The 141,845-nt window shown below is 41.6% G+C and overlaps 4 protein-coding genes and 1 long non-coding RNA gene across 7 annotated transcripts in view; 3 read left to right on the top strand and 2 right to left on the bottom strand.

The window, feature by feature from the left end:
* The first annotated feature begins 10,833 nt into the window (after nucleotides 1–10,833).
* Nucleotides 10,834–19,849, top strand: NDUFA10 (NADH:ubiquinone oxidoreductase subunit A10). Its single transcript, XM_053471578.1, has 10 exons — nucleotides 10,834–10,958; nucleotides 11,541–11,709; nucleotides 16,026–16,241; nucleotides 16,958–17,044; nucleotides 17,140–17,261; nucleotides 17,428–17,507; nucleotides 17,609–17,663; nucleotides 17,750–17,835; nucleotides 19,152–19,260; nucleotides 19,574–19,849. The coding sequence occupies exons 1-10, from the start codon at nucleotides 10,896–10,898 to the stop codon at nucleotides 19,640–19,642; spliced, it is 1,056 nt and encodes a 351-aa protein (XP_053327553.1). The 5' UTR covers nucleotides 10,834–10,895; the 3' UTR covers nucleotides 19,643–19,849.
* A 5,680-nt stretch (nucleotides 19,850–25,529) lies between these two features.
* Nucleotides 25,530–116,333, top strand: HDAC4 (histone deacetylase 4). Of its 2 annotated transcripts, XM_053472213.1 has the most exons (27): nucleotides 25,530–25,769; nucleotides 36,196–36,369; nucleotides 78,933–79,004; nucleotides 94,285–94,529; nucleotides 94,640–94,790; nucleotides 95,898–96,012; nucleotides 96,740–96,861; nucleotides 97,517–97,648; nucleotides 98,367–98,476; nucleotides 98,655–98,771; nucleotides 99,326–99,506; nucleotides 99,605–99,828; nucleotides 102,137–102,370; nucleotides 102,487–102,673; nucleotides 102,768–102,901; nucleotides 103,103–103,208; nucleotides 103,515–103,561; nucleotides 103,847–103,954; nucleotides 104,747–104,802; nucleotides 104,931–105,018; nucleotides 105,139–105,258; nucleotides 105,757–105,854; nucleotides 105,981–106,099; nucleotides 108,086–108,219; nucleotides 108,344–108,428; nucleotides 109,049–109,187; nucleotides 111,917–116,333. In XM_053472213.1, exons 2-27 carry the CDS (start codon nucleotides 36,348–36,350, stop codon nucleotides 111,954–111,956), a joined length of 3,186 nt encoding a protein of 1,061 aa, XP_053328188.1. In that variant the 5' UTR covers nucleotides 25,530–25,769; nucleotides 36,196–36,347; the 3' UTR covers nucleotides 111,957–116,333. The 2 variants fall into 2 exon arrangements, with proteins under 2 accessions (XP_053328188.1, XP_053328189.1); XM_053472214.1 differs by lacking the exons at nucleotides 25,530–25,769; nucleotides 36,196–36,369 and adding an exon at nucleotides 65,376–65,510.
* LOC128502400 (uncharacterized) lies at nucleotides 60,982–61,862 on the top strand. The gene is made up of 2 exons (XR_008355105.1): nucleotides 60,982–61,664; nucleotides 61,710–61,862. It is a non-coding gene; the product is annotated as an uncharacterized LOC128502400 (long non-coding RNA).
* A 1,555-nt stretch (nucleotides 116,334–117,888) lies between the features above and the next one.
* Nucleotides 117,889–130,513, bottom strand: ASB1 (ankyrin repeat and SOCS box containing 1). 2 transcript variants are annotated; one of them, XR_008355045.1, is made up of 6 exons: nucleotides 130,430–130,513; nucleotides 129,102–129,243; nucleotides 128,638–128,940; nucleotides 127,925–128,307; nucleotides 126,509–126,779; nucleotides 117,889–118,352 (listed from the first exon to the last, which is right to left on the bottom strand). XR_008355045.1 is itself a non-coding variant. In XM_053471072.1 (5 exons), exons 1-5 carry the CDS (start codon nucleotides 130,485–130,487, stop codon nucleotides 126,604–126,606), a joined length of 1,062 nt encoding a protein of 353 aa, XP_053327047.1. In that variant the 5' UTR covers nucleotides 130,488–130,513; the 3' UTR covers nucleotides 125,391–126,603. The 2 variants fall into 2 exon arrangements, 1 of the variants encoding a protein (XP_053327047.1); XM_053471072.1 differs by lacking the exon at nucleotides 117,889–118,352 and having other exon boundaries at nucleotides 125,391–126,779.
* A 1,770-nt stretch (nucleotides 130,514–132,283) lies between these two features.
* TRAF3IP1 (TRAF3 interacting protein 1) overlaps nucleotides 132,284–141,845 on the bottom strand; it is a 15,011-nt gene continuing 5,449 nt past the window's right edge. The window contains exons 6-15 of the mRNA XM_053471071.1: nucleotides 140,522–140,599; nucleotides 139,743–139,824; nucleotides 139,089–139,109; nucleotides 137,971–138,046; nucleotides 136,358–136,441; nucleotides 135,079–135,202; nucleotides 134,830–134,866; nucleotides 133,943–134,010; nucleotides 133,439–133,662; nucleotides 132,284–132,606 (exon numbers count right to left, since the gene is read on the bottom strand). Coding sequence (XP_053327046.1) covers nucleotides 132,441–132,606; nucleotides 133,439–133,662; nucleotides 133,943–134,010; nucleotides 134,830–134,866; nucleotides 135,079–135,202; nucleotides 136,358–136,441; nucleotides 137,971–138,046; nucleotides 139,089–139,109; nucleotides 139,743–139,824; nucleotides 140,522–140,599 — 960 coding nt within the window. The 3' untranslated portion in view covers nucleotides 132,284–132,440. The remainder of the gene's footprint in view (nucleotides 132,607–133,438; nucleotides 133,663–133,942; nucleotides 134,011–134,829; nucleotides 134,867–135,078; nucleotides 135,203–136,357; nucleotides 136,442–137,970; nucleotides 138,047–139,088; nucleotides 139,110–139,742; nucleotides 139,825–140,521; nucleotides 140,600–141,845) is intronic.

The following is a 141,845-nucleotide window of genomic DNA, read 5'->3' as shown; positions in this document are numbered from 1 at the left end:
GACAAGTTTGTCCCCGAGCAATTCGCAAAGAAGGAACTTGAGTCACAAAAGCAATGATATGTGCATAGAGCAAAGGAAGAATATGCACTGATAGATGGTGGCATTAAGAGTATGAGGTAGAAAAAAGAACAAAGTGTGATGGAAGAAAAAGTAAGCAGGTTAAACAGGCGAGAGCAGGAATACAGGGGGTAAAAATAAACACAGACTAGCAGATGAAGAAAGGAGAGATACATTCTGATCCTGTAAAAATATAAAGTAGGGTACATTTAGTTCATGCTACTCAACATATATTATCTAAACATTATATAACTTAGTACACATGAATACATGTGTTAGACATGCATGTAGAGGACTAGGCATGCTGTAATAATTATGTGGTCATTACCGAATCTGTCGAAATGCATCTGCGGTGTTCCGGCTGGACTTTTTTCATGAGTGGTGTCGGTGTCTCGTAATGCTCGGCCTTTATCTGAAGAGAGAGATTGAATGAGGAAGGGCACGAGGTCAGAGCTATCGTTCTGCATAGAGGTGCTGATGTGTATGTAAGACAAGAACGGGACACTGAGAGCTTGTGAATGTAACACAGAGCTGTGAAGCTTTTCAGAGGGCTATCAAATATGGTGACATTAAAACCACTGCTTGTAATGTGTATCTTTAACCTGTGTAGTGATAGGCAGTGCTACTTTCACCCTTATAACTATTCTTTGCAGACCATAAGAATGTAGCCCTGTTAAAAATAGGGGCACGATATATCTACACTCAATTCCAATTTACGGGTTGGCAGGAATTATGAGAAATATAGCCATATTCATAAAAGAAAGAACGAAATGGAACCTCCACATATATTCCAGAGACTTTAGACTGTATTCTGTATAAAGCACAGACACTCTTCTGCCACCCCCTGGGGGTGAGAAAAAAACATATTGGTGAGTTATCATCATACCAAGGTATTACTACACTTTTTTTCTAAAGAAAATATCCTGTAAGTAGTGTGGCCTGTATCTCCCTCCGGGAATTGATTTCATTTTTCAGTGTCAGTGAGGGAGCATCATTGCCAGTCCTGCCCGATGGGGGGCACATCAAGGGACCGGATCACCTCTTCATGGGATCATGGGGAGTATGGGCCTCTCAGAACGGAGGTGCCCTGGAGCAATTGCTCTGTGTTGACCACTGTTAATCTGGTCCTGGTCATGGCACAGTCTCTTCACCCAAGCTGCATTTAGGAGTTATTGTTATAGCAGTTCTTTTTTTAAAATTCACCGTTTATTGAGCAGCGTAAAATACAGAGACCATGAACAATATGCAAGTAGAAAAGTAGATGGTAGCAGGTAACATACCAAACACAGATCCAAATGAGGGTAAACAAACCATCAAATAGCATAGATGGCACAGATGATACTATTACATAAAGTCTCCTGTGTGTAAAAAGAAAAATGGATGCCACCAGGTCGATCCAGCCCGGCCACAAAAGGCAGAGAAGCGTGGAAAAACCCAGCAGAGGTAAGGTGACAACACATTCTGCATACATCAAATAAACGGAGCCGAAAAAGGAAAATAAACATATATAACAGAACCAGAAAACAGCTCCACAAGCAGTTGCTCCGGATAAATATGAATACATAAAAGAGGTGAGACGGTAAAAAGAAAAATGTATAAGGAGGACACATGCAACAGAGTAAGGACCTGCGTCGACCATCCCTACCCGTCACCCGAAGAGTGTAGTGAGTCGTCGCGACTGAGCATATTCAGTGAGGGGAGCGCGGGGGGGTAGTAGCCGTGAGGTACTGACCCAAAATGTCCCTAAAGTCTGCTGAGGCAACAAATTCATGCCACCAGAACCAGCGCCTGGTATGCTGGTAACCCTTTCCCCTGGACGTCCAGACTAACTCCTCCATTTGTTCAATAAGATTTACCTTCTGAAGCCACACAGAAATTGGCGGGGGAGCGGATGTACGCCAAAACTTGGGTATCACGGCTTTGGCCGCATTGAGGAGGTGTATGGTAAGTGTGCGCTTGTAAGCTTGAGGCGCAAGTGAGGTAAGGTGTAACAAAACTGCTTCTGGTTTATCCAAGAGATCCATGCCACCCACACGCTCCACCACCCGCAAAACCACTCGCCAGAAGGACTGAAGTACCGAACATTGCCACCATATGTGGTACAAAGTCCCCCTGTCGGACCCGCACCTCCAACAAGTATCAGAGACTGAGGGAAAGAACCTATGGAGGTCCACGGGCGTCCTGTACCATCTCGTCAAAAGCTTGTACGAGCACTCCTGAATCCTGCTGGAGATGGAGCCCCGATGAATAGCAAACAAAACCTTATCCCAGTCCTGAAGGGATGGTGAGACGGAGAGATCCCCCTCCCACATGCTCATAAAATAGGGTTTCGACCTGGATGCGGAATCCAACAGCAGGGCATAGAGCACTGACAAGAGATGCGGAGTCTCTGAGGTAGAGGAGCATAGCAACTCAAAGGGGGACAACGGACGGGACAGGAGGGGGCCCCTGGGAATAGACAGCACAAAGTGCCGAGTCTGAATGTAAAACAAAAGTTCTGCCGAAGACAAGGATTGCTTACCATAGAAGGTCTCGGCCGACACAAGCCTATCACCCACAAACATGGAATGAAAACGCTTAATACGCCATGGGAGGGAAGGCTGCAGAGGAGACCGGTGAACAGACATACTAAGGGGGAAATTCGGGTTAGGAATGATCGGATAGAGGGGGCACGGACTGGAGGACAAAACGCCCTCCTTCACGACACTGGCAAACACACGTAAAGTAGCGCAGACAGTAAGCGAAGACCTAGAGACAAAGTGTTTTTTAAAATCCAGTAGCCAAGGAAGGCAAGAAAGAGGGATGCCCACCAGCAACCCCTCAATCTCCAACCACTGCTTAGGCACCGAGATGGACCACTCCGCAATCCTACGGAGATGGGCCGCCCGCCAGTACTTCTCCAGATCTGGTAACCCCAGACCACCTTTAAGTTTAGCTCTAATTAAGTGGGCATGGGAAAGTCTGGGCGATCTAGAGCACCAGACATAGGAACGAAAGAGACGGTGACATTTCTTAAAAAATAAGCGAGGAATAAAAATAGGTAAGGTTTGGAATAAGTATAAAAACCGGGGAAGAATATTCATTTTAATAACGGCCACCCTGCCGAACCAGGAGACGTGTGTGTAATCCCACCTCCGCAGGTCCGAAGACACGGCCGCAAGTAACGGGGTGAAATTCAGCGAGAAGAGAAGGGAAAGATCCACGGGAATCCGCAAACCTAGGTAAGTAAGGGCCTGATCACAAATCTTGAACGGAAAATCGCGCTTCAAATCCGCCAACAGATCCGCTGGGACGTTACAGCATAACATCTCGGACTTAGAGAGATTTATTTTATAATTGGAGAGCGCACCGAAGGTTCGCAACTCCCGAAGCATGTGGGAGAGGGAGTCCAGAGGGTTCAAATTAATACAAAGCATGTCATCAGCATATATTGCCAGTTTGTGTTGGACCCCAGCCATAGGAATGCCAGATATAGAGGCGTTCGCCCGGATAGCGTTCGCCAAGGGCTCCATCCCCAGCACGAAAAGAAGAGGCGAGAGCGGACAGCCCTGCCTAGTGCCATTCGACAGGGTGACCTGATGAGACATAAGCCCATTGACCTTAATCAACGCCGTAGGGTTATGATACAGGGCCCTAGTCCAACACAGAAAATGCCGGCCGAGATGCAGTCGCTCCAGGACACGAAATAGGTAGGGCCAGGCCACCCTGTCGAAGGCCTTCTCCGCGTCTAGCGAGGTCAAAGTAAGCGGAAGACATGTACGGTTAGCCAAATCAATAAGGTCAATAACTTTCGTGGTATTATCCCTAGCCTCCCTGCCGGGGACAAAGCCCACCTGATCCCTATGGATAAAGCGGGGAATATAAGGTGACAATCGCATGGCCAAAATTTTAGCAAGGAGTTTAATATCCGAATTGAGTAAAGAAATGGGACGATAACTACTACAAATGTCAGAGGGCTTATTCGGTTTCAAAATCAAGGAAATATGAGCCATGTTAGAATGGGGAGCAAATTGGGAACCCGAGGTAAGGGAGTTAAACGTATTCACTAAATGTGGGCCCAGGATAGGTAGGAACTTCTTATAATAGGTAATGGGAAGGCCATCCGGCCCTGGACATTTTCCCTGTTTGGTGGATTTGATAGCATCCCTGACCTCCTCCAGCGTAATGGGGGAATTAAGGAGGTCCGATTCCTCCGGCCGCAAGGGGCGAGGTAGATGTTTATCCAGATAAGCGTCCAGAACTGTCATAAAGTCAGGACAGGACTCCTGAACAGAGGGTAAATTATAAAGGTCCTGATAAAACTTGCGGAAGCAATCTGCGATCTCAGGGGTGGAGGAGACATGAGTACCCTTGGCAGTGCGGACCCGGGCTATAAAATGTTTGGCCGTCTGAGTCCTAAGAGCCCTAGCTAGCAGCTTACCGGGTTTATCCCCATATTCATAGAAGTGTCGTTTAGTCAAAAGAAACTGTCGCTTAAGGCGACGGTTTGTGAGAGAGGCTAATTGGGAGCGCAGAGAGTCCAGCTGGATCAAAATAGAGGGGTCCTGGCGGGATTTATGAAGTGCTTCCAAAGCAGCTATTTTCTTAATTAAGTCAAGAGTAGCGGCTAACGCCACCCTCTTAAGCCGAGAGCCAATTTGTATAAACTTTCCCCGTACCACCGCCTTATGGGCCTCCCAAATGGTGGACAACGGCATATCAGGGGTAGAGTTCTCAGAAAAATAGAGGCGTAAATGGTTAGAAACCTCTGAGGAAAGCACCGGATCAGAAAGAATATTTTCATTCAGACGCCACACCCATGGCCGGACAGGGAACGAGGCAAGCTTAATAGTCATAAAAACCGGGGCATGATCACTGAGTACACTAGGGCCAATAGAGGAGGCGTGGAGAGCGGGGAGGTGATGATGAGAAAGAAAAAAAGAGTCAATACGGGTATAACGGTCATGAAGGGCAGAGTAAAACGTGTAGTCCCTCGTAGTAGGGTGTTGCGTCCGCCAAACATCTATAAGCTGTGCCCTGTGGAGCAGTCTCTTAACCCGGTTGATTTGAGTATGTGGGATAGAGGAAGTACCAGATGAGTTATCAAGAACCGGGAGGAAAGTCATGTTGAAGTCGCCCCCTAAGATCGTCATGCCCTCTTGGAAATCCATCAATTGTTTCAAAATCATAACCAAAAATGTAGACTGGCGACAATTAGGAGCGTAAACATTTGCAAAGGTAACCCTATGGGTACCCAAAAACCCCTTAACAAAAATACACCTGCCTTCGGAGTCCTGCCAGCTATCCAATTTGCGAAAGGGTAAATGTTTGTGCAAGAGGATAGCCACCCCTTTAGATTTAGAATCCGGGTTACTAGACGTAAAAGAGGTGGTAAAATGTTTATTAGTCAATTTGGGTTCCTTAGTGGCTTTAAAATGTGTTTCTTGAATAAAAGCTATTTTGGATTTGGTGCGGCGAAGTTCAGTAAACAATTTGGACCTCTGTTCGGGTTTATTAAGGCCCCTGATGTTGAGGGAAATTAATGTAATAGGATCAAGAGCCATATGGACGACGTCTGGCAGGACTGCGCGAATACATGAGCAACGTAGAGGAATCACCAATAAAAATCAGCAGGAGCAACAGTGTCGGAGCAATAAACAAAACAACAAACAATAAACAAAAACATACTCTTATTAAAGCAACAAGAGCTGGATGCCGTAGCATCAAGGAATGAGCATCATGTCCAAAAGTATGGACATAGACCAAAAGGCAGAGGCCGGCAGGACCCTGCATGGTAAGCTCTGGGGGGGGATCACCAGAACACATGGTACATACAATCACTGCGGGTAAGGCATCAAAATGAAGAAAAAAAAAAGAAATGTGGTGTGATGAAAAACAAGAAAAGAAAATAAAATGTGTGAAATCAGATAAGCACGTGAACCCTGAGTGAGGCCTTCGAGCGTGTAAGTGTATGTAAAGGGTGTGTGGACGCAGGACCGCAACAGTCCCAGGTGGAAACATGTAAGCGTGTATGAGTAGACATGGGCCATGTCATGTAAATAGCCAGGTATGTAAAAAAGTGTGTCAATAGGTAAAACACCAAACATAAAAAAAAAGAGAAAAACAATAAAAGACAGAGAACTGAGGCATGATGGAGCGGCATAGCAAACAAACAAATGCGCAATACTTAACGGGCCGCCAAGAAGAACGACATACCACACGGCCCAAGGAGACGAGGAAGACGACCGACAAAGGCGTAAAAAAAGGAAAAAAAAAGAAAAACACTCAGTCATTTCCTGAGTCCATCTGGATGTTCCGTCTGCGACGTTGGCGGCGTTGAGGCAGGGACGACCAGCCGGACTTCGGCAAAGGCGCAATGGAAGGCCTGTTCAATGAAGACGACCACTCCGGCAGGTCCAGAGGAGGGAGATCCAGAGAACCTAAGAATCCAGGTAGGTCTTCAGGATGGCGCAAAACCACTGCCTGAGTACCCTTGCGGGCGATCAAGGCGAATGGGAAGCCCCACTGATAGGGAATAGAAGCCTCCCGAAGCATTGAGGTAAGTGGGCGCAGCATTCGTCTCGTCTGAAGTGTGATGGGCGATAAATCCTGGAATATGGAAATGTTGTGCTCTTCATACTGGAGAGGCGCCTTCGCCCTGCATCTTTGGAGAATCAGTTCTTTAGTACGGTATTCATGAAGGCAACATATGACGTCACGTGGAGGCTGCGCGTCAGGACCCCTAGGGCGAAGTGCTCTATGAGCGCGATCAAGGGCAATTGGAGAGTCCACCGGCCTATCCAGGAGCTTATTAAAAATCGACGTGAGAGTGGCCACAATGTCCGCCGGCGGGACAGACTCCGGGAGGCCCCGAATACGAAGGTTAGACCTCCGGCCTCTATTATCAAGGTCTTCTACCTGTCGGAGCAGTCGTGAGACTGTATCATGCTGGTGGGAGAGCGTTGCAGAGATGTCGTCCAACGTGTTGTGCACCTTCTCCCGCTCCTCTTCCAAGGCCACCACACGGTCGCCAAGTTGTGAAAGGTTTTCCTTTATGTCATGCAGGTCTTCGCGGACCCCAGAGAGTGCCGAACGAAGCAAGTCCGACATCTCAGCCTTAGTAGGCAAAGCTTTCACCGCTTCTTGCCACGAAGAATGTGCCTGGGAGGGCATCAAAGCGTCAGAGTCGGCCACGGAAGGAGATCCGGAACGAGCGCTTCTCGGACTTGGAGGCGGCGACGCCATCTTGTCAGGTAGGCCCCGGCTTTCCGCATCGGTAAAAGCGTGGAAAAACGACCTAACCGAAGAATTGGAGTGTTTCTCCTTGGCCCCGGAGGGTTTAGGAGTAGTCGTGGTCCTCGAGTGTTTGCCCATATCGAAATTGGACACCCTACGAGCGGTGTAAACAAGCGAAAGCCTCGGAGCTCAGCAGCTACACGTGCAGTTCCATCGAGTGCTGGCCACGCCCCTCGTTATAGCAGTTCTTGATCCACTTGGCCTGCACAATTCAGCTATCAAAATAAATATATCCAACTTAACTGCAAAAGCCTTTGGTATCTACATTATCTGTGCATTAAAAGTGCAATTTTAAAACTTATCGATACCTGTGGTCCCATTATGATGTTTAAAATAAACCAAACAAAATCCACTTGGCTTTATCTTCATTCTTCTATTCAGCCACCAGGACTACACATGTTGGGCATTAAAAAGGGCAGTACGGCACATTGACTACCTGGGCATCAACTAAAACCCCAAGGGCTCTGTACTCCCAAAACTTCACGCCAATGTGAATGTGTAGGACTGATCAAAACTAAAAGTGTTTGCATCCAGATCCGCCTGTTTCCAGTAAAAGCTCACACAAACAGTCTGACAATCTGTATGAATTATTCAGGCTCCTTCAGTTGACACCTCAGTTCTAGGATGTTCTCTTCAAGTTACCAGCTGCAGACAGCTTAATTATGCTCCCATGTATTTTCCATTTGTAATAGATGGATATGAAGCATGAATACTAGTCACTGCAGGGGATTGGGTACTTCCCTAGATGTTTGGCAGATGCAGCCTTCTTCTGCTTCTGAACATTATAATTGTTTATATCCACAGTGCCCTCCGCAAATATTGGCATGCTTGGTAAAAAAATTATCAAAAATTATCTTTATTGTTTAACCTTTTGATCTTTTCTTTAACCCCTTAAGGACAATGGGCGGTCCCTAAACCCGTTGAAAAAAATGCATTTTGTCATTAAGGGGTTAAACAATGCACAAAAATATTCTGCTCTCATGGATATCAAACAATTGCAAACACAACACAGGTTTATCCAAAATAACCTAAAAATTGTTAAATATATGTGTGCCGCAATTATTGGCACCCCTATGAATTAACATGAGAAAAATATATTTGAAGCATATTCCCATTGATATTTTACATTTTGCGGTGCACCTGGGTGACTAGGAACAGGAAATTGTTCAACTCTGACTTCTTGTAACAGTCTAACTCACCAACAAGGTGAGGTTGCTAAAGAAGGTTTAATGTCAAAAGTCACACACCATGGCTGAGCACAGCAACAAGACACAAGGTAGTTACACTGCATCCGCAAGTCTATCCCAAGCAGAAATTTGAGGGGACAAAGGTTTCCAGATGTTCTTTCAAAGCTCTTTGGAAGAAGCACAATGAAACGGGCAATCTTGGGGACCATAGACACAGCGATCGGCCAAGGAAACAGCATAGCAAATTTAAGACATATCATTCTTACTTTCCTTGACACTCAAAATATGTCAAACAGTGCCATCAGCAGAAAACATTGGGAGACTGGTATATTCATCTACTGTCTGGAGAAGTCAGAAGTGGTCTTAATGGAAGACTAACGGTAAAAAAACCCCAATCCCTTCAACTTGGAAACAAGACCAAGCAACTCAACTATTCACAAAAACACAGGAACTGGGGTGCAGAAAAATGGCAGCAGGTGCTCTGCATTGAGTCACAATTTGAAATATTTGGCTGTAGAAGAATGCAGTTTGTTCTCTGTAAAACTCTGTACTAGAACGAGTGTTTGCAAGCAACTGTGAAATATGATGGAAGTTGCTTGTAAGTTTGGGGGTGCATTACTGCAAATGTAGTTGGGGATTTGGTCAGAGTTAATGGTCTCCTCAACGCTAAGTACAGGCAAGTACCAAGAGGGAGGCATCTGATTTTCCCCAATGTATTCTGCAGCATGACAATGACACCAGACATATATTCAAAGTCATTAAGAACTATCTTCAGGGTAAAGAAGAAGAGCCCTCGTGTCATTGAGGCATTGTGCAATTGAGGCTGCCTAAGACCACAGAACTGTGGTTAGTTCTCCTAGATGTTTGCAAAAACCTACCTGTCGAGACCCACTGTATGGGAGTGGTAAAGTAATTGGGGGGGGGGGGCATGGCTAAAGGCTGCTTTCCTGCCCCGTAGAAAGAGCAGATTGACCCAAGATTCCAGGTGCCTCTCATCAGGGGGGTGCCACACTGGCACACAATGAATGAATTTGGTCTGGTTCGGGGGCTGTTTGGGGACAAAGATGGCACATTGTGTATGGTGCAAATGGTGTGTGAATGTACAGTAACAGCGATTGCTAATTCAACCAATTTGAGCATCTGTAATCTTTCTAGTATAGTTGACATGGATGACTGATCTTGGTAAAAATGGTTAAATTTACACTCTTCATTATTTTAATTAAATATTATTATCTCTTAAAATAATAGATAAAACATTTGAAATGGTGCACAAAAAACAAAGTAGATACTGGGTATCCACACGTATACAGGAAACGGTGGAGCTTATAGAGTGAAAAGGTGGCGTTTACAGTGGAAGAGGTGCGGTCTGAGCAGGAAGTAGTGGGCAAATTAAGATCAGGGGCGAGTTCACCGTTGTGATGATAGCGAGCCAGGCCTTCTCATCTAACGTCAGTGCCTGACCTCACAAATGCTCTACAGGATCATTGGGCAACAATTCCCACAGAAACACTCTGAAATCTCGTGGAAAGCCTTCCCAGGGGAGTGGAAGCTGTTATAGCTGCAAAGGGAGGACCAACTACATACTAATATATATGTATTTAGAATGCAATGTCATCGCAGGTGTCCCAATACTTTTGTCCATACTTTAGTAGTGATTCTAGGCAAACTTGCAGAAACAAAGTGTAAATCAGAGCAGGGCCGGCCCGACAATGGAGCCGAGTGGGGCAACCGCTCCAGCCCTTTTTTTTTTTTAAAGCGAGAGAGAGAAAGGAGTGCCGAGTGGTTTTTGCTTACCAAGCTGTCAGTACCCGCTCGGCGCCCCTCTCTCTCTCCTCTGCGGCGAGTCTCCCTGTTTGGTCTCGGTGCTGGCTTGTAATGCTGAGTGCCGGAAGATTACCTCATTTCCGGCGCTCAGCATTACAAGCCGGCACCGAGACCGAACAGGGAGACTCGCCGCAGGACTGCTGAAGATAAGGGGGGGCGGCAGGGACGGAGGGAGAGGAAATGTAGATAAGGGGGGGGGCATTTTAAAATTCGCCCCAGGTGGCATTTTGCCTTGGGCCGGCCCTGAATCAGAGGACTGCCTCCTGAAACCAGTGATACATGGTTAAGACGCACCAAAACCGGGTCACATTACCCTTCATCTGACTTGTGCAGTGTGAGTGAAAAATTACATTACAAACGTCTCCACATGTAACCACAGACTGATGCTAAAACAAATCCAACCCCACAGCGCGCCAGCAGGTGGCGCACGACAGTATTTCCCACAGCTCGTCCTCGTGTAATCAGGCAGCTCATGGTAAGCCCTGTGATGTCATATTATGCGCCTGAAGTAGAAAGGACCCTGGCGCAGGTTATCCCGGGAAGGGCAGAGAGATGTTTTTAAGAGTTGCCGTCCGCGGTTGGAAATTGACCGGGAGTCCCGGGGCCCAAAATGTGGTGAGGGATTTATTACGGCATTCTTATTATTGCTATGATATGTTTAATTATATTCGCCCGTTTTTGTTACTTGGGATGTCCTTAACCAATGTGGCTTGCTTGTCTTTTTGACTGACACCTTCACTAAACGCTTGCGGTAATATTGTATCATTTTAAAGTAATTGCTGCGTGCCAGTCAAGGATAGCTGCAAGTAACCTTTGGCCGCCCTTATTGGTCTTCATTCTCCACATTCGGGGTTATGTATGAAGACTGTAAATTACAAGACAGAATTATGCCATAATCTGCATATTTATGTATAAATATTTGTCTGAGTTTACATAACAAAGCAGATTAAACTAACTGGCACATCCTAAAATGTTGCATTCCCATAAAGGGTGTGTGATGGCACATCCTAAATGTCACTTTCCCATAAAGGGTGTGTGATGCTACTGTACGTAGCCTTCAGTGGCCGTAGTATACCTTGGAGTATTTGCTCTTCGTTTGCCCATGGTACCTACTGAGAGGTGTGTAGCTTGTGAACAGAAGCGGTTGATTGATGCCCATCTATAATTGTTCATATCTCAATGACTTTCCTTTCACAGGCTCAGCTTCATCTCAGCGTCAGAAACGAACTTAGGTATGGCTACTGGGCATATGTACTTGGCGAGAGGAGCTCCAAGAGGTTTGGAGAACACAGCAAAATTATCACTGTTGATGGGAACTTGGCTTCTGGCAAAGGGAAGCTAGCACAGCAGCTGGCAGAGAGACTGGGTGAGATTTATCCTCACTGTCCACACAATTTGTGATACCAAACATAAAGAAATATAAAGGGCCCGTGTGCCTTAATGTGTAACACTTTTTAAGCAGTGTCTTTACTAATGTAATTTGTTATACACATACCTGCATACTGACAATTTGAGATCTTTAGGGAAACTAACTGCACTGTCAGCCCTTCCATCTGACTTTCTTTACCCTTGTAGGAAGACTTCATATTTGGGCTCAATAGGTAGTTTTTGAGAACGTCAGATCTGTTGTGTCAGGGAACTGGCAAATGGGGCGGATAATGCTGGGAACAAAACAGGGAAGGAGACCAGGCCGTTTTAGACATTGGTGATGAGCAGTAGAGAAACAGCCACGTTCCCCAGGAGGTAACATATGGTCCTGTTTCGGGTGCAGGGCTGTCTTAGCTTATGTTGTCAGTCAGCATCGTGCTCTGGCTAGTAAACGACTGACTGTAAGAGGAGACCTGCTATTAGAACGGCGAAAATGCCGCATCATGGAAAAAACTCTACCAATTGATTAGAGGGTAGCATATTCAGAAAGGTAAAACTTAATTAATATATATAGTAAAAAAGGCATTTTATATATAATGAAGGAAACAATTCTACTAAAAAGAAATGGTCTAGGCTGTAATGTATATCCATGACCAGTGTGTGCTCTTAGTTATTTTTTAGAGATTTTATCAATTAAGTTTTACAAGGGGTGCTGGATGTTTCAAATACAGCTGCATAAAACTCTCAAACCTCAGGAGACTAAACAGTGAGTGAGTGAGGTCTCTGAAGAGAAAAGCCCTTAACTCCTACGCTGAAACATAACATTTGACAGCAGATAAGAACCATTCGATCTGCCTATTTTTCCTGATGTAAGTGATTCAAACCCTTATCGGTCTTTGGTCTAGTCCCATATCGAGGATAAGTATTTAAATGGTTCTATTGCGTCTCTCGTCCAGGCTATACAAATTAAGATCCCTTAGTCGTTCCATTACATTTCATTTAGGGCTGAAACAACTAATCGATAATAATCGATAATGAAAATCGTTGTCAACGAATTTCATCATCGATTAATCGGATCGATTTTTATCGATTATAAAAAGAGTTTTTTTCAGAGCAAATGCTCTGAAAAACTCCTCTCCTTATATAATCCGACCTCAAACAGAGATCGGATTATAACACCGGAATCCAGATCCCCCGCAACGCTGCAGGAGACCTGGATTCCCCTCACTGTCGGCCGGTTTCTCACTTCAGTCTCTCTCCCCCTCCCATCTGCCTCCTCCCCCTCCCATACGTCACTCTGCCTCTCTACCCGGCACCGTTACTGCACTTCCCTGCAGCTTCATAGAAGCCTCAGTGTAAGTGAAGGTGAGTAACGGAGTCTGTCTGTGCGATGCAGACCCCCACCGGCTGACAGAGAATCATCCTCTCTGTTATCCAGTGAGGGTCTGCATCGCACAGACAGACTCCGTTACTGCCCTTCACTTACACTGTGGCTTCTATGAAGCTGCAGTGAAAGTGCCTTCAGTAACGGAGCCGGGTAGAGAGGCAGAGCGGTGTATGGGAGGGGGGAGGAGTCAGAGGGGTGTATGGGAGCCACCCTCCAATACACCACTCTGGCTCCTCCCCCTCTCATACGCCACTCTGCCTCTCTACCCGGCTCCCTGGTGTCTTGTCAGAAACGGAGGTTCACAGGAGGCAGAGTGGAGTATGGGAGGGGGGAGGAGGCAAAGTGATGTATGGGAGGGGGCGGAGCCAGAGTGGTGTATGGGAGGGGAGGAGCCAGAGTGGTGTATGGGAGGAGGCAGAGTGGAGTATAGGAAGGGGAGGAGCCAAAGTTATGTATGGGAGGGGAGGAGGCAGAGTGGTATATGGGAGGGGGAGGAGGCAAAGTGATGTATGGGAGGGGAGGAGCCAAAGTGATGTATGGGCAGGAGAGGAGGCAGAGTGGTGTATGGGAGGGGGGAGGAGGCAGAGTGGAGTATGAGGGGGGGAGCCAGAGTGGTGTATGGGAGGGGGAGGAGCCAGAGTGGTGTATGGGTGAGTTATAGTGGTGTATGGGGGTATTATGAATTTTTAGGGCATATAGGGGGTATAAGGCATATGGATATTAGGCATATCAGGGGGGCATAAACATATCTGGGGGTAAAAGGTATATCAGGGGGCTCAGTGGCATATAGGGGGTATAAGGCATATCGATATTAGGCATATCAGGGGGGCATAAAACAAATCTGGGGGTAAAAGGTATATCAGGGGGCTCAGTTGCATATCACTGGCATATAAGGAGTATAAGGCATATCAGGGGGCACAGTGGAATCTGGCATATAAGAGGTATAAGGCATATATGGGGGCAGAGTGGCAAGCTGGGGGTCAGATGTGCATAACTGGGGGCAGTCTGGTAAATAAAAAAATTTAAACAAGGCTTTTTTCTCAGTTTTTATTAAATATGAAAAATAGTTAACATATGAATTAATATTTACTAATAACTTTGTATTAAAACCTAGTTTGAGAAGCACTGTGTTTGGGTTCTTGTAGCTTTTATTATTATGTCAGAAAAATAAGAAGGTGAATAGAGAGAGGCCATTGCAATAAAGAGATGAAAGTGTAAATTGTTTTTTTTATTGCAATTTTTCTTCAATTTAAAAAATGTATTTTTTTATCCGATTAATCGAAAAAATAATCGGCCAACTAATCGATTATTAAAATAATCGTTAGTTGCAGCCCTAATTTCATTACAACCAAGACCGTTTCTGTAAAGTACTACTTGTTCCTTTATTATATTTAAAGTAAGTTGTTTTTGTTTGTTTTACTTAATAATTAAATACAAGTTTTCTCTTTCTGTATAGGCTACCCTCCAATCAATTGGTACAGCCTTGTGTTTTAGGAGCATGCCCTGGTGTAGCCAATTATAGGTCATTAGGTCATGTTTGTACTTGTATATAGAACATTATTGTTTAAGATCACAGTAAATTAAATCAGAGTTTTTTTGTCAATTGGTACCACTCAAGGCAAGCAAATGTGTTGTCTTGGTAACTGTGACTAAGTACACTTAGCTGCATGTTTTTTTATGACCGTGTACTAGACATGGACCTATAGACACGATTAGTACGGTAGTATTTGTGTCCACAAACTCGCTACATTCATCTGTCGACTAAACTGCAAATCGCCTAAACATGATTATCACTGTTTTCTCCATTAAAATGGAGCAATGGAATCTAATCACAAGTTAAATTCCATGCTATGCAGCTCCTCTTATAAGCACCCCCATAAGGCTACAGCTCTGTGCTTTTCCTATACGTACCTGAAATGCATTGTTAGTTATTAGTTGCTTGTAGTAGAAACCTTATGTGGCCTCTCTTTATATAAATCTTGTGCAATATAACCACTTAATTGGAAACAACTTATTTTAATCAGAATTATGTTCCATACAGTTTGATATTTTTTGTTTTCATAACCTTGAGTTTATAGAATGCTCTATTTAATAATAGAACTCTAAGTTATATCATATCTAGGGTGGGACAAATATACACAGACGTTTAGTGCTAGACAAACATTTTATGGGGCGGTAAGAGAAGTCCATATACTTAAGGCACAAAATTAGGGGTTCTATGCAGTGGTGGGATTCAGACGGTTCGCGTGAACAGTTTCTTAATTACCCTATTATAGGCCGCACTTTCCCCCCACTTAAAGTGGTTGTGCCGCCTATAATTGGGTTTTATGATCCAGATCCCCCGCGGCACTGCAGGGGACTTGGAACCTCCTTTCTGGCGTCTGTGCGATGGAGACAACCCCGCTGCTGCTGGTGGCTCCACCCACCCTCCTCACTGAACAGGTCTGGCACCGCCCACGAAGGTCACTGAGTCGCGCTTGCCAGCTGACTCAATTCTATTTCGAATCAACGGGGACGGCTTTTTAAAATGCCACCCCTGTCGATTCGAAATAGAAGTGAGTCAGCCGGCGCCGCTCATTGACCTTTGTGGGCGGTACCAGCCCCGTTCAGTGAGGAGGGTGGGTGGAGCCGCCGGCAGCAGCAGCAGCTGCACCCACGTTCAGATGTAGACAATCCGCTTGGGTTATAGATCACAATGATGTAACGTATGACGCACCTGGTCACAGGGAGATCCCCTCCCTGTAAAGAGAACTATACGTAGGCTGTTATAAAATAAATAGTTAATGTAGTAAAATGTACGTGTATATACATATTTCCTGTGTTTTGCCAACATATTATTAGAGCCATGGGTGTTTGAGTCTCTTATTGTTTTGTTTTTCACTGTATCGCTCTTTAAAATGCTTTATAATTGTTTTTCTTTTTCCCAGGCATGCGCTACTTCCCAGAACCTGATGTGCATTTCCTAGAGAAAGGTGTAAGCGATGGAAAGGCCCTTGAGAGCAAATTTAATGGCTACTGCAGTTTGGAAAAGTTCTATGATGACCCCAAATGTCCTGATGGGAACTCATATCGCCTGCAGTTCTGGATGTACAGCATGCGCTTTATGCAATATTCTGATGCCCTTGAACATCTTTTGAGCACAGGTATTACATAAACATCAGTGTAGATAACCCTTATGTAGAATAACAGATTTTTTCCTATAGCTCAGAGCTCACTAGGATTTCTTTGAGGCATGTGAAACAGACCAGCCATGCATTCTTCTTGCTCTTCATCCATTCTTAATACTCCCAACTTCAACTCCCATGTGATCATTTTTGTCTTAATTGCTCAAATTAAATAAAGGGACACTCCAGCCTTTGTATGCACTCTAATGCATATGATAGCTGAGAGGTACCTTTACATTTCTGCCCCCCCCCCCTTTGCAAATGTATGGGAGGATTCCACAGAATCACTCCCCCAGCTATTATCCATGCTGGAGATGTGTTCCGCTGTGATAAACGGACTGCCAGTTGGCTCCAGGCTGCCTCGGCGAACACCACGGGCAAAGGGGTCTATTGATATGCATGGGGCTGTTTTCCTGACAGTGATTGGCTGCTTCAAGCAGTCAACCAGTGGCAAGAATCATCAGACCAAGCAAAATGGTGGCTATACCCCCCCCTCCCAAAGAACTCCACTATGCATTCTTATTCATGGAGGATGTCAAGGACATTAAACTGTCCTTAAACTTTAGGGAATGACTAAGTATCACTGTCACTGCTATAAAGATACATTGATTCACCAATACAGATACAAATAATAGAAAGGCCGACACTCATTTTGTTACGTTAAAGAAAATAACTATTACTGTCCTTTCTCACAGGTCAAGGAGCAGTACTGGAACGGTCTCCATTCAGTGACTTTGTGTTCCTAGATGCCATGTATAAGAATGGTTACATCCGGAAACAATGTGAGTGAGGCTTCGCATTAAATCTAATCACACCTACTTGTACATATTACTGAAAATTGTTATACTGGCCTCTGACATATTTTTGCTTCTTTCAGGCTTGTCCCATTACAATGAAATTAAGGGTGTGAGCATAGATGAGTACCTGCCCCCTCACCTGGCAGTTTACATAGATGTCCCATCTGCAGATGTGCACAAGAATATCATGGAGAAAGGAAATGTAATGTTTTATTTTTTTTGTGCCACAGCCATTCTGTAAAATAGATTGTGTTCATTGGTTACCCAGTTGATGTCACACAGTTCTTCCGTTGTGTACCTGCTTTATTTTCCATTCTGTATCTGTCTCTCGTGGCACTTGGTAATATTGTTTGTTTTCATTGCTGCAGGCTGCTGAGAAGAAAGTTTCCTTGTCTTACCTTCAAAGTATTGAGGAAGTCTACAAAACCACTTTCCTTCCACAAATCAGGTGAGGTGATTGAAATGGTATGGAAGTAACTCTGTATACTTGTGCATTCTTTTGTGTGCAGTTGTTGATTCGATTTGTTTTGTCCTGCTTTCTTTGTGTAGAGAGACTTCGGAGGTTTTACAGTACACCGGGAGCGAAGCGCAGGATGTGGAAAAGGTAAGGGCAAGGACAAACAGGATTTAGAAAAGATTGTTAATTTAACAATAAGCCATTATACGACTATTTGTGTTCTGTTTTCGCAGGTTGTTGAAGACATTGAATATCTAAAGTTTGACAAAGGCCCATGGACAGAGCAAGATGACATCAGCCTCCATCACCTACGCATGCTGTGAGCACTTAGTTTTTCTTTGTGGAGTATGTGATATTGGGCTTCATTTGCTTAATAAGAAATCTAGCTTTGCTGTTGATTGCGGTGTATTTCTACTGTGTGAATATACTGTAAAGTAGCACATGAGTAAAATGCTCTGACTTCTGCTACATGTAGGCTGGCACTGCTCCTATTATGCGTTTACTCGGGAAGAGCTCAGAGGTTGCTGACAGTGCTCTTGCCTCGCACGTTGCCTTTGTATCGCTCTCGCTATTTTATAATAGACCGGATTACCATTTAGTAATTTTTAACCCCTTAATGACAAAGCCCGTACCTGTACGGGCTCAAAATGCATTGTTTTCAATGGGTTTAGGGACCGCCCATTGTCCTTAAGGGGTTAAACAGCAGTCTCTCTTACCTAAAGCCATATAAAGACTACCCTTTTAAGCATGATATATGTTAAAGGATCTTCCCTGCCACACCACCTGCCTCTTAACAAAAGTTAAAACTTGCACCTATACAAGAGTTAGTGCCAAGCTCTACGTTGGGAAAAAATGCATTTTACATATCAGTTGTATAAATTGGCCAAATCCACAGCTAATAGATAAATGTGATATTTTCCCTCTCCTCTGCAACACAATTGTAGCTTTTGGCTGCCAATGAGATGTACCAAGAGAACTCCAAGTCTTTACATCTGTTGGCAGTTGGGCAAACTCAGTGGAGAGGTGCTAAAAAGCAAATGGGAAATAGGATAATGTGTCACGGGACAATTAAATCCATACAGCTGTTTCTATTACTATCCACATTGGGAAAGTTCTTTGGATTCAATGTATGCCAGCTGCATATATAACCGTAAAATAAAATAGTGGAATATTGCATTGCCCTGGCAACGGCATTCATAATTAATAGACTACAGTGATTTTTAATATGCAACTGCAATACTTCTGTGTATGACTGGGATGGCGGGTGCAGGCACAGAGTTGGGGGTAAGCAAGAACTGACTATAAATCCCCCCCCCCCAGTATTTGCATACAATCTTCCCCAACGCGTTGGATGTTAGGCTGCAGGAGCTTCATCTTTCTTTTTCTGTAGATGTATATTGTACTTCAACTGCTTTGTTCTATTATGTTTAGCTACAGCTCATTTTAGAAAGCATATTTATATTTTTGGAGCCCCCCCCCCCAGAGATCAGAGATGCTAAAGTTTTATTATCCCAGCTTTTAGATTAGAGGCGGCTATATAAGTGTGGGGTTATGTAGGTTGTATTGTGAATGCCTTCAAACAATCCATGTGCACGCTGAAGTTCAAGTCCATCTGTCATTGTGATTGTACCTTAGGGTGGAGGACAAAGACAAAATTGCAAGTATGATAGTCCTGCCGAGGTACCTTCCAGAAGTCACCATTGGGGCTTTAGAGTATGATGCGGCATACTATAAGTACAGATCGGTAAGGGTTATCTGCTTTGGTTTTTTTATATACCTGCATGAGTCCAGTAATCGCAATATTTATGTGAATTTGATGACAGACCCTTCTATTTTACACTGTTTTCTTGATAAAGAGGCTGAAATCAGTCTACTCAGTCCTTGGTCTTGTCTTGGGTTCATGGTAACGTTATGCCTATCCCATGCATGTTAAATTCCCTCGCTGAATTCATCTCAGTAAAGTTATATGTGCAGGACATAGTAAATGTTGTTTTCATACTGTGATTACATTACATACTTAAGATGAGTTTAATGTCATGTTTTGTGTTTTTTTTCAGTTGCCTGGAAAGCAATTTGCAGAAGGATACAACGCTGATGTGGGGGACAAGCTGATCTGGCTGAAGTGAGAAAAAAATGGAAGCATGGACAACAAACCAGAGCATGTTATCTTCCAGGAAATATGTTGTAGGCTTATTGGTGGGACTTATTTTGGAATACTGAATTGGATTTGGTGACTGTTATCTGTCAGATACAGATTCCATCATTCATTCCCTGGTTTGTCTGTTCTCAAACATAAAAAAATGTATTTAATAAATTTAATACTATTACAGACAGATGGTGGTATTCCTTGGGGCTTTGCAATATTTGGAAGACTTCTAAAGGTTACCTTTTTAAATCCATAAATGCAACAAGACTTAATACTATTTACAGGGATCCTATATAACCAAAATTGTGTGTAAAAGAAAAAACATTTAGACTGAAGAGTGTACACCGTAACTTAATGTTTCCTAGAATATCTTTACAGCTTTAACACCAGAAATATTATCTTTTCTGGACTCACTATTATTGACATGACATAACAAGTACTAGTAATTATTGATGTATAATTGTTACAAAGAAGAAGAATTAGTTCCAGAATTGGCATTCATAACTGCAGATAAAATTAACACATTGTTTCAGTGGTCCATAGATCCCTGTAACATACAAAGTGAGTTAAGACACCACGGGTGAAGAAATAATATCCTGAAAAATCTAAGTGACTTTTTATGAGAACAAAACAAAAAAAAATGGAGTCAAACGCCTCCAAAAAAAAAAAAAAATTGAGATCAGTGCAAAAAAAGTTGAATAGACGTAAAAAGAAGTCCCTGAACACCTCATCGGAAAGTATGGAAGGTAACTTGGTTCTATGGCTCTCTTTATTCTGATTATTCAAAACCTAAATCCTTGCGTGTCTGGTGTTAGCGGGCTAAACTGCCATTGGGGAAATGCTGGGTGAGCCGGTACCTGGGCTTTGTGTACACATGGGGTGCATTGCTCAATACAAAGAGCCAGCCTGCTTCTCCGAAATGTGGGGAGCCTTTGGACTGTGCGATGCAACGTCCGAAAGCCTTTTAAACACGGCCAAGCTGAATTGGACCGGCCCGCTTGCAAAGATGGGAGAGCGGTGGAAGCGCTTAACGCCAAAAATGCTCCAGACAAGGTAAGTGTGTTTTATAGTGATTGTGATTTTTCATCAAAGAAAAATTAATCAAAATATTTATCGCAAAATGGATTGATTGTCTCTTTAGGTGCCTTATTTCAAATCTCTGAGATTAAAAAATAATAAACTAATAGTTTGAAATAAATGTATTGTGTGTCCCAATGCTGGAATTGTTTCTATTTGGTACTGCACATCCATTAACAGTGCCTTGCTTGTATTATATTTTTCTTTAATAATTGATATGCACTAATAAATGCTTTTTCCTCAGCACAATGCACGGTTATTAAAGGGGAACTTGTGAATATATTTGCATTAATTGAGTTTCTTAAAATCGGTAATTTCAGTTTACAGCCGTAATCAATACTATGCATATGACTAATTATGCACATTATAAGTGAATGGGAGGATCAAGATGGTAGTGATATGATAAAAAGGTTTTGTACCGTGTTAGCCGTTGAGAAAACAGGAGAAAAGTATAGCTAAAATGATACCATTTATTGGCTAACTGAGAGTTTGATTGCGAGCTTTCGAGACCAAGTTGTTAGGTCCCTTCCTCAGGCATTAATGAAGCTAACACAGACTTATCTAAATACAAAAGCACAATTCACACATTAACAAAGACATTAGATAAACACAGAGGTATTGGGGAATTTGTTCAGCAGTAAATTAGTTGGACTAGTAGAGATCCAATGGACAGATATGGTTCAATCAAAGCATTGTTGGTCAGTTCACTCCCTGGTTAGAGGGGCCATAAAACCATTAGACATATGCCAGATCCATGAAGGTGTCAAATGTTCCCAGGAATAAGTTGTTTGTAGTGAATTCGAATTGTGGGAGGATTAATGGTTGGTAATGTTATAATGGGAGATGAATTCTCTGTCTCTGTTGAGGCCAGTAATTAGGGTATTAAAACGGTATATTAGTTTGATCTCCCATATCTTTCTCTCCCTCTGGGTGCGGAACGATCCCATCAGTACTGACAGCTTCACATCCTGAATGCTGTGTCCAGCAATATATATGCAAAGCATTCAGCAGCTAACTATTAAGTAGGGTGTATGAGTTTGGATGATGAAAGAGTTCCAGCTCTTACCACCGGAGGGCGACAATGTGCTACAAAGCATTGTATTGTAGCAAAAAATGACAGGATTGCTGTAGTTTGTAAACATATGGCAAACTATTGTATTTGGTTTTATGGTTGGAGTGGCTATTTTAGCATATTTTTGTTGCTTGGCATGGCCCGGCCTTGGTTTGTATCTATTATTGTGCTATGTGCCATTAGTGACACTCTTCCTGTTTGCCACTAGTCCAGACCCTTTGGTTTGTTTGAATTCTGCTTTGGTTGTAGCTTAATAATATCCAGTTTATTGTCCAGAAACTGCTTTCATTGGGTACGTGTACCGTTTTTCCAGCGGTTTGAATGAAGGTCTAAGAGGCAGACTTATAGACACAGGATTATACTTTCCGTTGGAGAGGCTGGGAGCCACATCTTGGAGCAAAGATCATTATATGCCTGTGATGACACTGGGGCTCCCAGAGCTGCTCCTGGTGCCCTTGTGTGACAAGTTGAAGTAATGTATTACATTTAAGGAATCTGTATCTTCTTTATGGGGCATTTATCTGCAGGGTGACATTGGTACTTGGTAAACAGATATATCTGAAACAGAAGCTTACTTTTTCGTGAGGTATGCGGGAGGTATGGCTTTATTACTTTATCAGCCAGTAAAGTTTTACTGTTATATGTGTACTTAAACTCTGTCCAATACATTAATGCCCTCTACATAGAGACTGTCCTGGATAGGGGAACTGTAGTAAAATATACCTGTACTTCACACTACTTACCCATGACACAGGAAGGAAGACGGATCATTGAAGACAATGGGTGTTGTGTTCCAAGTCCAATAAAAGAGAAGAATGTGTCTGTTTACTGATTCACACCCCGGTATATGCAGGTATGTGATAAGATTCCTGGAGGTAGCTGGTAAACGGTTACACATAAAACGTCAGTTACATATAAAAAGTGATTCTGGTGCAAAGTCTGTAAAACGTAAAGCAGTCACAATATCAGCCGGTGGAATGCTGACTGGATGATGCCATCAGTTGCTATGGTGATAGTAATCAGTGACTGACTTTTATGAACGAGTTTCTCATAATCTAGAGATAATGGCACATCGATATCACACACCAACCCAATTGTGACAGAAATCTTCTAAAAACCAAGATTACACTTGCTGACAATTCCAACGAAAAGAGCTTTAGAAATACCAGTTTAATAGAGTACAAAAGCTGGTGGTGCCAAATTAGCCCTCTATCCATGTTTTTTTGGTATTGGATGCAGGGGTAACTGTAGTGACCGTAACTCCCCCAATTTTAGTACCTTATATCAAAGGCTTATGTGACAAAGGAAGTTGAAGGAAAAATGTCATGGCAAAAAAATATTGTTTTTTGGATTGTAATTGTTATCAAGTTCAGCTGAATCTTCTTAGAGAATTCTTTCAACCAAACATCTTAAGATAATAGGGGTTGAATGTAGTGATTTTCAAAGTCCAGCCAAAATCTGTGATAAATGAGTTGCTAAGTAGTTTAGTTCTAAGTTTGGGACACTAAGCCCAGCCTTATATGTAGATGCAGAAAGTGTAGCGTGATGGCTAGAAGTTTTATGTCAATGGTTTGCATCTCATCCAACAGGGCCAGGCTATGGCTATATTGATTACAATAAAAGCTTAGCATAAAGTTTGATATCTAATTTAAGCTATTGGGTGAAGGGTTTGACCGTAGCTGGGAACTCTCCAGGCTTCGGCCAGAGATTCTGGGAGAACTGCTGCTTCTCTAGTTCGCACTGAAAAAAAAAAAAAAAAACCTCTGGCTTGTGAGAGTTGCGACCCGCTCCCCGTCCATTTCCCACTTAAACAACTGTGTGTCCCTTGATGTCAGTAGGAACGCCCCCATCCCGCAAGGGAGGGCTCCCTGTAGCCGAAGCCATAACGTTCACAGGTATGTATTTGGCACATATCAGCTGATTTACTTGTTGTGACAACATGCCGCAAATTGTCCTCTGGTATAACCATCGTAAATCCAAGGAATAAGTGAAAAAGTTTCAGAAATATATATACATATTGTGTAGGTCTATAAAATTAAGATGGGACTGATGATCTAATTTTTCTTACTTTGAAAGTTATTGTTTCTATAAATTTTCTAGATCAGTACTCAACCCTCTCCTCAAGGCACACCTAACCGTCCAGGATTCAGGTATTACTCAGGTGTGTCAAGGTGTTGCAAAATTAACAAACATAAATACCTTAAACACCTTGACACACCTGAGTAATACCTAAATCCTGGATGGTTAGGTGTGCCTTGAGGAGAGGGCCGAGGAGCACTGATCTAGATGTATGAATACAGCTTTAACTGAATGTTATAAAAAGTAGAGAAAACAATGAACTACGGCCCTGCGAAGGTTGGATTTTTTCAAATCAAATCACTGCAATCAACTGGAAAAACTTAACGAGATTTTAACATTTCACGCCATTGACCTGCCCCTCCATACATTAACCGAAACAAACGTGGCCCTGTCAGGCCGCACTCTGGCCCGGTACGCTTAGCGTGGATATGCCGTCATTAGAAGGGGCTCAGACCATGGAGGTGAGTGGGCTTTTCCTGGAAAAGAAGGTGTGACTGTCTATGTGACTGTCTGTATGTCTGTGACTGTGTGTCTGTCTGTGGCGCTGTATCAACAATTATTTTTAAAAATATCCAGCCAGATTCAATACAATCACTATTGCATGTTGTTTCTGTAAGTCAAAGTATGCTGTATACTACTTATGTCACGTCTACCCATTGTACATCGCTATGGAATTTGATGGTGTTATATAAAACAACAATAATAATAAGGGCAATTTATTGTAATCAGGCATTGATTACCTCCTTTATAATTCTGTAGTTTTTGTATTTGGAATCTGACTGATTATTTTCCAAAATAGTTGTTGCTAAAGCTCCAGTAGATCAGGGCATTATATCAGCTATATTGTTTTTCATTCAAAAACATGTAAACATCTTAATTATTGTCCTAGGTTCTTTATTTTCTAATATTGTAAGCATTTTTTATTGATAGTTATGATGCGGTGATTCAATTCAAATTTTTGGACCATATTCGATTCGAGCAAAAATGTGGAATTCGCAAGGCCCTGTATGGAAAGTGCTGTTGGAAAATTGACAGTTCTCAGTGTCTGCGCTGCACGGAGAGGCACCGACACATTCGACGACTGCCGCTGGTCCCCTGCTGCAGCGGCCTGAGATCTGCTTCCATACGGATAGCAATACAGGGTCAATTATATCATGGAAACTGCAAGCCCGAGCTGTTTCATAGAGTTCGCTTTTTAAATTAGCAATACTGTCGCAAGCAGTGGGTCACAGTCCCCGCCCGCTACACAGCCTTTAATTGTGATTGGAGGTTAATGTCAAACTGCCATTACAATGCAAATTCCGTCTAAAAATAACTCACGCTCTCATTGGCTAAATCGTATGGAGATTGAAACAGGGCCACGAACAGCCAATCCCATTATTTCAGGTCCCCGGGGGCCACAGAAAGAGAAGTGATGGGAAATCGGCAGCTCCCGCGACCAATGATTTCTCTCATTGAGCTCCTGGCCCAGTCATTATTGATTGATTGGTCAGGGTAGGGATTGAGGCGGGGCCGCGGGGGGTCACTGAGTTACGGCAACCTGCCATTTTTACCTGACTGACGCGCCTATTGTCCAGTGATTTCGTTCCACTCTTCAACCCGGCTGTCTTATTGGTGTGTGAGGCATTTGAAGGAAGGCTTTGTTGCCGGAGTGACATCGTTGGTGTCCAATGAATGAGCCGTGTAGGGTAGGGCGCTGTGTGAGGAGGCGCGGGATGTCGGCCGTTCGGAGGCTCGGGTTGATCAGGAGAGAGTAGGAGAAATCGGGAAGGAGAGCGAGCGAGGCCCGGGTGTTAATAACAGGCCGCTGGGGCTACCGAGCGGCTGAGACAGGGACAGCGGACGATAGGAACCGATTACTAGCCTGTCTTCATATAAAGTATGTAGACGGGGTGTTTCACGTGTGTGTATATGCTTGCTTGCATGCATGGATGTATGTGTTTATATTTATATGTTTATATATCGTGCGCGTCCTGTGTGTCTGCGCACGTGTTCAGTGAAAGTTCCCGGCGTTTGTGTGCGGATAGCACTGTGTGTACCGTGCGGCTGGAAGTTGTGCATCCTCCCGTGCATGGCCTCATTTCTAGATGCTTCACTTCTTTGCAGGCTGGAAGGTGCTGGCTGCATGATTCTGCTCGCATCGGCCGTGCGGTGTGCAGCGGGTTCACGTGTTTGCGCGGCTGCCGTGTGTTTGTGTTTGTGCGGAGGACACACATGTGCTGCGGGGAGGCATCAGATGCCTCCTGCGTGCCGGGGTGCTCTGTGCTGGGCTGCTGCGTGTTGGCGGTGCTGCGTGCCGGGCCTCTGTGGCCTCGGGCTGGGTGTGTCTGTGCCCATCTCTCGCTGCCAGCTGCTGATGCGTGTGCCGGTGTGTGGCTGCAGGGATGTGCACAGCTGTACACGGTGCGAACCAGCAGCTCCGGAGATGGGGATCTTATGTTACTGATTGGTGGAGCGATTTCCCCCTCACTCCATGTCTGCAAAGCATATGTCTGATATGATTGCTTTATATGTTGCATATGATTGCTTTATATGTTGCATATGATTGCTTTATATGTTGCATATGTTTGTTTGATATGATTGATGCTGTACAACCAATAACATCCGTATGAAACCGTCATCGCGGATCATCGTTCTGTTTGCTGTTGTTGCGAGAATGCGGTGTATCGCGTCCTGATTATTTCCCTGTAAATTTAGCGTCTGTTGTAGTCTTTGGTTATTTACTCATTAAATGATTACTGTTTCTGTTATCCAACCGATCCGTCTCTGGAGGAAGGGGTGAAATAATATACCGGTATCAATCATTTTAGACTGTAAGCTCCATGGGCGATTGTATGAAAGGCCCATAAGGCCAGGGGGGCGAGCTGAGCGGCAGGCTCCTCGGCTCGTGTTACCTCTATGTGTAAACTGTACAGCGCCGCAGAACATGTTGGCGCTTGATTTGTTTTCCTTGTGTTCTAATCTGTTTGCGAGTGACGTTGTTGCTCTTGGTTGTCGTAGAGATGAGACGAAAGATGGTTCAGTGTCCGTCATTTCGGTACCTTGTGCTCACGGCCTTATTAATTATACATTGTTATGTTGGATTTAAAGATGAAGTGTAGGTAACCGTATGCCCGTCCCATGCATGTTTTTAATTCCCCCGCTGGATTAGTCTCTACCATTTCTGCTGAGCAACTGTCCCGTTTATCTACCGCCCTCTCAGTAAAGTGAAGCGTTGTTGTCTGAAATCTTGTAAGCGAGGTTGTTCCCTGGTGGTTCTTGCTTGTTTGCTGCCGGCAGTCACTGTTATCGCCTCCCCGTTTCACACGTTGTGTACATAGAGCGCAGGAACGTTTGTGGAGCGTGCTGTGGGACATGTTTGGGATTAGGGTGTGAGGATGTAGCGACATGCTTGACGAGTCACTCGTGTTACTGCCGCTCGGGATTTCTTTCTCTGTTGCTTAAGGATGTGTGTTTGGGTTCCGTGCAAAGTTACCGCAGATGATGAGTCTGAAGCATTATCTTGGATCCACCGGGAGAGTCGTACGGATGTCTCCTTAATTCTTGTTAGAAAGAAGCCGCTTGCTTGTCTTTTCGTGGTTGAGGGATGGCAGTTCCTTGGCTGGGAACACAGTCGGATATTCAGTTGTAGGTAGCCTTCAAAGCGTTCTTTTGGGCTTTAAATCTGAATGAACTTTTATCTCCGATGGATTTCAGACTCCCAACGTTCACACGGCTTTCTGTGTTTATGTAGAATGGGACTAACCACCCTCTGATTGTCCAGCAAACTGCTAATCCCCGCTGCAGGAGACACCATGATGTTTGTAATGGCACAGCTCCCCCGAGTGTAGATACGGTTGTTCTCGTGAGTCTTCGAGTGCGATAGTCGTTCACGGCCGTTAGTCCACGTTTCCTTTTTGCGTTGCGTATGAGAATAATGTGTCTGCACTTTGTGTTTCAGCATTAGAGCTCTAGAAGTAGCACTTTCATCTGCCAAACAAAAAGTTTTTCCTTTCCTATGTGCCACCCAGTCAGCCCCCAAAAATCCGATCTACTCGTACCCTGCAAACATCATCCGAGTAAGCGTGCTTCATAATGTACACTATAGTTCAAAGGTTTGGGGTAACTTACAACTTTTTTTTTTTTTTTTTTAAATTTATTTTGAAAGTGGCTAATTTTGTCCATTAAAATAACATGAAATTGATCAGGAATACAGTGCAGACAATGTTGTTGTAAAAATAGCCATACAGAGGCCCTTTATCACTCCCATCACTCCTGTGTCCCAATGGCACATTATATTTACTAATCCAAGTTTAAGTTTAAAAGGCCAATTGATCGTTAGAAACCCTCTTGTAATTTATGTTACGGCTAGGTTTTTTTTTTTCTGTTTTTTTTTAAGTGACCCCAAACTTTTGGGTGGTAAAATTGATGTGACTGGGGCAGCGGACCGTTCCTCATAAAAACCACTTAAGTCTGTTGGCTAAAAAACACGTTAATTATGTATCAAACGTGACGGCGGTGAAGTTTTAAAAGTGATCTTATCACCGTGGCAACAGTTGGACCATTCCATTAGTTGCTAAGGTAATAAGCAAGCACTTTTCAAACTGAGCAAGAATCCCTTTTATATCAAACCTCCTACATATGAGAGAGAGGATGCTCCAAAATCGGGCACTCTGCGTGTAAACGGTTATGGGTTTCGAGCCACGCTAATACCGCTTTCCTCTGAACTACTGCGCTGATTAAATGGCAGACTAGCCACGGTATCTGGCGTTCTTTACACTAAGGAGAAGCTGGCCTTGTGAAACTCGGATATCTCACTGAATCAGTCAAACTCAACTGATTTGAAGTTAATTTATGCGGGACCAGCTCAACTGGCCCCAGTTTTTTTGTGCCAGTCCTGGCTGCTTGAAACCTGAGTCCCATTAGACCTCCTGGGAGATGGCTGGTGGGGGTATACAGGGCGTGCGCAATGTCAGGGATATGATTATTATATATACTATAATATAATGTGTATATGGGGGGGGGTAATCCACTGAATCCCTATGTGCATTTGCCAGGGATAGGTAATTTAAAGGGAATACAGAAAGATAAATATTGTAGTCCTTGCAGATCATTTTTGTATGCATTGTATTTTCATCCCATTTGCCTCTTGGCTTCTAGTTGCTCTTGTGCAAAATGAATGCATCTGTACACTAAATGTGCAGACTTGGCTTACGTATACTGTCGTTTATCTTCATCGCTTTCATAGAACTCCAATTACCTAGAGTTGGGAAGAGCACAGAATTTGGCGAATTAATTTGAACTGATGTCTACTGTTAAAGCCATGAAATCTTGCAAACATCGTGGGGTTTGCTGAGGTTTCTGACTTTATTATTCGCACCAGCGACGTTATTTTGGACCCAGAGTTTACTGGCGCAGGGTCTTTTGCTGTCGCCGAACACTAATCCTCTCTGAAGACATCCATACCTGATTCGAACGGTGGCGCTTACTCGTTTTGCCCGCTAGAATGTGTCTACCATTCTAGCGGGCATACAATAGTATTCAAACAATAATGCTTGCGTTCCTCTATATGGGGAAAAGCCATTCTAATTCATATAGCCTGGACTAATCTTTGTGTGCCCAGCTCTTTTACCTCTATGAATGGTTTGGGATGTATTCACTAAACACGGAGGTGATCGGAGTATTTCAGCTCACTGGTTTCTCTGTGTATGATATATGGTCATCTCCAGTGACGCTTTCCTTCCTGTTCAGCTGGCCCTGCATGAATTATCATTGGATTAGTCTGTTTACTTTTATTCAGTGAGATATCTGTGTTATACAAGGTCAGCCGTTCTTGTAGGAGAAGCTCACTGGAGATGGTCCTCCATAATAAAGTTGCAACCTCCCATGGGCTTCTGTTAGGTATGTGATATTTTAGGTGACTTTCCTGCTTAAACACTGCATTGAGCTGATTCTTTATGGCAGTGTTAATACGAATCTGCTTAAATATCTCCTCTATCGGCAATCATTTGAAGGTACTGTGATAAGGAATCATGGTGGTGGTCTAGAAGATTCGGAGAAGATAATGGAGCTATCAGTGGTGTTAATGTCTGTCTGGAAAAATATACCGGTACATTATACAACTGCTAGAACTGTTAAAACTGTTCTTTACTGCTCTGTGAAAGTATTGTGCAGTTTTCTGAAGACACAATCTAAGTAGCAGAAGACTGCTACTAATAAATATTGGTGGGATTTAGTTAGTTGGGCCTTATGATAGCCCTTGCTGAGCTGAGGCAGTGAGTTATTGGGTGACACGCCAAACATTATGTAGCTGAACTATGATAATCTCCGGTTTTTATTGTGTTGAACTTAGTGTGTGTAACTAACTATAATGATGACTGCAGGCCAAGTTGTTTTTGATATATATATTCTCTCTATCAATCTATTTGCTTTTACCGGCGTGCTATTCATGTGGCCGTATTGTAAACATCTCGGTTCACTTCATACTGTTGCCAGCGCTGGATTGTGATAATTCTGCCCCCGTTATACATATGATCTTCCCGAGGACATAACGGAAAAGGAGTTAGCTCACAGTCCTGATAGTCATCATCCCAAAATTAAGATTTGTCGCGTTTTTTTTTTCTTTTTCTCTCTGCATTTTCTATTTCTCTCTGCATTTTTAGTAGTTTTTCTTCCATAAATTACTTCTGCCTCAGATGGCACTCCCTAGGTTTGGCCTTTTGTGTCTGATTCTTTAGGCGCAGTGATCGCAACTAACAACGCTTGGAACAAAAATGGGTGATATTCACCCCCGACAAAATAATCATCTTATGAAAGAAAAGATCAACTTTCTTGCCCGCTTTGGCTCTTATTGTTAAGCTGGTAAATCATTGAATGACTTTGTGGATGTGAATCTCCATCAGATTTTCTGTAACCATCTGAATGCAGGGTATTTTGAGACCCTTTTTGGTAGATTTTCTTTAGTTAGGCTAGGTAGAAATGGGAAGAACAGGCATTTTCACGTTTATTCTCCCACGTATGCCAAAGCTAATAATAAAAATAACACAGAAGGATTATTCTTAAGACCTGGCCCCCTTAGTAAATATATCACTATACGTGGAGGTACACGGAGCGTGGGATTAGCCTCCTGCATCCTCTTCATGGGAAACGTGCCCAGATCCCATTTCTGTAACATAAGAACACGGTATACTTCGGTTTTAATTGTTCCAGTATTTAAAGTGGGAGATTTCATTTTTTTTCTCTCTCAGCAGTAAAAGCAAACTGAATGCCTCCTGGGCCACTGAAGGAATGAGTTCAGGCTCCTCCACCAGGTCTCGGTGTGGGATGCTGCGTGTGCATTCACAGGCATCGGGGGCATGTGTGAACGTGCGCCGGTGCTATCCCCGCTTGCCATGATCTGTCTGTGTTAATCTCGCCTGGGAATTGGCTAGCAGTTGTTTGGATAGAAGTGAAGGGGTTAACTGGCTGTGAAAAGTTTTCATATAGTTACTTTAGACAATGCAAAACAAGAATATTTGACATGACTGCTCATTTCAAAAATGTCATGTTCTAGTTTGGAATATAAAACGCACCTTAATACAAGACATAAGTGTTCATGTCTCAAACCAAATGCGGCGGAAGGTTTAATTGCGCCTGCTCCTTTATATGTGCTTGGGCCCTGCTGAAGCCCTGATCAGAAATCTGATTTAACAAAGTAATGTTATTCTCTCCACCCCAGGATATCTCGCTTGCCATGTTGTGAAGTTCCCATGTCTTAATGAATGCATAATGAAAGCTGTGGCCAAAGTGCCAGATGTTAACAGCACTGTGTTCACAGGGAGCAATCACCGTGTGGCTAACCGTGCTCTTAATAGCAGGTATCACTGCACAGTGCCAAGCTCACAGACCACACAACAATTAATGCCTCTTTACTCCTTGTTGTCCTGATTTAATGGAATTAGTTTCTCTGCTGAGACGCTCTGTTTCCACACTCGCTGCCTCAGGTCAACCTGCGCCAATGTTAGTTCTTTGTGTGTCTTTTCTTTTTATCAGATAGATATAGATTATATATATCAATGCAATGTCTTGTAAACGTGCATTAAATATTTTAAATATGTTCTGTTGCCTCCATAAAACCTGGAGAATCTGGGATGGCTGATCCCAGATTCTCCAGGTATCTGCACTGCAGCCTCTTTTGAGTGTTAAGAACTGCAAGGGAACTAAACCCAGCCAATGGCACCGATTGGTCAATCCTGAACCCAGCAGCTGGTGGGGTGGGGGGGATGTGAAAACATGCGCCCAAGTGCATGTGCAGAGACCCAATAGTGCTGCTGGTGGTAAGGAATTGCATGCACATAATGGCGCATGTGCAGAGTTGCAGTGGTGCTGCTGGTTGATAAATAACTTCCTGCACCCATAAGATCCATCGTACGGATCTGCTCATTAACCTGGTTTTCTACGATTGTCAATGAGGATGCTATGATATTGCCTCAAATTGTAGCATGCTCCTTTACTAATGACATCCAGCTAATAAGCGAGGTCACTCCACCTGTCTGCATGACTGTAGGTTAGGCTATTTGGCAATTGGTTAAAGGAAAAAACAAGCCCGGGAAAAGATATACGTACGTTGTAGCGTAGATATACAGGGTTTAAGAGACATGCAGAATGAAATAAGGTGGGGATTAGAAGAGCAAATTGTGGTGCTTCTACGCGGGAGTGCCAGAAATGCAAAACATCCTAACTAGAATCAACGTCTACGAGCTCTACGCTAGTAGGCATTTTCCATTAACGTCCGCCTCCTGCTTTCCAGCATCCTATTAACGTGACAGGTTTTGCTGTAACAATTGCTTGAACCGCATGGGGCTGCATTTTAAAGTGAAGTGTTATTCAAGCCATTCATTTAGGTGACGTAGTAAATCCATAATTTTAAGGGAAAAGGAAACAATTGGTTAGTTTACAGTTAATTTTACGGATCCGTACATAGTTTATTGAAAACGCCATGGAAAGCCCCGCTCCTAACCTGTTTCCTGGAGCTTTCCGTATTTTTAGTTTGTATATATAGCAGGGTTAACAACCTGTACGTACGGCTGTCATTCCTGCTGTGCCCGTATTATGTGTGTGATGTTGCTAGACCTCAATTTTGGTGATGGTTGGATTCTGAAAATGTGCCGATTTATACATTGGTGAAATGCTTTCTGGTGGTCCGCTGTGTTTCATTGTAGCAGATATTAACTAGCAGCACCTTTTTAAAGTTGGGACACCATGTAATGATGCGATGGTCTCGGCTGGTTGTTTCATCATAAAATGATTTGCATTATGCTTTCTGCGCAGCACATTATAAATAATTAACATAGCATTTACAACAGTTTTTGCGGCATGCACGAGCACATTTTCTATACGTACCCATACGTGGTAATTGGGGACACTCGTTTGTGTGTGTTTAGCAGCACTAATTATGAAGCCATTTACACTATACTTTCTCTAAAGTACAATATAAACTAATTGGCATTTCCAGCAACACTTCTGCGATGTGTGTAATATACAAGTTTGTTTTGTGTATGCGGTGGTTGTGCGCAATATAATTTGGGCTCTGCGGGGGTTGCTAAACAATAATCGTGAAGCAAAGCTTAAAGGGGTATAAGTCCTTTTTTGACTTTTTAACCATATTTTAGTTTAATCAAGATTCCCCTTTTCTGGGTTTGATGTACCCATACAAATTAGCCTTTTTTTTTCTTCTTCTTTCGTTCGTTTGGAAACCATAGAAATACCAAAACCTAATAATTAGTGATAATGTGTATAAAAATCTATACTAAAATTAAAACAACACATTCTTGCAATCTTGCTTAGGATTTCTTCTACACAGCAGACGCCACTGCTGAACAGTAACCCAATTAATGTTCGGGAACCTTTCCTGATCCCAGGAATACCTCATACACACATGTTTGTGTTGTGGAGGACCACATCCCTTACATATTACCCTATACAAAAAACAAAAACTGTCTGCACTTCTCACCCTAATAAAGTTGGCAACAAATATATAAACATAATATAAATGAGAGGTTTTGGTTATATGAATTGGCCAAAGCATAAATAAGCTCACGCGCCACGTCAAGGCACACTCTCGATAGGGTGAGAACCTACTCTCACCTCCTACATAGTGGGCACACAAAGCAATTTATACTGCTACCAAAACCTTATTACCCTATAGCAAACCTCAGGTCACCATGTTGACCAGCAATCCCTTCCCAGCACCCCACCAGCTCCATTAAAGCCACTGATGTAATAAATGATGGGCACCTCGCGCCCAGGGGATCACACGGCTATCACATGGATAAAGCACATATGGTGGCTAGAGTGCACAGTGAGGTTCTCAGAGGCCTTGCTGGAGCTGGCAGCTGAAAGGAGATTCTCCTGCACAGCAAATACCCCGGGCCGTGGAGAAAGGGGTAAAATGCATGCAGGAGGACACCGTGAATATTTAAAGGCATGCTCTCATATGCATTAAACTGCATATGGCGGCCCATTTATTGTAGCCAGATGAAGTGCCTAATTCCTATGTGTGTTTTTCAGTCTCTGAAATGTTTGTAAGAGTTATTGTGAACGTTTGGGACTCTTCCTCCACTGCAGACATGAGCTTTATGAGGGGAAATCCTGCTTCACCAAATATTTCAGTACCCAAATTCATGTCTTCCCAATACTGTGTGTTTCCACCACAGGGAAGGTGGCACAAAGGGGTTTATTCACTAAAGCTAAAGTTGGCAGAGGAGTTGTGGCTTTTAGCTCGCTAAACTCTTTATGCCTGATGAAGGACCATCCCTGACTTGTTCTCCTGCAACTTCTGTTTTGGTGAATAAACCTGAAAGTGGAGTAATCCAGTGACTGTAACTTAAATTTAAGTTCAGCGTCTAAAGCAAATGCACTAGATTATTGAATAATGCGGGTTCTTTTGTAGAGTCCATTAGAACCTCTCTCTTTTGGTTCTTTTGTGTTACTGGACGTTCATAAGATGCCCCCAGTGTTAGGGTTATATACTGGAGTGCATGGTATCTGATCGTGCTGCCCAGCACCCCTATGAATTTGCACTCGCGGGGTCCATGAATGCTCTCTGCTTCTTTATCTTGCCATGGAGGACCTTCTGCAGTTGGAGATTTGTGTTCAGCAAGCGATGGGTTCACACTGAGTTATGTGCCACACTTGAAACTGGTTGCCAGGGTGACCAAAAAGTATTTGCTTCAATCCAGTTTTTTCCCCCAGACAGCCTGCAATTTAAACCTTCAAAATAATTATTTGGCACCATGTGAAGTTTCTGTACAGACGAGGTACACATTTCTCTTGGTGAGTGGGCAGAGCTGGGCTGGTTTACAGATCATCCGGCAATTGTGAAAGAGCTGTAATGAGTTTGTGACATTGTCTGTGCCATCAGATAAATACTTTCAAAGGAGGAACACAGCGAGTGCTATATCTGCAAATTGTTCCATCTCCTGGAAGTCATTTACCCAGCATATCATTTTTTTTTTATGTCCCAGTCGTTTTTTGGCATGTTCCAGGTGTACGATCGCTCAAATTATAACTGTAAAAGGGGATTATTGCCAATTGTTCACAAGTGGCTTGCTTGGTATCAGAATGCTCTGTATATTTACTAGTAAAGTGTGGGGGCCTTACTTAGTTGCATCCATTTTCCTCCATTCAGCAGAGCTGGCGCCTTGTCAAGAATGCTACATTAATTATTTGTAACCTGTGATTATAAAGCTGATAGATCCATCAAGCTGTAAGCATGCAGTTTTTTCTTCTCTCTAACGCCCAATGTGTGACTATCCATTAAGAGCAGTTGTTATGTAGGTTCTTCGTTGTGGGATGTGAGGCTAGCGTTTGTGTACACGGCACAGATCTAACTAAAGCAGCAGACATCTCATTTTTTTGGCATATTGCAATCTGACTGCGTTCCAGTTCTATTTACCCAATTTCCAACCCGTGTAGCGTGATCTGGATTCCGTTCATACTTATCCGATGGAGGAACATGCAGCTTCTACAGCCACTTGCTTTGGTTACTAGCTCTTGCTGTTTAAACGTGTTGCGAAATAACATCATTCCCTGCAGCGCATGTTAGCAGTCGTTGGCCCTTACCCTAGTGTTAACACTCATTCATCCATCTACCAAATGGAAGCTCTCTGGGGGGCAGTAAAGGTAGGACGTTGTACATTTTCTAGCTCAGCAGTTGGTGTGCTCGCATAAAAATCTGGAACATATCGGAGTATACTGAACTACAGGGTTGGTGTGATGGGAGGGGTAGATCATATAAGCAAGTATTTCAGTTTTTAACTTAACGAATATATTTTCTCTTCCTGCAGATCTGCACATTTGGGAAAACCCTTCCAGTGACTTCATGTTTGTTTTCTTGGACTTTATCCTCCTGGAAGTGTTTCATGTTCTTTGCCTAGACCAAGTGTTCTGGACTATTCAACCTGGTTTCCGCTTCTAGAGGAATCATCTTGGGCCTGACATGAGCTCCCAGTCTCATCCAGGTAAGTTTTGTTGGCTCCTTCTAAAATGGCTTGTTTAACATGAAAACCTAGATTTTTGACTTTTTAGCTGGAAAAGCATACATGTGTTTTCTAGGCTAATCTACAGTGTGTGAAGGTGCAGACCCACTCGATCACAAACATGATGGATGCCTATCAAACGCCAAAACACCTTCTGTAACTTAAAGGAGTGTTTTTTTTCTTTTAAGATTTTCCTGCAAAAATCTAATTTGCTCACACCCACCTCTTCCCGAATCTCCACCAAGATATTGTTAAAAATGATTAATAATAAATAACGTGACATTATCCGTGAACGGGAATGCCTTTTTACAGCAATTTACCACCCTTTCTAAATCTGGTGTTGGTGCTGAAAGGGTTTAGTAAATGGGGGTGGGGGGGGAAGTTTTGAGAAGGTTTTGCTTGTTTTACAATGGGGAGAGGACTCCATGCAGCAGTTAATGGCTGAATTGAGATAATGTGTTTTCAAGCTTCTGTTCACTGCTGCTTGGTGCCTTTTGATCCAGAGAACGATGAAACAAGCTCTATTTATAGAACACCGCGGACTGGCTGTTCTACGTTCTGTCTGGTGCTTCTTACATGCTTGCTCTTCTTAAGCTGTCCATTTGAATGACTTCCCGCAATGATGTCTTCTGTCTTCTTACTGGCTTATTACCCCCTTTCACTCGAGTAGGGTAGACCATTCTGGTTTTTATGTATTTTAATTAATAGTATATTCTACAGGGTTGTCTGTTACCGTTCTTGATGTAAATGTTAGAAATTTTTATTTGTGGTCATGCTTTATCCGGTGCAGTTTTATTATTTGATATCAAGCGATGTTTGTCATGTTTAATAGCATTACATTTGAGGTTGGGTAATTAATGTGGGATTAGTATGTGGAGACAACAGATCTGCGAAAAGAAACGTAAGTGATAATTTGAAAATGTAACATTTTCAAATTAAGTGTTTTTAAACACAGGTGTGAAATAAATTTTATTACAAGTACGGGAATGTACGCTTACTTATGGATCCTACCAAAAAGGCAGTGGGCTTCAGCAGTGAGTACATTGCTGCCCTATCTGCGGTTGGCTCCATGGCCTTCAGGATACACTAGGCAACAGTACATGGGGAGGGGGGGTTCATACAAAGTATGGTGCTTTGTATAGATAAATTATACATGGCTCTCATGTCATCAAACATAAGCTGCCGCTGAAGGAAACTGTACAGAAGATGCACCCCCAGCCGCTGTCCAGGTAATTATACGACCGGTAGCATTTCTCACCTGATACTGATATTCCAATAGCCCTGTGTATATGTATTGTGTGTGTATATGCATATACATGCATAGAAAATAAATGAGCACTCATGGAATCTTTGAACATTCTCATCCAGTGGTTTATTCACAAATAGAGTGCCTATTTCTTCTCTATACTTTTATATGTGGCACTTCATCACTGGGGTAACTAATTGAATTATAGGTTGATGAGTGCACAAGACAAATTCAGTTTATATTTAATCCTGGCAAAATGTTCACAGTGCTTAATACAAAAATAATGCTAAAAAGAGGCTTTAATAAAAGCACATAGAAAACAGGATTAAACACAGAAAAACCATGCTATACCAAAGTGAAAGAATCTGTGGAATCTCCAGATGTTTAATCCCTTGTCAAAAGAAATTCAGGAATTCCAAAGTGTTTCCCTCGGGTTCCCATTTTTGGTGTCCAGGGCACCGCCCCCTCGACATCATGTGGTAGGGGAGCGTGCAGCCCAGGCTCTTTACAACACTCCTAACGAGTTACGCCTTAAAACCCAGCAGCAGACTCTTGCCTGATATATTAAGATGCCATGTTTTAATTGTTACCCTGTACGTTAATAACTCTGGGTTCATCACATCCCCTGTGTCATTACAAACATGTAGGAATCAAAGATCCACTATCAACCTTTTCAGCTAGGTTGCTTAGGCCTTTCTTAACCCCTCTCCTGCAATGTCTCTTATCATAAGGCATTATTCATCACCCGCCTGATCCCAGTGCTTGGTCCTGGTAAGACTCTATGGCCGCCATGACGGGGTATCTGGCATCTTTTGGCCATACTCTGCTTGGATGCTTGTTTCACTAACTTAATATTTAATGATGATTTATGACAGGATCTGCCCTAAGGGAAAGGTTTTCTGATATACATAAAAACTACTCGTGTCATGCAAATGCTTATGTGTTAGTTGTACTACACAGAGTTTGAGAAAAAAAAACAATCTTCCTTTTTTCTAGCCTTGCAGCAATTTATTTTCCATTCAAAAACACCTGCTGCCTGTGGTCTATTTTCTTCTGTGCTGTAGTAATCCTGTGGCTTGTGAGCAGGCCTCTTAACGTTTATCTATCATAACAGCAATTTATTAATATGTACATTCCAAGTAATGCTGCGCTCTAGGAAAGGCATATTATTTAAACAGAGCATGTAGCTTATTAATGTAACGCTGTGCATGTTCCGGTGCCTTACTAGTTCTTCACTAAATGTTAACAGCTGTTTTTTTTTTTTCCCTTTTCTCGCTATTCTCTTATACATCTCAGGGGGTTATGGCGTCGCCGTGCTTAATCACCTTCCTAAAGCTGGTAATGATGCCCCGTGCCTTGGGCTGGGTACTCTTCCTGTAATGCTTGGCGAGTAGGTTGGCTGGGCTGAGTGTTTCTTCAGGATTTGTAGCAACAAGATATGTTCTGCTAGGTGTGGCAAAGGGAATGAGCAACTTTCTTCCTTATAAACAGATTTAAGAATTGAATTCCTTTTATTACAGGAATGCCTTCATACACTAATCTAGAACTCTCAAACACCAAGACTTAATGCACCTACCCTTCTTGCTAAATAATTAACTTAAGTTTTTGTTTTAATCGTGATTTTATTTTTTTAAATGGTGTTATTTAATTTGTAAATTCCATAGTCCAACTACAACAAGTTTGTCGCCCAGAAATGTCACCCCGTGGTATGTCTCCAGTGCTGACCTGGAAGTGGAAGCAGGTGCACAGACCTCGGCGATGAGTCTAGCAGAGTGTAAGTGGATTCCCAGAATTGATAGGATAAGCAGACAGTGGCTCCAGCTGGGTATTTTTGGAGCCTTGGTTTGTGTTTCAGACTCTGTGGGAAGTTTCACGGTTAAAGTTACAGCTGGGGTTTTTCCCACAAGTTGTGTAAGGGTTTGTCTTCAACATCAAAACATATTTTTCTTGGGTTTCTAAGTACTACGTAACCATACAGCAGCTCTCCGGTGAAGCTACATACCCCTAGCTCACAGCTTGACAAATCTGGGAGCCAGCTTGACGTTTTTTAGGAGCCAGAAAGAGCGCAAACAAGATCAATATAAAAAATCACAAAGTTACCTTATTTGAGTTTCTACCTAGATCTTTGGAGCCCTAACCAGAGTGTGTAAACCTTGTACATAAGTGTGTGTGGCTTGTGTATTTGTCTTGGGTATTGTTCCTGTATATATGTCAGGTTAGGGGTTAGCTTTTGGCTATTGTCACCCTGTTTAGTCGATTTTGTTGCGTACTATCTACTGCTAGTCAGATATCGGATGACCATGTTGTCTAATGCACTCCGCGTACATGGTTTTGGTCTTTTAACAATGCCGGTCTGTGTGATGCCGGCACCGGTTTTTACTGTGGAATGTGTAAGTGTGATTTTTGGATGACAATTAAGCATATGAGGTAATGTTGTCACCGCGACACACCTAGATTTGTCTCTGGCAAATTGCTTGAATGTTCCACAAGTTTCTATGCGGCTGATCCTAAGCCTTTTTAACCCCTTGCTGTCACTTTCGGTACACAAGCACTAGTGGATAAATTATTCTGTATATAGAATATAGTAGCTAATACTATCTTGAAACACACAATTGCAGAATGTTTATAAAAATAGGAATAACTGAATGGCTTTTGATGGATTTTTAATTCATTCTGCTATATTATAGATGCATTTCATTAAAGAAACTTACATTTTTCTTCTGTCTCTATAGTTTCTGTTCAGGCTTAATGCCGAGATGCTCTTCGCATTAGAATTATGGGCAGAAGAATAGTGTTTTGTTTTTCTAATGTGTTAAACCTTCTTCCTGATGTTTTTATTTCCCCCCAGTACTGTAGGTTCTTGGCGCGATAAGATGTCATTATGATGTCACAGACTCACGAGCAGCGTGGGATGAGCTAATACCCAGCATTTATATTAATAGGTCTCCCTCCCCCTATCTCACTCGCATAACTCATTTGCGTCAGATACCTCCTTCCCATTTCCTCTCAAGTGTCAGCAGGTATTTTATTCCTCACTAGCACAATACCTTATAAGAACAGCTTAATGTTTCTGAAATCGCACCAGGTGTTCCTTTGTGTGGCATGAACTATAAAGAAAAAAAAAAAAGATAAAATATTGCTCGGCAGTGACATTTTGGAGAGGTACACGCAACTGGCTAATTGAAGGTTACTCTATATGAAAACAGTAAAATAGTATAATTCATAGTGACAGACATCTAAAACAAATGCTTGCTACTGGCCATGATGGTGCTTTGGTAGAAGACCTTATAGCCGTGCTGCAGAAACCCCATGTTGGGCTGTTGCTTACTACGCTTGGTTCCTGCTGGACATTTAGGACGTGTCACTTAAACGGTAAACTGATGATGGAGAAACTAGTGAGATGGACAGTTTCAAATTACGCAAGACCCAGCAAGCATCGGTAGGGATATTGTTCAGGCTTTTTGCAAGACTTGAAAAACCCAAGACTTAAGTTTTTTGTTTTTATTTTATTACGTATGTAATTTTTGTACAGGACATTAATCTAACCAGGGGATGTTCAGGGCAGTAGGCAGCAAGGTGTAGGTCTTGGAGCCGAGTGGTATGAGAACCGTTGACCCTTATGTAGGGGTCTCTGTTTTTCTTTGCCTCGAGGTTAAAAGGAAGTGATGTTATTTTTTGGTTATGGTTTCACTATTTCTTGCTCTAGTTTCTCTGACCGTTCCTGCTGGTGTTTTCTTAGCACCTTGTGTTTCTTCTTCCCTTTGTGCTTCAGGTCCTGGTGTCCCTTGGGCTATCTCTCAACAGTGTTATAATTGCATAAGGCTTCAAGGAGAAAAATGTATATTTTATTGCCAAACTAGAAATAAGGGATTCCTGACATAGCTTAGATGGGAAGGGACATTGATTTTTCCAATATGGCAAACTAAAAACAAAACCAGAGGACATCCAGAACACTTGCTTGGAAATGTGTACCCATGAGGTAGCCTCATACGCCTGGTGCGAGACAAGGAGACTTCATGGATGCAAAAACAGCAAGTCTGAACAGAGAGACTCATTCAGTTATTCCCTTTAGTCAAAATAAAGACCACAGGGCTTCTAATATTGTTTGTTTCTTTGCCGTACACCCATTGTTTTGTTGGGTTCCAGTCCATGTAGGTTAAGGTTTTCCATAATCTTAAAGTGTCCTTGATATTTTGAAAAACGTGAGATACTGCTTTTGGGCCAGTGTTATAAACCTCTCAATGAGTTAACTATAAAAACGAGAATAAAAATAGACTTCTCTATTTAACCCGTTTCTGCTATGGTCAACTATTCACCCCTCTCTCATTTAGCATACCAACACAATTTATATTGGTTTTCTTTTCTAGAAAAAAAGTTCATTTGAAATGATATATCTAATCTGCCATTTAGTATGAAAGAACTATTTAATAAATGAAACATTTAGGGGGGGACATTGTTTTATCTGTTATAAATTATACACAAATTATATACCTGTGCGGAGTTTGATTATACCTCGTATACCTATAATTTATTTTGACAGTTATTGTGCAAATGTTAAGTTGTGCACATTTCCCCCGAAATTGTAATATTTTTTAAATTTGGTATTTTGAGGCCTCAATAACACTACATAAAATTATATATTTCTGAAAAGTAGACTACCCAGAGTATTCCATTGTGGTCGTTTGGACCCTCACCAGTGTCTTCCAAAGTTAGCTGTCCAAAAGTTTTTGTCCGAGATGTGTGCAGCTGCAGTAACCGACACTAATTTGTGTTCAGCAACGTTCCCGGGGTACGATGGCATGTCTTGGAGAAGCTAGAACTTGCAGTGGTTTTTTTTTTTTTTTTTTTTTAATAGGGCTATTTTTAATTTTTAGATGAAGGGTATATAGGTGTTGTGTTTTTTTTTTGTTTGTTTGTTTTTCACTTTTTACATTAAAAAAAAAAATTCTGAAACAGAGCTGTGCGCGGTAGAGCACTGTAAACTTTGTGTTTTCCCTCCTACTTCCTAAAATAGCTGCCAAGAATTTAATTTGTTCAAGTTGCCTAACTTTTTTTTTCCAGTGCCAGAGGGATGACTGCAGCCCCCATCAATGAGAGAGTTGGTGTGTTTTACCTAAAAAGAAAACACGCAGGGTGTGTCCGACGTGTAATTCTTCTGCAAAAATATATATAAGAAGAGAGGGAGCATGTCTTTTGTTCTGTTAACTGCGCCCCTGCTCCCTTTGCAACAAATTGAATATACATAACCCCACCGATTAGGTCTTCTGTTTTGTTGAAAGAACCATCTTCGTGGGGATGATCCGGAGCTGTGTCTGTGTTTTGCTGCTTTGTTTTACAGCTAAACCCCTGCTTGGTTTGCAGGCCTCCAGTAGCTGCCTGAAAAAGAATTCCTCCCTCCTGATTAATTTCAGGCATGCAGTGTGGAGTAGCTCTTGCGTCAATAGATCGTCATCAACCGCTGGCTGTCTGGATGAAACATAAACACAGAGCCAGGCTTCAGCCCAGATGAATGTAGGCCAGAGGTTGTTAGAGTCTTAAAGGTACAGATGCACATTATAGTTCCAGTCACTTCCTATAAATCCACCAGAAATACCCTCTGCTTTGGGTATATATTTGTTTTTTACTGTGAAGTTAAAAAGCATATGGCTGTACCTTCAAATATGGCAGAACACTTCAATGTCCAGACAGACAAATCACACATGGGATAATGTGTAATATTCACCGGAATTGCTCTGATAGATATTCGATGGTGTCCCCTGCAGACTTGTTCCACAAACTAGCTACTGAACCGGTTTCTTTATACTTCACCGAGCTCACATATACTTATAATTGTGTGTGTAGATGGTGATCACGTTTTATATTTACACTTCCCATGTTAACTTGCATGGATCCCATAGCTACCTCTGCAATTACACATTTTTTGTAATACAGTGTACCAGTACTTATCTACTCCAGTGTCATTTTTTTTCTGTCTCGGGCTCCTTACACCGAAGTTTTTGTGTCCGCTTCCCTAGGAACAAGCCAGCCTTGGCATCAATCACTTAAACGTTCTTTTACTTGTTTCCTCCTTCCCACCCTGCTGTTACTACGCTTGGAACTTTGCTTCATGAGACCAATGACAATATCTTCTTTTTTTATATATATATAAATTAGTATATCTTTCCCATGGCAACAGCTCTCACTGGAACTTGTGTTGTGTAGGAAATGAACAGAGGAAATCTGCTAGATAACTTAAATCAGTAACTGGTTTACAGCAGGCAGTAATTGCGTATTTAACTCCATGTGGAAGTTGTTATCATTCCATTTTGTTTTGTCCAATCACCAGATGTGTCCCTGGATCATTTCTGGCTGAGTCCCAGGGAGTTCTTGGAGTGTGGCTGTGTTTATTAGAAGCTCGGAGGCCGCTCGGTGGGTGTGTGCAGAACAGTCCAGGCTTCGAGTTGTATTTGACGTATCTGAGATTTAGACTTTTTTTCTTCCTCCTAGGTTATTAAATATTCTTAAAATCATAACAGAATACCAATTGTGGCAACCCTTACTTTGAAAATAGAATGCTGAGAAGCTTGACGCTGTTGGCCCTTCTTAATTACCCTTTAGTTGAAACGTTTCATCACTTGGGACAGACCATCGAAAGAGGCTTTCCAAGAAAGGAAACGTGAACAAATACTGCCTTTGGTGGAAGATAATCTTGGTGTAAAGCAGATTTGTGGTCATGCCATTTGGCCCCGTGTAGAGTAAATAAAACTAGGCGGTTACATCTGTTCTATTTTGAAGCTGGTTGTCTCTGTTGGAGGTCCAACATAGAAGTACAAGGCACAGTACCACTAAGCATGCAGATGTGTTGCCCACCGGTCATTGGATTTGGTGGCCAGAAATATTTGCGCAACTCAGGAGGATGCATTACTAAATTTACTCTTTTAGAGCCAAGAAATATGATACTCTATCCTGTTGAATTTTCAGATGTTTATAAAATAAAAAACATGTGTCACACTTAGAACCATATTATATATATATATTTATATGAAGAAAACAAATGTTTTGTATGACTTGCGTTGACAAATATGGTTTGAATCTAGCCAGGCCAAGCAGTACTGTGCCGCATACTCTGTCGCATTCAAATACTTATTGAGGTCATAACATACATGCACGTCATTCATCGTTGGTATACAAATTTTAAAATCAAGAAAGTAAACTGAATATATTACCCGTAATCACCCTTTACACACGCAGTACCCTTCACTAGGTTCCACAGAAATGTTTTCCTTTACTGTGTCTCGAAGACACCCTGCAACTTCGCTCAATGGGGCACAACACTTTTCTAATGCTTATTTATCAGGAGAGCAGGGATGAGAGCGAGAGAGAGACTTGTTGGCTATATCGGAACCATTACTTCATATCGTCGTCTTTCTGAAATGCATTTCCCACCGGACTGCGCACCTCCTTGGCCCTGGTACAATGATTGCATGGTAGGCAAGAGGGCAGACTGAAGATCAGGAGGAAAGGAAGCTGTGGTCTGAAATTCAATATACTTTACAGGCCTGTAAGTAATGGCCCTCTTATCTGGTTTTTCACAGAGTTATAGTCTATAAATCTATTTTGTTCAGAAACAGTTGTCCAATCCTGGTCGATTGAGTAACTTTAAGGATGGATAATACACAGTATTGGCAGTTATGAGAAAAGATGTACTATTTGCTGACGTGAGATCCTGGGAAACACACAGACTGTGATGCTTGTTTTGCTGAATACTATCGTGGCAGTGTGTTTGTAAGACACACAGCTTTCCTCTATTGTGTCTGTAAAAGCTACCAACGTGGTGTTAGATGACCCTAACGAATGCTTGCCTAACCGGTATTAAAGGGAGTGTGATCTGAGACCTGGATTGGTGAGATTAGATTGGTCTAATCTCACCTCGCTGCCTTTACCTGCCTACATTATCACCAGTTGACACCATGGTTAAAAATAACACTTGCAGCAATTTGCATACAAATAAAGTCTAGACACCAAGATATAGTTCCTAAGTGTTATGGTGACCCGGAGCCCAGTACTCTGTAAACTCTGCCTGTCATTGCTTATTCGGGTTTTTTGTTTGTTTTTTTGGAGATGGAAACTCTGGTACAGTAACTTGGTCGATGCTAGCTCATGGGCTGACCATTTGCATGGCGTTAGTCATGGATAGTGTGTCTTGTAGGCATATATTCTTTAAAGAAGGCATCCAACATGGTGTGAGTGCAGGGACATTACTTGGGGGTGGGGGGGGGGTGCAGTAGGCTCAGGAACCCAGCCATATACATGACAAAGGTGCATTTACTATTGGTTTGATTTAAAGATGAAATGTTCCTGCGCGTATGTGGGTCTATATAAAATGTTATAAAATCCATCCAGTCTCCGCTTCTTTATTCCCCCGTGTAAAATGACTTAATTGTTATGTATTCTCAGGCTTGTGCGGCTAGAGAATCCTTTGGTGTTAAAATATACGTGGGCAGCAGTGAGCCGGAAGTGTGAAGATTACAACTGTGCAGGCTGTGAAAATGAGCAGCATGCAATTAGTCTTCATTTCATCTACCAGTTCAGCTGAATCTTTGAAAAACAAATCCATCTTTTACTGCATGAACAGCAATATAATGTGTCAGTATTGTTCAGTTGTGGCTTATTGTTCGTCGTGTACGCCTCAACCCCCTTAGCTGCCAAAAAGGCCTTCAGTGCCCTGATCCGTTTGTGTACTTAGCCTTTCCGTGCAAGTTCCACCAGTGTGCCAGCGATATGCTGCCTGACGTTTGCTACGTTTCATTTGTTTGCAGAGCCCCAAAGAGTAATTGCGCCATTTTACTGTAATTGCTCTGTTACCTAACCAGTGCCCTGTGGGCAGCTTTCCAACACGGCTCCCATGTTTCTCGGCCTTGCGTTCTATGATGCTTAAATGCTAGCCGAGCATCATGAGAGGTATAATCCTCAGTGGTGCCGTGTTTTTGTTATTTTTGCAGTTACGGAGTTCCGACCAAAGTGTTTTTCAGTGCTTTAGGCCAAATGTTGGTGATATGTGACACAAAAAGGAAGTACATGCACACCAGTGATAACGCGCTTGGATATGGGATTCCCTTAAATGCATGGTTTATAGGAGAGATGGCTTGGCTCAGACTTCTATCTTTTGATGTTTTTGAAGGGATGTGCACACATTTGTAACTGGTGTGGACTCTAAAGGAATATGTTCACAAGCAATTATTTCACATTTTTACAGAATCTAAGAGCAAGACAAAACTTAGGAGTTTCATGGGGAAAAAAGTGGTGTGGGTGCATCTAGAACCATCTATGAAAACACATTTGGTCACAGAGGGTAATGGGCATTAGAGGTTTGTAATATTTGGGGCCAAATACACATAGCACAAGACCTAATAGTTAAAGCAGGAGGTGGTCTTACTGCATGGATTTTATTGGTAACCTTGACACCTGAAGACACAAAATGAATATAAAATGCCTCAAAAGGCTTCTAATAAGCCCAATCAATGGTTAGCTTAACAAATGAATTTAGGTATGATAAAGCCTACAATGGTTGTTTTCTGGCACTCAGGTTGTAGTGGCCACGGTGCTGGTCACACACCACATGCACTCTCTCTCGCTTGAATTAACATCATCCTTTCGCTGGGACTAATAGGCCTATCCCAGACCATTATCCCTCCACTACCAATCTTAATAGTAGGCACTATGCATTCTGGTTGTTTGTGCTCTCCTGGCATAAGCCGAATCCAGATTCGTCCATCAGACTTCCAGATAGTGAAGCGGGATCCATCACGCCAGAGAACACATTTCCAATGCTTCGGAGTCTAGCGGCGGTGTGCTTTACACTACTCCTGCTCACGCTTAACATTGTGCATTTTGATCTTCGTGTGCTGATGTTGCTTCTAGAGGCAGTTTGGAATTCTGTAATGAGTGCTGCTGTAAAGGACATGTGCTTCAGTGCTTGATGACCCCTCTCTGTGAGTGTGCGTGGTCTACCACGTCGTGGCCGAGCTGTTCTTAACACTACACGCTTACCCTTCATAATAATAGCGCGGACAGGGGCAGATCTAGCCGGTCACAAATTTCATGAACTGTTTTGTGGCATCCTATGACAGTGCCACATTTAGAGTCAGTCAGTTCTTTAGTATGACCCATTCACCTGCTAGTGTTTGTCTATGGAGGTAGCATGTCTGTGCTTGATGTCATACACCTGTTGGTGCAATTGGAGGGGTTGTCTGCATGCTTTTGGTAAGATAGTGTTTCTCTAGCTGAATTCTAATGGTTTTTAATGCTGGCTCTGAACTTCCTGCTATTTTATATTACAGGCTCCCACAATTCTTTAACTGGCTGCTAGATTCTAAATACATTTGTCCAGCTCTGTGCTGCACGGAAATGACAAGAGTCTGTGCAGATATAAAGCCGTGCAAGGCTAACTCTTTGAGTGACAGAGCTTGGCTTTATGGTATTTTGCATTGTGATGCATAGCACTTGGTGTTGAAATTTGTTAACACCTAGTTGTGACTGGTAGGGGTAAAGTGAGTGGCCTTTGTTTGGTTTGCCATGGTTCTCTTATGGGAGACAGAAGACGCAATTAGTGGTTCATCCATAATCAGTATGCCTTCACTCTTGCGGACACCAATTTCTGTTGTGAAGACTATTCTGTTATTTGCTTTTCTAAGAATTGCGTAATTATTATTATTATTATTATGATTATTATTTGTTGTAGTGGCCTTTACAAATGTTGTAACCTCCTGTCTCATAACCGTTTCATCATGCTTTGGTTCGAATTTCCTTTCTCAATCTGCTTTACATTAATGCTGCCCCACAGGTCTCCGTGATCCTGGTCACAGGGGAGCTTGTCTTTTATGAACTATGAATCATGTTCTCTAGTTTTATATTCGGGAATGGAAGGCAGATGTTGAGAATGAGCATATTCTTAATGAATGGGATGTATAGAGTAGCTGTGATGACATTGTTAACCAGGAAGAGGGAGGAATGATTTTACCTATGCTGGCTTGGCTCTTATTATTTATATGTATGTATGTATGTATGTATGTGTATATGTATATATATATATATATATATATATATATATATATATATATATATATATATATATATATATATTTCCAGTGTAAATATGTCATAAATGTAAGTTTGAAGGGTGCGGCTTTGGCATCCCCGCTTATTAGTTTAAATGAGAATCTCTATTGGAGGAACCGGACTATGAAATATAATTTAGTGCAGAACTAAAATAAGGTTTTTGTTTTATTTTCTTTAGTAAGAATGTATTTAAAAAATCATACGCATATGTATGTATTTTGTTTATTTGATTTAGCTTTACGTATATTTGTATAGGTGATACTCATGCTGTATGTTAAAGCTTGCAAAAATGTTTGCAATAAAAAAGTATCATGTCAGTATTAACCAGTTGTGTATGTCTTTTAATATTGAATTGTTTATGTGATTTCACATAGTGATAGTTAATGTATGACTGGCCCACAACATATTTTATTAAAGGCAAAACAAAACACAGTAGCACTCTTGCCATAGCACTCTTGCAGCTTGTACTTACGGATCATTTGGACACTGATGTTGCGTTATTTCTGTATTTTGAGTTTTCAGAAGAAAGAAGAAAAAATAACACAAATGGGTGATTGGCATATTTTGTTTATATATTCGTACTGTGCAAGGGTTTTAGGCAAGTGTGGAAAAATATAAAGTGAGGTTTTCAAAAAGACTTTTAAATAGCTTATTTTTTATCATTTAACAAAATAAAAAATGAGTCAACTGAAGAAAAATCTAAACCAAATCAATATTTGGTGTGACCACCCTTGCTTTCAAAACAACATTAATTCTTCTGGTACACTTGAACATAGTTTTAAGGAATTATGCAGGCAAACATCTTGGAGAACTAACCACAGTGTATTTAGGCAGCCTCTATAGCTTCTCTCTCTCCATGTAACCCAAACTCAATAATGTCTAGAGCTCTGTGGGGGTCATACCATCACTCCTAGGACTCCTTGTTCTTTACCCTGAAGTTAGTCAGTGGCCTTGGCTGTATGTTTGGGGTCATTGTCTTGCTGCAGAATACATTTGGGGTAAATCAGATGCCCCCCTGATAATATTGAATGAGGGATACATGTCTGCCTGTACTACTTGCAGAAATGCACCCCCAGACCTGCGAGGAACCTCCACCATGCTTCACTGTTTCCTGCAAGCAAACAAACTGCCTTCTGCTACAGCTAAATATTTAAAATTTTGATTCATCCGTCCAGAGCACCTACTGCTGTTTTTCTACACCCCAGTTCCTGTGTTTTCGTTAATAGTCAAGTTGCTTGGCCTTGTTTCCGCATCAGAGGTATAGCTTTTTGGCCACAAGTCTTTAATGAAGACCACTTCTGACTAGACTTCTCCGGGCAGATGGCTATATCAGGGTCCCCCGGTTTTATGCCAATGATGAGCTGATGATGCTGGGCGATCCGATTGCGAAGGGTAAGAAGCATGATGTCTTTTATCTGCTGCCCTAAGTTTTCTTGGCTGGCCACTCCTTCTACGGTCCTCAACATTGCCTGTTTCTTTGTGCTTCCTCAAGAGTTTGGACAGAACATCTGGAAACCCCTGTCCATCTGCATAGAAGAGAGCTTGCTGAAGCAGTAGAACAACCTTTTGTTAGTGAGTTCCTCACCCGGTTTTATTCCTCCTACATAGCTGTTTCAGTTTGTGTTTCAACCTACATATTAAATTGATGATCATTGGCACCTGTTAGGTATAACTGCTTAATCAAATACCTAATTATATGCCTACAAAATCCCTGACTCTGCAAGTGTACCTAGAAGAGTTGATGCTGTTTTCAAAGCAAATGGTGGTCACACCAAATATTGATTTGATTTACAGTATTGTCCTAACTTAAATCTTTAAATTAGGTGTGTATCTCTCCTGTGCTATCAAACAAGCTCAGTGATTTTATCAAATTCTGTGTTAGCGTCACAATCCAAATCTGAATAAACAATGGTTCCCAAAGTTAGCATTGAGTTTCGCACCACATTCTTCTCCATTGTTTTTGTACTGACCTTCTGTATAGAATGTGACCCCCTCTGACCTCTCTGTCCTCTCTTTTTATGAAAGCGTTTTTGTTTTTCCCCCCGACTTAATATAAGCTGTTTCTCTTGGCTACCACATCAGCATGTTGCAATCTTATTCATTTTCTTATGATATGTGTAATATGCTGATACAATACAAAACAATCTGATATTTGCGCTTAGATATTCTACAAAGAGCACGTGAGCTTTCCTGGTGTAGTGTTAAAGTGGGGCGTCCTCTGAAGCTTCTATGCATTATAGTGTTGGTTAGACCATCATAGTTGCAAAATGACTGCAGTTTTCTGGAAATAATGCCCCTTTCAGCAGCATACGCTAAGCGGAGGACATGTGTTCACTTATTCGTAAAGATCAAATATTTAAACGTAGAACAATCCTGAGCATTGGTTCCTTTGCTAATGCCTTTATCCAAGATCTTCCCACTATCCCCAAAGATCCCATATCATCACTTGTAATACCTATGATTATCCTTTCTGGAGAAGACAATTAAAAGGACATGTAATGGGACTTGTGTTATGGATGCCTTGCTCAACGCGAAGATCCATTCATTAATATTGAGTTCCGGTGATCAGTCAGAGACCAATCGGCAGGCTCAATAAACCAGATATTGGTAGGCTGGATTGGTGCACCGAACGCCATCCTTGGGAACCACCATTAACCCTGCCAGAGACCTATCAGGAGCTGTAGAAATGTAAAATTTTTTTTTTAAAATAAGCTTAATAAGCTTAATAAAACAAATGATGCCAACAAGCTGCCAGATTTTAAAAATGGTTACAGAAACCTATTGTAAAAATACTGAAAAGGTATTTTGAGCACAACACCTTCTGTAAAGATGGCAAGAGGGGAGTCACGGACAATAAACTGTCTCTTTAAGCAACTAAAAAAGTGTGAATATTCAACATATCGCTATATTCAATATAAAGTAATTTTTTACTTGCATAATGGATGCAGTGTTATTTAGTTACTCTGGTACAGTCTGAAAAACCGTCATGACATTATGTCCGATTTTAAACAGGAGATTCAGTGAGTGCTTTTGTTAAGGGCTTTACAGGAGTGAAAGAAGAATTCTGTGGTTATTTTAAAACGGGGCTCGTGATAAGAGATTTCCAGAGTCAACAAAAAAAAGATGTTTACACGGGAATTCTCTCAGAGAGAAACCTGCAGGAGCGTGTTAATAATGGCGTCTTGTTCACATTTGGAAGCAGCCCGGGAGGTTGAGCAGTTTTTCTGCTGCTGTGTATTTTCATCATTGCTTTTGGAATGTCCAGCTCTGGCACAGCCTCTCCAAAAACGAGTCTTTCAAATTTGCTCTTGTTGGAAAATAAGCCAGGAAACGCCGAGCCGTGTGTGTAGCTGTGTCATTGACGTCAGAGTGTGGTAGAGGCCGTGTAAATGTTGACAGACACTATGTTTACACAACACAGCAAAATGTGTGTCTACAAAGATGTATTCTCTGGCCTACTCCAGAGCAACCAATTTGCTTCCTGGATTTGGAACACATTGCCCGGTAACCATTTTATCTCTGTCTTTTGGGTTTTGTACTCTAGCAGGTACAAGTCTGGTCTTTGTCTAAGGGTTATATATAATATATATTTCCAGCATAATACAATGCTTTGGTTTTGTCTGAGAACAATCTTGCTCGGAATCCAACATGCATGTAAGGCAAAGTATGTTTCTTTGATCCTCCAACCCATTGTTACACAGGCCCCCTCACTTGCATATGACAACTACCTTATACATACTTTTCATGCAGCAAAGCGTGGAATTCTATGGATCAAGGAGCTCCTCTATGTGAAACGTTACAATCTTGTTACCGCTCATCGGTATAGGTAAGGAATGTCTCTGACCCATGTACAGTTGTGTGAAAAAGTACACCCTCGTTGAATTCTATGGTTTTACATATCAGGGCATAATGACAATCATCTGTTCCTTATCAGGTCTAAAAATTAAGATAAATACAACCTCAGATGAACAACACGACATATTACACTGTCGTTATTTATTAAACAAAAACAAAGCCAGAATGGAGAAGCCATATGTAAATAGGTACATACCTACTCTTTTCATAGGCATTAGGATGCTAAGTAGCAGACTTGCGTACCAAATGCCCTTGATTAATTGATCATCAGCAAGTGTGAGCGCCTCTATAAAAGCCAAAGTTTTAGCAGTTTGTTGGTCTGGAGCATTCGGGGGGGGGGGGTGTTAATGCCCAGAAAGAAAAACATCAGCAATGATCTTAACCCCTTCCGTACCGGGACGTACCTGGTACTTCCTGGTTAACAGTCACCGGTAGACCGGGACGTACCAGGTACGTCTCCTCCAAAAAACGCCCCCACATCACCACAATCGCGGTGATCGTGGAGGCGCTGCTGCTGCCGTCTGCCCAGGACTCCTGGGCAGACAGCACAGCCTGTCTAAGCCCTCCCCCAAGCCTACGATCACTCCCACGGAGTGATTCTCTAGGCAGAAACAGCGATTGCAGAAAAATCTGCAATCGCTGTTTCAGCTGCCACAGGCAGCTTCAGGGAAGGGGTGGGGGTGTTGAATGGGTCCCCACACAAGTGTGGGGGCCTGATCCAACACCCCCCTGCTGCCTGATCGCTCCATGAGAGCATCAGTGCAGCGTTAACCCCTTCAATGCCGCGATCGCTGCATTCAATGCCGCGATCGCGGCATTGAAGGGGTTAATTCCCGTTTTTTAGGGGGTTCTGCTACTGGTGGTCTGCCTGGAAGCCCAGGCAGACCTCCAGCAGCAAAAACGAACCCCCAGAAGTCCTCTGATCAGCCCTGTAGGGCTGATCAGAGAGACTCCTCTCCCACAATCTCCAGTCCACTGGAGATTGTGTCCCAGCTGCCAGAGGCAGCTTCAGGGACAGGGAGACAGGGCTCTTTGGTCTCCACATTAGTGTGGAGACCAGCCCCCCCACCCCCACCCCCCATAGTTAACCCCTACCCCCCCTCTTCCTCAATTAACCCCTTCAATGCTGCGATTGTTTATGACCCCCATCGCAGCATTGCAGGGGTTAATATTAGTCCCCACAAGCTTGTGGGGACTAAATATCAATCAATGCTGTGCTTCAATGGAGCATCAGCATTGAAAGAGTTAAAAAAAAAAAAATTAAAAAATAATTTTTTTAAAAAAAATACTAATAAAATAATAAATAAAAAAAATAATAAAAAAATAATAAAAATAATAATAAAAAAAAATACCAGCACTGACCTGAAAGTCCAGGGTGCTTCCAGGTCAAATGCTGGGCTGATCAGATCGCTCCTGGCCAATAGGAGTGATCGGATCATTATGGCAGCCCACGGATGACCCTGCTCTACAAAGAGAGAGGGGTCATCTAGGGTAATTATGAAAAAACACAAATTATTAATAAATGAAATAATCATAATTATTACCTGATCACTTGTCGGTGACATTTTAAGTCGCTGATTATTGATCGGTCTCCCTGATTGATGTCAGCGGCCTAAACCTGTCACTTACAAGCAATCTGATAAAAAAAAATATTTAAAAAAATGTAAATGCACATGTTCCGGTTTTGCCCTCATAGCTTCCTCAAAAAATGCATGAACCATGCATGTGAGGTCTTGTTGGAATCAGGGGATCTTGGTGAACAAAATGTGGTGTTTTCTTCCACTGTTGCACTTATGGTGTGCAAGAAATTCAGTGCAACATTGAAATGTATGCGTTAAAAACGCAATAAAATAATTTCCCTGTGAAGTTTGGCAGAAACGAGTGAAGAAATGGCTAGCTGAAAACTGTCAAAACTACCCTAGTTGAACACCTTGACTTGTCTACTGTTCATAAATATATACTTTTATGGGGTAATTTACAGCGGGGGGCTTCCAAAATGTCCCAAATGGGATATGGGCCCAGGAAACCAATTTCTGAAAATTCCAAATGTGAAAACGAAAATGCGCATGTTCCAGTTTTGCCCTCATAGCTTCCTCAAAAAATGCATGAACCATGCATGTGAGGCCTTGTTGGAACCGGGGGATGTTGGTGAACACAATTTGGTGTTTTTTTCTGCAGTTGCACAAATTCTATACAAAATATAATATAAAATCTAAAGCAACATTGCAACAAATGCAAAAAAAACAAAAAAAATATAAAAATACCTCAAAATTTGGCAGCAACTGGCGATAAAATCCCTGTTTGAAAAGTGTCAAAATGACCCTAGTTGTACACCTTGACTTATCTACTTTTCATAAACATATAATTTTGGGGGGATAATCAGTATCTGTGACAACTATTGCAGTTATTAGACTACCATGCCAAATTTGCAAAAAAATTACATTTCAAAAACACGATGCATGCCTAGCAATATTTGCCCTATACTGGTCAAAATAGATGAAAATCCTGGCCATGTTGGGTGGTTTCCAAATCAGGACAACTCAATGAATATATTTGGGATAATTTTTTCCCATTGGTTCAATGTGTGTACAATTTGTATGTATACAAAATTGTAAAAAAATGCGTTTTTTTCATTTTTTCACCACTTTTTCCAGTTTATTTCAAACAAAACAATGTACTACCCAGCTTAATATGGTTTCAAATGAAAGCCCTACTTGTCCTAAAAAAAACAATATATGATTTGTGTGGGTGCACCAATTAATAAGAGAGAAATTACAGTTGAAGAAAGACATGGCAAAAACACAAAAACGGCTCCGGTCCTTTAGCGACACGTTAGTATCAAAATCCCGGTCCTGAAGGGGTTAAATAAGCAATTGTTGCTGCCCATCTGGGAAGGTTTATAAGGCCATTTCCAAGCAATTTAAAGTCCCTCATTCTACAGTGAGATTAAACGGTTCCCAGGAGTGGACGTCCCAGCAAATTCATCCAGAGGACCGTGCAATGCTCAGGGAAATTGCAAAAAAAAAAATGGTTACATCTCAGATTCTACAGGCCTCACCATGTTAAGTGTTAAAGCTCCTGACAGTAAAATTAGAAGAACGACTGAACAAGTATTGTTTGGAAGGTTTGCCATGAGAAAACCTCTTCACAAAAACAAAAAAACATGGCAGCACAGCTTAGGTTTGCAAAGTTGCTTCTGAACAACGGCAACCCAATTGAAATGCTGTGGCAGGACCTTAAGAGAGCTGTGTGTAAACAAATGTCAACAAACCTCAATGAACTGAAGCAATGTTGTAAAGAAGAGTGAGCCAAAATTCCTCCACAGCCATGTGATAGACTGATATTAATACAGAAAATGATTACTTCAAGTTATTGCTGCTAATGGGGTTCTACAAGCTATTGAATCATAAGGTGTACTTTTGTTTTTTTACACATGGCTTCTCCATTTTGGCTTTGTTTTTCTTGAATAAATCATAAGGTAGTGTAATATGTCATGTGGTGGTGTTCATTTGAGGTTGTATTTACCCAATTTCTAAACCTGCTAAGAAACAGGTAATTGTTATGTCTTAATATGTAAAACCGTAGACAAGCTGGATGCAAGGGTTACGATTACAATAATATATAATATTGTATTTCTGCAATTTAACCACTGTAATAAAATGTAAGCACCAATGTCTTCCTAATTCCGCGCAGTTGGTAAAGTATATTCACTAAAGCAGTACATTGCTGGTGAGTTTCCTGGAGAAATACATTTTATACTTGCTGGTTTCCCTATGTGTTAAGAAGAGCAAACCTCATTGAGCATCTCTTACAAAAATGGCTGCGATGGCCATGCGTTACGCGTAACTCAGTGAGGTGATTTTCAAGATGTCTAAGCATTGTTCATGGCCAGTATAATCATTCTTCTAGGAGACCCTTAATGGGGTTGGCCCTTGTAATGGTTTATTATGTCAGGGATTTCAAACTGTAATCCCTCTGCAAACGTCTGCTTTAATGATTAAACCCCATGAGCTGTGTATTAACCAGCTTTAAAAAAATGCCATAGTCTTACCGGAATATCTTTAAAAAAAAAAAAAAAAAAAAAAAAAAAATGCCCCAAAATAAATCCCCCTAAATGGGTTCTCTGCTACCTACAGTGTCCAAGTATCATAAGGCTTGCAAATGACTGTGGTTACCCTGGCTGTTTCCATTTTCACTGCAGCTGCCTTATTGGAAGCATCACCACATTTCTAGTGTTTTAAATATGCCCTTCCTGCAACTAATTAAGATGGGGTGGAAGGGGATGTGTTTGCGGCAGCTCTTCTCGATGTCACAGTTATGACTTCTCGTACAGGTGAGGCAGAGCTTATTAGTAAGGACAGATAAGCCTGTAAATAGTTACCTCCTGAAGTTTTGGTTTTTTTCCCTACCTTAGTTAAGGTCAAGCTCCAGCAGTTCCTCATGGGACCACATTTATAGGCACCCAGGCAGCAATGATTTGGGCAGGATATGGTTCTAATGGAGGAGCTCTCTAATCTTCTGGATGTCAATGCTTTTAACAGAAAACTGATCTTTTTGGGGCTTTTTGCTAAAGGAAGATGAACCTTCCCAGAAATGCTGATAGAATAAGCCTTAGTTTTCTGGGAAGGAATACTGTAGAGACGACACATCCTGTTTCTGACACCACATTGCAGCCAGTAATAGGAAACATGCATCTTTTTCTTTAAGAATGGGGAACTCAAACCCTTGGGACCAACAAGTAATACAGACAGGCTATTGGGTGGAGTTTCTGCCTCTCCATTCTCCTTGATTCCTAAGCAGCAACTTGTGGTACCTATTCCCCCTCAAGAACAGGGGGATGAAATGTGTGTTCTACATACACAACATCAACAGTTTTCTTTCTTTTTTTCAGTTTTAGGATGGACACTGCTAATTCAACCTTGGAGGTATCCTGTCTTCTTGATTGTTCATGATATACTTTATGGATGCTTACTCAAATATTCTCATTTGTCATAATCAGAGATTCTTGAAGATAGCAGCTCCATGGTGCAATTTGATCTTGCATCTCCAATTTTAGACCTTGCCTTTCACACTACCATCAGTCCCCACCCCAGGGTCTTTACTAAACTACTGGTGGTGATCATGGCATATTTTCAGAGGCTGGGGATTACTGTCATGTCATACGTCAGATGGCTAACAGCAGCACAAAAGTACACAGGTCCTGCACTCCAAATGTAAAGCACCAAAGAATCCGGATGGACCATCAGTTTAACGCTTACTCATAAGCTCCAAAACGCTTTGGAGAGGCACCGCGGGTCCCCGGGGTTGTGTTGGGGTTGACAATCCTAACTGATGGATTGCAAGACTGAAGATTGGGAGTGAGCAGCCCAGAAGATGCTTTTTGGCTAATAGTGTCAGTCTCTGTGGATTACGTGTAGTTAATTTTTGGGAATGTTGAGGGATCTAGCTTGGATCATCAACACACCCAAATCATCTTATCGTTTTACTCTTAATGTAAGATTATCATGTCTCATACCTTCTGTCAAGAAAAAGGTAGTCAAGCCAGTAGAGAAAAGAAACATGGATAGTACTTCATCATGTTGCCTGTAGGTCTTTCTTACTGTAGAAACTTGCCAGTTTTGACCTTTCATAAACCCCCAACTCTCCTCAACTAGTAATAAGCCCCTTTGCCTTTTAGTGATGAACCTTTTGGTAGTAACGTTTTGTACAGTTATTGTTTTTATTTAACCTGTTATGTCCTGCCTCGGATGTCTAGGAAAGCATGGTTTCTTGTCTGGGAATGCTTTTTACCAGTGCACCCTTACACAGGACTGTTGTGTCCCCTTCCAATATTGCATTTATTATTTGTGCCATTCATGTTTAATTATATAGTTTACCTACAGGCAACATGATTGAATAGCAACTATATTTCTTTTCTCTCCTAGCATACCTAGAACAGAGGGTTCGAGGAGACATTAAGAATAGAATAATGAGATGATTTGGCAGCATTGATGATCTAACCTAGATGCATAAACGTTCCCAAAAATTAACTACGTGTAATCCACAGAGACTGACGCTATTAGCCAAAAGTGTATCTCCTGGACTACTCACCACCACTCTTCGCTTTTGCAATCCCTCGGTTAGGAGTGTCAACTCCAACGCATCCCTGGGGACGGGTGGCAGGACCCGCGGCGCCTCTCCAAAGCGTTTCTAGCTTATGCGGCGTCTCCAAAGCGTTTGGACCGTTAATGTTTATCAGCCCTACCTTGGAAGACAGAGTCACTATAATGGGCTGCTCCAGGATGCGCTACGTTTAAGAAATTACCATATTTACTCGATTATAAGACGATCCCCAAAAATTTGAATATTAATTTAGGGGGAAAAAAGTCTGAATATAAGACTACTACCCTCTGGCAGCTTAGGCCTAAATGTATGGATGCTGCCACGGTAACTCAGTGATTGATCAGTCTGCGTGTGCGTATGCTGCAACCATGTAACTGGCTACTGTAGGGTTCTCCTGACTGCTGTAGAGGTGATTGCTATGCAGGGGACCACAAACAGGTCCCCCTGTGCTAATAGAGATCCCGATGTTTAAAGAAAAAGAAAAATTTAAATATTTACCATTTGATTTAGAAAACAGGAGACGGAAGTCTCAGTTGGGAGTTGTCCCCTGAAGATGGGGAGATTTGACAGCTTTTGATGCTAGTGCCTTAGTCCAAGTAATACACACCATACATTTTTCCTAAAATCTAGAATGTGTAATTTATTCGTAATTGTTGTGTTCTGTGTTGTATTCTTCTTGTTAAGCCATGGTAACAGTTCTGAACTTGTGTGTCCTCTCTTATGTACCAGGGGTTTCTGGAATTCTGTTTCTGGGTAAAATCTCCTCCTGGAAAAGCTAAAATTCTTTTTAAGAAGATATTTAGCTCTCCTGCATACTGAAACCCCCCCCCCCCCATGCCCTAGCAACGTTATAGGCCCCAGTGTTAAAAAGTTGTGTTAGCCTTTAAATAGTTACCCTATGAATCTTGCTAGGAGGATTGTATGGTACTGTTTAGCAGTAAATCTCCTACTGCTTTCTTCTGCTGTGTAACAGCTGGCTAACAGCTGTGGTACCCATCAACCAAGTGAGCCAAGGTGGTACCAGATAAATTGCTGCACACTTCTTTCTGCTCTATATTATGTTTATGTTCTTTTTTTCCTGCTGCTGTTCTAAAATTGCAATTGTATTATAGTGCATTTTCATTAACTCCCAGGGGTGGTGTTAAAAACAGTATGAATTCTTACTGTTATGTTAACACTCATCTGACAATAATCAAACAATAAAATAGGCTTAAAAACAAAGTAGCATAATGTGGTGGGGAGATACCTTGGATGAGATTTTCTTTTCAATGGCTATTTGCAACTCTTGTAACTATTTGGTGAAGCTAAGTTCAGAGGTGGATCAGTACTGCTGAGATGGCAGCACGGCCCATGCATATTTTCTTTACTTTGAGTGTTCCAAATTACCTTTTGTTTTTGGCTAAGTTTGCAAAGCTTTTAAGTCTGTTTCTAACCAATAATGCCTTACTTGATTAGCGGGCACAGAAGTCTGGCTGTGCTTCAGCACAATATTGTTTAACAGTATTATGTGCTGCTTGATTTTAACAGAGTTAGTAGTTCAAAATCCCTATTGAAGTATAGGTTGCCTTAAGCCTAAAGATCCAGTTGGTTAAATGACACCCTATCTGTTAAAATGCGCCTTTCACAGGTAGACAATCCTGCTTCTCCTTTCAAATGGATTTCATCAGTCATGGAAATATTAACTTTTTAATCTTTTAAAAAAAAAAAAAAGTCCATGTGTGTCCTTAATACCGTATGTGCTCGAATATAAGACAAAATGCTTGTCTTATATTTGAGGTCATCTTATAATCAGACCTCAATTAGAGGTCTCACTACAAGACAAAGATCCAGATCCCCTGCATCGCTGGATCCTGCTCTCTAGCAGCCGGTGAACATCTGCACCGTGCACGTAGACAATCTCCGCTGCTGCCGGCACTTCTCCCGGGGCTTCTATGACAGAGCGTCGGCGTGACATGATCACTCTCTCTTACACTCTAATTATCTCTCCATGTCTTCCTACATTCTCCTCAACCGTTTCAGTGTCCGTCTGCTTTTCCGAATCTCCACCTATATCTTCCCTCTTCTTTTTCTTCTTGACAGTAGAACAAGAAGCAGAGCTGCGAGAAAGACAACTGCATGAAAGTGTTTGGTGGAGAAGGTAGAGAGAAAGTGTGAGAGTGGGGGGAAAAAAAACGAAATGCAAGTGAAAATTCGTAAACCCTGATTGGCGAAAAAGAGGAAAATCTAATTCCCCATCATTTTTATACATTGCATTGTACATTTCAAAGTTAAGCTTCTGTGGTGGAAGATACTAAATGTAACATTATTTTCCTCTGCAACTTTGAACATCCGAACACAATGAAGCTAACTTAAGTAGTTAATGACTTGTATGATTACGTCTCTGTACAGAAACCTTTAACTATAGAAGTAGCGGAATCATGCTAGTATATTTGAAGCTCTTGGTAAATAAAGGAACAATTGCGTGGGAACTAATTTCCAAGAACTCTTTACTTTGTACCCAACATCCTAACCTTTGCTGACTGTGCCCTCTGACATTCTGGAACTGCAGATGGATGAATTTTGTGAATGCAATGGTTTCATGCTGAAAGTCATGTATAACCAAACAATATTTGAATTGTTGCTGAGCATGACCCAGCGCTATTCATCGCTCTTTTAGTTTAGAACTGGCCAAGTTTCAGTTGCCTTCTGTGGTATTGACGTATTTTGTGCACCTAACCAAAACCATTTGGTAGTATGTTTACAGTACTGGCTCTCAAACCTAGACTCATACAAATAAAAGGTGAGGATGACCTTGCTCAAAACTACATTACAACTCTTATAGAAACAAAAAATACAGCGCTTAATATTACCCAAAAGAAAAAAAACACACAGACCGGGGGGGGGTTCATGATCAAGAGCCAAACCCACACAACCAATAAGTGGAAAAAAATGAAATAATCAATAATAATTACCAATCTTTTGTGTTTAAATAAAAAAAGTGTATATATACAATAAACTGGTATCATAACCAATAAATGACAAGGCTGCTAGTCTTGAATAGTACACGTTCTCCAACAGGTAGAGAGCCTACAAATATAAACACAAACTGAAAACAAGAGACAGCGCTTGGATAACTGTAAAAACAATATGTTTAATACAAAGACAAAGAAATATGCAATACATTAAATAAAAGAAATAGAGACAAATATATAAAAGACAAATACATAAAACACAAGCAGTAGAGTGATGTTCAGCCTGCCTCACTAGGGGTTAAAACAATGAATATACAGGGAGAACCAAATAAATAAATATACTGTATATAGCTAAAAGAAAAACACTTACCACTGGTAATGACTGTGCCTGGCCAGGCTTGCGCCCCCCCCCCCCCCAAAAAGCAGGACGTATTTCGTTTGCACTTCCTCAGCTGCAATGGGCACACCTTGTACATTACAACTATTGTCATGGGTGCTCTACTTGTTATGTCCTGCTCACCCTCTGCACGGTGCTACAGAGTATATATGTTTGCTTATGTCAATCCAGAAGACTTGGATTTAGGGTCAAAAATACATTTTAAATAAAAAAAAAAAAAAAAATCACACCGTTTTTCCCCCTTCACGTGCAGAGTTTGTATGAAAATCTGAAGACCCTATTGCATCTACCCATTTACTTGTAAGCCATTACAACAGGAGAGAGTCAAAATTAAAACCTGTAAAAAAGATTTATAATATACATTGTTGACCTACTGGTATAGAAGGCAAAGAGGACCTTCCTCTTGCAGTCTCACAATCTCGTAGACCTGTAATGAAGCAAATACAAATGTCCTTCTGCTACAAGAACCTGTCTCCAGAATTATGTGGCCATCATTTAACTGTACGCATTGTATTTTCTAATAACCCCAAAGCAACCGTTTCATCGATGTCCACAGAAGCGCATTGAATAAGGCTAGTTTCACTGATTGGCTATAATAATAATGTTCATTATTCTTTCAACTTGAAACAAATGTACTTGCTTCTGTAATTACAGTTGACATTATTCTATACATAATGTCTTTTCCCCAAAAATAATTCCTTTGCAAAGTTAATGATATTCATAAATCACCCTGCAAAAGCACACATTACATATCAGATTAAAGTAATTCATCACAGGAGAAAAAGTCTGTTCTCACCAGCTTTTAAGGAAGTTACTCCGTTTTAATCGTATTTTTCATATGATTTTAATGAGTTAAGTTTATCAGTAAGTCATCCAATACTGAAAGGCTTTGTATATGTGACTTTGGAATGAGACATTCCAACGGACCTCGTGTTTTAGCATCTCCATGAGACTCGATCTCCAGGTGTGTGAACTTGGACGGCAGGCTCCTTAGGATAAGGTACTGGAGAAGGCTTTCTCCAGCATATCTAAAATTAGCAAAAAAGGCTGGTTTCTAAAATTCACTTAAATTCTGGATGGCTTTGTAGATAATATGGTGACGGGTTAGGCTTTGTTTTTCTTTGAAGGAGATACTGGTTTTATGTGCGAGGGTTGTGGGGGTGTTTACGATTACAGTCTGCCCTCGTGTGTAGATAATAGTTCTTAATAACCCACATGAGGTTCAGGAACTCCTTTCTGTGTCGGGAGTGATGAGCTCCAAGCCCATTTGCTTGTTGCGCTCGGCATCTGGTTGTTTTAATGGTTACAAAAGCTCATAGTACACAGCCATATTATTATTGAGATGGGATTTAGCTTCCGAGCGTTTCACTCACCTACGGCGTTCAGTTTTAGTCGCTGCGGTATGACTGTTTCTTCCACATAGCCAGCCTGTTAATTAAAATGATGCAGTCCTGGACTGCATGGAAATTATTGTTGTGCTGCACAGTGAATTTATTCATATGACCCGGAGTTGATTTGTTATCGTATAATAAATGATATAAGAATATTCTTATAAAATCTTGTATAATAGGGATTTAGGAGGGTGGGAGTAATGATATATCTTACGTTATTGTATGCAAAATAAAATGAAATAAAGATTTATATAAATGAATCCTCTTTTATGACTATCTATATTAAAGATTATGCGGCTGCAATTATGTCAACATCACGTGCTTTGATATGGCAATCTCGGCATGGGTTCCGTTTACGTAATACCTTTCATCTTCGGCTTCTGTGTACACTGGCGAGTGTTATTTTCAGGTTATTTATAGAGTGCTGGTTGCCACAGACAATGGAGGGCCTATTTTGCAGGTAATTGATCTGTGTAGAGTGGGATTAGATAGCAGTTGTTACCAAGATCCACCTCCTCATTTCTAAAAATGGGACTATGAGGAGAGCAGCTGCTGTTGAATTGGAGGGAAATGCTCCTCGCAGCTGTTAATCTCGAGCGGTGCACGGAGAACTAACTGGAGTGACCCCGCAGCTGCCTTCTATTGCCTCTATGCAGCGGCAGGGGCAATGTAAACTACCTGCTCGGGTGCCCACATGCCTTTAACTCTCGCACTGCTGACTGTGGTAGCGCCCGCTTCATCACTCCGCTGGCGAACTGTGTTTTAGCTTTGTATGTATTATCTTTGTAGAGTACCTGTTTAATTTACTCCACCGCTGGGGCCATTTATGTCTGGCTGGAATATTTTTTTGCTTCTTTACTTTAATGAATACAAACATAGTACACAAGAATTTGAAAACTAACATCACCAGTCTGTCATTCTCTCTTATGGTACCTGAGAGCATATTTTATTAGCTTTGACACTTGTGTCTGCAAAGCTTCATTGTGATTAAATGGAAGTGTGTGTGTGTGTGGAGCGGCTGTCTCTGGTGTAGTGTGTATCATTGGTTGTGTGGGTATATGGAGCGGCTGTCACTGGGGTAGTGTGCATCATTTTTTGTGGGTGTGTGTATGGAGTGTCTGTCACTGGGGTAGTGTGTATCATTGGTTGTGTGTGCATGGTGCTGCTGTCACTGGGGTAGTGTGTGTGTGTCATTTGTTGTGTGTGTGCATGGAGCGGCTGTCACTGGGGTAGTGTGTATCTATCATTGGTTGTGTGTGTGCATGGAGCGGCTGTCTGTGGGGTAGTGTGTATCATTGGTTGTGTGTGTGCATGGAGCGGCTGTCTCTGGGGTAGTGTGTATCATTGATTGTGTGTGCATGGAGCGGCTGTCTCTGGGGTAGTGTGCATCATTGGTTGTGTGTGTGCATGGAGTGGCTGTCTCTGGGGTAGTGTGTATCATTGGTTGTGTGTGTGTGTGCATGGAGCGGCTGTCACTGGGGTAGTGTGTATCTATCATTGGTTGTGTTCATGGAGCGGCTGTCTGTGGGATAGTGTGTATCTATCATTGGCTGTGTGTGTGTGTGCATGGAGCTGCTGTCACTGGGGTAGTGTGTATCATTGGTTGTGTGTGTGTGTGTGTGTATGGAGCAGCTGCCTCTGGGGTAGTGTGTATCATTGGTTGTGTGTGTGCATGGAGCGGCTGTCTCTGGGGTAGTGTGTATCATTGGTTGTGTGTGTGCATGGAGCGGCTGTCTCTGGGGTAGTGTGTATCACTGGTTTAGTAAGCTCTCCATTTCCTTAGTCTGCCTCATGCAGTAACTGTAGCACATTCTGCCGCTGACACCTCGGTTGTTAGAGCCGTGCGCTCAGCTCTGTCCAGCCCTCCTCATTCATCCAGCAAATCACACAGCGCTGTGTTCAGAAACATACAAAGCTCTACTCTGCAGCACAGCAGACAGCAAGAGACAGCGCTGTGCATACACAGATTTATTCTAACCTTGGTGCGCGATATGCTCTGAGCTCAGGGCTTTACATATCGGCTTTTTCTCCTATTCCTTGAGCTGAATTATGAGAAGACGGCTATAGTGCAAGTACACACTTTTGTAAGTGAAACCTGCTGTGTTGTCACTGTACACCGAATGAGACTTGCAGTGAATGCTTTAATATGAAGAAACTCTAGCGTGAAGTGATGATAGCTGTGTGTGTGAATGAAAGATGTGGTCTATAGCTTCCATATCTGTGCATGTAATGTAAATTGTCTCTGTAAGCCCATCACTTAAAAATAGAATAATCGTTATGCGATTACTGAGTGTCCTATAACTTCGCCTTCTGACTAGTAACCATTGTGTCCATATTGGGGAACATTAGTGATATTATGATCAGGGCACAGCTACAAAACGCCTTTTTCCAGAAGGCATGTGGATGACTGCAGCTGAGAGAATGGGAATAAGCTTTATAAGTGGGAATAATTGGTTAGTCTTCAGTTGTTTTTTGTCTTTTAAGGTAATGACACTATTGTTTGGCACGAAATGTGGATATGTGTTTATGTATATATGCATATAGACACCCACATAGCCTTATTTCTATGTTGTTGTGGGGTCACTGTACAGTATTTAAGGCTCTTTGTTGCCCTGGGCTGGACAGAGTACTTTGTAATTTGAGTCACTCAGATGTTTAACACGTTTGCTTTATTACATGAAACCTAACTCTAACCTCAGGGATTTTTCTACATCTGTACGGAGTGGTTTATTTTGTGACTGAGGCATGAGTTGGGAGTGGGACGGGTAGAATGGATTTATTGCATCCAGTATCGGGATCAGGTGTGTGCTAGTTCTGTATTTGTGGAGAAGATATCCCTAGCAATGAGTGAATCATTACTGGTTATCTTCACTGGAGCAGAGCTTTGGATATCGAATATGCAGAGCACTAAAGCAGCCATGTCAATAAACCACGCTCCTGATTCCTCTCTGAATGTTGAGGTGCGTTTCTACCTACTCTCCCTGCGTGACGGTGAAGAGGTTAAAGTAGTTTCTCTGCCCACTCTATACATTGTCAGGGATCCTGACCAAAACAGTGCGATAATTGCTTTAAGAGCCTCTGCTCGCTTATGTGATGCACTTAGTAAGTGTATGACTGATAGTATGTGTTCGTACACGTGTATGGATACTTTGAAAGTGTTCATTTGGATTTCTGCTTGTCTTGCAATGATTTCTACCTCGTTTCCAAAGATATCCCGTAGCCGAGTGCTGCAGCAGTGCATGCTTGTTTTAAACTGTGATGGGTTAAGCTTAATTCCTGGCAGCTTGGGGTGGTGGGGGGGGGGTTGATGGGGCTATATTTTTCCCATGGAAGGAAATCTAAGCCATGGACCTTTCTCTCATCCCTCCCCACTCTCTTGCTAATGGGGGATATAAATGTTTTAGTAGGTTTGATGTGTTGGTTCCAGTTCCACCTCCCTCCCTGGTTGCTGATTAATTGGTATGATTCCACCAAGCATTTGCTCCTTGTGCTCCGTACAATGCTTACAAGTCTCCTCTGTTACAAAGGTGCAGCCTGCAACCCACTGTTTCACTATAACTCCCAGCACCCTCAGATAACCAGCTGCTGGCTTCATACACCTTTTCCCCACTGTTTGCTGGTGGCTCTAGTGTTTATTTACTAAAGGGTTAGTTTGTGGCGACTTTCAATAGATTTAACAAAAATGTTTTAACCCTTTGTATTATGAAGGGATAAACCAATACACCTTCCCTTTCGCCGATTTACCCATGGGTTATTATAAGAAAAAATGGCCCTTCAGAAGACGCTTATGGGCATTGCAGTTCAGTGTCAGACTGTTTATTGAATGAACCTTCACTTAGGGTTATAGTCAAACAATTGGATGACCCAGCTCTGTTTTAGCTGGACATCAAATAGCCCTCAGAGGTCATGTGACAAATCTTCTCCATTTACCTGCTCTTTGCTGCTGTTGTACAGTGTCGGTGCTTTTTATTCATAGGGTGTTTTCTTTTGTGAGGTTTATAATCTTGAAACATTCTTTATTGAAGATAATAAAGAATTGTCCTTTCGACTTCTAAATACTCCCTCCAAGTGTGCACAAGAGTTGTGACTATTCCTGTTACTCATTCACCATTTTGATGCCTTTCTCTGCTTTTTAAAGGTTTGAGGGCTGTGTATATATGTGTATGTATATATATATATATCTCTTCATTCTTCTAGCAGCTCGGGGTTAAATTACCTAACACTATAGATAATAGTCAGTTTGCTATGTGAATGTTTTGTACAATCTTGTCTGAATAATTGTGTAGTGGCACTGGAAGCTGCTGTATATAATTAGACAATACATTGTTTACTTCTTGTGCTGCCAACACTCCTAATCTGGCCCAAGATTTTGGTATGAATTTTAATCCATCAGATCCTGTCACGAAGCTCTTTCTATTGGATTCTGCCATGTTTTGTCACGACACAAATATCACAATGTCGTCAGTTCTCACAGAATTCACAACCGCGTTTGCGGTGTCATTTTAATATCATGAATGTTGGAAAATTTAGACTGGAAATCTGCTTGTAATCTATTGTCTCCTTTATAACCAGGGAGATGGTGAACCTTTTTTAAGTGAATGAATTACTGGATATGTCACTGCATTCTACTGGTGCCCAGATGTTCTCAGATGGACAATAAGGTAGCCTATCCTGCAGCACAAAGAACACTCTGTTAATTCCATGCTACTACAATATGACCCGTACCTGTGTCGCCTGTTTCCTATCCCTAACCTTGTGGCCTTTGTGTTGCTTTTAAACTTTTTTACAACCACAGCATCTACTGGAGAGAAACCACAGTGTTTTTTCAGGTCAAGCAACAACATGTCTGTGGTTTATGTGTAAATCATTGAGGCTGAAGCTGCCGTTTACCAGCATTGTGCAGCAGAGATGTGACACCAGCTCCTTTTGTCTCAGGACATTGGTTTCTGGTGAAGTATAAGGGTACATCAACCAAGTTTGCAATTATGGGTTTTGGGGTCCATTCATTTCTTATTTACCAGGCTAGTTATATGACTGTGGTTGAACCACAACATACATACCCTACATGTAACATTTTATTACCTTGTCTGAGAGAGAAATAAAAAGCCCCTTTAGATGACTGCACTGGACCATTTATTTAGCCCATGTTCTTGTTTAATGTAGGTAACCTGGGTCAGGTTTATGAGCCACGGAACATATCGGGGGCGTACCATGCTTTGGAAGTATGCATTTTCCGTACTATGAATCATTACATGTATAAAGCGCCTGCAGATTCTATAGCATTTTATGGACTCTCATGGGTGTTCAGGACTGGTGAATATTGATTTAGAATTCCTGTTTGCTTTCTCTAAATGCGTCCCTAGTGACTAGTGTTTATGTCATTGAGTCTTTAACTCATATAGTGACTACATTTAAATGGTCACTATAGCAACCAATGGAAAGTCCCTGTTCATTCTCTACATTTAGAAATGCCCTTCAGACGAACAATGTTGTTTTCTTTGTTACTTGCGAGGAGCATCAGTGTTGTGAGCAGAGATATGGGTCATGTTCCCGATTGTCATTGTTGATCTCCTAGTTTTTTTTCCCCAGTCTGTAAGTGAGTTGATTGACTGACTGAGCTCAGAATCACAGTTCAGCGCTTTTTATACCACAATGCTTGGGAATATGCGTGTCAGTGTTAAGCACGAGGGTGCTTTTGTACATCTTCCTTATTTGTCTGATTTCTCTACTAAAATTAAAACGAGTCTCTCTTTTTCAAGTCCATATTTTCTTTCTGAAGTGTGTGAGCAGCCAGAAGGAAAGTCTCTGGAAAAAGTAAGGCTGTGGAGCTTTGGTGATGGCGAGGATGGTGTGGTGTCAGTGTGTGTATTTGTACTAGTGTTTGTGGGTCCGGACCTTCAGCTTATATACGAACCACCATGCTAGCAAGTTGGACTACACTGGTTTAATGAAATCACAATAATATCTGAGAGTATGACAGCTGCAGTTTGTGTGTTAATGTTAAATAATGCCGTCGGAGCATAAAAATCAGAGACGAGGGATTTCTTAGTATTTCATTCTAAATGTAACAAAGTAGCAGGAAATGCAAGCAGGATACTGAGTTATATAGTTGATGGCAAGGGAGAGGGAGGTAGTTATGCCACTTAACTGATCTCTCACCAGACCTTGCATCATAATGTGTACAGTCCTGGAGACCCCATATCATAGTCTGTTGAACGATTTACAATGTGAAGTTTGTCAGAAAATAATAAAGGGTCTCATCATGTATAGCTTTGAGAAGACAGTGGATGTGGTATAAAAATGTAAAGACTTAACATGATTAAAGAAAATACAAGAGATAAGTATATTTCAAAGGACATGAAGTGTCACGACAAGACGCAAGAGACAAAAAAACCAAACAGGGTCAAAAGCTTCACATAGAGGGTGACAGTTAAGTAGAACAGCCTTCCAGCAGAAGTGGTAAAGCTTAATAACATTTCAGGAATTATAACATGCAAGAGACGAGACCAAGGACCAAATAAGGCTTGGGGTTTTTCCAGCAGAAGGAGACTAGCAGAGTAGATGGGCTCGGATCAGTAGTCTACTTCCATTCTTCTATGTCAGTACTTCTTAGTTGGTCAACCGTCTCAAGCGCTAAAAGGAATAGTAAATTATCTTGCAGTCCTGTATTCTAAAATGTTAACTGTCGTTTTAACCTTTTTTGTGTGTGTGTGTGTTTTTTTTTTATATATATATATATATATGTGTGTATTATATGCAATCTGTATAACTGTGAGAAATACATATATGTGTAATAAATTCTGAGTGTCAGTTCCCTGCGCCATATTCCAGTAAAAGCTATGAATTCTGAGGCTCTCTGCTCGCGTCACTCATGCCCACATGCAAGAGAAGGTTTTCCTGGTCAGGAATGCTGGGCCCCCCATTAAGTGGCTCAGTGTGCTCATTTCAAATACATCTCTTGTGGAATTTTCTGGTGGTCCCAGATAAATAGCCGGGAGGAAATGTGTGTGGTTTTCACAGCAAAGCGTAACCTTCCTGTCTTCTCGTCTGCCTGGCTCACTCAAGCCCAGGGTCTGGCTGGGAGATACGGATCACTGCCATGTAACGACTTCCTCTCCTTTCTCAATCTGCAGTGCTTATTAATCACAAGCAATGGTTTCTCGACTGCCTCTAGAAAGAGAGAGAGAAAATTTGGTAAATATAATACCTTTTTGGCTAACTGATGTATAATGGGTTGCAAGGTTTTGTGACTATGACTGATGAAGACACCTAGATAGTCTCAAAAGCTTGCAATCTACCAATAAAGGTATCATCTTTACCAACGTCACTTTCTTTATTACAATAAGATATTTCTATTGTATCCCATTATCATCCCTTTTGTGTGTAAAATAAATTGTGTGTTTGTGTGACGTGCAAAAGCTCCTTTGCGTTTTTGCAAAGTGCTTGCTCAGCTTTTTTGGTGGGCAGTATTATAAATTGATGGCTTTGGCTCTCTGTTCTCTAACGTGTGCCCCTTGAAAGGCTGTCTGTTAAAGGGACAGTTTAGTGTCCCTGACACCCCTATAGAATAATGTTTATTAAAGTATTCTATTGCAAAATAAAATAATAAAGCACATACTTGACCTAGAAGTTGCAGCCCCCTGCAGCGGCTGCCCTCCTCTTTGGTTGCTTGAAGCAGTGGCAGGAAAGTGATCCTATGTAAATCAATGGCAGCACTTTCCACACATGCCCACAGGGGGTCCGAACAGCTTCCTGAGCCAGCACTGGAGGCGAGTATATCACAGGCACGGAGATGTTCAGCCAAACATTTACTGCATGGCATTTAACTGGTGAATGGGGAAAGGTGCTTCTGGGGGTGCTCAAGTGCATATGGGGGGATTCTGAAATATGGCCCTTGCATTTGCAAAAACACCGTTATCATGAGCCTTAAACTCATCGCTTTAAAGTGTGGTGTAAAACCAAATATAAAAATATATCACAAAGGTTTGTCTACTTTAACAGATATTTAAGAGACAAAAACACAGTAACCTACAATAGAGTGACAGCCCAACATACAATGCATTAATTTCCAGGACTAACCTGCAACCAAAAGGGCCAACATAACCCAGCACACCACCGATCACCCCATCCATGCAGGATGGGGGGCAGAGAGAGACTGAACTAAGATTTTGCATTCAACAGGCATATTGAATTGTGAGCTCACTGGATTTGCCCCCTCGTTAAATATCAAAAGACACATGTGATACCGGAAGACTTCAACTGGCAAAAAGATTGACAACAATACCCATGTCACCACATAAAGAAACAAGCCCTCCTCGAAGGACTTAAGTGCTATGAAGTATGCAACAGAAGCTATTCCTGATGTCACTGATTGGCTTTGTGTTTACAAAAAGTTACCATGGCTGCCCTAGTGCACAAACATGGAGATAACGCTGGTTATAGAACAAAAATCTGTCCTTTTGGTGACAATTCTTTCTCTAACCATAGGAAATAGTATAGGAACAGTGGGAACTAAAAAAGTATATAAAAAAGGCAAAATGTGTGTATGCTTTCTGAAGATGGACAAAATACTTAATTGTAATAACCCCTAAAATACTTTAATATGGATGAGGTCTGCATCTTGATCCGTAATTTTTGTACACTGCCAAAAAAATATTGTTTTTCAATATTTCGGCTTCATCTCAGGGGGAAACGGATGGTGCACGATTTTGTGAAGGCTTAAATTAAAATTTAGTGGACCTTGCAAGTGACTACAGCTGTTTTATCTCTTTGATATAGGCCGCATCACACCCTTTAAATACCGGTAGTTTACGAAATAAAACTGCAGGTTCTCATTTCAAGCCATCTAGAATAGTCTGTAATGGTACCAAACGGGCTTGTTACAAGGGGCAGTGTTCATCAAGGGATGTTTCTGTTTGTATTGTATGATTGCAGTAACAAATGAAGCAGAGGATAAATGGATTATTTTTACGGCGCTTCCCTTTTGTTAAAGCTTTCTTTACTTGGCCATGTCCCCCAGTTAATAAACAGGATCAAACTTTTCCATGGCGCCCTCTATTGTTCACGTTCTGCTTTTCAGGTCTCTCTGCGGTTAATTCACCAAAAGGAGATTTTCAGGGGAGCTGCGTTTCAGATCCTTTCTCGCTATACATTATGAAGAGGGTCTGTTGCCCTGAACAGTGAATAGTTAAGTCACTGAGGTTTCTTCAGTCTCTCACATTAATTTATGCATTATACAAGGCCATCTTGGCCCTTCAAATTTGCTACCGTTAGCCCTTTATAATGAAATAGTGAAGCGAGGGCAGTTCAAATCAGAACTCTCCCTTTGATTACTGTTTGTCTGCCTGGCAAATAGTGGCTCAAGATGTTCTGCACGGGAACAGTAGTTCCGTCTCAAATCTTACGTTATGGATCTGCATGAATATTTGGAAGTTTTGGGGCAAATGTTATGATTGGTTTGGACACATTTGTGCCGTGTGCCGTGCTCTCGGTGTAGTGAATATAAGAAGAAGTCAGTGTGTTTTGCTTCAAAATACTGAACATGTATATAGTCACACACCACATGCTGTGTATGTATATATGTGTTGAAGATGAGGCCAGTTGTATTCTGGGCCGCTTGGTTTGACGGTGTTGTCTGCTTGTTGTCAGGAATATGTTTTGTTACATGGGAGAATTGCCAGAATCCGTTCATTTCTGGTGGATGTATCCCAGCTTGAGGTGGAGGTCTTTTTGGAGCATGAATCTGAAGTATTGTACTTTATTCTGTAAGAAGAGCTGTTTTAGAATCTCTGGGGCCAACGTACTGTCATGGGAAAGGGATGACGCATCTCGGCAATTCTCTCAGGCCCTCATGAAATCACCTTCTATGCATGTGATGCAGCTGTGCAGAGACACACAAGCTCTGCCATACCTACTCTTACCACATCTTTGTGGAAACCAAGCCTTCCTGGCATTTTCCCAAACATATTGCTTCCTATTGTCTTTACAGAACATTAAAGGTGGTGGGAATATATGGCTTTGGTAGCACAAAAGTGCAATGGGTAAGAAAACAACATAAGGGAAGTTGCAGCTTCCCTGCAGTGATGAAACCTATTAGCCATCTTAGTAAAGAACCTTTATCAGGAATGCCCAGGTATATAATCCTTTTTTATAGATATAGCTTGTGTCCTGTTGCTTTATGCTCAATGACAAAATGTTCTCATTATTTGTGAACCCAATACCAGGGGCACACATTTGCTATACTACCATATTGGTTCACAGACTGTTTGATCGGGGGCACGTTCTTTAAGTTTGTGGTGTAAAAGTTCTGTCTTGGGTTCAGCTGGTGCCTGTGTGGCATTTTCCTTTCTGTGAAGTTTTTATCTGCCATGGCAGCCAGTAAGCACCATCTGGAGGCTGGCATGCACATTCCCTGTGGTCCTGGCCCTTCTTTCTATTATTCATAGTCTTGAGTGGGTTACGAAGCTGCACAGTGACATATGTCTAATTGCAGAACATTTGCTTAATTCTGTTGAATGGTTGTTTAAATATGGCTGATGCAGAATAATGGCATATAGGTAACCTTATATGTGGAATAGTTTTTGAGCCGGTTTTGTTTAGGAGATATATTTTATGGGCATGTTATCTGTCTTGGTACCTTTGGCTTAGTCTTTCTCTTGCTTATTTGTGTCATAATGCCTACATTTCAAGGGCCAACCCATCTACTCTCCTTTACATCCTTGTTTCTTTTCTCCATTCAGCCTACCACCTGTTTCTTATTTTCTCATCCAATTCGCTTTCTTTAAGTCCAGTCGCCGGCCGTTGTGACATGGTGACAGGATGGCTCCTTTACTGTTGTACTCAAACCGCTACCCAGCATAACATTTTTTTTAAGCATCGCTGATTAAAGGAGCCATCTGGTCGTCCTAACGTGGCCCTGGATATGAGTACTATAAAAGACGATAAACTGGATGCGCTGGAGACATTTTCATCACCAAACAGCAAGTGATGCCATCACCCCAGTAAAGGAAGACGCACAGATGCTTGCTTGTTTTCAAGCGAAACCGTTATATAAATGTCTAAGATGTCGTCATTGCTCCTAAGAGCAAGATATTTAGTCCACTGTTCCATACTCCTTACTCTGTGCCTTTTCTGTGATGAATGATGTTTGTTAGGCGAGTTTCTGTTGTTTGCGCCTGGGATTACAGGCTCTCACGCAGCTCCGCCACAAAGAGCCATGTCCTTGCTTTATTCCTGATTTCTTATCAGGTCTGTGTGATGTATGACGGGCAGAGTTCAGCGCAGACCTGCCTCTAGTAGTAGTATGTTAGTGTAGTAGTATTTGTCTACATTAGTAGTGTCATGTCTACATTATTATTTGTTGTTTATTGTTTTATGTAGTGCCATCAAATTCTGTAGCTCTGGAATCTGATTTGAGGTCTGTTGTGTGCAGCCGGCTCTGCTCCTGAATGCTGAGATTTGATCAGGTCTTGTCAGGAGACCTTTCTAAATAAACTGAATGATCTGGTTTTGAAGTATGGCCTCTCTGTGTTTAAATGGTACTGCTTACTGGTATTCTAGAAGCACTACAGCAAGCCCCATAAACTTTTTTAAGTTCATAAATAACAGAATTGCAAACTTTATGGAAGTGGCTTTGCCAGTTTCCTTTAGATAATATACCGCGTGTGTAACATTTACATTCCAATGTTGAGATTAGTTTACATATGTGACCATGCTGATGTCACAGAGGATGGGTGGTTGCCCAGTCTTAAACCCATACCTTCTTGTAGTCAGTGTTAACAATGAATGCAGTTATATTTACTTAATGCTTCCCACATTACTTGCACTGCTTCAGAATACAGCCACTAAGTCCTCTGAGAGTCATAAAGATGAAGGAAGTCGGTTTTCTTGCCAGAGCTCAAAGCATATGGAAACCCTTACTCTTTTCTAGTAATATGGCACCATGTAGAGAATGATTTTACTGTATACCCGCATCCAAGCCTCTGTATGCTTAGAATGTCTTCACAAGAGCCGTATAAACCATCTACTCGGTCTTAAACCTTGACACAAAAAGTCCAAAGCACATTGGTCTTCTGTTTATCTTAGTAAGGGCTATGAACGCTGTCAGACACCATAGTGCACTTAAACTGTTGTGATGTCCCCTTTGCAAATGCATGGTATGATTCTGTAGAGTCATCCTGGTTGCGCTTGCCCTATTCTCTGTCCTCCATGTGTTTGCTGTGCAGGGGATGCGTTTGGTCAAATACATTTCCTGGCACATGATATACTAAGATGCCTTGAGTGCTTGCTTTCCGAACGTTGACCCGCAATGCATGAAATCACTTCCACTGATTTCAGTGGGGAGTCCTTTCCTGCCACTGATTGGCTTCTTCAAGCAACTAATCAGTGATGAGAATCGTTGGACCATGGAGGGACATGTACTGTATATGAAAGTCCTTTCGCATGCATTCATTGTTCGGGAGGTTTCGTAGGATAACGAGCAATGTAAAATCTAAGAAATAATCCTAATTGGATTTAGCACTGGAAACCATCTTTTGCGTGTTATATTATTTAATATGCTGTTTTAAGGTTTTGTTTAGATTTTCTAGGTGTAATATCAATAGCATTTTTCATGGAAATAAAAGCAGTCTTAATGGCTGGATGTCCTATAATTTTTTTTTTTTTTTTTTTTTACACTAATAGGATTTTTCCAAACGGTAACTTTTTACCACTTCTAGAGAGGCTTTCAGATCCAGCCATCTTTGTCTGCAGCCACACGTGAATGTAGATCCTTTGTATGACATGCCTCTTCTCCTTTACCAGACGGCTGCACAAAACTGTTGCAGGATTCTCTTCACGGTTTGTGCTTAGAATAACATCCCCAGCTGCTCAATTATAGTATTTTATTTAACTTAAATGAAAACCATGAATAACCAATAATGAACATTGGGGGGGCGGTTGCCAGATATTTTGAGAATGGCATCATTGAAACCTCTGTCTGAAAGGATCCTGAAATGTCTCTGATTAATCAGAATTCATTGAACCTCCATCTCTTGGGCGGGGAACTCAGCCCTTCAGCCCATACCCCCTTTTGCCGTCTTCTTTTGTTAATTGAAAAGAATATGCTGAGTTTAATCTTCTGTGAAAATGTATTTCATGCATTAATAGTTTCATACAACTTAAAAAACAAAAACACCAAATCAACCCAAAACAAACATTTAAAAAAAAAATACATTCTTTCGTGGTCTTCAGTGCTTCAGTTAAAATGCACAATGTAACACGATTATCCTTTGTAGGTGCTTCAGTCGTGTTATATGTAGAGAACCAATATTGCTTTTGGTGCTGAGAATGCAGCATTTTAAACTTTATATATATTTTTTGCTTTGTCTTTTCCGTGTACATTTTTATTTGTTTTGAAGCCTTTTCATTCATGGAGATTTAGTAGAAGATTGATAAATTGTCAGACGTGGCATCTTTCATGGTGTTTTTTGTGAGATACTGTCTCTATTCAAAGCATGACACACAAAAAAAGTAATTTTACAATTGACGACTTCTCATTCAGGAGCGCTGACCGAATCTGAAAAGAAAATGTAAAATAATCACGGCTTTGAGTTTGAATTGACATAGCTGTTTCATTATTTTGCTAAAGCATGTCGCATTCCTGAACGCACACATTTACCGGATACGTTTCATACGAGTCCTTTGTGTGAGAATGCTTTCCTTGCATCATAAAGCAGGTTGTATTTTGATACTGCTCTGCCTGCAGGCTTATTAAAATGCCATAACCGAGCACGTGATGTCCAGTCTGTGGGGATCTCTATTAATAGCTCTGGCTGAGCAGGCAGGAGCTGCTGCCAGAGAGATGTGGGGATTACTGCCCCCAGTAACAGTACCAGTGGCTGCTGTGCAAGAACAATAGTGGACTGTGAGCCGCTGTGTATAGGAGCAGACATCCAGGTTGGTGGCGCCTCATTCTCTGGGAGATCCACCTTTGCATATATTACTCGTGGCTGTTCAGTGTAGCGTGTGATATTCAGGATTAATCCATGTCTCTATTATCTTGGAACATTTATTATTGATGAGATATGGAGAATTGTGTACCGAGGATCGACGGTGTGTTATCCACCGACTACCACTGATCTAGAATAAGTCAACCTCAGAGGACTTCTTCTGTAATTCACCTTTTGGAGCTGTACAAAGAGGCCACCGTGTTACAGATTTCTCTTTTGGTGAAGTGTTCGAAGTAGACACATGCGTCCAGTTGTCTTCCTTCATTTAAAATGTCATCTGTAACTTAAAAATGCTAATTTGCTCATTCACCACTTGTTTGTGCTTACTTGGGGTGTGAAAGCCATTTGTATGATTTAGGTAGGGGTCTTCTTGGGTTGCCAACCCAGACTCATTAATTACTCCTCAGGTAACGGTCAGTGTGTTCCAAAGACAGCAGATGAGAATGGTGACCTGGCTTGTGGCAGCTGGAATTAGAAGACGGAGATGAATTGCTTTGCTTTGTAGGTTTATTTTATAGGTGCTAATGCTTGCTCGTCATTTCAGTTGCTTTTCTGAAACACACTCAGCTTGTCTGATAGTAGTGATAGGAGTGTAAGCCAACGCAACTACCCAGCTTGGCATGGCTATAAAGGTTAACTAGTAGTGCCCTGAAAACCCCAAAGATATTAACCCTTGTGTAACTGCTTGGAATAACTCGCTTGTGTTGACTAGACGAACGTGTTTTGTCTTCTTCGAGCATGCCTCCTCATTGCCACCTGATCCTCGTTGTTCCTCAGTTTATTGCTTTCCTTTATACAGGATTTCTTGTCTTCTACTGCCTGTGAAGTCTTGGGAACTGCACTCTCTCCTTGCTCTGTGTGTTTCTGCATTTTAATCTTTCAGCTCCCTGCGCGGTCTCTTTCTGAGCTATTTATAGCCTCCGCCTCCTGGCTTTATATTTCTGTCGGCAGCTGCACTGTATTGTCATCAAACTGCCCCAGAATGAATAGCCATTTCTGCTTCTATTTCTCCCTCCTCTTGTGAGGGCTCTCATCTATCACAGGCTCCTCTTTCGGGTTTTAAGCCTGAGAAGCCGTTTTGTTAATTCCCATCTGGGTGAGGCAGGTGTTCGACAAGAGCTGCATGCACAACATACGCTGAATCCACAGACATCAGATTGGGGTGGGCTGTTAATACAGCATGCTCTGCTCTATGCTATGAGGCAAGGGGCTGCTTACACCACCGTTGAAGTCCTTTGCTGGCAGACACAGGGCTCTTCCTAGTCCATCTCTAACCCTTTGCTCATCAAAACACAACTTACTCCAAAATGTAAAGTTTTCCCAGACGCCACACTGGTCACCCTCCCTGTCCGTTCAGACACCAGACAGGTTGCTTACACCTTATTGTTCTTTTTACCAGCCATCCATTTTTTGCTGAACTTGTTTGTGATATCTCATGTTTCCTCAGTTGAGTGTCTAGTAAGTGGATCAGGGCTTAAGATTGCAGTCCTTGAAGTTGTCACGTTTCTGTCTTTGCAGATGGAATTTCTGGTCGGGACCAACCAGTTGAACTTCTGACGCAGAGTCGTGCCAAACATATGCCAAGCACTGGTGAGTACACGCATCTGTGTGATGGTGAATGCTATCATGTTGCATATGTTATCTGGCCATTCAATAAATATCTGAAATGTTGACTTCAATGCAGTCAACATGCGGGCTACTGTGACTTGGGTACCTATATGAGCCTCTTGTCAGCGTGGTTCATTTTTATGGTACAGCAATCATAATGCAGGAGATACATAGGCCTTCCTTGTTTGCATTGCAGAAGACCAGTTGAGTAATTATCAAACATCTGAGCATTGTGTGGCTTACATTTTGGAAAATAACATCTCTCTGTAACCATGCTCCAAGACATCAGGCTGTGTATGATGTTACTCCCTGCAGAATAATATTGCCTACTCGTCACTGAATGCTTGCTTGACAGCTATCGTTTAGTATTTTCTATAAGATTTGTCAGTTATGGATGTTTTATCCCGTACATAGTCAACATTTTTGGGAAAAAAATGGCTGAACCTTGTGGAAATCATGCAGTGGATGTTCCCCAGTGCTACTTGCTCTGTGGGCTGTATTTATCCAAAATATTGTAGCAGATTCATTCATGTTACATTAATAATATAACATCCATAGTTAAGAAAATCAGTATATCTCTACTTAAGAATATTGTTTAAAAATAACACACATTCAACATAATAAAACTGTAATTGGCAACATTTTTCATTCTGTAATGGTAATTCTGGGATTAGTGCTGAATCCAGGAAAGAATGCCTTGTGGACTCATGACACATTCCTAGTGTCTGCCTTACTACCCTTTAACACAAGTTTACTTTCTAAGTCTATATATATATATATATATATATATATATATAATTATATATTTTGAACCAATTCTTGACCTGTTCTGTTCTTTTCTGATTGAACTTACTATTTAGAATTGCCCTTATTGCTCTAATCACCCCCGTGAAGTGTGAGTCTCCTAATGTCTTGTTGCTGTGGGACATGGATATATGTGATATAATTAGGGACGGTATACCTCTAACTTTTTAGCAGTTTATTTATCTAGCGGCAATAGACTCTGTAATGTTGTACACTAGGGTTAAATGTGAATAGACATTGTGGACAACCCCAGTACCTAGAGCTTGCAATTTACTGCATTGCAGTTGTCTATTGAATTCCTGGACTGCGCACCATCTTTGTACTTCACGCCTATCTCTTTTTGGTAGTCTGACGTGAATTTAAAGATCCTCTTCATCCTTTTCGCGTACTTTACTGCATAGGGTAGCGGAGTGTTGTTTAGTTATTGGTTTTGTGTGTTGTTTTTTTTGCATGCAAATACAGAGAAGAGCGTTACCAGAATAGCAAGTGCTTTGTTTCTGCGCCCCCGAGCCATATCCTTTGCAGGTGATGCAGTTTGATGAAGGCATCACCTGCTTGGCGATCCATGAGCACGAATACCCATCATCGGCCAGTTCCAGCACTCGCTTGCGTGAGATTTCCAGGAGTTCCAAGTATGTGTGCTCAGAAAACGTTCCCGTTAATTTAAATGCAAGCACTTTGGCTGAAAAGGGCAGAGAGGCATTCTACTCCATCATCTTTATTTATTTATGTTCCTGTTATAAGTAAAGAATAAGAAAGTATTTCATTAGCTTAGTTAATGGATTGTAATGGATATTTTATAATAGACTTTCAATATGTTGAACTTGATACTTAGACATTGTCAAAAACAGAATGTTTTGCATAAAGAATATATTTAGAAATACTACTGTCATTATGCAGATGACAGAGACTCACATGTGATGTTATCACTTTACCTTTCCCTATACAAACTTACCTTAATGTTACCATATATATGTGTGTATATATATATATTGTGAGCTGAGATCATGTAACCACACAGTCTTAAGGTTTGAAATACCACATAAGGCTGAATTCTTTTTAGAAATTGTAGTCCTTTTATTAAAGGTCTTTAAACAAACATAAATAAAACAAACAAAAAGAAAAACCTTGCTCTCTGAGCACTTACTGACAGACAACAACTGACTATCGTTGGACGGCTTACCCGCTACCAACAAAACATTTAGTACAGACCTTTAGGAACCACTCAGCAGATTTGTTAGGAGAAAAATGCAGTCTCACTCACTGCTTGTAGCTTTCTCACCTGAATAACTCACAGGGCTCCTTTTTGTAGCAGCCCCCTGCTGCTCATTGGTATCAGGTGAGTAATTATCTGGGATAATCAGAACTCCTGGACTGGCTTCCTCACCTGCTGCAAGTAAACTGTGGAGTGGAGCACTGGCCCTCCCTTCTCTCCAAATGCTCCACCCCAGGGACCCAAACGTAACTACAGTATTACCATTACTTTGACGGTAACAAAACATTCTCCCTGGGGTTATCAAATACATTGCATTGCAGTATTTTGTGAGGAATATATGTGTTGTCAACCACCATGCCCTGTTCCCTGTCACACATCCTCCCCCCCAGCTCAAACCTAGTGGGGTGAGCGACCACGGTCATAAGTGAATGTTTACGTGAAAGACCATCAGCATTACCCTGTTTAGAGCCTGCCCTGTGCTCTAATGAGAAATGATAGGGTTGTAAACTAAGGAACCAGCGTGTAACTCTGCTATTTTTCTCCTTGTTTTGACTCATCCAAGTTAGTGGTGCGTGATCGGTCACTAGCTTAAACCTTCTGCCCAACAAATAGTATTTCAGAGTTTCGACAGCCCATTTAATAGCTAAACATTCCTTCTCAACTATTGAATAATTCTTTTCTCTAGGTTGAAGTTTCCTACTTAGGTACAAGATTGGGTGCTCTTCATCTTGAGTTACCTGGGAAAGCACTGCTCCCAATCCTACATCAGATGCATCGGTTTGTAGGATAAATTCCCTTGAGAAATTCGGTGTGACCAATACAGGTTGAATGCAAATCGCTTCCTTGAGACTTTGAAATGCTTGTTCAGCTTCAGGGGACCACTTCACCATGACAGGGGCTTTAGCTTTTGTGAGGTCAGTTAAGGGACTAGCTATAGTTGCAAAGTTGGAAATAAATCTCCTGTAATAGCCAATAAGACCAAGGAATGTTCTGACCTGTTTCTTAGTCAATGGCTGTGGCCAATTCCGTATGGCTTCAATTTTAGCAAGTTGTGGCTTGACTAACCCTCTCCCAATGGAAAACCCTAGATACTTAGCCTCCTCTAGGCCAATAGTACACTTACTAGGGTTTGCTGTTAAGCCAGCATTTCGTATGGAATTAAGGACGGCCTGTACTTTTGGTAAGTGAGACTCCCAATCTTCACTGTGTATAACCACATCATCCAAGTAAGCCGCTGCATAACGGGTATGTGGTTTTAGGATTCGGTCCATCATTCTTTGAAATGTTGCTGGAGCCCCATGTAAACCAAAAGGTAACACTTTATATTGGAAAAGTCCATCTGGAGTAGAAAAAGCAGTTATTTCCTTTGCCCGATCTGTGAGGGGCACTTGCCAATAGCCTTTGGTTAGATCCAGTGTGGAGAGATACCGGGCTTTCCCAAGTCTTTCCACAAGTTCGTCAACCCTCGGCATGGGATATGCATCAAACTTGGATATTGTGTTAAGTTTCCGGTAATCATTGCAAAATCTGATTGTACCATCAGGCTTTGGTACAAGCACAATTGGGCTACACCAGTCACTTTGGGATTCTTCGATCACCCCAAGGTCCAACATTTTCTTCACTTCTGCTTTGATTGCTTCTCTACGAGCTTCTGGTATTCTATACGGCTTAAGATGGATTCTTTTCCCCGGTTCAGTGACAATATCATGCTTTATTACAGCAGTTCTCCCTGGAACTGTGGAGAAAACATCTTTATTTAATCTAATAAAGTCTTTTACCTCCCTCTTCTGATGTACAGTCAGGGTTTCGGATATATTGACAGCAGGATCATTATCCTTTGGAGGGAGGTTTGATGCTTCCATGGTCACAAGCACTTCTCTTTCTTTCCATGGCTTAAGTAGATTCACGTGGTAAATTTGTACCTCCTTTCGTCTTCCAGGCTGTCTTACTTTATAATTCACTACTCCCACTTTCTCAATTACTTCATAAGGTCCATGCCATGTTGCTAGGAATTTGTTCTCTACAGTAGGAACCAAAACAAGCACTCTATCTCCTGGTTGAAACGTGCGGACCCTGGCATTTTTATTGTAGCTATTCTGCTGACGTTGTTGAGCATTCTCCATGTGTTCTCTAACAATGGGCATAATGGCTGTCATCCGTTCCTGCATCTGATTTACATGCTCTATGATGCTCTTGTGTGGTGTAGACTCATGTTCCCAAATCTCTTTGGCTATATCTAGCAGTCCTCTAGGGTGTCTACCATACAAGAGTTCAAAAGGAGAAAACCCAGTAGAGGCTTGAGGGACTTCTCTAATAGCAAACATTAAATAAGGCAAAAGGCAGTCCCAGTTTTTCCCATCTTTATCAATGGTCTTTCTAAGCATAGACTTTAGGGTTTTATTGAATCTTTCCACCAAACCATCCGTTTGTGGGTGATATACTGAGGTTTTCAATTGCTTTATACGAAGGAGATTACATAATTCTTTTGTAACTCGGGACATGAATGGAGTTCCCTGGTCTGTTAGTATTTCCTTGGGAATCCCAACCCGACTGAACATGAACATTAGTTCCTTAGCAATAGCTTTTGCTGAAGTTGTACGCATAGGTATTGCTTCAGGGTAACGCGTAGCATAGTCTACTATTACCAATATGTACTGGTGTCCTCTGGCAGATTTTACAAGAGGGCCCACAAAGTCCATACCAATGCGTTCAAATGGTACCTCTATAATAGGTAAGGGCACTAATGGACTACGGTATGCTGTAAGAGGGGCAGTTAACTGGCAATCAGGACAGGAGGAACAATAATTTGTAATTGACGCCATTACACCTGGCCAATAAAATCTCCTGAGGATTCTCTCTTTTGTTTTTTCAACCCCTAGGTGCCCTCCCAGAACATGGCTGTGTGCAAGATTTAATACTGTGTGTCGGTATGCCTGGGGTACCAATAGTTGTTTAACCGACTCTAATTTCTCAACTCTATACAGTAAATCATTTTCTACCTCAAAATATGGATAAGTCAGGGTTTTTCCAGGATTAACAGGGGTCCCATTCCTCATAGTGATCTGGTTTCTTGCCCCAGCTAAAGTGGGGTCCTCCCACTGTGCAGCTCTGAAGTTACCCAGGTTACCTTCTAGGTCAGTCAATTCTACATCAGGCTCCGTGATATTAGAAGGACCTGCCTCACTCTGCTCAGTGTTACTACCCACTAGGGTTTCAATAGGGGTTGAAGGCTTGTTCCTAGCAGCAGCTTCTCTGTCCAAGTCATCCCCCAATAAATCTGAAAAGGGAAAGTCACTAACAGCGCCCTCTACTGGTACTGAGTTAACCCTTTCAGCAGTCGACCATAAAGTCAAAAAATAAGGAAAATCCCTGCCAACTATCATTTCATGGACTAATCCATTCACTAGACCAACTCTATGATTTACAGTACCACTTTGCGTTTCAATAATCACCTCAGCAGTGGGGTACTGGTGTATGTCCCCATGTATACAGGCAACCTCTAGTTTCTGGGAGTCATCTATTGGAGTGTTTTTTAACAGACCCTGGTCTAGAAGTGTAACCATACTTCCTGAATCTAGTAAAGCATGTACTTCTTTTCCCTCTACCTTTAAAGTACACCAGGGATGGCCCTTCAGACACTCATTTTGTGTGACAGAATATACAGAGTGAGAGAAAAGTGAATAAGCACCCCACTGATCACCAACATTACATTCCATTGCAACAACATTCTCAGGACAGTCTTTTGCAATATGTCCATATTCTTTGCACTGAAAACACTTAACAGTATAATTAGGCATTATTCTTGAGGATGGTGTGGTCTCTTCCAGCCTCACAAAATTCCTGCCTTTTGCTGTAGTGTCCCTTGGGTTGTAAAACCCCATCTGCTCCTCCCGAGACCCCCTTTTCCCTGGATCAGTCTTACCAAACTTACTGGGACTCTGGATCTTCGGGGTCCTAAGTCTCTCCTGGTTAGGGAGTTGCAAAAATTCTCCAGCTGTCACATACCGTTCCACCAAGGCAACTAGTTCATCAGCAGTTTTAGGATCGCTCTGGCTGACCCACCGTCTTAGGGAAACAGGCAATCCTCTCAGGAACCGGTCCATCACAAGTTGTTCCACGATGTGGCTAGATGAGTTAACCTCCGGCTGTAACCATTTCCTGGCCAGATGTATTAAATCAAACATTTGTGACCGTACCGCTTTGTCTTGATTATAAGTCCAGGAGTGAAATCTCTGGGCCCGAACCGCTATCGTGACTCCCAGGCGGGCCAAAATTTCTGCTTTCAGTTTAGCGTAGTCACAGGCTTCTGCAGGCTCCAAATCATAATATGCCTTTTGAGGCTCTCCACTCAGGAACGGTGCTAAAAGGCTTGCCCATTCAGATTCAGGCCAACGTTCTCTTTCAGCTGTCCTTTCAAAAGCCATCAGGTAAGCCTCTACATCATCTGTAGCCAACATCTTTTGCAAATAGTTACTCACTCTCAGAGTCTTAGAACTATGTGGCACTTCTGCAGTATACCTGGCCAGCCTCTCAGATAGGCCCTGGATCTCCTGCTGCATGGCACGAGTGACATTTTGTTGCTCCTCTTTCTGTGCAAGCACCAGTTGCTGCAGGATTGTAATATTTTCTTGCTGGACAGTTGTAGCTTGTTGCTGGGCAGTTGTAGCTTGTTGCTGCGTGGCTGCTGCCTGTAGTAAAGCCTTAATAACATCCTCCATGTTTGTGTTTCGTGGTATTGTTTCCTTTTCCAGACTATCAATGTGGTGCCCGCGTTCTCCACCATATGTGAGCTGAGATCATGTAACCACACAGTCTTAAGGTTTGAAATACCACATAAGGCTGAATTCTTTTTAGAAATTGTAGTCCTTTTATTAAAGGTCTTTAAACAAACATAAATAAAACAAACAAAAAGAAAAACCTTGCTCTCTGAGCACTTACTGACAGACAACAACTGACTATCGTTGGACGGCTTACCCGCTACCAACAAAACATTTAGTACAGACCTTTAGGAACCACTCAGCAGATTTGTTAGGAGAAAAATGCAGTCTCACTCACTGCTTGTAGCTTTCTCACCTGAATAACTCACAGGGCTCCTTTTTGTAGCAGCCCCCTGCTGCTCATTGGTATCAGGTGAGTAATTATCTGGGATAATCAGAACTCCTGGACTGGCTTCCTCACCTGCTGCAAGTAAACTGTGGAGTGGAGCACTGGCCCTCCCTTCTCTCCAAATGCTCCACCCCAGGGACCCAAACGTAACTACAGTATTACCATTACTTTGACGGTAACAAAACATTCTCCCTGGGGTTATCAAATACATTGCATTGCAGTATTTTGTGAGGAATATATGTGTTGTCAACCACCATGCCCTGTTCCCTGTCACAATATATATATATATATATATATATATATATATATATATATATATATATATTATACACAAAATAAAGTATTCAGTAAAGCAGTCCAGCCGTAATAATAATGGTTTTGAAAAGAGATCAGAACACTTAAGAATTGATATTTTTAAAGGAGTTTTCACCTAAATAAATGAAAAGTATTATTTGCCATAAAAAAAGCAGGCATTGAATTAATGGGTTTAAATATAGCCTGGTTGATCCAATGAGAACCTGCCGTTTTAAGTAGGGAGGGAATTTCCCCCATTTTGCCAATTTGCATTATTGGTAATCTCCTCTTAGTGTGGAGGTTTCTGCCGGCGCTTTATAAATAAAGCGGAATCGGCCGGCGCTTTATAAATGTGGTCTAAAATGTTCTAGGATTGGCAAGCCTGGTCAAACCTACTAATACCAAGTATGAATTATTCTCCAGTAACAACACAACTATATTTCCCACTTACCAAGCTCAAACCTCTTTCATCCCCCACATTCAGTCCCTAGCCAGATCTGGCCACTTGCACCTAAAAAAACATCTCTCGCGTCCGCCCGTTCCTCTCCCAAGAAGCCTCCAAAACTCTGGTTCATTTCCTTTTTTCCTACCTTAACTGTTGTAACACTCCTTTGGTCTTTCTCTGGTCCTCTGTCTCAACTCCTTCCTCTGCAATCTATCGAAATTGCTGCTTATGCTCCTTCTTCTGCTTCCACACTCGTTGAAATCCTCCACTGGCTCCCTGTTACCTCAAGAATTAAATTTAAAATACTTGCTCTAACATATAAGGCCCTCATTTCTGCCCTCATAAAAAAATAATAATTCCCTACTCGTACTCTACATGTACGTTCTTCCCATGGGCTAAGGCCATACCTGGGAACTTCTTAGCTCCAAGACGCAGCCAGGACTGACGTTGATGGGCGTTCCCGCTTACGTTGGTGGGCGTTCCTTCTGAAATCATGGTAAACCCCCCCCCCCCATTTAAAGGGGAAATGGGCGGGTAGCAGGGCATGTCCAGACCCCACTCCCGCGACTCGGAGGATTTGGTGTTGAACCGGAGAAGCAGTGCTTCACCCGGAGATCTCCGGGTCAAACCTGGAGAGTTCCCAGGTATGGCTAATGCGTTCTTCCTCAATTGTCACCTCTAAAATTCACTTCCGCCAAACATTCAGCTTTCACCCTCCCTCTGGACATTAAAGAGACAACCCATCTAAGTACCATCTAAGTAGCTACAACTTACCTGCCATTAATACAACCCCACACTACCTGTCTCCATTATCCATACTTTACGTTTTTCCCATTCCCTCTAGATTGTAAGCTTGCGAGTAGAGCCCTCTCCACCTAATGTATCCGTTTGTCTTAGTCTGTCAATTCTAGTCTTGTGATACCCCTTGAAATACATACATATCGTAAGAAATGCTGGCGCTATATAAATAAGATAATATTGTAATATTGTATTCACAGTAAACAAGTTTTACTAGTGTATTGAAAATGTATTACAACTCTGTATGTGCCTTCTGCCTTTTTCTGAAGCAATTTAGAAACATAGACAGACAGTGACGGCAGATAAGAACCATTCGGCCCGTCCAGTCCCTCAATTTTAACATGGCATCTCTGTTGCTCAGTTAGGAAATATCATGGCATTAGAAATGAATCCCTCTAGCGATTTGATGGTAAGAGCCACATCAAATACATAATGATTGCCGTGTGAATTTAGTTTTAAAATATTCGAGAGGCGAGAGACTGCGGCATGCACTAGGAATAGGGATAAAGGGGAACTGCTGGGCTTTTATCTCTATGTCCCTGATTTCAAGGGGGAAAGCGGGTCTCAGTGGGGTCCCATAATGTTGGGTTGCATTGCTGGACTGCGAGCTGCATTGAACACCGCCTTCACAGGGTAAGCGGCTTGTATGTCTTTGGTTATGTTATTGTGTGTTGGGGTATGTTGTAGTGATTCTGGTCACCTGGTCTGGGTATGTTAGTGTGCCTGGATCTGTTAGTATTGAGTGGTTGTGTAAGTATATTTTAGTGTGAGTGTCTTGATATGATAGCGTGTGTGTCTGGATGTGTCTGTTAGTGTGAGTCTCTGGATACGATGGAGTGTGCGTTTGGTTATATTAATGTGAGTCTCTGGGTATGTTAGTATTGATCAGTAATTTATAAAAATGTTTTCTATTACATATATTTTGTGAGATATCTTTATTATCTTTTTAATGATACATAATTCTTAATTATGATATATTATGATATATTAAGGAAACGTATGGTGGAGCATCACCTTAGAAGAGAGGGGAGTTATGACCAAATATTTAACTATACAAATGGGTTAAAAATAGTCCGAGGGGAATCGGCTCCGAGAACCAAAACAAATTTGTCAACCCCTGCATTACTTTTACATTTGTTCTTACTTTTGTTGAGCTTCTCATTGCCTGCCCAGTGAATGTTTTAGTTGGGTAACCGTACAATTATTACAATCAGGGGTTTTCTAGATGTGTTCTTTGTTAATTGGTTGATTTGATCTTGAGGGTTGAACATGAAAATTAAGCAAGTTTTTAGTTTAACATGTTCTGTTCAAGAGTGACTTGAGTGTCTTGCAGTAGATTTCCCAACATCATATCTCCTTAGCATTTTGAATAACTGTTAGTGTAGTTGATTATGATTTTCTATTTTTATAAAACCCCAAGTGAAGTTGAATCTCTGATATTTGAAAGTGTAGACTACGTAGTTTAGATGTTATTTCATTGAACCCTTTCTATAGCTGCCTCCAGGCTTATATGATTCACCTGCTGAGCCCTGGTGAATCACGTTCCTGCTGATGGAGGCGTACTATGCCATACGGAGCATCTTTCAAACATGTTCTCCGTCTAATGAGGGAAGCAGAAGACAGGCTGGAGTGGGCGGCTGCTTTGGGGACGTGAATGAGCTTCCGAAGGTTGTCGCTAATATGGTGGCAACAGGTTGGTTCGCAGCGTCTGTGACGGAAATAACCCTGTAGTCTGGCTCTGCAGATACATCCACGAAGATCTCCATGCGCACAGTGTTTGTGACGGGTCTTTCTGCGTTTTGGTTACCATAGCTTCAGACAGACTGTCACACTTGCTCCGTTATGTAACCTTGATAAGAAAAGTGTACACCTTTTTTGGGCAAAGTGGTAGTTGGGAAGAACCTGTGGTGTTCTGAACCTTTGTGTATGTAAGCATAATTTAAAACTGAAGGGTAGAACCTTAGGTAGAAGCTGCAGCTGCCTCCTCCTGAAGCAGATAATCAATGGAATGGTTTTCCACGTATGCACCTTGGGGCCTGAATTCTCCATGCATTTGCAAGGGAAGGGCACCATGAACATTTATAGGGACCACACAGCTATTAAATGCATTTACATATGATGACTGGCGTGTCCCACTGAAAAAAAAAATATATATACACACTTATGGTCTGGAAACCTCCATCCTTCAGGCCTTAAAGCAGGGCTTGACAAATTTGTTTTAAATCTAGGAGCCAGCTAGAAAGTTAGGAGCCAGGACTTTTTTTTTGCCCTACACTCACACTTTGCCCCAGCACTTTGCCCTGCACCCACACTTTGCCCAAGCACTCAGCAATCACAGTCCTGCCCAGACATACCCAGGTTCCAGCATGTACTGGCTGACTTGGCATGATAGGAGTACATGCTGAAACCTGGCTTGCTGCATCACTTAGAGCCCCCTGTGCTATGCTCCTCCCCCCACTTACACAACCATGCTATCACACACACTCATTCATATACTCATTCATACACCCTCCTTCACCCCCTTACCTGCACTGCAGACTTCCATAGGGCCCCACTGATTCTCTCTCTGCGTCTCTGCAGTCATGTGATGTGAGATGAATTCATGTGACTCCTCTGGTTTCCTGCTTCCTGTGGCCAGCACAAGAGACGCTGCTTGCACAGTAAGACACACAGTTAAGCAGTGTGGCCCCCGCGGGGATTATTTTCGGCCCTTTTTTTTTTTTTTTTTTTTTTTTTAATTTCGGCATTTTACCGAAGATGTGCTTCGGCCACCGGTTTGGCTCACAAACACCTAGGCGCCTGCCTTAAAGGTATATACATACAAGCGCAATTTATTTTTTATATATATATGTGCATACACACACTACTGTTCAAAAGTTAGGGGTCACTTAGCTGTTTTCATGGAAAACATGGGAATTACTAGCTGTGCTAGCATAATTACAAATTGATTTTCTAATGATTAATTAGCCTTTTTAAACTTGAGTTGTAAAACATAGCGTGCCATTTAAACACAGATGTGATGATTTCTGATAAAGGGCCTCTGTACCCTATGAAGAAATTCTGTTAGGAATCCGCCATTTCAAGATACAATGGCCATTTACGACATTAACATCTACACTGTATTTCTGATCCATTTCATGCTATTTAAATGGACAAAATTTTTACTATAAAGTAATGCTGATATGCACAACACTGTGCTTTGCATTATGTTTATACAGTCCATCCAGGCGATGGTTACTTTCAATTTATAAATTAACAATTTTGTTGTGCGTTGGACACAAGTGCGTTCCCACTGCAAAGCAGAAATCTATTGAGTTTTTAGGAAGACATGGTGTGGGAACGTTTGCACACTACTTACACTCAGGGATATACAGTATGCTGCATTGCCCATTAAGTTAGATTAATATCTAATATTAACACTTTTAAGTAACCCTCATTGATTTTATAATGGTATACTTTGTGTTTCATGCTTATCACGGAGGCCGAATGGAGTTGTTACAGTATTATAGTGCTAAGCTATGGAGTTCCATCACTGGCTTGAATGCAGCCTTTGTGCCTCTGTGAACGTCACTGTTCTAGTTACGTTCGTAAGCTTGTTGGGGATAAATCCAAAGTAGCGGCTCTGAAACTAAGGGCTGTGGAAGCTCCCCCTGGGAAAGAGAGAAGGTTGCTTTGTTTTCAGGAGGGCACAGTGTGTCAGGCTCTACTTACTGACACTGCTAGCCCTCCCCCGCCTTCCTGTCAACTCTCGCTAACAAGTTTGCTTTTTATGGTGCTCAATGGTCAAGAGTCATAAGTGACGCATCAGCCCATGAACACAATGGCTAGTGGTTGCGCGTCACATCCTTGGAGCTGAGTTCCGAGTAGGAATGTGAATTGTGTGCTTGGCATTGCTGGGCTGTGTGCTTTCATTTAAGTTTTTGCATGGGTGCATTTTGGCTTGCTGCATCTCTGGATGCCTTCAAGATGTAATGGCTGTAATGGTCTTAATGGGTGCAATGCGCTCATCAGAATTTGGTTCTTATAACAGTTTATTGTAGAGAAACAGAATGAGGGTAGGTCAACTATTTCAGACAACAATTTTCTTCCCTTGCCCGTTTGATTCGCCAAAAAATCATAGGCGTTTTTAATTCAAGAATGAAATTTGGTGCCTACATTCACTCTTACACACTTATTCTCGTTCATTCTCTCTCTAGCATGCTCTCTAAATGCTTCTCTGCCGGCCACTTCCGCTTCTTCATCATCTTTGATCTTCTCTTTTCTACCTTTGGACGCATCTCCACGGCATGAACTCGGCGGGAACTTCTGGCAAAATGATGATGCTTGCAATGATGTCCTCTCCGCGACCCTCCAATCGGCAATTGGAGGGTCAGGGAGAGGATGTCACCACAAGCGCTGTCATTTTGGCGGAAGTTATGTCCGTGGAGGTGCAGACGAAGGTAGAAGAAATCAGATTGAAGAGATGATAAAAGATAGAAGATGAGGAAGATGCAGAGAAGGTAAGGAAACACTTAGAGGGCGTGAAGGAGAATGAGTGAGAGTGTGAGTGACTGCAAGCCCAAGTTTTTCCTGATGAAGATTCAGAGCTTTGGAATTTGGTAAATTTGAAGTTCTTATGAATCTGAATGCACAAGTCTACTGCATACAACACTGTTAGGCACTGTTGGCTGTAAGATGTGTGTTTGAGCTTTACTGCTGCCCTGCAATCCTTTTTAACACTGTATGTATACAGGGGCGTAACTAGAAACCTCAGGGCCCCGGTGCGAGAATCTGTTAAGGGGCCCCCCCAACCCATCTATCCCTTTCTCACTATCTCCCCTCTCCCTCCCTACCCCCACTTCTCACGATCTCCCCTCTCCCTCCTTACCCCCCTTCTCACAATCTACCCTCTCCCTCCGCCCCCTTCTCAAGATCTACCCTCTCCCTCCCTACCCCCCTTCTCACGATCTACCCCCCCTTCTCACGATCTACCCTCTCCCTCCCTACCACCCCTTCTCACGATCTACCCACTCCCTCCCTACCCCCCCTTTGTAGGTCACTTACCGTCAACTCCTGTGTTGGGAGCGTGAGGCGTTTGTCTCGGGTGCCGGCGCTTCACTGGTGAGCGCCGGCATATGACGTCATATGCCGGCGTTCAGCGTGAAGCGCCGCCCCCCTGAGACAAGCGCCTCACGCTCCCAACACTGCACTCTGGGCAGCGTGGCGACTGCAGCGGCGACGGTGGCAGCGGCGGGGAGCAGAGGCGAGCAGAGGCATCCTGGATTTCTGTCAGGGGGGCCCAAGAGTTGCCGAGCGGTCGTTTTCAGCAACTGGCAGAACTCCAGGGCCCGGTTGCAGTCGCGACCCCGGTAGTTCCGCCACTGTATGTATAAACAAAGTCCTTAGAGTATGAACTCCTTCCACAGGTTATATGAACTTGACTAATGATCCATGTCAAGGCAGTGTCTCCCTTCAATAGTCAACGCAGTGTGTGCTTGTGACCCTTGAAGGTTTCTGCACGGTGTGTTTCTGCTCAATGTCTTTTATCCCAACTGTTCTTTGTGTGATCATCCTGTGCCTGTCTCTGACACGCAGTTAAAGGGGCAGTTTGTTTTATTAAACTAGATCTTTAAAAACATGACAAGAGAGTGCAGTGACGCTGTATAGGAACAAAGCAGCAGTTCCATCATTATCAACTGCGCATTTTGTTATGGAATGAAAGGCAAATTCTTTACTCCTGATAAGTAATTTTAAGTCGAGTCTAATACAGCATTAGATTTCTGCACGGTCCAAACTGATACCTTTTCCTTGGTTTCTATTTTTTGGGGACTTTATTAATTTAGCCTTGTGTACTCACAAAAACTTGTGTAAATCTCTTTATCCTTTACATACATCACACTGAAACTTAGGTGCACATGTTACTTGTGCCATAGGCATTGCACTTGCTGAAACATTATAACACAGGGAATCAGGTGGAAAGTCTAGTGGTTTACAGAAGAGAAATTATAAGTAAATATGAATTAAGGGAGTTTGTGTTCTAAAGGGCAGCATTTGATCATGTAAACACTACACAAACTATCTGGGTAGTATACAGTACGTTGAACACCTATATTTTACATCAGACGCTATAAAACACAGCTCACCTATGTATGTTGTACAGAACCCCTAGTAGCATTACAAATTGCCTATATACTATAGGAATGAAGATCTCCCCCACATGCAGGACTCTTTGGGGGGGACTTGCTCAGTGCAGAGCACCCCCTCCAAACATAGCATGCCCCTTCATAGTCCTCAGAACATGTCAAACATCTTGAGCACTGACGGGATCAATATTTTCTCATTGTGTTTGGCGTGTTTTGGTGTGGTTTAACATGTATGTATGGGCTTTCTAGGAAGAGGTCAGTCTAGTTACTCTGATTTCAATTGCTCGGCTGCTGCATTCAGGGTTCGGCGGTGGGTTTATGAGCTGTATTCCAGGAGTTAGTGTTAAGTAGACTATCGCATTGCTTGCATTGTTTTATGGACTGCCTTGTGGGGATCTCTGTGGTGTACATGTGGTCGCGTTAACAGTAGACTATCAGCTCGTGGATAATGTTTCTCACCTCTTCATTCTCTTACAGTTGATGTGAGTGCTGCCGTGCCACTTCAAGTGGCTCCCAGCACTCTCCCCATGGACCTGAGGCTTGACCCCCAGTATTCGATCACAGGGCCGGACTCCAGTGCTAGGGAGCAACAGCTGCAGCAGGAGCTAATATCTTTGAAACAGAAACAACAGATCCAGAGGCAGCTCCTTATAGCGGAGTTTCAAAGGCAACATGAACAACTCTCACGACAACACGAAGCCCAGCTTCATGAGCATGTGAAGGTAGGAAAACAGACCACAGGAGGGGCCTAGGGAAGCAAAGCGTAAAGCAATGCATCATTTAAACCACTTTGGTCATGCAACCACCATGAACTTGGCTTTGGTGTTTGCAGCAACAACAGGAGCTCCTGGCTATGAAGCATCAGCAAGAGCTTCTTGAACATCAGAGGAAGCTGGAGCAGCATCGCCAAGAGCAGGAGATGGAGAAACAGCAACGAGAGCAGAAGTTGATTCAGTTGAAGAACAAAGAAAAAGGAAAAGAAAGTGAGAGGATTTTCACATATTTTGGAAATAGATGAAAATAATCATGACAAGGGACACAAATGTTGACTAGTGTTTATAGTTTTCTTAAAGAGGGTTGAGACAGCTGTTTTGAGTGGCAAAGCCAAAGGCAAATGAATGGTAGGGAAGGAAAAAGCTTGCCCAGTTCTACCCTTCTATTCAGAGAAATGTGTTAGGGGTGCTCTAGGTGGTTGTATTATATGTATTCAGCATTTAGCACATTTCTCTTCACTACATGTTATTAAAATGCTGTTTTTAAGAGCTTCCAGAAATGCTAAATTCATCTAATTTGGAGATGAGTATGTTGCCCCCTCAAGGAAGGTTAATGAATTGAAATTTTGAACTCTTCGATCACCTGTCACAAGATTATCACGAGCCCTTAGGGTTGCCATAAAAGCTATATTTGTTACTTGAAAAATCTATTTTATGTGTATTGCAGAGAGCCCTGCAGTATGTGGGATGTATAGGCTCACAGAAGGGAATACAAGTAAAGTACTCAATAAGGTTTTTACATCCTCAATAATGCAGGAGGTAGACTGCCGACATAAGCAGTGGTACACAGATTGCCCAAATTCTGTACCTGTGTAGTATTCCCATTACCTGCTTCTTCAACCCCCTAAAGGTACAGTGTTAAACCAGCCTAGGATATTTAATATGTATCCATCCTGCAGTTTTAGCTTTGGATGTGTGCCTTCTTGCACAGACATTTCCTATCAGTGCAGAGTTCCAAACAGTATCCTGTTGGCCAACAGCTTGAAACACGTTACTGTTGTGTATGGTTTTACTTTGTATGGATTAGAAGCCTGATTTACATGTTACAGGCTGTGAGATGGTGTACTTCCAATGTTCTGGATTAATAGTTTTGTTGGGTCAGGTAAAAAAAGGATCGGCCAACAATGGGCTTGTATGTAAAAACAAATGCAGGTGCAAGGTTTAAAGAGGGCTTATTACCATATCATCCAAAGAAATGTTCCTGCCAATTGATTAGCTTACACTAGCACAGTTACTATGCCCATTTGTTTCTCTGGCATTATGCACCAAAAATGTAGTCCCTGTTTGTAAGTGATGTCATGAAAAGTCATATTGCAGGCGCGGTGGCGAGCACTGAAGTCAAAATGAAGTTGCAAGAATTTGTGTTGAATAAAAAGAAAGCTCTTGCCCATCGGAGTCTGAATCACTGCATGTCCAGTGACCCTCGTTTCTGGTGAGTGAACATATTTAATGATAATTGTGAAATGCTTCTTAAATAGTTGCATTACGGATTCTTGAAGTAGAGGTTTATGCCGTCTCCATGCCCATGCAAGGGGATGTGTTAAAGGGCAAGGCCCGTGGACATAGGAGAATAATAGGACAACCTGGCTGTCCCAGTTTGAGGTGTCCCTTACCATGTTATGGTGAGAGAGAAGCAGATCATAGAGTCAGTAGTATGTGTAGTCTGCCAGTACAGTGGGCTGTTACAGTCATCTAGTCAACTTTAAGTCATTGTGCATCCTTTAGGAATTTTTACTGTCCCCCAGGGACCAACAACACCCAGGGGAGTGCTGGCAACATTCAGAGCCGGGGATCAATCCAGCTAAGCAGTCTATTAATAAAACAGCCTAAAACAAATCCCGCGGAAAGCATCAAGTGCACATTCTAGTTCTGTCCAACACACATTTACAGAAAACACACAGAAAAATATAAAAGGTGCCACAAAAGGACACTCGTCTCTGAAATGGCAACTGAAGTCCTTCTTACTCTAGGCACTCTTGTCACGATATGTAGAAAACCTACAGGTCGTGTGCCCTTAAGTACAGCAAGTGTATGGATGGTAAAGTTTGTTTTTTTTCCTACAATAGTAGTACATAGCAAAGCGAATGAAAAAGTGCTGAATAAATAGCAATTTAATTGACCATTCATTTGTGTTTTTCCATCCCTGTGTTGTCCTACAGGAAGACCCAACACAGCTCCCTGGATCAGAGTCCACCCCCTCAGGGAGGAGTATCCGCCTCGTACCACCATCCAGTCTTGGGAATGTACGACTCCAAAGATGACTTCCCACTAAGAAAAACAGGTGCGCTTATGGAGGATGGGGCCTTGGGAAATTGTGTATTCTTTATACATGTTCTGGATGAGGACAGTCTCACAGGGTGCGTGATTGAATCTTCACATGCAAACAATAGACACGTTAGGTGAAATGGGTTGGCAGTTTAAAAGTTAATAGCATTTGTACTCATTCTTTTCTATGATTGGTTTTGTTGCAGAGCCACTCTTTTCTCTCTCTCTCTCGTTCATTCATTTTCCCCGTTTGTTGGCTTGAAGCTTTGCAAATGGCCAAACGTCCTTTCCCATGCTGCACAAATAGTTACAGGAATGTTTGTGAATTATTAATGTAGAAGTAGTGTATTTATTTAATGTGGTCTTTCACAGGCCTAGCCTGAGCTAGTTTCATGAGTTAAGCCAGGTACCAGCGGAAGCTTTCACCGTTGGTGAGACCGGGTGATCATTAATGGAGATGTCAGAGCAGGAGCTGGATGATAAGTCAAATGCTGTAGTACTATAGAACTCTATAATACATTTTTGATTACAAAGTACTACACAACACAACACAATAATTTCTGGTAGTTTTTTAGTTCTCTCGTACACGAAACTTCACTAATGAATAAAACATTTCACTGGTCCCACGGCTGTATTTAAGATCTTCTATTATTTTCCTTTATGTTATTCAGCATCTGAGCCAAACCTTAAACTGCGCTCTCGACTGAAGCAGAAGGTGGCAGAGCGGAGAAGCAGCCCTCTGCTGCGCAGGAAAGACGGCCCAGGCGTTGGAAGCCTGAAAAAGCGCCCCCTAGATGTGTCGGGTGAGAAAGTGCTTCTACAGCATTAATAACTGTTTTGGTTGTCTTATAATTGCCTGCCTGTTGATACCCGAGGACTGTATTCTTTTCAAAAAATGTATTTCTGTTATTTGGGGGATGTTCTTACGCTCTTTAAAGAAACATCACCAGTCTTAATGTCCATGCATAGTAAGCTGTGCCAGAAAAGAGGCCTTGGCTGTAACCAGCTTATTTTATTAGATGGTGTCTGTCGCTACTTAAAGCAGGCAGAAAAGACTTGGCATCCTAGGGCCAAAAAGCATTGCAAATATATATGTGAATTTAAAAATAAAAAGTCAGACGGAAACTCGCGACACATGTTTCACGCACATCACAACGTCTGTGTACTGCATTGTGAATGAAATATCAGATGAGCTGAGTGACACGTTACCACAATTCCTGCCTGGATGATCCATTCTAAATGGTATTAGGAACAAAAGCATACTTATTTTTGGGGTAATCCTGTGTGTTTCATTCCTCAATGACTGCTTTTCTGGGGAAGTGTTTCACTAAAGGAAACATTTCTTGTATCACATCATGTGATTAAGCTGGTGTGTGACTGGTGTGCCACTGTATGATGCATCTTTAATAAAGGAAAATAACTTACTGTTGTACATTTAGAGGTGCTAGCACTTATGTATGAGACTACTGTATGCGGAGGGGATTCCATATAACCGTACATGCATCTGTTTGTATTCTTTAGACTCTGCGTGTAACAGTGCTCCTGGCTCTGGACCTAGTTCTCCTAACAACAGCTCCAGCAACATCAATACTGAAAATGGCATCACTGGGTCTTTGGGCATCCAGGCAGAGGTACGTGTAGCAGGACAGACAAACGTATCATTACCCACTCCCAGCAGAGCGGCAAACGACTCAACACATTCCACGCACGTTGCGTTTGGTTTATAAATAAATCCGGTTTCATAAAATGACGAATGTGATTTTTTTGTGTGCTTCTAGTATGTAGTTTTCTTCAATTCATTTGTTTCAGGCAGCGCTGGCTCATAGACTGGTGACCAGGGATGGCTCAGTTACCCAGCTCCCACTGTACACCTCGCCTTCTTTACCTAACATCACGTTGGGACTACCTGCCACTGGTACTTCAAATGTACGTCCTGATTGCAAATGTGTCATCGCGTGTGGTTTTCTGTAGACTAACAATAGATCTAATTGATAAAGGAGGCAGTTGTAGAAAGCTACACCTTGAATAACAAAACACAGAAGAACTAGGAGTAAATGTTATGTTTTTCTCCCTGTGACCAATGGATGCTGTGCTGCATGAAGTATATCCCTTAACTAGAGTATAACTCTTCACATCAAACTTTTTAAAGCTAAAAATCTGCTCATTGTTTGTCTTCCATTTCATCTCACACCCAAGGCTTTACTAGTCTGTGCCACTTGTACCAAATGTTTGTGCCGTGTCCTAACAGTCACATACAATACAGTCATAGCATGTTTCAATGAATGCATGACACATGTTGACCATGGGTTGCAATGTAATGTAATTCCCATCAAAGGTTGGTGGAGCGCACTGTAGCTTCAATTTGGCAATTAGAGAGCAGCTTTGCAGCAATGCCTTTTCACGTTGAAATGTGCGATGTATATCCTGCAGTCAAAATGAGACGTTTGCCTTCATGTGAGGTATGAATTCTTTCTTCTCAGGGTGGATCGGCACAGGATAATGAACGTCTCTCTTTGCCAGCACTTCAGCAACGTCTTTCTCTGTTTCCTGCTGCTCATCTCACTACTTACCTTGGGTCAGAAGCTGCAAGTTCCCATAATCCTCTCCTTAAACATATGGTCTTACTAGAACAGCCCAATGCACAGAGCCCTTTGGTGTCAGGTTAGAATGATATCCTGTAGTTGGATATATGATAGAATTCATACATCACACAATGCACGTGACTGATGGATCTTCTGATGGAATTTCTATGATTTTAGGTTTGGGGGGTCTCCCGCTTCACTCTCAGTCGCTGGTGTCTCCTGATCGCGTCTCCCCCACCATGCACAAATTGCGTCAGCACCGCCCGTTGGGTCGGACTCAGTCGGCTCCTCTCCCGCAGAACTCCCATGCTTTGCAGCACCTGGTCATTCAACAGCAGCACCAGCAATTCCTAGAGAAGCACAAACAACAATTCCAGCAGCAACAGCTGCACCTCAACAAAGTATGTACCTCTGCTCGCTACACAGCGAGAAATCAGTCTAGGCATTTGTTTAGCGTGCACGTTTTTAGGGGGTCCTGTGAAAGTACACTCTTTCATCATTTACAGTAACTGTTTGTCATGCCTTGCCTATTTTCTTTCTATGCAATGGCTCCTGAGAAGTGGAAATTTCCTATAAATTGTTGTGAATAATTCTTTCTTATTGCATTTAATATACAGTGTATAGGGTCTTCTCAGCCTTGCTTGAACAACACCACAGCGTACCACTCCATCACATCAACTTTTAGTAGATAACACCTACCCATAATGTATTTTACTAAAAAGAAATCAGAGCTGTCACATGTCTGTTTTTAACAACTCACTGTAAAAAATGAATTCTGCTTATTGTACTCATACATCTATCGTATTAGCAACCTAAGTTATGTGTTTGCCGCCAGTTCAGTCTTCTTAACTTCATGCTCTTAGGATTCAGAGGCTCCTTCTCTTAAATATGGTGGAAACCCCGAGGTTCTTGAAGACCTTCGAATGGTCTGAGAAGGAGAATGGAGAGGAATTCTGAGCAGAAAAAAGTTTTGTTTTTTTTTTGTTTTTTTTTTCCTTAGATCTCATCTTCCCTAAAGACAAAATATTGTAACAAATATTTTTTTTGCATTTTCCATAATGCAAAACAACGGGCATACGCAATATCTATTTGAAAATAATTCATGTAGCTACGCAATGGAGGGTGAAGGCAGCCTTTCTTTTGTTTGTCTCTGAGAAATCATAACTCTTGGAGGCACCCATTTACTCACAGCTATATTTCATCCTTGAGATGAGGGTCATTTTTTTTTTTTTTTTTTTTTAGCAATCTCTCCAGAATGGATAAATACACCTTGGAGGCATCTGTCCACACGACATGTCTGGACTTAGTATGCAATATGTTCGCCTTTCAGTAAAGAGTGCTTTCCATTGCTGGAATTTCTCTAGTCCCAGAATAAACATCGTTCTGTTGCGTATTGTAGCCTCTGCAGAGTTAATGTCCACCGTTTCTTTCTTTTTGTAATTTGGTCTGTCTAGTAGGTTGGGCTATGATAACTATACGATACATATTGATGACATATAGACAGCTCCCTAGAATTATGTAATGAAAAGTAGTATTATTTAAGAAACTGAAAACAATACAATATTATAAACCTGGGTCCTTTTTTCAACCTAAAACACTGTAACCATGTTAATGGGATACTGTTAATAAAAGATTGGTGAGAGATCCCATAAAACGTATTTGCTCTTTTTAATATATCTATTCCTGTTTAGCAGTTCCACCGCCTTATACAAGACTGAAAGATCATATAGTTTCAGATTGCTGAGTGTTTGAATTTCTTTCAAAACTGACATATATGATATATCAGCGCTATATAAAACAATAAATAATAATACCAAGTTAAGGCTTTACTTTTAATGACTAAGACTGTGTGCTGTCTGGCCGGACAGAACTGTTTTAGGTTTTTTGTTTTCACAAATAAGCATCGGATGTAGCATCGGATGGCTGGTTAACAAGGTTAGGGCTATCTGCCAAGGAGTATCTCCTTCTTCTTGCAGGGCATGTTCTTTATTTGTCCCATGGACACAATATATGGTCTGGCAGCGCTTACTGTGATGGGTTCTCTGCTTTCTGTGTGCATGTTTATGTATAATAATATGATCTGTTGTTTCAGTTCATTAATTTAAATGACTATAACAAACACATTTTCTGGTTGATGTTTCTGATTTGTAAGTTATTTAACATGCTTTTAAAACAAGAATCTATTAGCCGCATTAGCTCGCCCATTAGTATCTCTAACGATTTAAGACATGAAATATTTCCGTGTTCAGGATGATTTGAGTTCCTTTACTGTTATATAGTATTTGGATATTGTGTATTCTGAAAAAAAAATGTATTTCATTTTATTTCTAATTATGGACAACAAAAAACTCATCTATTATTAGTAAGCAATTCTTCACACCTTATTGTAAAATACTCCTTGTTTTTTGCGTTTTTGCCTTATCCCTGTAAGCCTTTTTCTTGCTTTTATTAAAATACATAAAAAGCTACGATTATTGTTCATCGGTTCCTTGGCTGTGTTTGTCTGCCTCCATCTCCTCTCCTTTTACAAGTTGTCAATTTGTCTGCTCATAGCTATGCTTCCACTAATTCACAAGTCCTGTTATCGCTTTTGCCATCAACTATCTTTTAAAACCTTAAGTGCACATGTATATACAATATAAATATTCAGAGGTTGGGCAGACTGGATGGTTCTTATCTGCCATCACTTCCTATGTTTCTATCTTTCAGATGATTCCTAAAGTAAATGAGGCTCCACGGCAGCATGAGAGCCACCCTGAGGAGACTGAAGAGGAGCTTCGCGAGCACCAAGGGCTTCATGAAGAGCCGTACACAGAGCGTTTGGCTGATCCAGACCGGGTGGTGCATGTGAAGCAGGAGAGAGAGGAGAGTGAGGATGAAGATAGCACACAGGAGTTTGAGCAAAACAAACTGCAGGCTGAACAAGACCTGCTGTTCCGACAGGTAATAGGACATTTATACTATTCCTACTCTGTGGTCGCATCAAAACTTTTGGTGCTATTATTATATGAAGCTTGTTACTTGGTCGGCAAATTCAGAGTGTTTCCCTAATATTGCAGCAAACTTTGTTACTGGAACAGCAACGGATTAATCAGCTGAGGAACTACCAGGCCTCCATGGAGGCTGCTGGCTTAGTGGTCCAATTCAGTGGGCATAGACCTCTGTCAAGGGCGCAGTCTTCACCGGCTTCTGCTTCCTTCCCTATGTCTGTTCAGGAGGCACCCAGCAAGCCCAGATTTACCACAGGTGAGGTGCCGTGCAGAGTCATTGATTCATGGCGAGGATATGATCTTCATTTCCCAGTTTACAAACGTGTTTTTTTTTCTCATTTTTTTTGTAGGCCTTGTGTATGATACATTGATGCAGAAGCACCAGTGTATATGTGGTAACACAAACAGTCACCCTGAACATGCCGGAAGAATTCAAAGCATTTGGTCAAGGCTGCAAGAGACTGGCCTACGTAGTATGTGTGAGGTGAGCATGTTTTATTACAATGCAACGAGATTATTCTTTCGTCTCAAAGTGAATTAAAGATGCACTGAACGTTGAATTAAATCCATAGCTTTAGTGAATATTAAAAAGTTACACTCTTCAGGACTCGGCCACCTGATTTGTTTTTCTATGCGATTACTGTGTTTGGCTAGACAATGATCTGCATGTTGTCTGTCCCTGTAGTGTATCAGAGGAAGGAAAGCTACCCTTGAGGAATTGCAGAGTGTTCACTCAGAGGCTCACGCATTGCTATACGGTACCAACCCCCTGAACCGTCAGAAACTAGAGGGTGAGATTGCATCCGTATGCCTGCACAAGAGCACTCGTTCATTTCTATGTTGTGACAAACGTGTGTCTGCATTTTGGGCAACCAAGCTGCAAGATAGAAGGAATTGTAGTTCACTTATAGTGTGTCATATGGTTTGCAGAACTATATCCGTCCTGTGAATAATTACAGCAGCTTTCACTATGTGTGGCCTTCATAGCTGAAACATCAATGGAAACCTTATGGAAATGTTACTGCTAATAAAATGCGTGGAAACGCGTGCGCGTACTTCTAGCTGTTTTCTCTAACACTTTCCCTCTTCTAATTTAGGTTCTTTGACCTCCATGTTCGTGCGTCTCCCATGTGGTGGTGTTGGGGTGAGTGTTTCTTCTCGTGCTTCTCTCTTCCAATCTTTCTTTCTGTTATAATCTCCATAGCATTTCAGGGGACAGGGATTTAACTGTCTGCAGGGCTGGTTACAAGTGGTTAGAGCTACTACTCCCACAAGACATGCATGGTCTTTGGTTGAGTGACTTTGCATACTGAGGTGGGCCTCAAGTGGCGCAGCTCAATGCTTAAAATTGAAAATGCAATTTAAATGACAGTTTTCCACTCATCAACTTTATTTTTGTGTCAAGGCATAAATAGTTTGTTTTCTACAGGTTGACAGTGATACTATCTGGAATGAAGTCCACTCCTCTGGGGCGGCGCGGCTGGCTGTTGGCTGTGTTGTAGAACTTTCGTCCAAGGTGGTGTCTGGGGAACTGAAGGTACTTAAACACGCACCCAATTTAAGCACTATCAAAGCATAAACTAATAGTAACTGCTTTACATTTTGGGGGGAATTAAACTGTTTTTCTTTGTTGTTTATAGACTTCCTTTGTTTTAGTAAAGAAATGTTCATTTAATGTACACTGCAATGAAGAATGCATATTAAAGTACTATGTAAGTTTGGTGTTTTTTTTTTTTAATGTGCGTACGTTAACCTGGCCGGTAAAATTCAAGTATCTTGCCTTCTGGAGCATCTGCAATTCCCGACCCAATGTTCTCCTGCTTTTGGGCCACTTTTGGCAGCCTATCAATGGGAGCTCTTTCTGCACATGCGCCTCGGGTCTTGTTAGACCACCTTTGCACGAGCCAGTACCCAAGCTGGGTCTAAACACATCTTCCACATGCATCATAGGAGGTGGTCTGCACAATCCCCCATGCATTTGCAAGGAGGAGAAAATTATAAGTTAAAGGACATTTCTGCAATCATATGCATTAAAGCCCATGTGATTGGACTGTCCCTATGTCATTACTGCTCGATAAATCAAGCCTTAGTTCCAGGTGAAGGACAAATCAAAGCTTCTATGTAAAGTCCTAACCTGTACAAGGCCATTTTCATTAACACTAGTGGTTTTACAGTTTAGTTTTGAGTAATGCAGTGACCATTGTAGACAATATATTGAACGACCCACTGTGCAGAACTGGAGAGGTGATGATACTTTTGTTGCAGAAAATCTTTTAGATAACGTTTAACCTTCAGTCACGCTTCTGCCTCCCTTTATGTTTTAATGTAGAACGGTTTTGCTGTGGTCCGTCCTCCTGGTCATCATGCAGAGGAGAGTACACCTATGTAAGTAAGCTTACTCTAGCTGGGTTTGGGTAACTATTTTTACCACCAAAGGGATCTTGACATACAGAGATTTTTTGTTTTGTGTTTTTTTTCAACTTGTGTTTTGTGATTCTTAATGCTTTCTCAAGGGGATTCTGTTACTTCAACTCAGTTGCAATAGCAGCCAAGATCCTTCAGCAGAGATTCCGGGTGGAGAAAACTCTGATTTTGGACTGGGTGAGTACGGGAAGAGCTTAGTGAATTTCTAACATAAGTAGACTTATTCTGGCCACTAAGCAACACTCTCTGCAGGAACTTTTGGGATGAATTCCATGAGCCGCTCCCCTTCTGTTTCAGGATGTGCACCACGGAAACGGTACCCAGCAGGCCTTTTATTCTGATCCCAGTGTCCTCTACATATCAGTCCACCGCTACGACGATGGCAATTTCTTTCCAGGCAGCGGGGCTCCAGATGAGGTGAGGAATCAACCATGGTGAGACCAGGAACAGCTTTGTTGGTGATTTCAGTCTCAATTTTATCTGGGTTTCTTGAACAGTTTTGTCCTGATACTGTCCTCAATGTCTTAAAGATTTAGTAGACAGTTTAGTAGTAAAACATAGAAAAAAATGTATACAGATCTAGTTTCATTTCGGTGCATTAAAATGACCGTAGTGACACATGCTCAGTCGTATACATACCAATGTGCACTTCATAGCAACGTAACGAACATTTAAAGATAAGATAAAGGAAAAAGTTGATGTATATTGTTTGCACACAGGGCCCTATTTACCCTATGTATTTGTTTCTTAGTCTGTAAAGTCTAGTTTTGTCATATCCTTTGTGTGTACTGTATAAACTATTGGCGTTGTATAAATAAGACGATAATGATGATAATTAGGGAGACGTATAGTTTGATTATTTTCAAACTTACAATGCTCTGCATGTGTACTTCAGTGGTCATTCTGTCATTCTAGGTTGGCACCGGAGCTGGTGTGGGTTTTAATGTGAACGTTGCCTTTACTGGTGGCCTAGACCCTCCGATGGGAGATGCTGAGTACTTGGCAGCTTTCAGGTAACATTATGAAAATGGTGTAGAAGCTGCCCTTTGGCTTTGGATTGGATGCTGTATGCTACTTGGAGTTCTTCATTGACCTGTGACAAGGTCTGCTGCTCACTGTTTTTATGTCTTTTATCACAGGACAGTGGTGATGCCCATAGCCCAGGAGTTCTGCCCAGAGGTAGTTCTGGTGTCTGCTGGATTTGATGCAGTGGAAGGACACCCAGCTCCACTTGGAGGTTACAGAGTATCAGCCAAGTGTAAGTCTATTGAGTCCAATCTAGTATTCCTTTGTTATCCTTATAAAATTGTTTGTCTTAAAAGTGAAGTTGAAGTGTAAACCGACCACCTTCGAAGGAGCAGCCCTGTGTGTGCGAGTGTGAGTGACTCGGTGAAAACACAACGTATCTTTATTGTGTCAAAAAGGCAAACTACTTCTGAATCCACAAAAACAAGTTCAGTGCACAAATTGATTAAATTGCATAATACCGTATTGGCTCGGATATAGGCCGCCCCCGTATATAGGCCGCACCCTAAAAGTTTGGTGCTTTTTTAAAGAAAAAGTTTTTTTCTTTAAAAAAGCACCAAAAACATGCTGCCACTCTGTCCTCCCTCCCCCGAGATATGCTGCCACTCTGTCCTCTCCCCCCCCCGAGATATGCTGCCACTCTGTCCCCCCCCGAGATATGCTGCCACTCTGTCCTCCCCCCCCGAGATATGCTGCCACTCTGTCCCCCCCCCCCGAGATATGCTGCCACTCTGTCTCCCCCCCTCGATATGCTGCCACTCTGCCCCCCCCCGACTTACCAGAGTAGACTCCCGGGTGTCTTACGGGGCCAGAGGGGGACATCTATGCACATCGTGTATACAACTCCCGGTGCCGGCACTCAGTGGAAGTGCCGGCACCGGAAGTTGTATACGCGTATTGCGTAGATGTCTTCCGCCGGCCCTGCAAGACACCCGGGAGTCTGCTCTGGTAAGTCGGGGGGGTTAAAATGCATCGTGCGGATGTCCGTGCAATGCGCTTAGACAACCTCCCGTGCCGGTACTCCCCCCGTGGAAAGTGCTGGCAGGGGAGGCTGTCTGAGCGTATCAGACAGTAGGATGCAGGTCCCCTGCACCGCTGCGGGGGATCTGTATCCTAACCCCGCTGCCTGCCCGGCCGCACCCCCACTTTAAAGACTTAAAGTGGGGGAAAAAAGTGCGGCCTATATTCGGGCCAATACGGTAGATACGGTATACAGAAATGTCATTAGGTTACTATAACATCAGCATCATACATAGCTAAGTAAACTTTCCCCTCGTGTATACACAATGGAGGCTGAAAAGTTTCCTTACTACACACATGAAAAAGTGCGGAAATAACAGAGTGGTGGGTTGGGATATTGTCTTGGATTATATATATATATTTTTTTTTTGCATCCTTTAGGGATATAAATTCATTTTGTAGCATTAACATAAAACCTGTTTTGTATACAAGAAACTTTTTTAATTGTATAATTTTCTCCAATTGTTGACAAGCTACAGTACATACTTTAAGCAGGCTGGATTGTTTGATCTATTTAACAGTGCTCATTAATCATCGTCTAACTTAAATGGGAAAATGTTTCAAAAACACTCATGTTATTTAATAACATAAGCCTTGAACTTTGGCTCGGGTTAGTCAGCCCTCTTTGTTAATTATTAAAGGTAAAGAAGCCAGGCAAGTGCATCTGGGTCGAGGAGGGGGGTACATATGGATTTACACAGGAGCTCTAAGTAATTTTACAAATATTGTTTTTCTTATTTGAAACACATTTGACTGTTAGATAAATTGACCCTAAAAAAACATTAATTCTATTATCATTCCCTCTCTATATCCCTTCGGTCATATCACGTATCAGTTAATAACGTGACTTAATATGTAGATGATAAACCTTTATTGCAGAGTGGCAGAGATTTATGGCTTAATTAAAATCATCTAAACATCCAGGCATATTTGAAATTTTTATTATTTAAATTTTAGGACATTTTATTACTTTTTATTTAGTTTTGGAATGCCAGGCCAAAACTATATGTTTTATTAAATGTGTGTGTCCTCTTTTGGTTTAAACTTTGATGGAAGAGGCACTAGAGGGCACTGAAGTTGAGGAATATTGCATCCAATCTGCCCATTTGCTAACTTGTTCACATACTCTAGGCTGTTTTTGTGACTCCATCTTGTTGTGCTTGCTGATCTTTTCCCTACTCACTTTGTTTTTCATTAGGTTTTGGGTATCTAACAAAGCAACTCATGAGTTTGGCAGGAGGCCGTGTCATTTTGGCCCTGGAGGGTGGTCATGACCTTACAGCCATATGTGATGCTTCTGAAGCCTGTGTGTCTGCTTTGCTGGGGAATGAGGTAAAACACATGTTTTGACATGATTGTTTTGCACTTCGGAGGCAAGATCAGCTTTGGAGAGAGGGTATATCAATTATGAGGACCTTCGATTGCTCAACAGCCTACTTGTGTTTCCTCCTAACAGTTGGAGCCGCTTCCCGAGGCAGTGCTGCAGCAAAGACCCAACAGCAATGCTGTAAGCTCCCTGGAGAAGGTCATCCAGATCCACAGTATGTAGAACAAAGCTGATTAATGGAATGTCTGCTTATAAATAATATTGTTTAGATTCTAATCCTGTGTCGGTACAAACTAGAAAAAAGATACCACATGGCGAGCCTAAAACGCATTGTTCAATTATCAACACAATCCGCTAAAACAAAATGGCGATTATATAGAACACTAAAGCATTGTGAGTTGACAACTTTTGTTGTCAACTGTTGTTTTATCAAGGGAAGCAAAATAAAATAACTGAGTAAGGAATCAAAAAGTGACATGTCTTGAACAGTCCATATAGGCGTTGTTTTCTCGTGAATCACTTTTGTAAATTTTTTGCTCATCATAAGCATCAGCAATTAGCAAGATGCCGTTCTGAGATTTGATTCCGAGCTGTCTGGAACTGGAATGCTGAGGCCCATGCATTTTCCAACATTGCAGTTTTCACGCAGTGTATGTTCCACTTCTTCACCACAACGTCTGTTTGTTCCTGTTGCTCTTGTGCATTCATATCCAAAAACATCTAGTAGCAGTCCTTTCCTAGAGCCTTTGACTGCATTTTTATTCTATAATTACTGCATTTTTGAGAACATCCGATCACATGTTCCTATAGCCGACATGCTGTTTCTTTCCACAGGTGAGTACTGGTCCTGTTTCCACCTCATTTCCTCATCCGTTTCCTATTCACTTCTTGAGGCACAGAAGTCTGAGAGCGAAGAGGCAGAGACAGTGACTGCAATGGCATCCCTTTCTGTAGGAGTCGGTCAGGAGAGGAGGTAAGAACTAGCAGTAACTGTTGGCATTTATTCTGTTTTCTAATTTTAATTGGTTTCTTGCTTGTCACTTTAATGAATTGGTTGTCAAAGGTGTTTCATTACATACCCTTCCATAGACATATATAGGGTGGGCAATAGTTGTCATCATTAATCCTTGAGGGGGAAATGCATTATTGCCCCTTTAATATTATGGGGGGGTACTGCAAATTCTGCAATTTGGAGGAAAAATGTTGATGAATGGTTACTGTAAGCATTGAATTGAGTCTTATAGAATTTAATCTAAAAGATTGTGTGCACAAAGTACTGTGCAAAAGGTTGCTGGTGAGAAAAACTGCTGTAGGGTAAGAATTATTTAAAAAATGGACATCTTAATAGTGTATTTTTAGCATTAAACAAAATGCAAATGAGTGAACAGAAGAAAAATCTAAATCAAATCAGTATTTGGCGTGACCACCCTTTGCCTTCAAGACAGCATCGGTTCTTCTTTGTACGCTTGACAAAGTCCTTGATTTTCTAGACATATAGTTAGGTGTATGATTAAACAATTATACCAGACAAGTGCTAATGATCATCAATTTAATATGTAGGTTGAAACACTATCATTAACTGAAACAGAAATAGCTGTGTAGGAGGAATAAAACTTGATGAGGAACAGCCAAACTCACTAACAATTTAAGGTTGCTGAAGATAGGTTAATGTCAAAAGTCATACACCATGGCAAGTCTGAGCACAGCAACAAAACACAAGGTAGTTGTACTGCATTTCAAGGCAGACAGGGGTTTCCAGATGTTCTGCCCAAGCCTGTTTGAAAAAGTACAAAAAGTGGTCTGCCAAGGAAACTTAGGGCACTGAAAGACAGCTCAGCATTGGCAGGATACAGCGAGATCCTAGTAGACCCCTATACTGTCTGGAGAAGTCTGGTCAGAAGCTGTCTTCATGGAAGGGTTGCGGCCAAAAAGCCTTACCTCTAACGTGGAAACAAGACTGAGCAACTCAACTATTAGCGAAAACTGGGGTGTAGAAAAAATCATCAGGTGCTCTGGACCGATGAGTTAAAATTTGAAATATTTGTCTGTAGCAGAAAGCAGTTTGTTAGCCAAAGGGCTGGAGAGTGGTACAAGAACGAATGTTTTCAGGCAACAGTGAAGCTTGGCGGAAGTTCCTTGCTTTGGTCATTTGGTCAATGTTGATGGTCTCCTCAATGATGATATACTTATCCAATGCAATGGAAGTGATGGAATGCACCTGGCAAAGCCCTGATTTCAACATCAACACATCTGTCTGGGATTACATGAAGAGAGAGAAGCAACTGGGGCTTCCTAAATAGACATACTAACTATGGTTAGTTCTACCAAGATGTTTGGAAAAACCTACCTGCTGTGTTTCTTTAAAAACTGTTTGCAAATTGTATTAAAAAAAAATTAATGCTATTTTGAAGGCAAAGGGTGGTCACACCAAATATGGACTGAATTTATGTGTGTGCGTGAGTGTGTATACAGTGTCCTTTACTAATATTGTCCTTCACCCATGGTGAATATGAGCAAAGAAGGCTGTGAAATGTCTTTGTTTTACCTTTTGATCATTTCTAAAAAAAAAAAAAGAAAAAAATACACAAAAATACTCTGTTCTCATGGATATCAAACAATTACAAACACAACACATGTTTACCAAAAAACAAATTGTTTAATATATGCTTGGCACAATTATTGGCACCCTTATAGTCAATATGTCATGCTTACCTCCCTTTGTGAAGATGAGAAGGAGTCTTCTCCTGTAATGCCTGATAAGGTTGGAGAATACATGACAAGGGATCTGAGACCATTCCTCCATATCGAATCTCTCCAGATCCTTCTAATTTCAAGGTTGATGCTGGTGGACTCACCTCTTCAGTTCACCACACAGGTTTTCTATGGGGTTCAAGTCAGGGGACAAGGATTACTTTAAACAGGTGTTTCTTCACCCAAATGTTGTTGCTGTAATGCCTCAGTGTCAACAAGTGTCTTGTCTGATCATCTGGAGTCATTCATCAAGACCTTGCTTTGTGCACTGGGGCACAGTCATTCAGAAAATTGAAAGGGCCTTCTCCTAATGGAAGCATAGGATTGTCCAAAATGTCCCCTTCAGCATACCAAGACATTTGGACAATGCCATGCTCCCAACTTTGTAGGAATAGTTTGAGGAAGGCCCTTTTCTATTACAGCATGACTGTGCCTCAGTGCAACTTATGCAGGTAAGGTCCATGAAGACATTGGGTTGGATGGGTTTGGTGTGGAAGAACTGGACTGGCCTCAACCCTACCGAACACCTCTGGGATTAACTGGAAAGGATACTGCAAGCCAGTCCTTCTCATCCAACATCAGTGACTGACCTCACAAATGCTTTACTGGATAAAAGAGCAAAAGTTCCCGCAGGAACACTTCAAAATCTCGTTGAAAGCCTTCCCAGAAGAGTAGATGCTGTTATAGCTGCAAAGGGGGACCAACTACGTATTAATGTATATGTAATTAGAATGCAATGTCATAAGTTCCCTTTAGTGTAATGGTCAGGTGTCAATACTTTTGTCCATAACTGTATATACATATATTATCAGCCCTTTGCACAAATATTTTTTCCGGGTTCTATAAAGTGTGGTGAGGGACATGTTGGCCAATCTAGAACCATTTGTTATATTATACATGTATGGTTGGTTGAAACCTTAGTTTTGTAATAACTCTCTTTTGTTTTTTTAGGACTGAAGATGAGCCAATGGATGAAGAACCCCCTCTGTAGCAAAAGGGCTGATGTGTAATTCTTTATCATTACTGGGGCAGCTCCCTCAGATTTCTCCGCCTGTGCTCTGTCCCCATGAAGACGAGCAGCGATATGGATGTAAAGAATCCTGTGTATATCACATCCACAGAACCACAAACCAAGGTGCACTGTGCGCCGTACGGCTGTAACATGCCACCCTTCTCAAGGGGGCTCTGCTCCTTCAGGAGCATCTGGCAGCTCTTGCCAAAAATTTTATTTGCTTTCATGTTTTTAACAAATATTATTCAAAGAAAAACAAAGTAAAAAATGATGACCTCTGGGGTCTCACAACAACTTGGTGCTTTAACGATCTGCAGATTCACAAAGACTGTGTGCGCACTGGAGAGAGCACAGGGTTACCACACTGTACGGACACTGTTTAAACCACTCAGTTTAGTCCACATCTTGGACATTTCTCCTCGGTGGATACAGTTATCAAGTAGAACCTGTTGGGTGAAAACAGTGAAGGTCCTAATCTGGAGAGGAGGAGTATAAAGGATTGTGCCTTGTCCATGATTGGAACAAGTTTTTTTTCCATTTTGATGGTTTGTTCCTTTTATTTTTGTGAAGGTTGGGAGGACTTGCCTTAAATTCTAAACACCACAGCCAAGAGGAGTTGTGGGAAGCCACAACGCACAAATCTTGTCCTCTTATAGACAGAATTCTTCGTGGCATTTTTGTAACAAGCGGCAATCTCCTTTAATGTTTTCCTTTTATTTCTCTAAACTAGTTTGCAAGTCGTATACTTACGATGATCTCCACCACTCATCTTCTGTATGTATTAAGAATATATGTTCCTACTACCAGTGATTTGTGGATACCTTTCTACATGGGTGGAGATAAGGTTGCAGCCTCTCGCTGCGCAGGGAGCATATACTGGTCTGCGCAATTCATTTTAAGGGGCTTGTTATTTTGTTTCTTAATTTTTTTTTTGTAGGTTTTTAATGAGCTAGCTCATCACAGGCAAATAGAACATTTCCAGTTCCCATTTCATTTTTTTAATGATTTTTCATTCAAAGCTTTATATGTATATTTTTTGTAAGAAAAGTGTTCTTGTGGTAACTTTCAGATTTTCCAGTTTTTTTGTATCGAAACTTTTTTTTTTGTATTGAGTTTCCCTTCAGGGGATGTTTTCATTTTTTAGGTTCATATTTTTCCTTCTCTGATCTTCCCTTACATATTCCCTGTATGTATCCAAGATACTGGGACAACGGCAGTGGACATTTCCTTTATGCATCTGGCCTGTTGAAAGGGGGACAGTGGACTTTGATTAGTTTGCTCATCTGGATTTCAGTTTCAAGCCGGGTCCCTTTAACTCACCTCATGTGACACAAGATCAGAGAGGCATTGATAAAAAGTTTGATTTTTTTATGAGACCAATCATGTACTGTATGTGAGCCTTGCTCCTGGTATTGCATGGAGGGAGCATGGTGCGCTCGGTATTGGATATAACCTCAATATAGCACTTATTATCCATGCTGAGGTCTGAGTTGTAGCTGATTGACAGCAGCATGTAACTCACACCCACTGCTAGACAGCAGATTCCTGAGACTAACCTGCTCACTGTTACTGGGAATAGTCTGTTTAACCTGTTCCCTTCCAGTCTGTTCCCCACACCCGGTGGAATTAACTCTGGTGAGAATATCTTAGGAGTTGCTCTGCAGCCTGCACCTTGACATTGGCTGTTTCTTGTCCTGGCAGCACATTGGTATGCCGAGGAATTATAACCACGTTAGGGTTGGGAGAGGGGCCATTAACAGTCCCTCTGTGTTTTGGGACCTTCACATTGTGCCCTTACTCTGTGTATTTATTATATATTTTCTGACCGTTTTTGCATCTACACTACAGCCTAAGACTGCGCACAGCACCACACTGGGCCATACAGCGGTTTTCTTTCCCAGGTCAATTTATCATACGCTCTCGGTCCTGGACTTTGGTTGGCCGAGGTCTGATCTCTCGGTACTAATTCAGTTTGGGGTCTGTGGCTCGGTCCTCCGTAACTCTGCATGTTTTTGATACTCTTGTGGTGCATAGTCTGTATCTGCTCTGTTAGGTGTGTACAGAAACATTAATGTACGACACTTTCAGTACGCAACATAATTGATATGCCTGTTGCACCCCCAAAAAACCAAAAACAATAAAATGCCGTTCATTCACATCATGTTTGTTTATACTGTGATATATAATTACACGGGCATTCATCTTTTTGGTCTACTTTGTTTTGGTTTCAAAACAATTTAGCAACGTATTTACAAATTAGTTAAAAATCTGCCTGTACATGTATTCTAAATGTACCTTTCAGAGCATGATCGGTTAGAAAACACAATTCTGTGGGTTTTGTGTGATGCCCATCATATGCAGGATGCGTAGTTTCCTAGTGCACGGCTTGTGAGTTGCTGGACGGGCTACATATCTGTGGTGTATGTGTTTTGATTTGTCTTTTTCCTCCAGTTGGCCTCCATTCAGGTGGGATGTCTCCTGTCACCAAACACTACCCTTCCCTCACTACAAACCCCATTCCGTGTGTTCTTTAATTCCTGCACGCTTCACCTTTCTACTCATTCCATGTTTTAGACATGATTTTGTGTGCAAGGAAGAGGCAACACTCCTATTTCCGGGCATTGAATTCCCTATAAATAAGAGTATATATATAGTATATATATATATATATAAAGATAACTATATATAGAAATATATATATGAATTTATTTTTCTAGTTTTTACTATATACATTGGAGGCTGCATGATTCAAGCACAGATCGATCCTGTATCGTGTACCTGGTTAGGATTCTGTGCCAGGCCAGGGGGCTCAGTTCACTTTTTGTTGGCCAGACTGAGTATTATTCTGTGCTGGGGTGCATTCCCTCTGTGTGTATGTTAAAAAAAAAATATATATATATATATTTCATTAAGTTTGTTTAATTAGTTGATTTTTTGCAGAAAAATGTGCCTGCCAAGGATGAAGAAGGGGTGTATCCAGGTGCACAAAAGAAAGTAATGAATATGTCTGAATGTGTTGAGATTTATATTTTTGATTCCTAATTTGTCAAACACTATATTTTAGGGCTGCAGCCCTGTGGCAAACACTGTGTACTTTATGTATGAATGCCTGTTAGACGTGTTTTACACCCCTTTGTTCATCTCGCCCTCTCTGCTATTTCACTGGCCTAACACAGACTGTACTGATCCCCCACGTTAACGGGTCAGACATCATGCATTAACTCTCAGATTTTAGACGTTCGATATAGGTCATTCAGGCAGAATAAAGTGTATAGTTTTTGATGTTTATTTTGAAACCCTGCTAAGTGGGGCAAACATGTTTTGGGAGTAGTGTTTCTGACACCAAAGGGAGCCCGGTGCTGAGGTTACCCATGTGTGTTGTGTACCTGTAGTATGAACAGGGAGAGACACCTCCTATAGCTGTCACAGCAGGTGTGCATGAATGAAATGGTACAGTGTTTGTTTTTCTTTTTGTTATAATGCATTTAATCATTCCCGTCATTCTAGTGTGTATAAACTCACAGGCGTTGTGACCGGACTGGATCTCTTTAAGACACTGTACACATTGCCTGCTTGTATCATCTCCCGATGCTCATTGGTAGTGGGGTGCTGTCTGTGTCTATCTATGATTGTATGTTTACTTAAGAGAGAATTCTCTCATCGCAGGCAGGGGAGCGTCTTTGCCTGTTTCCATAAGTGTGGACATTCTCACCCACGCTGCCAGTGCACTGTGTTTAAATAAAAAGACATAAAAAATATGAACTTAACAGCAAAAAAGGCCCTCCAGCAACAGTCATTTTGTGTGTTTGGCCCTAAAGTACAGGGTCAACTTTTTCATACCGATTAGAAAAAGGGATTACACACATCTGTCTGGGGTGTGGCTTTCCATATTCGGAAGATGAGACGTGTATGTACATGTATATATACATTATAAATATATATATAATTAAGAATTTAAACGTAAAGAATTTGATGCAATTTTCGCCTGATCTCACTGAAGATTTGCGGTGATTATTTTATAACAACGAATCCTGAACACTTTGCATTCACCTGCTGTTTGTTGGGAACTTTTTTTTGTAGGTTTTTTTTATTTTATTTTATTATTTTTTTTGACCCATTGTTACAAAAATGTGGCATGGTATTCTTTTCTGTTCTTCTGCAGGAGGTGGGTGCATTTTTTGTTTTATTTTCATATTTGCAAGGTTTTTTTAAATCTGTGTTTTTCCACTCACTGTTTGTTCCTTTTTTTCTGTGACAAGAACGACTGATTTGAACTTTCTTAGCAGTGCAGTATTTTGTACCACATGATGGCAGTGTGTTACTCTTGTGATGTAAATAAACTGAAACGTTACCTACCCTGTGCCTGTTTCTGTAAATGATTGCTCTCTGAGGTAGAACTTTTTTACTGTTTCGGGTTCAGTATGTTTAGCATTTTTAAGGACATGGGTATAATCCAGAGCATGCCTTAAAATGTTTTGGGTTCAATAAATTGTGTCTCAAACTGTTGTGGTGAAGACATTCATTATTTCTAATGTTTTAAATCTGCAATTAATTATATTATTCTAAAAGTTTCTTTGCATGTAACCTACACAATTTTATTTTTTACGTTTTCACGTTTTTCCGAGCAACTCACTGGCATCGCCCTCCCTCCACAATGGAAAGAATGTGAGGACAAAATGCAAAGTATGTACAGATACTTTATGTGACTGTAAATTACAGACCTATTCACGTAAGAGATACATAAAGATTTGGGTGTAGGATTCATCTATTAAAAGGACACTCCAGTCATCAGTGATGTTTAATAATTTGATAGCTGTGTCCTCTTTAAAAATGTAAATTGTGATAAATATATATAGACACATACAGTACTGTGCAAAAGTTTTAATCAAAATGAACAGAAGAAATTTCTAAATCAAATCAATATTTAATTCTCCACTTGTATATAATTTTAAGGAACTCAGCAGATGGGTTGTAGCAAACATCTTGGAGAACTGACCAACGTTCTGTGGATTTAGGCACCGCAGTTGCACCTTTCTTCATGTAATCCCAGACAGGCTTGATGTTGAGATCAGGGCTTTGTGGGGGTCATACCATCATTTCCAAGACTCCTTGTTCTTCCGTACGCTGAAGATTGTTCTTAATGACTTTGGATGTATGTCGTTGTCATGCTGCAAAGTTTGAGTTCAATCAGATGCTTTCCTGATGGTATTGTCTGATGGATCAGTATATGCCTGCACTTTTCAGCATGGAGGAGACCATTAATTCAGACCAAATCCCCAACTCCATTTGCAGAAACGCAGCCCCAAACTTGCTAGGAACGTATACCATGCTTTGCCTGCAAACATTCATTATTGTACTGCTCTCCAGCCCTTCAGCGAACAAACTGCTGCGGCCAAATATTTCACATTTTGACTCACCAGTGAGGAGGTTCTGCCATTTTTTGCATCCCAGTTACTGTTTTTCCTCAATGGTGGAGTCGGCTGGCCTTGTTTCCACATCAGAGGTGTGGTTTTGGCGTGCATGTCTTCCTTGAAGACTTTTAACTAGACCAGAAATCTTACAAATGCGAAGGGTAGGATGCATGATGATGTGTCTTTCATCTGTGGCACTTAGTTTCCTTGGTCAATCACTGTGTCTGCCGTCCTCAATGGCCGTTTCTTTGTGCTGCTTCAAGGAGATTTTTCTGATTTCCCATGCCATGTGCTTGTGCCACTATTAAAATGTGATGAGGGAGTAGTGTTAAATTATTATTTTTTATGGTGTTTATAACCGTATCATTGTAGGGAAAATGTGGACATTTAGACAATACATGCCGACAGAGTGATTTACTAATTTATGACCCATACAGTCTGAAATACTAAGAGGTAATACTAGTTATTGTTAACTAGTATTTATTGTTAACCAGCGATAAGAACATTGGTCATGGCTACCAGTCTTTGATGATTGCAGTTATAAGTAGGTTCACTGTCACGATTATGTCTAGCTTCTTGAAATGTGGCAGGGGTTAATCAGCCTGTTTGCCAGTCTGCTGGCTCTAGATAAGGTACAGCTTTACAAATAACTTCTTTGTAACATCTTTAGGTAAAAGAAAATGCTACCTGACTGCAGAATAATTAGTTTGCAGGTTCCTTTTTATGTGAATTATAAATATAGTGCATATACTATCCATGTGGAAAACACTTTTGTTTTTGTTTGTTAGAATTTTTTTTTTAATGTAAGTCCTGTATAATTCCCACAGTGGTCTGGCCCCTGGGAAAGGCAGAGGAAGGCTATCCCATGCCTGTCATTGGTGAGAATCTGGCATCTGGTTCAGTGTCCTTATTTTTGTGTTGTTGCTTCAGTCCCACTTAATCCAAGACAGGCGGGCGGTGAGATCTAAAAGGAGAATAAGCAGGGTGTGAGACAGCCTTGCATAAAGGGCTAGAAAGAAGTCTCTTTCTACATTCTACTGAAAGCCTAAAAACTCTTAGGTTCATTTACACTCTTGATACTCAAGAGGCACTCATGTAAAATTATCTGAGCCTGAGAAAAGTACAAGCAGAGCGGGTAGGACATAAAACATCATACAAGAATCGTGAAAACTAAACAAACACTTGGTTCACATTCAGTATTCTCTGGGGAAAAAAACTGATGATAAATGTAACACAAACGTTAGGAGGAACAACATTTATTATTAGATAATTACGCAACACTTAATGTGCCGCCGGTAGGAGTGGGTAAGAAGGGTGTAAGAAGGAACCAGTTCCTCTGTTTTTGAGATGTGGGCAATTTATATACAGTACAGCTTTTGTGCGAAATGGCACAATACCTCACCTCGCATATGTATGAGGATTAAGTGGAACAACTATTTTTGTTTTCCTTTCACAGTATGGACCTAAATGGGATGATAAAACCCTCCTTTCAATCCTGGGCTCCTAAGATCTGTGTGTATTTTATTGGAATGCTTACTATCCCTTCCAAAATCTGTTATTTAACTGACTATAGGGGTCTTGCAGTGCCTAAAACCATACAAAATGTGTGATGAGATGAGTGACAAGGAGAACCATTATATAAAAAAAGAGCTAATAAACAAACTGAACATTTCATTTTCAAGATTCTTTACTACTTCTTTACTACTACATGAGTGACAATATTCAGCAAAATGCCCCCTACGCGTTTCCATTCCCCCGGCTCCTTGGCATGCAGGGATGTGTTCAGCCAAACGTGTCCTCTGCTTTGATTTTATTTATACATTGTAGTGTGACAGACACTGTCTCTGTATTTACCCCACTATACTGGGAGTCTCTCACTACATTATTACATTCTCCCCAAGACAGGGCTTACTAGAGACACTCTGGACAACTGCTATCGTCCAATGTCTGGCACCAGTCTTCTAACTGGAAATGTACCAACCGGACCGTTTATCTGCCTCCAAGGAAGCCTAACTGGCAAAACGCGCCAGGTTTTGTTTGTATTCTGAGAATGTTGATTTTAAAACAGTGCATATTTTGGTGTTAAAAATTGATTTGATTGATTTGTATACTTTTAATAGTCAGTTAAAAACCCATTGTTCTTATTATAAGCTGTCCATGTTTTCATGTGTTAGCGCTTACGCCAATCAGTCACGTGGAATACTTAAATATTGCATTCTTGGTGGATCAAGTTTGCAATGATTAGAAGTGAAGCATTAATTCTATTACAATGGTTTACTATACATGTAGAAATAGATTTAAATAGTTAATGATTCTGTGCTGTGCAGTTTTTATTCTAGTATATGTTACAATTCTATGATTGCTCCAAACGCTCAATTCTGCTCCCTCTAACTCAACTTTCAAATGTTATCTGGCTATGTGGTCTGTACAAATTGCTCATGCCTTTATCCCTAGTACGATTGCTTAACTAATGAGTCCACTGAGCAATAAGTAAGCCAGGGGCACAGGTCCCTGCGCTGCCCATGTTGGCAATGTTTATTACCAGGCGTGTGCCCACTTGTTGATCATGTTCTTTTTTTGTGCAACATTTGCTCATTGGATGCTTGTTTCATAATATAACTGAAAATAAGAGTTTTGTATTTAAACAGTTAAAAAAATATTTAGATAAAAAAGGTCTGTGTCCTTTCTGTCTACATCTAATGCTACCAATTGAGTTCAGGTCTATCCAATGTATTGAGGATCTCTGAGACCTTGCAGTAGCCAACCACAATGATTTTATGTGTTAAAAATAAATGCTGTGGTAGCCAAATAGTTTTAATACAAGCTATCTAGTGACTTTTATTCCAGCGTGGTTTTCAGTTCATAAACTAATATGAAAAAATAATAGCTGGGATTAAGCAGGAAAATAGAATATCAAGTCGACTGCGTGTCTACATCAAGCATTTGCCTTGAGAATGGAGAAAAAAACCCCTCAAATATTTCCTGTGGCTTTAAGATATCTTCACAAAACTGCGATTTACATCATATTCTACTTGCTAAGCATCTAATAATAAGAGATGTTAGAACCTATAAAGCATATAAAAATGTGAAAATATACTTTGCGCTCCTCGCTTTGTTGATTAAGCCCACGCTTGCCTCCCCAAATGAGGTGTAAAATACTTCTGCAACACCTTTAAAGCGAAATCCTTTTTTTAAGCTTATCCGCGCACTTCCTCTATAGCCTTTTCCAAACTATTCATTCACGCGTTTGCACGTGTTAATAAATTCACTGCTACAGTTAGCTATTCTGTACTTGGCAGTGACGCACACTATGTAATAAGTGAAAAGATATAGATGGCTATAGGACAGCACCGTGCGGCGCTGATCTATGGTTATTTTACAGTAACGTTGCAAAATCATGCTAAAACTGAAATCCAAGATAGGAAGAAATCCATTTTTTCATTATGCGCTTTTTTGGGAATTACATTGTATAATGTCCACAATACAGAACTTACCTGACACAGGTATCAAGAGATGTGACAAAAACTACTCAAATAACAAATAACTTACCACTCGTGTTCCAGACAGTACTGTAAGTCTTTTGGAAACCATTTCTTAAAAAATCATCCACATATGATTTGGGATCAACACCTGAGGTGAGGATGTCGCTTAACAATGCGATGTATGCAATTGCTAGACGTAGGGTGTCTATTTTAGACAGGCGCTTTTCATAGGGAAAGGTTGGGACTCTGCATCTTAGTTCCTCAAAGGCAGAATTGATGCTTAACATTCGCCGCCTCTCCCTGATGTTTGCTGCCTGTCTATGCACCTTTCCTGGCACATTTGGACAGCTATGACCCGGTTGGGTACTGTCTACTTCAACACCAAGGTTGGTCACGGCAAAGGGGATATTAGGGCTGAGCGGAGGTAAAGGAGGCCATGCGGACAATGATTCTGAAGAGAGGATAATGTCCAATGGACAATGGTCCATCGCAGGCTGGGGCTGAAATGTGGTGTCCAGTTGACCCCAAATGTGGCATTCATCGAAAGCATTGGCATCCCACACTATTTCATCCATTATATCTGAAGTAATCTGTTTGTTCAGGTTGCGTAATCCAGAACTGACAAGACCAGTCTGAGAGAATCTCCCGAATGATGGTTTTAAATACCCTTCGTCCTCTCACTGTGGCATTTGGGGTCTTTGTCGTTCTATCTGAGTTAATTAAAAGATGAAACTTCTTTTAACTGGCACTTCAATGCTAATTCATTGCTTTTCTATGGCTGCTTTGAAAGAATGATCTGGGTGCTCAGAATGTAAGTGATAACCTGGAGTGTTTTTGGGTAGCGAGGGGGGGGGGGTGTTTGTTTAATTGCTCCCAGCATGTAGACTCTGTCAGAAACATATGATGTTCTGTGTCTCAGTAATTAGGGTCACAACCTCTGCTTGCATAAAATGCATTTTATAGTGGGTACTGCCCTCTTTAGTGGTTGCTTGAGTAATTCTCGTGAGTTCTGATGGATTTGAGTATTTAGGAAAAAAAATACTAAGAGAGGGCACGTAAAGGGATTTTGGTGGAACAGGGAAGCATGGCATTAATTTTAAACTGGTTAAAGTAATTCAGACTTTATATATTGAAACAAAATGCTTATGTGTGCCTGGATTCTTCCCCCAAATACCTTTCCAGGCTTCCCTTGGTTTGTTCCAGCTTGTCCTCCAGGTGCCAACCACACTGTTAAAAACCAACAGGGGCCCCAACTTGTGCTGCAGCCTTCTAAAGATCCTCATTGTATAACTGGCCTGCTGTAAAGCTTGACCCCATATTACCCTGCCTATAAATGAAGTGTTTAACTTCCAGTAACCCAATTAAGTAAAGAAGCGGCCTCATCAACTTCGTGCCTTTTCCTTTCAGTAACTAAAAACACACTGACACACACAGTTACACACACTGTCGCGCTCATATACATACTTACACATGCTTTGCCGACTGCTTCTACGTCTCGCGTTTTTGTGTACTTCATCTTCCGAGGGAAAACTTCAGTCGAAATGGAGGAGGGGGGTAGAGGACGTCACCAGAAGCTCCACCATTTTGCCCTCAGATAACCCTGTGTGAACTTCCACCAAAATGGCAGAGGCTCTGGTGACGTTCTTTCCTGGGATTGGAGATCAGGGAGAGGACGTCACCTAGAACTCCGCCATTTTGTGCTATGATACAATGCTGGAGCTTCTGGTGACGTTCTCTCTCCCCGTCCGTACCAACCCCCCTTCCCCCGAGACATTCAGAAAGCATGAGGAAGAGACTGAACGCAAATGACTGAAAGAGTGAGTGAGAGTCAGGGAGAGAGTGAGAGTAAATGTGGGTGTTGGACAACAAATTTAATTCCTGAATTTTAAATAGTCCCCGATTTTCATCGGAAACGTATTGGCAGGAAACGGAATTCGTTGTTCAAAAACTAAAAAATATGACCTAAAAAATGTCAATTTAAAGACCCTGACAATAATTGTGTTAATATTTTGCCTCTGGAGATATCCTAGAGAGAAACTTCAGACTCTGCTCTTTTCAATGAAAGGATATCACATCGTATCCTATCACGTATAACATCCGTGCAAGACAGAAACATCACATCAGTAATGAGAAGGAAACAGCTCTATGTAGATGAAACATCATATATTCTGACCCTATGCTTTCTCTAAGCAGCAGGCAAATGCAAATGAGGGGCCTTAGACATGTCCGTATTTATGTCATTTTACTTGTTGTGTACATTGGCTTTTCTAAGTTTTGGCCCATCATGAGCATGTAGAAATTCCCTTGCCAAGCAAAGAAAAATTGCATTGCTTTATATTTTTATGCAGTGGATTTGGCAATTACCGTATTGGCTCGGATATAGGCCGCCCCCGTATATAGGCCGCACCCTAAAAGTTTGGTGCTTTTTTAAAGAAAAAGTTTTTTTCTTTAAAAAAAGCACCAAAAAACATGCTGCCACTCTGTCCTCTCTCCCCCCCCCCCGAGATATGCTGCCACTCTGTCCTCCCCCTCCCCGAGATACGCTGCCACTCTGTCCTCCCCCCCTTCGAGATATGCTGCCACTCTGTCCTCCCCCCCCCCCGACTTACCAGAGCAGACTCCCGGGTGTCTTACGGGGCCGGAGGGGGACATCTATGCACATCGTGTATACAACTCCCGGTACCGGCACTCAGCGGCCCTGCAAGACACCCGGGAGTCTGCCCTGGTAAGTCGGCGGGGTTAGAATGCATCGTGCGCACGTTCACCGGCAACGGCGCATCGCCGCTGCCGGTGAACGTCCGTGCGATGCGCTTAGACAACCTCCCGTGCCGGTACTCCCCCCCGTGGGAAGTGCTGGCACGGGAGGCTGTCTGAGCGTATCAGAGAGTAGGATACAGGTCCCCTGCACCGCTGCGGGGGATCTGTATCCTAACCCCGCTGCCTGCCCGGCGCATGTCCCGGGCGTCGGGCGCTAGACCCCGAATATAGGCCGCACCCCCACTTTAAAGACTTAAAGTGGGGGGAAAAGGTGCGGCCTATATTCGGGCCAATACGGTATGTATTTGCTCCATACCAAATATTTTTTTCATGAACGACTCTGCAGGAAATTCCATGTCTTGATTTTTCCTACTGTCCCTTCTGCGATGGCAGCTCTAGCAAAGCAGATTGAGCAGGCCCATCCAAAATATTTTCAACAAGGAAATACAGCAAAATGGTTTGGAAAAATGTATATTTATTTACTGTGTATACATAAAAATGTAGTACGTAAAAATATCAGAATCTAAAAAAGTTGGGAAAAACCGTTGGTCAGTTTTAGTCCAAGACTGCTGTTTATCCTCAGCTTCCTAAGGGCTTTAAGGATAGTGCAGAGCAGGGGTCCCCAAATACCTGTAAGCAACTGGTCTGGACTATAGGGTGACCATATGTCCCAGAATCAGTGGCTTCAGACGCTGTTTTTTTTTTTTTCTTTCACTTGGAGGAGAGAGAGAGGGGCGCCGAGTGGTCACTCATGAAGTTTTCAGCAGCCACTCGGCACCCTTCAGTCACTTCCGCAAGGCCTCTTGCTCGGTCACGGTGCAGGCATTTCATGCTGAGATCAGCAGTGAAGCAGTGCACACTGCGGCAGAGCAGGGAGACAGAGGCCTCTTGCTCCCAACTTAGGACTCCTGGACGGTAAGTGAACTTCAAAGGGGGGAGAGGGGGTAGATAGTGAGAAAGGGATAGTAAGAATATTGAAATAGAGTGAGAATGAGTGAGAGAATGAAAGTTTAAGTATTATAAATCATAAATATATTAATAGAAGTAAAATGCACAATAAATGCAATGCACTAGAATCAAACCCAAAACACCCTCCCCAGCAGTCCGTAGAAAAATTGTCTTCCACAAAACCGGTCCCTGCCGCCAAAAAGTTTGGGGATCGCTGGTGTAAAGGATAGAGGATTAATCCTGTTCTCCAGGTCTGTTTCTAATGTGTCAAACCACAGTTTTAGTCTTCTATAGCAGACACTTTGTAGACTACACCGGTCCTGATATTATACCCCGATATTATATATCTAAACCTGTTTCAATATCTTCCGCATGATTTTAAAATTGTAAGTCATTTGAGGCTTGCCTCTGAGTAACAAACATTGTGCACGATTTCCCCCAGACCTTGTTTGCTTTATTTGCACAACAAACTGACAACACTTTATATCTTTTTAGGAATGGAGTGACATTCAACTACTGTTGCATTATCTGTCGTAATGCTAGATAGTCCCTCGATGATTGTTATAAACCCCTTCCAGGACTTTTTAATAGTCATTCAAATAAAATTAAGTTCTATACGGTGAAACAGAAATACCAATCATTAGTGCTACAAATGTTTCTAATACTTATTATAGTTATTTTTTTCCGAACTGCATGTGTAGAGTGAAATGAATGATTAATATTCCTGAATACAGATTAATCAAACTGGTAAAAGCTTCCGTTGCCCAATGTCAGGAGCAGCTGACAGTCCTCAGCAAAGCAACAGAAGACAACTGTCACCGACAGATGCACTATTTTATTAATACAGACCGAGACGTTTGTCATGTAGATATGAATTTCAGTAAAACAGCAATACATTATGTTTCTTTAGTGCTTATTGCCAGTTTACAACATTTTATTTAAATCGCACCCCTCCCCTAAATAGTCTGTAAAATGAGCGGTTTCCTTTGACATGCTTAATGCACTGTGAAGTGCCATCACATCACAGCAACAGGATAGATTTTAATACAGAACTGTACTTCAGACGTCTTTATCTTTTTATATTTTAACATGTATTTCCCACTTTGGTAATACGTGGGATCAAATACTCCGATCCAGTGAGATTTTGGCTTTTTGGCATGCCAGCCATAAAGCCATAAAGCAGTGAAGCGAGGGCGCTCAAACTACATCTTTCCAACAAACCCCTCTTTTGTGAATAGATCTCTGCCTACAGCCACTGTAGTTAAAGCGGATCTTGTCCAGGCTTTTCTTGCATGCAATAAACCCGTATCTAATGCTCATTCAATCATTCAAGATGCCACAAATACGTTGGCTAATGTGCCAGGTTATGCATAGCTACAGTATATCCTAAATGGAATACGATAAAAGTCTGAGCTATAGTATATCATAAGTGCTTTTATGATCTTTATTTAGTGCATAGTGATTAAAGACGGTAACGGCAAAATACCTGACAAAATGGTATGAGTGAAGAGCTTAGATTTAGTCAGCTGGGATAGCCTGAATTGTCATAATCAGAAGATATTTAAACATATCTGCAGGCAGAACAAAGCTTTACACTGTGGCTAGAGGGGGTTCACATAACTGCATTAAATAAAAATCAGCAACAGTTTTTAGCTATAAGTAGTAACATGGCATTAACATTTTGTAATAGAGCATGACAGAGGAGTCACATCTTCATGTGGACTATCTGAAAGCTAAATCTATGAAGTGTGGGCACTGGTCAGTCTTTCCTAAATATAGCAATATATTGCTAGATCCTTTTCCCATTGAGCGCCTAGTTATACTGGAGCATAAAGTTACTTATGAATATCGGGCCCTTTTGCCTTAAACTGATGACATTCCATCTACTCCATTATATTCATTAATAGCCCAAGTGACTCTGTATGTTTCTTACCATGAGTTTAAAAACCCCACTTATAGAAAGCGAGAAATCCTCCTGCAGCAAAGGAAGCATGCATCCCGCGACGTGCGCCACAAGCAAATTCCCACTCACAAGATGTTTTTGAGATTCTCACGCCGTGCACAGAATAATCCGGACTCTTCGTACGCGAGAAAGCGAAGGACGCTGGGGGGAAGTGGTAGGTGGCACGCCATGGATAGTCTGTGTTTTCCAAGTGCTCTTCTCACAGTGATACGGCATAGACTGGATAGTGTCTGCGGACTACCTACAAAAGGAGATTATCATACCGTATCAGAAATGTATGGAATCATGCAAGCACAAAACAACCAAAAAAAGCAGAGCCATAATGGTATTGAGTGTAGTTGCAGCAAAAAATAAAATATCTTTCTACGGTGTTAAATATATCGGGGGGGGGGGATCTACAAAAATATATGTTGGGGCAAACAGTTGGGAACATCTCTGTAACATCAGTGCAGCCCTGGAGAAGAAATATAGAAGAGAAAGCAAATCAAATCCTTACTACAGCGCTAGAGAATTTGATTAAATAATAATAATGATAAATAGCCTTCAGATGACGGGCTGCTAAAAACATTCCTTGTTGCTAATCTCTACTGGATGCTGTCACCACGAGTGGTATGTATATGCTAACACTTGGTACCAAATGGTATATGATGGCACCAGACCCTTGGGGTCTATTTAAGGAAGAAAACTAAATATATAAAAAATGTCCAACCAGAGACAAACTGGTGGTAACCCATATAAGTATCAAAACAACAAAAAACTATTGGAATCCGAACATCAATGATAAATATGAAAAGTAACTTTTAATAAATGTAAACAATTCTACTAATAATGATACTAATATGTAGATGCCGGCAATTAAAGGTTTAAAACCCATTTCTTTGATGGGGTATAAATCCCTTCTAATATTTAAGTAATTAATTATTGGTTAGGTGGGTTAGTCCTTAAATAGTTAATTACATGTTAGGACCCCTTTGCTTGCTGGAGGGGAAGGACTGAGGTGTTGAGTACTGGAGCATGTACATGAAAAGAGCTTTCTAACTCCTTATACATTACATTTGCATGTTGGTTTTTTGTTTCGTCTGTCTTTATGTAGATAAATGCAACATATGCTATAAATCTTGTAAAACTACTGAAATATATTTAGAAACGTATTTATCCGCAGCACTTTATATTACTTTATTTTAATTCTTGGTTGTGTTTTAGGGGTACAAATCAGAGTCTGCTGCACATATATTTAGGAGTGGGGGCTGGTGTCACTTTTCTAATCAGGCCTCAAGAGGAAACTGGAATTACGTTTGTAAATCTAGATAGAGCCTGAACTTACAATATATTTTATGCTCTTAGGGAAGCTCCCTTATATTCTCACATCTCAATAAACACACATACGTTTTGCTTCTCTGTAGAGTTGCAGAGCCCTGGGGTTCACATTCATTCTGGTCGGCACTTCTGTCCCCGGGTCAACACGCATCAAATTTACATTTGCTCCAAAGTCAATTAGAAGCTGCACAAATTGTTGGTCACAGCCATGACGCAAGACTGCCTCTAACAGACAAGACGGAGAGGACCTTGAGAAACTCTCCTCACACACTGCGCCCCAACTGTTATAATCGGGATTGGCACCGGCTAGGAGGAGGAGGCGGAAGCAGGATAAATTGTGATATGCCGCACTAATGTACAACGGACTGGAGGCCAGCGAGGTCAGAGGTCGAGGGGAGCAGCCAGAGCTGCGGAAGGAAAGTTGGTGGTCGACGTCAACATCCGCACCATGCCTGCAAAGTACAAAAAAAGACATTGTTATAACGGCCACAAAGTCTAAACACAAGTGATAAGCACACCTGTCTCTTCAACATAAACCTCAATATGCCCCGCATCTTTACAAGCTTCCATTAACTCTCTTGCATACACACAAAGACGGTAGGATATCCTTATTCAAATCAAGGTAAACTGGCTTATTTCTAAAATACACAAATGCCAAAGCGAATACCTCTAACATTTGGTAACGTCAACCGTTTTTACAATAGATACTAAATGTGACACAAAGGCAATCGAGCCAAATTTCCCAAAGACACTTTTGACACACGATGAATAGGAGTAGTTACCGAATCAGTTCCTGTAGTATATCGGCATGGCCTACACGTGCAGCATGGTACACTGGGGAGCTTCGATTATGCGGACTGCCATTTGGATCAGCTCCGGCTTTCAGTAGGACTTGCACACAGTCCAGATGTCCGTTTTCTGTAGCCACATACAGAGGTGTTTGTCCTTTCACATCCACGAGCTCCAGCTGTGCCCCAAAGCGGATAAGAAGATCCACGCAGTCAGCATGGCCAGCTGTGGCTGCTATCCGCAAAGGGGAGCATGGAAGCCAACCACTGCACCACACTGCTCGCTTATCTATACATCTAAAAATAAAATTATATGCTGTACTATGAGGCAGGTAGAAGGGACATTACGGGAGTGGTAAACATGAAACAATCAAAAGAAAAGAAGGAATTAAAAGTAAAAAGTTAAAAGATATCAAATGTAAGAAGGTATGTCTGGCCTTTACTTTTCTAGGTATTACCGCAGAAACCTCTCGTCCTGTAACAATGTCTTCAGCGTATCGATGTCCCCGACGCAGGCTGCGTTGTGTAATTGTGTGTCCTGGCACTGCTCGGAAGAATCGTCACAGTATTGGTCCTGCAGCCAGGCCTTCAGATTACGTCCTGCACAGAGACAATTACAAGCAAATGAGAATTATAAGATTTATCAAGCAGGTACTTTGACTCTTGAATACACAAAGATTATGGAAACATGATTTTATGAGCGGAAGTGGATCCTTCGTATCCGTATTGGGAAGTAAGCGGTCCAATCAGTTCTAATCTCGTAAAATCTTTACTTATCAAAAATGGTTAAAACTGAGGGTGTTAAAACGGGCAACTTGATTATGGGCAAATCAGTTTTTGTATCTAATATGGTAAAAAGGGAGACTCTTACAAACCTCACATATTTCAAATGGTTAAATCCTTTATATACCAAGTAATCCCACTGACACTCCCTCTAGTAAATAATATGTGCACTGGCACACATATTTACACCAACACACACACTAGCAGTGTGTGCCCCTCACTGCGGTCTGACACCAGCATACACACTCCCTCCCTCCACTCGCTCGTACATTTTTTGATAGATGCACTTTTATTGTTACGTGGCTCTCTCATGCTAGCATCTCCCCTTTTTCAAGAGCTTTGGAGGGACCTGGGGGGCATTGCACCTGCCAGCCTGCACTGTGTATCTGTATTTGGGGGGGGGGGGTAATACACCGGACACACTTTTTATGAGCAAAACCCTTATGGGATCTCATAAAGAGGAGTAGACCCTTTTTCTCAATACCGTAATATGCGTGGCCCAATAGACTTTAACCCTTCAAAATCCTCCCTTTTTTAACTTTACCTCAATCTGCGTCTCTTCCTGCAGTGATGGTGTAGCAGCTGCCTTTGCTTTATAATATAATACATTCTACGCATTTACTAAGAGTGCAATGACGGGTGTAATGCAGGTACCCAGTCTGTCAGGGAGGCGGGGGCGGATACAGGACACGTAACATCCCTCAGAGAAGCTGATGCGTAGCTTGGATACAGTGACATGAAGACATTGCCTGGGCCGAGCTGTGTCATGAGGGGCGCTTATTATTATTATTATTATAGTATCCCGTTCTCGAGGACACCGAGGACGGGCGCCTATACCCACAGGGTGGGTAACTAGAGGCGGAAAGCGGAGCTCTCCTCAATGGCCCCGGCATAAGAATTCCAAGGCGCTAATAGCCCGGGGTGGCTGCTCGGTGACAGACATTTCCAGGTGGAAGGCCGTACCACAGCATAACTTCCAGGGACCAGCGACCCCCTCTATTACCTGGCCTTGGAAAGCTACCAGCGCCTCCCCCCGTTGCTCCCGCGAGATTTTTTTCCATCAGGATTTTTCCACGAGCTGCAGGATAATCACAGTACGCGCTTCCTCGCCGATGTACCCGCCCCCATAACACCACCCGATTGGACAGTTAGCTTGTCAATCGCCCACCTGCTTCACATTTGTGGATCAATAACGCAGGCCGCGTTTCAGGAATGTAAGATTACCAAACAAATCAATATTTATTTACGATGCAACAGTGGATTACGTTATTCCCGACACTTAAAACGTATTGCATTAGGCTAGTTCAATAATTAATGTGTAAACGCGTTTAAATACACACAGATCAATTTAGTCACCAAAGGCATAGCTGGCAACAGATATCGCGTGCCGCCTCCATATTTCAGCAGCACGCCGGATGTAAGGGCGGGGCTATAATAGTAAATATTCCCCGCCCAGAATGCCTGCGGTCTGATTGGCGAATCCTGTGAACTTTCTAAAAGAGCTGACCCCCGAGACGCTTGAATTATTAACCCTATACTAGCTAGCCAACAGCGATCCTCATAGAAACCTTGACTTCTCATTATTTGAAGACACACTTAATCGAGCCACCTGCATTCAATCATAAGTATCATCCAGAATTTACCGGTAACAAAAGCACCTGCTGGATATGATCAGACTAGCCTAGAAATGGAAGGCGTTAGCTTCAGACTGGATGAACCTGGGGATTTGCCCCTTCGCTCTGAGATTAGGGCCAAACCTAAGAGTTCCAGGTATGCTGATGACTTTAGTGACACAGGAGTTTACAAGTGACTTAAACATGTCAACTTCAAGATATATCACAATGTATTAAGAGCTGAGGTGGCCCCGCATACAATATCATTAAAAGCGTAAGATGTCAAGAACTCTCCCAACAGTAATCATTATGTAGGATCAGATCTTCCTGAATTTGGTCCAGGTTGGCTGTTCATAATGCATGGCGCTATCGTGTGATTAAAATGCGCTGTCCTGCCAACTCCCAATTAATATCCTTTTCTTTTGATTGCTCTCTTCTTAGGATCTCGGATTGTTTGCTGGGGTACTCGAGCCCTGTGTGGGGTAAGGCTTGGGGCAGTCGTTTAAGCAGGGGTGTATATTGGCCAAAGTCCCTGCAAAGTCTGTACAGACTGCCGATTTCTATGCTGACCCCTCCTGTGATTAGGAACGCAGAGCTGCAGATCCCTGCTTCTGTGACCTTGAATCACAGATGGAGAAGTGAACGGTTTTTTGTAATTTTTTAATCCCTTTAAAACATTAGAACCTGTAAATGTCAGTGATTGCTGCGCCCTGGATATGCGAATGAACATACAGTAATTTAGATTTTTTATTTATCAGTGACGCCAGTCCCGTAAAAGGCCAATACAGAATGGGTTGAGTGCATTGTTGGCTGTGGAAGTCTGGCTGCATTTATAAAGGTGTTCTGGCAGCGGGGATATCCAGCCTTAAAAATGCAAGTGTCCCCTAATTTTGGGGTCCTCAACCAGCAGGTGTAGTTACAACTACAATGAAAATAACTAGGACAAAAATCTTCGACTGGATGGTGGGGATGCATTTGCAAAATACATCCACAGTAGGCTAAGACACCAAACAGGCTGCTGGGTGTTGCAATGTTCCAATAAAACAGATCACAATCGGCTTATTGAAGAAATAAACTACCAGGCAGTTTTAAGATTGAACGATATGAACAATAGTGTGTAGTGAGGAATTATCTTCCTTGTTCAGACATGTAATCCTGATCACGTGGCACACAACGCACAAAAAGAACATAAACAATCCACCGTGCCGCAGCGGGGAGTGAATTCATCAGAGAGACCATTCCTCTTATTTATAAATATTTTATTAACGCGTGATTTAGCTCAGTATAAATATTTGTGACAGAAGTGTGAATACAAATTCAGGTTTCAGTTTTTAAACAGGACATATTACACACCGGCAAAAATATATAGTCTACAAGTGGGGGAAAAGGCATATCTACTATTCACCCTTTGGATGAAACGCTGATACCCCGGACCATTCTCTGGATTTTCTCTTCGTTGCGCAGAATATTTCCCTTCACTGTGCAGATTTTGTCCTGGTTTTCTTTGATCTGTTGGTCAAGTTCCACGAGTTCTGCCTTCAGAGGCTCCAGAGCTGCATCAGTGATACTAAATAAAGAACCGGAAAGACATCTTACATTTACATACACGAGTGAAACTATAATTATGTAAAAATTACTGATTCCAAACGTGCCCTGATCTCCAGCAGAATAAATGATAGAAACCCAGTGTCTGTTGATGATGAGTTTGATTTGATGGAGGTTGCATGCCCTTCTATACAACTCATACAAGTTGCTTGTTAGTAGATGAGTGTATGTGAAATTTATTTTTTTCCAGCTGCAGTGTAATGTGGAGTGGAGGGTAAGAAGAAAATAACGAGGGGGTATAAAGCACATATAACATTAAATTATATTTAATAAAAAAACAAACTATGGAACGCACAAAGTCAATATTGTGCCCCAAAAAGATGAGGAATTAAAGTATAGTTACACTTATACTAAGTGATGGAAGGGTAAGTATGAATCAATATAAATACATTAAAAAAAAATGCAGGTCTTTATCAACCCCCAACCAAAGTCAACCCAACTCTTAAGAAGTGTATACGAGTTCAACATTTATTTATGCGAGTTTAAACACAAGTTTGTAATAGTGATTATATACAACACAGAGCACAGAGAGGATGGCGGTGCAAAGGTTAGTGACCTAGGGAAGGAGCAGGCCTAGGGTAAGTATTTACAGAGAAGAGGCATATGAATATATGTATACCCACTGAAAACTTTAAAGAAAGAGCATATTTCTATTGTTGTGTTGACTTAATTCACTTTACAATGCCCTTCCATAAAATGTGATAGTCCCCTTTGCTTGGTTGGTGTGTGTGTTGTACAGCTAAATGTGTGATATTTATACAATATTTGAAATGCACCCACTGGTTTTTCATTACCTCTGCTCTCTCAGGAGCATTTCTGCAAGCTGGCGGTTCTCTCGTCTCCACATGTGCAGCTCGTTCTGCATGGTGTCCACGTCCTCCTGGATGTAGTCCATGATTTTACCTAGCGGCAGTGCACTGCGGCATAAAATCTGGATGGAGCTCCGCAACTTCTCAATTTCCCTCGTCACTAAATCCTTCTCCCTTTTCCTCCCATTTTCAGACAGCAGTATCTTATCCTGAAGAGAAATGAATTCTATCTTTCACACTGTAAAACCATTGAATTACAGCGATTTACAGATAAAAAAACATTCTCCTCCAATAAACCTGCAATATATCTGCGTACAAAGATTGGAACTGAATGTTCATCACTGCACACTATAAATCCATTTTCATCATCTGGCTTCTGCACCTCCTGTCTAATACAGCATACATTTGCTCCATGGGGTCCATGTATAAAGTGGATATAGAGGCAAAAGGCGATCGTTAATTTTTATATAGTGGTAAAAAATCCCTTACCTTATTTGTGGCATCTGGTTGCGTTTCGTAATCTTTCTTTGTTTCTAAGATTTTCTTGACAAGACTGCCTGTAAAACCAGAACATGTTAAGAATTGTATAATTGTATATAATTACTAGCCATTCAAGGGTTTTTATTGGTATAAATAAGCTTTAAATGGCTAATCAATAATCCAGAACATTATTCCAAAATCTAAATGTCCTTCTGCCTTAAATCTATGTTTCAAATTTCTAGAAAAGGCAAAAGGTGATATAAAGGTATAAAAAAAAACCACACACTTAAGAGGAAACACTGCCTGTGATGTCCTGGATGCACTTTGGTGGCTTCAGAGAGCTCCGCATCTTCCCTCCAATGCTAACTTCCCCTTATCAGTCTCCCTCAATGTCTATAGTGTATCTCCTTGTCCCCTTATGCTCACTTCCTTGGTGTTACCCTTGACTCTGACCTCTCGTTCACCCCATCTTAAAAACATTGCCCACATTCGTTTCTAACACAAGATCTCCTGCCTTGACTATTGTAACCCAGTCTTAGTTGGTCCTACTCGTACCCATCCTGCCCCTTTACGCACACACATATTTATATATATATATACATATATATATATCACACACTCCAGTAATAGGGCCCATACTGATTTCATGTAAACAGAGATTCTTTTGGGGGGGGATTAAGTAGCTTGAAGCAGCCATAAAAGCGTCAGGAAAGCTCTCCCACTGAAATCAGTTGTTACTGCACATGTGAATGACACTTTAAAGTCCGTATGATGGCTAGAGCATCCTTTTAGTCTGTATTATCTCTGGTATAACCAAAGGTACCGGCATTGTGACCACCTGAGTCCGCCCTCAAAACTCTACACATTTACTAACAGGACTGGCAGGGGAATCTTACCATGATTGTCATCGCCATTCAGATTTATTTGTGTGTCCTGGAAAGAGAGAGAAACACTGTCTGAAAGAGTCAACGCCAATGGTCAGATTTCTCAGGATAAAAGTTCTGGCAAATAACAGACCACCAAGATCAGCAGCAGTAACAGTGTGCGTTGTGGTGGCTATAAACTAGCAGCGGTGAAAGTATTGTTATCTGTAGCAGCTCGGAGACTCTCGAGGCCTACATAAACTAGTCTTAAGAAAGACTCACCAGCTCCATTTCAGGCATATCTGGCGGTTGTGGTGATGCTTCCTCCACTATAAACTCCTCGTCATCGTCTTCCTTTTTTTGCTGGTCTACAATGACACCAGAAACAGCCTTTCCACTGCTGACCCTGACACAGACAAAAGACCACAAATTGAAAAAAACACTAACAAAATCTAGATCCGAAAGGACATCATTAGCTTCCATCTAGATTTATTATAAAATCCAAATACAAGGAAAACGTTTAACTGTAGACTTTGAAATAAAGTGCTTAAGAACCAGATCTCACAAATCTAACTATGCATTATGCAGGTCCGTTTTAAGCCACTTAATGCATAGTTTAGTTAGCAAGATAAATAGCCCAACTCCCTCCATTTGACCAAAACAGTGATCTGTATTGCCATGTAAATGGTCCTTAACCTTTTCAAGACCATGGTGGAGTTTGAGATTTTTTACCATATGTTTGTTAAACCACTTTTCCATATATAATGTATCCAATAAAATTATACATAGTTTTGTTCAGGTCAAGTAGGGGCTTCTGCTAAAATAATTTTAAGAATAATTATTAGCGAGGTAAAAAAACAAAAAACAGTGACCCAATTTATGTTCTGCATCAATTCATTACAGTAATAGCCCACATATATATTCTAACATTTAAGAGGGCCATACCCATGCTTTACACACACACACACACACACACACACACACACACACATATATATATATATATATATATATATATGTTTATATATGTATACACACACACACACGTAGTACTCCATAGTCTTGCATTGCTGATCCCAATGTATGCGATCAGCCAGCAGAGGGAGCAATCATCTCTGTCATCATGACCTCATCATGTCAGTACTGACACCTACCAGAAGGGATAGCCTGATCTAGTACTATGTGCACATGCGCAATGAGAGCACCTTACAGTCACCTATTGGCTACTAAGTTTAGGCTAATTGCCACACTAATGATGTGCTTTAGCCACTCCTAAAGATAAGAAAATGTGTTAATAGAAGTTAAATTATGCATATTAAGTACTTGAACATGCCTTCTACACCGGTGAGGCTGCGTAAGACACTAGACTGTCCATTTAATGTACTCTATGTATGTTATAAAACTATGTAGTGTATTCACTATGCAAGACTTTCTCCTAGTTTTGTTCTACAGAAATAAATCATGAAACGGTACTCAAGGACCTTCTCAGTACCAAGCTCATCTTGAAAATTAAAAAAAAAAATACAGAAATAAAATACATGGTGTTAGAGTATAATTTCACCTTTCTGGAACAGGAGTGTCTGTGCTGCCCTGGTGTTTGATTCTTGGCGGAGCAGGCCGTGCACTTCCAGGACGAGGGATACGCCTGCAACAAAGAAAACACTTTTAATAAAAAGTCAAACAGGTGGCATGTTCCAAAAAACGGCTCATCCATTATCATCAATAGTGGATGAAATAAAGTGCCCCTTCCAATATAAATAAAAATATATACAAAAAACTACCCCCAAAACCATTAAGTATAAAAAATGCAAACGCAACACAGATTTACCCCCCCAAAAAATGTTTAATATGTGTAACATAATTATTGGCACCCCTATGAATTCATGAGGAAAATATATTTGAAGTATATTCCAAATGAAATTTTAAATTTTTAGTACACTTGGGTGACTGGGAATGGGAAATTGTTAAATATGACTTCCTATTTCACAGGGGTATAAATATTAGGGGACACAAAGGAGAAATTCCCTTGGTCATTCAGCACAAATGCGCCAAAGGTTGCTGAGCTTCACAAAATGGGAAGTGGCTAAAAGGAAATAGCAAAAGCATTGGAAATGCCCATTTCCACCATCAGGGCAACTGGACCTAGAAATGTTCTAAATCAACCTGGAAGAGGACACGTGTCTATATTGTCTCAACGCACTGTGAAGAGGATGGTTCGAGTGGCCAAAAAATCTCCAAGGATCACAGCTGGAGAACTGCAGAAGGTAGTTGCATCTTGGGATCAAAAAGGTTGATTTTAAGAGTTTTTTTGGCAATTAAGAGGTGGGTTTTGCACACACACAGAGAGGTAGCCAATATGAAAAAGTATCTCATGGTTTAATATGGTGGACCTGGACATTTGGTTAGGATACACGGCATTAGCTATTTTCCAGCAGGACAATGATCCAAAACATCCATCAAAATCAACAACATTTTTTGACTGACCAAACCTACCATGACATCCTTGTCCTCTGACTTGAACCTCATAGAAAACATGTGGGGTGAACTGAAGAGGAGAGCTACCTCAAAATGTGAAAGATCTGGAGAGATTCAGTATGGAGAAAGGGTCTCGGATCCCTTGTAGTCTCCAACCTTATCAGGCATTATAGAAGACTCAGAACTGCTATCTTGACAGGTAGCACAAAGGATTGAATAAAAGGGTGCCAATAATGGTAACATTTTTTGATAAACCTGTGTTGTGCTTGAAATTGTTTGATATCCATGAAAGGAGAATAATCAATGGATTAAACAATAAAGACCATTTTCACAGCCTTTTTTACTCATATTTACCAAGGGTGCCAATATTAGTGGAGGGCACTGTATGCGGGGTATGACTGATCAGATGTTGCTGAACATAAATTGGATGATGGTTCAGCTGTGGCACGTACAGTATAGAAGACAATAGGTTTGCAAAAAAAGATTGCAAAAATGTGCTTTATTTCTTTTTAGACAATTTCTTTTTATCTATTATCACTTATAATTATGTTTTATATATTTCTATTATTTTCAAAGAGGCTAAGCTTAGGGAGGCAAGGCACATTACTAGATGTGCCAAAACAAACACAGAGGAGGAAATTGCCAAAAATGCATACTAAAAGTAATCACTTCTGGTGGGATTATAAACACTGGAATTACCTTTGTGCAATCATATTGGATTGACCATCTACAGCATCTGCATTTTCAGGAGTGAGAGTCTGTGTGGATGGGACCTCTGCAAACAGAATGCACATATGATTAAAATGAGATGCCAAAAAAAACCCTAAAATTATTATATACACTACAACCGCACCCCTCTGACCCAGTCATCTAGCCATCACAATTTGGCCCTTGTCAAAGTCGCTCAGATCCTTACGCTTGCCCATTTTTCCTGCTTCTAACACATTGACTGATGATAAAATGTTCACTTGCTGCCCAATATATCCACCCACAGACAGGTGTCATGATAACAACATTATCAGTGTTCTTCACTTCACCTGTCAGTGGTCAAAATGTTATGGCTGATCGGTGTATAAAAACAAACAAGGATGCTTTTGAAATGGGTAGAAACCTTTTTGCATTTAATTATATACTTAATATTCATAAAAACAAAAAAACCATACCCCTAATTCTATAATGTTTGGGGAAATATGAAGGGTTAATACCTCGAGCAATTGAGCTTTCATCGGCAAGAAAGATCTCTACGGCGGAGCTACTCAGTCTGAATACAAGTCTCCGTCACAAAAACAAAATATGGATGTATTCTATAAAGTTTTTCATGCTCAAATGATCATAGTTCAGCTTAAGGCTCTATAAACAAATTTAAAAATATGTACTACTAAGGCAGTGATGGCAAACCCATGGCACGCGTGCCACAATGAGCATGCCAAGGCCTCTGTTGTGGCATACTGCCAGGCTGCTGACTGCTCGGTGTCTGCTCTTTCCAAAGGTGGCCGGTATTGCCGGCCGCTGGAGGAGCAGGGCCGTTTGTGGAGATTGCCTGCACATTATCTCCTCCTTTGCACTTTACCTCTTCTTTCTTGTCATCTCTCCATATCTTGCTCCCCAATTCTAACCTTACTGAATTACTGTGGTGGGGGCACAAGACCTCTGTTCAGTGCGCCCTCAGCACCTTGCTAAAATAAAGCTGTGTGATGTACAAGTGTGTGTCTGTTGTGTAGAGTGTTGGCACTTTGAGGTCTGCAACTTGGTTTCATCCAGAAATTTGGGCACCCAGGCCCAAAAACATTGGGACTAAGGGATTTGTAGAATCTTACCTTGATCACTGCCCGAGTCCCCTGCAAAGATTAAACAAGACATTTCAGACAGCATCTTGGTAACAAACCAACACTAGAAGAAGGAGATTGCTGCAGACTGCCAGCACAAGCTGTCTATAACCTGCAGGTAATCATATCAAATTCACTGCAAAGGCAACTGTGTTTTAATTCATTTAATTAAGTTGGACACACTTTTAGATTGCCAGTGCACATGCACACCATACTAGAAGCTAACCAACCCCTGCACTGACTGACTCACGACTTCCGAGGAGTTGAACTAATGCATATTAAAGTACTTGACAAGCAAAGGTGGGGTGGCATTGGGAACTGGAGTGTTACTTTAGGGTCTCTGCTCATTTACCAGAAGTACGAGGTTAAACACTCCAGCAACACCTGAACAACCATATAATGGGAAAAGAGATTTGTCTTTTTAAAGGACAGAATTTTAAAACTGCCTCCAAAACGCAGGTTAAGGCAAAGCGACTCTCTGATAATTAGAGATATAACAGCTTGCGCATGGACCCAAATTTCAACTCATGAATGTACCCTCTCTCTCCCCCTAGACACAAAACATTGCAAGGTGTAGAGGTTATTTACAGCCAAAGGCTGTGTCTTCTTCAAACTTTTACTCTCTACCAAGAAAAAGAAACTTACCTTCTCCTTCCCCTTTGGCTGGTCGTCTCTCTCGAAGTTTTGAGGCAGAAGGCCGAGTGATTTTTGTGGAACTCGTAAGCACCTTAGTAAGAAAAATAATAACTTGGAGTCCTCTTTTTAACCCCTTAAGGACAATGGGCGGTCCCTAAACCCATTGAAAACAATGCATTTTGAGCCATATACATGTACGGGCTTTGTCATTAAGGGGTTAACATTATACCAAGTGGATTTGGGGTGTATTATATAAACAGAATTATAAAACTTTTTATTTTTCATTAAATAGAAAGTCTCCTAAGAATAATGTGAAAAGAAAAAAATTGTAATTTGGACACAAATGCATGGAGATTTTTTGCAATTAATGATAAAGAATAAAAATGGATGACAATTAAGGTACTATAAATAATATTTACAATCTTTATAAAACTGGTAAAATTTGAATATATTGAGGTTTTTGCTTTGTAACTGTTCTGTCACCAGCAGTTTTATTCATTGACCTCCAACTTGGCTTTCAAACGTTCTGTAAACACTTATCAAAGTATGTTTAGATGTTATTTTTTTACTTTTTAAAGATTTAACAATCATTGTACTGCCTACATTACAGAAAGGGGTGTAGGAGTCAAAACATCTTCTTTTGCAGTAATGTAAAACAAAACAATGCTATGTTTAATCAAACAGAAACTTACTGAAATAAAGTTATTTCATTAAATATGAAGAATGTTCTGTTGACCCACCAATGCTTCCATACAGAAATTACACTCAACATCCAAGTATTCTCTTACCTCTCTATCTGCTGCAGACTTGCTCTCTTTCGCAGAGATAGCTGAAGCTTTCTTTGTATGTTCTTCTGGTCTTTTATGCTATCAACAGAAAAACAAGTGTTGTCATATATATATATATATATATATATATATATATATCTATATACATATACATATACATACACACACACTATACACATACATATATATACATACACATATACACAGTGACCTCCGCTAATATTGGCAGCCTTGGTAAACATAAGTGAAGAATGCTGTGAAAGTTTTCTTTATTGTTTAAACACGTTGGTCCATTCTTCAAAAAAAAAAAAATACTCTGCTTTTATATATATATATATATATATATATATATATATATATATATATACCGTATTTGCTCGATTATAAGACGACCCTGATTATAAGACGACCCCCCAAAATCTGAATATTAACTTATGAAAAAAAGAAAAAGCCTGAATATAAGACGACCCTATAGGAAAAAAGTTTTACCAGTAAATGTTAGTTCATGTAAACTATGTGAACAATTGTTTGTTAATAAAAGCTATGATTGCGAAAAATATTTAGTTTTTATTTCTTTTTTTTTTTCAACCTGCCCCCCCAGTTATGCACATCTGCCCCAGGCTTGCCACTCTGCCCCAGAAATGCCTTATACCCCATATATGCCACTGTGCCCCATGATATGCCTTTTAACCCTCTAAATGCCACTGTGCCCCATGATACGCCTTTTAACCCTCTATATGCCACTGTGCCCCATGATATGCCTTTTGACCCCCTATGTGCCACTCTGCCTCCAGAAATGCCTTATACCCCTATATGCCACTCTGGCATTTAGGGGGTTAAAAGGCATATTATGGGGCAGAGTGGCATGTAGGGAGGTAAAAGGCATTTCACAGAGCACTCTGCCTCCAGAAATGCCTTACACCCCCCATTTAACACTCCCCCTCCCTCCTCCAAACGTACCGGTGCTTCTGAGTTGGGGGGGGCGCATAACACAGGAGGATCGTGTAGAGCTCTACGCGATTGTATCGTGTAGAGCTCTACGCCATTATATCGCGTACAGCTCTACACGCAGCCCGGACTAAGCACCGGGGACTCAGAAGCACCGGTAAGTTGGGAGGCATAACACAGGAGGATCCAGGTCCCCTGCATCGCTGCGGGGGATCTGGATCTTAGTCTCATAATCAGACCTATTTGAGGTCTGATTATAAGACGACCCTGATTATAAGACGAGGGATATTTTTCAGAGCATTTGCTCTGGAAAAAACCTTGTCTTATAATCGAGCAAATACGGTATATATCTCAAGTAATTGCAAACACAATACAG

This window comes from Spea bombifrons, chromosome 7 (genome assembly GCF_027358695.1).
Source record: "Spea bombifrons isolate aSpeBom1 chromosome 7, aSpeBom1.2.pri, whole genome shotgun sequence".
In the NCBI taxonomy this organism is placed as follows: domain Eukaryota; kingdom Metazoa; phylum Chordata; class Amphibia; order Anura; family Pelobatidae; genus Spea; species Spea bombifrons.
The sequence above is the reverse complement of the archived record's forward strand: the minus strand, read 5'-3'. Positions and strand labels throughout refer to the sequence as shown.

Coding starts and splice junctions, on each gene's coding strand:
- NDUFA10 (XM_053471578.1), top strand. CDS start 10,896: ATGTTTTTAAGAGTTGCCGTCCGCGGTTGGAAATTGACCGGGAGTCCC. Junction 17,836..19,151: donor CTCCATCACCTACGCATGCT/GTGAGCACTTAG, acceptor ATTGTACCTTAG/GGTGGAGGACAAAGACAAAA. Junction 19,261..19,573: donor CATACTATAAGTACAGATCG/GTAAGGGTTATC, acceptor GTTTTTTTTCAG/TTGCCTGGAAAGCAATTTGC.
- HDAC4 (XM_053472213.1), top strand. CDS start 36,348: ATGAGCTCCCAGTCTCATCCAG. Junction 102,902..103,102: donor GCCTACGTAGTATGTGTGAG/GTGAGCATGTTT, acceptor CTGTCCCTGTAG/TGTATCAGAGGAAGGAAAGC. Junction 109,188..111,916: donor GGAGTCGGTCAGGAGAGGAG/GTAAGAACTAGC, acceptor TTGTTTTTTTAG/GACTGAAGATGAGCCAATGG.
- ASB1 (XM_053471072.1), bottom strand. CDS start 130,487: ATGGAAAAAAATCTCGCGGGAGCAACGGGGGGAGGCGCTGGTAGCTTT. Junction 128,308..128,637: donor ATACTACAGGAACTGATTCG/GTAACTACTCCT, acceptor TGTACTTTGCAG/GCATGGTGCGGATGTTGACG. Junction 126,780..127,924: donor ACTCTACAGAGAAGCAAAAC/GTATGTGTGTTT, acceptor CTCCTTTTGTAG/GTAGTCCGCAGACACTATCC.